At 41.0% G+C, this 122,335-nt stretch overlaps 8 protein-coding genes across 27 annotated transcripts; 2 read left to right on the top strand and 6 right to left on the bottom strand.

The window, feature by feature from the left end:
* Positions 1–6,693: 6,693 nt before the first annotated feature.
* Positions 6,694–24,170, bottom strand: LOC125887454 (high affinity choline transporter 1-like). Of its 4 annotated transcripts, XM_049574268.1 has the most exons (10): positions 23,938–24,161; positions 23,594–23,718; positions 18,373–18,562; positions 18,129–18,242; positions 14,365–14,520; positions 12,550–12,698; positions 12,191–12,337; positions 8,618–8,771; positions 8,009–8,226; positions 6,694–7,919 (listed from the first exon to the last, which is right to left on the bottom strand). In XM_049574268.1, the coding sequence occupies exons 3-10, from the start codon at positions 18,554–18,556 to the stop codon at positions 7,404–7,406; spliced, it is 1,638 nt and encodes a 545-aa protein (XP_049430225.1). In that variant the 5' UTR covers positions 18,557–18,562; positions 23,594–23,718; positions 23,938–24,161; the 3' UTR covers positions 6,694–7,403. The 4 variants fall into 4 exon arrangements, with proteins under 4 accessions (XP_049430225.1, XP_049430223.1, XP_049430226.1 ...); XM_049574266.1 differs by having other exon boundaries at positions 23,594–24,161; XM_049574269.1 differs by lacking the exon at positions 18,129–18,242 and having other exon boundaries at positions 23,594–24,170.
* A 135-nt stretch (positions 24,171–24,305) lies between these two features.
* Positions 24,306–30,437, bottom strand: cfap161 (cilia and flagella associated protein 161). Of its 2 annotated transcripts, none has more exons than XM_049574287.1 (8): positions 30,251–30,437; positions 27,444–27,533; positions 27,127–27,344; positions 26,957–27,038; positions 26,516–26,551; positions 26,185–26,307; positions 25,996–26,053; positions 24,306–25,075 (listed from the first exon to the last, which is right to left on the bottom strand). In XM_049574287.1, exons 1-8 carry the CDS (start codon positions 30,320–30,322, stop codon positions 24,870–24,872), a joined length of 885 nt encoding a protein of 294 aa, XP_049430244.1. In that variant the 5' UTR covers positions 30,323–30,437; the 3' UTR covers positions 24,306–24,869. The 2 variants fall into 2 exon arrangements, with proteins under 2 accessions (XP_049430244.1, XP_049430245.1); XM_049574288.1 differs by having other exon boundaries at positions 24,320–25,075; positions 25,980–26,053.
* Positions 30,438–31,673: 1,236 nt separating this feature from the next.
* Positions 31,674–41,941, bottom strand: cers3b (ceramide synthase 3b). Of its 14 annotated transcripts, none has more exons than XM_049574275.1 (14): positions 41,691–41,941; positions 41,381–41,530; positions 41,133–41,178; positions 38,626–38,802; positions 38,326–38,443; positions 37,274–37,312; positions 36,945–37,063; positions 36,792–36,849; positions 36,387–36,437; positions 35,624–35,716; positions 35,342–35,470; positions 32,505–32,611; positions 32,247–32,412; positions 31,674–32,124 (listed from the first exon to the last, which is right to left on the bottom strand). In XM_049574275.1, the coding sequence occupies exons 4-14, from the start codon at positions 38,796–38,798 to the stop codon at positions 32,005–32,007; spliced, it is 1,173 nt and encodes a 390-aa protein (XP_049430232.1). In that variant the 5' UTR covers positions 38,799–38,802; positions 41,133–41,178; positions 41,381–41,530; positions 41,691–41,941; the 3' UTR covers positions 31,674–32,004. The 14 variants fall into 14 exon arrangements, with proteins under 14 accessions (XP_049430232.1, XP_049430234.1, XP_049430233.1 ...); XM_049574277.1 differs by having other exon boundaries at positions 38,626–38,799; XM_049574276.1 differs by having other exon boundaries at positions 41,133–41,148.
* A 594-nt stretch (positions 41,942–42,535) lies between these two features.
* LOC125887460 (anoctamin-2) lies at positions 42,536–65,998 on the bottom strand. The gene is made up of 29 exons (XM_049574294.1): positions 65,795–65,998; positions 62,538–62,707; positions 62,044–62,349; positions 58,423–58,518; positions 58,041–58,213; positions 57,561–57,615; positions 57,412–57,463; positions 57,211–57,266; positions 56,890–56,937; positions 55,934–55,998; positions 55,282–55,416; positions 55,014–55,174; positions 54,173–54,255; positions 53,668–53,679; positions 52,632–52,706; positions 52,477–52,533; positions 51,828–51,902; positions 50,626–50,827; positions 50,283–50,394; positions 49,830–49,887; positions 49,628–49,728; positions 49,345–49,511; positions 49,063–49,215; positions 48,734–48,786; positions 47,134–47,312; positions 46,790–46,895; positions 44,063–44,500; positions 43,882–44,026; positions 42,536–43,752 (listed from the first exon to the last, which is right to left on the bottom strand). The coding sequence occupies exons 2-29, from the start codon at positions 62,682–62,684 to the stop codon at positions 43,091–43,093; spliced, it is 3,972 nt and encodes a 1,323-aa protein (XP_049430251.1). The 5' UTR covers positions 62,685–62,707; positions 65,795–65,998; the 3' UTR covers positions 42,536–43,090.
* A 168-nt stretch (positions 65,999–66,166) lies between these two features.
* Positions 66,167–91,198, bottom strand: vwf (von Willebrand factor). Its single transcript, XM_049574260.1, has 53 exons — positions 91,036–91,198; positions 90,836–90,887; positions 90,554–90,697; positions 89,980–90,082; positions 89,655–89,863; positions 89,268–89,389; positions 87,233–87,452; positions 87,032–87,154; positions 86,838–86,949; positions 85,949–85,995; positions 85,711–85,847; positions 85,480–85,618; positions 85,102–85,202; positions 84,808–85,003; positions 84,513–84,728; positions 83,544–83,790; positions 83,349–83,443; positions 83,086–83,237; positions 82,906–83,009; positions 82,691–82,829; positions 81,950–82,084; positions 81,534–81,680; positions 81,294–81,434; positions 80,608–80,706; positions 80,351–80,507; positions 79,587–79,754; positions 79,296–79,431; positions 78,872–79,181; positions 77,565–78,708; positions 77,377–77,481; positions 75,856–75,999; positions 75,641–75,784; positions 75,401–75,565; positions 75,162–75,208; positions 74,880–75,057; positions 74,464–74,705; positions 73,391–73,580; positions 72,916–73,257; positions 72,591–72,829; positions 72,282–72,384; positions 72,091–72,162; positions 71,662–71,766; positions 71,322–71,527; positions 71,073–71,222; positions 70,865–70,981; positions 70,414–70,594; positions 69,587–69,627; positions 69,377–69,493; positions 68,961–69,059; positions 67,301–67,429; positions 67,154–67,193; positions 66,965–67,062; positions 66,167–66,805 (listed from the first exon to the last, which is right to left on the bottom strand). The coding sequence occupies exons 1-53, from the start codon at positions 91,039–91,041 to the stop codon at positions 66,620–66,622; spliced, it is 8,541 nt and encodes a 2,846-aa protein (XP_049430217.1). The 5' UTR covers positions 91,042–91,198; the 3' UTR covers positions 66,167–66,619.
* A 4,441-nt stretch (positions 91,199–95,639) lies between these two features.
* On the top strand, positions 95,640–103,883 carry cd9a (CD9 molecule a). 2 transcript variants are annotated; one of them, XM_049574289.1, is made up of 8 exons: positions 95,640–95,839; positions 98,783–98,885; positions 99,017–99,114; positions 100,177–100,251; positions 100,446–100,547; positions 102,285–102,374; positions 102,748–102,831; positions 102,930–103,883. In XM_049574289.1, exons 1-8 carry the CDS (start codon positions 95,771–95,773, stop codon positions 102,993–102,995), a joined length of 687 nt encoding a protein of 228 aa, XP_049430246.1. In that variant the 5' UTR covers positions 95,640–95,770; the 3' UTR covers positions 102,996–103,883. The 2 variants fall into 2 exon arrangements, with proteins under 2 accessions (XP_049430246.1, XP_049430247.1); XM_049574290.1 differs by lacking the exon at positions 95,640–95,839 and adding an exon at positions 97,326–97,485.
* Positions 103,884–104,023: 140 nt separating this feature from the next.
* Positions 104,024–113,791, bottom strand: bbs10 (Bardet-Biedl syndrome 10). Of its 2 annotated transcripts, XM_049574265.1 has the most exons (5): positions 113,745–113,791; positions 108,760–108,819; positions 107,543–107,735; positions 106,477–107,457; positions 104,024–106,298 (listed from the first exon to the last, which is right to left on the bottom strand). In XM_049574265.1, the coding sequence occupies exons 3-5, from the start codon at positions 107,731–107,733 to the stop codon at positions 105,485–105,487; spliced, it is 1,986 nt and encodes a 661-aa protein (XP_049430222.1). In that variant the 5' UTR covers positions 107,734–107,735; positions 108,760–108,819; positions 113,745–113,791; the 3' UTR covers positions 104,024–105,484. The 2 variants fall into 2 exon arrangements, with proteins under 2 accessions (XP_049430222.1, XP_049430221.1); XM_049574264.1 differs by lacking the exon at positions 113,745–113,791 and having other exon boundaries at positions 107,543–107,751; positions 108,760–108,804.
* Positions 113,792–113,823: 32 nt separating this feature from the next.
* On the top strand, positions 113,824–120,017 carry syt1b (synaptotagmin Ib). Its single transcript, XM_049574270.1, has 9 exons — positions 113,824–113,875; positions 115,070–115,250; positions 117,045–117,226; positions 117,680–117,793; positions 117,931–118,098; positions 118,208–118,375; positions 119,298–119,415; positions 119,580–119,713; positions 119,811–120,017. The coding sequence occupies exons 2-9, from the start codon at positions 115,103–115,105 to the stop codon at positions 120,015–120,017; spliced, it is 1,239 nt and encodes a 412-aa protein (XP_049430227.1). The 5' UTR covers positions 113,824–113,875; positions 115,070–115,102.
* Positions 120,018–122,335: the final 2,318 nt, after the last annotated feature.

Raw genomic sequence — 122,335 nt, 5'->3', positions numbered from 1 at the left:
ACAAAAATGAAAATCTTGTCAACTATTGGAGCAAGATGCCTACTACCTAGGGAAAGAGGTCCCTCAAGCTCAAAACAAGCTATCTAACTACATAAATCAAACCAAATTAACAACCCTGACTCATTAATGGATTATCTAGAAGTCTTCTAGCCTTTCCTTCAGGTTTTTATTTTAAGATGTGTTTTCCCCAGCAAGGTACCTAAAAACCCCAGGTTAGGCTACTAGAAACGGAGTGTCTCCAAGCAGTGGTGGAATAACCAGCCTGTTCCCATCATTTAGTCAGCTGCAACGCCACAGTGTAGAAATACTCTGTTTGACTACAAATAAAAGGCATGCATTAAAATTTTATGACTGTAAAAGCAAAAAAAAAAATTTGCATAAACAAATTGTTTTTAGTTGTTTTTTTGGAATTCGAAGTTTTATTGGTTTTGTCAGTAATAATCATAACATAAACAAAAGAAACAAAACCTAACAAAATGAAATAAAATGACAAAGTAAGTAAAAAAAAAACAGGAAGAACTTGGTGGGTAGTAGTGCATGACAATAATGGCATATTATTGTATTACACCTTCATGGTCTTGTCAAGGTCAGGTCCCATATATATCCACTAAGGCTGTTGTTCCTTCACCATGTCATTTTTGCAGTTCAGTTTCCAAGCATCTTTTCACATGCAGTTATTCCCCTTCTTCCATATTTTCAATGTGGGAGTCAGAGGTTCTTTCCAGCATCTGAGAATCATCTGAGCACAGGTTTTTAAGCCAGTTAAATACTTTGAATGCAAATTTACTTAATTGTGGCACCACTGTTTTGTCCCTAAGAAGACACAACCTTGATGACCCTGTGGGTCCATTCTTTTTTATCTGTACATGCTGCCACTGGGAAATATCATTAGAAAGCATGAAACTGATTTCCACGCCTATGCTGATGATACTCAACTGTACATCTCATTGTCTTCAGATGATACAAGCGCAGTTGAAAAACTGTCATGCTGTATTGACAAAATTAGTACGTGGATGTCCGAAAATTTCTTGCAACTCAACAGGGACAAAACTGAGGTTCTAATTATTGGATCAAAAGAAAAGGAATTTAATAGTCATTTATAATACTCTGGTTTTAAAGATGCTTCATTGGCTTCCTGTCCATTTTAGAATACATTTTAAAATTTTGTTTTTAGTTTTTAAATCTCTTAATAGACTGGCTCCTGGTCAAATACATTCCCTCCAGATCCCTAAGATCTTCCACGTCTGGTCTACTAAATGATCCCCAGAGTAGAACTAAAAAGTACAGTGACGCTGCGTTCAGTGTCATCTGCCCTCATCTCTGGAACAGCCTTCCAGAGGATGTCAGACTCTTTGATTCAGTAAACAGCTTCAAATGACATCTAAAAAACTTATCTTTTTAGACTTTCATTTTTGTATCTTTTATTTCATTAATTGGTATCAAACCTAATCAAATCTAAAGTCTAACTTTACATTTTTACTTTAAAGGAGAGAAATCATTTTATTATCTTTCAGCTCTCCCCAAAAGTAGTCCTCATGATTCTGTTTGCAGAATAACCCAGTTCTGAATAATGGACAGTATTGGATTTATCAATGCCTTCAGAGTATGCTACATCGCTTTCAAACTATACTATGCAGGATTGTGGTTATTGTTTGTAAACAGGCCCACCAGCAAAAGTGAAAATAAAAGCCAATCCCAAGTTTCATTCTCATCCGGGATTCCACCTGAAGTTTTTCTGCGCTGGGGCTCTGGGATGACTGCTGCCTATGGTGTTGCAGCTGGTCGCTATACCTTTTCATAAAGCCCTGACCTCACCTGAGCGTTGTAGGAGTACACGCCCATAAACATCCTGAAAACAGAAAATAAGAAAACACTGCAGAGGGCGGACTCTCTGCAGATAAATACACCGTCACACACTTTTAGTATGTCATAAGTAATAACAGAGGGTTTACTTCTGTATGAGGTTAAACACTGTTTGTTTTGTTTTTTTTTAGGAAAATCCTGCATAGTTTACCCTAAATATCACAAGATCAGTAAAGACATAGTGAGATAGTAATAACAAAATGTATTACATTATTTAAAATATTTTGTATTGTTGATCTGAATCCAAACAAAATTGTGAAATTTGACAAGTTAATCTTACTAAAAAAAATCTAGAAAACTAATTTCCTTCAAAATGGTAAGTAAATATAATTATTTAATTATTATTATTACTAAGTTATGTTCACTTAATATCTACTTAAATTGACTTGAATTTATGTACATTTAGTTGTGTTTATTTAATTTAGGGAAGTTGTTCCAACTCAAAAATGTCAAGTAAAATTAACTTGGTTTTTTTTTTGTAGAAAGTGTAGAAATGAAAAGTTGTCAAATTAATGTAGTGGTGTTAAAAGTATAATATTTGCCACTGAATCATAGTGGAGTACTGAAGTAGTAGTATGAAGTAGTATGAAGTAGCATAAGAAATAGAAATACCCATACAAAGTACAACCCAGCTGGCATTGCAATGTTTATTCACTGTTGAATCAATGTCATACACCATGGTCGAATCACTGTTGATTTATGTTTTGATTTTGAAAGATAAATCAATATTGATTTGGAATGTTGTTTCATAAACTTTAACACTGTTTAAAAATTGTTTCAATATTGAAACAGATCTTTACAAAATTTCAATGCTGATTTATGAGAACTTTGTTATCCTTTTTACAACCATCAGAATTAAACGTTTCAATGTTCTTTTAATGTTAAAACAACTCCGACAATTCAACGTTGAAGGTCGACCGTGTACCAGCTGGGAAGTACCTCAAAATTGTCGGTCTACCTAACAGTATTTGAGTAAATGTACTAAGTTGCTTTCCACCACTGTGGGTACCTGTTGGGGTTTTTGATATGCTGGCATACCTTTATCTCAAGTTGTATAAATTTCAATACAGTCTACAGATACCCCCTTTAGCAGAGGCAACTTAATATGTGCTTTATTCTGCTAGAGAACCCCATTTAACAATCAGAGATTGTCCTTTTACATCATACATCAGTGGTTCCAAATATTAGACCATAGGGCGATTTCTCAATATTTGATGGGAGAGACAACTGTGAAGTTTATCACAAATTTTGTTTGAATGTGAGGCTCAAAACCTCATGAGGGGCTGCAAGATGATTTTATCTGCAATGTTTAAGTGCCAGTTGTTTGTGAAATGGGATGCTGCCACTTTGTAAGCCGTCTATAAACAGTGCTTGCAAATCACTTTGGTGAAACCCGCCCCTGGAAGCTGAATACTGCTACACAAAACTAATTTTATATTTTCAGAATTTTCTCTTATCTAGGCTTTTTGTGTGAAATACTGGATAGATTTACATCTTCACACTTCACAGCTGTTAACTAAACTGTAGCGCTTACATGTCATTTACAAGCAGCCTATACAGAGGGGTCTCAAATAGACGTTACTGTCTAGTGAGGGGTCACAAGCAGGAAGCAGGAAAGTTGTCTCTGAGGCAATAACACTGTAATGTTTGAGTATGCTTTGTAAGGTGGCTCATGTATTTTGCCTGTTGAGATCTTGTACAAGAACACTCTGTCAAAATGTAGTTTAAAAATCATTAATATTTTTACTTTATATAACATGGTGCATATTCTCTAACAGATTTGTGTTTCCCACCCCTCAGCAAATCTTTGTTATATCCCAGCGCAGGAGTCCTGTTTGGTTGACTGGAATGTGAGGGGGTTAGTAGCGCCCCCTAGCCGACTAATTTGTCCCTGGTCTTACAAAATTTGAAAACAGAGGTTTTGCTTATCAGGACAAATGTATTTGTCTCAGTCAAAAATGTGAAGATGCTACATCATGCTGTAGCAAAGTTTGTTCAGGTAAAATGTAAGATTGTTGGGAAATGCATCAACTGTGTCCAAACCGTGCTATCTGACATTCATTTCGTTCAAGGCTGTTCACTGCTGACTGAATAACTTATATCTGAATGATAACATTGTTCACTGTGAATAAGAGGTTTACTTTGTGCTTGATTCGTTGTCCACATATAGTGTTATTCATCATCCTTTCAAATGAGTTCAGCTGTATTAACTTTTTATTAAAGCAAGCATTTGCAAGGTCACCGTGCATCAACAAGATTTTAAAAGCATTGTATTATATTAAAATATATTCTGAGACTTCATGCAGATAGTGGTAACAAAAGCATATTATTACAGCATGTATTTTTTATCGTTGCAGGGAGTGAAATATTGTTGCTGTTAAAACTACTGTTTACCTCTGGAGGTTCTCAGGGGGTTAAATTATATAGAACGTGTGTAGTTTGGAGCTAAAAATCATTATTGACTATGGCTGAATTCCTTTTGTAAAAACAGCTGGCTGCAGGTGATAAAGACAATTTTTGTTTCATACTGAATGTGTATATAAAGTCAGCACCCATCTATTTTGATTCTTCAATAATTCAAATTTGTAGATTTGTCTTGTTACAAATTGTTATTATCAAATTAAATATGCCAGGGATTGTAAAAACAGTTTTACATAATTTAAAATGGGACTTTTTTTTAGTAGATTTTGCATCAATACAAAGTGTTAATTAGTCTTTATGGGGTTCACCAGAGATATTTTATATTATTCTCACTATCCAGTTTTTCTTTACAACCACAAAGAACGTTTGTATGAACTGTCCCCTTTTAATTTATGACATTCAGTGCCAGCTTTATGTGATTGTGCTGTTTTAATTCCAAAAAAATGATAACTTATTTAATCAATATAAAAAAAGGTCATGCTTATAATGGCTGCATTTTATTTCAGATTATATTAGTTCTTGCCTCAGGAGTGATCAGCACCACGTTCAGACCTCCAGTGCTATCAAGTCTATTTTGTGCACTGGAGCTGTACCATAGGTTACACAGCACAACCCCGTCACAGGCCCACAGTAAAATCTGACATGGAGCCCTCGTTGAAGACAGGACTGCACCCACTGCTTTTATCATGTTCATTCATCCCATACATGCAGCAATGACAAACGGGTGTGCGATGGGCGTCGACGGTGTTCATCCTGAGGCACGTTTGATTCTGAGTGCAGGTTTGTGGTGTCAGTCAAAAAGTCAGAGGGCATGCAGCTGGAGACAGTGAGGAATACAGTACCCGGTATTTAGTTTTATTATCACTAATATTTAAGTTTCAGAAGACTATTTTTGATTGTAATTCTGCAAAGGCGTGTCGTTGATTTTAAACTCACCAGAATATTAAATGCGTACATTTCCCTTTATTGCTTTATTATGAAACTTAAAACCGGGCATTAAGAATAAACATTCCAGCATTTAAATGAAACTAATCACTAAGTGAACACCCCTAATCATGATCCTCTCTATATCAATAAATACGGTATTAAAGCATTTAAGATTATTGAAAGAATTATTGAAATGTGTTCGTTTCTTGTATTTTTTCTTTTACATATTACCAGAAAAAAAACCTATTACTCTACTTCATTCACATTTATGTTTAATTTACCTGATATGTACAGTTTTATGAGCTTAATTATTAAATCTGATAAACAGCTTTCTTTGCGCAAAGATGGAGTTTGCGCGTAAAAGGAGCGAATGTGCGTAAATTGATTTAATTTATGTGATTAAAATAAAAAAAAATAATAAGCTTACGATGGGTTATGTCATAAATCTGCTTTACAAAGTAAACAAACTGGGAGCGTGTGTTGCCAAGTCTCATACACTGTTGTTAAACAGGTGCATGAAACAAAATACAGTTCACTTTAATGTGAAAATGGACGTAAATGCAACACGTGCCAACACAGGTGAGCAATACTTAACCAGCTGGCTTATTTTTCTGTAACTTCAAACGGCATTTGTTTTGAGGATTTATTTTGGGACGCACCATCTCATGAGACTTGGTCCGGTTTGGTCCTTTCAGTGTTTAGATGTCGCCCCCTGCTGCTGCAAAAGGGACACTGCAACTGAACTGTATTTGAAGCTGATGTTGAATTAGAAGTCAAATCAGTCCTCTAAAGCAGGGGTGTCAAACTCATTTAAGGTCATGGGCCACATACAGTCCAATTCGATCCCTAATAAAACCATTGCCCCCCTCCACCCTGAGTTCGAACCTGGGTACTCCAGCTTCCTCCCACAGTCCAAAGACATGCAGGTTAATTAGTGACTCTAAATTAGCCGTAGGTGTGAATGTGAGCGTGAATGGTTGTCTGTCTCTATGTCAGCCCTGTGATAGTCTGGCAACCTGTCCAGGGTGTACTTGCCTCTCACCCAGTGCCAGCTGGGATAGGCTCCAGCCCCCTGTGACCCTCAAGAGGATAAGCGGTTACAGAAAATGAATGAATGAATATGTACTCACTGCCTAACTTGCTCCTGAAACCTGGCACCTCTCAGCCTTCACAAGTGCATCACTATTAGGTGTGTAAAGTCATCCAGTAGGCCGGATTGGACCCTTTTGCAGGCCAGTTTTGGCCCCTGGGTTGTATTTTTTGACACCATTTAAGATGGTGTCATTCAGTGATGCACGTGGAAAGAAGTGCAGTGTCATTTAAAGGTGGTGTAGCAGAAGTTGTGGCACTCTACCCTATGTACAATCATTTGTTTTGAGCAAGTAGGTTGTGCTTGTGCTCTCACATACACACACACACATTCCCACACACAAATGAAAACACAAATCTCATCAGATGCAAAGATAACAAACTTATGAGGTTTTGTTTTTATGAACACTTGCAATCACAAAACATCTAAAAATAGCAGTTCTATATCTTGAAGGTCCTTCAGCAATGATCCCTTTAAAAACATAATAAACATTTCCACAAGCAGGCAAGTCCTGCTGGACTTTTTGTTTTTGTTTTGGAGGTATCCTTAACCTCAGCATCTCAAGTATTGCATCTCTAAAAGCATTGCTTTGTCCCCTCAGTGCTTCATAAATGCAAAGAGGCGGAATTTCTTAGAAAGTACAACAACGATCACACGATTGAAAAATAACTCCACCTGGGCTTAACTTAATTTACTGAAAAGGTTTGAACGGAGGGGAGTAGATTAAGAAACTACGAAAATGTTTGTTGCTGGGGGCTGACAATTTAGGAAAAAGGTTCATTTTTATGAGGTTTAGGACGATGTGGAAAAAACTTGACTTCTGATGTTAAAGTCAGAATCTTGAGGTCTTAATATGTGTCTTTAATCCTGTTCTGTTAAAAAGAGGCACCCAGCACGTCTAAACTCTGCCTCCCCCAAATCCTTTCCCACATACTGCTGGTTAAAGTTTGGTGCATATAAAGCCTATAATTCACTATTAATGTGTTTAATATACAGTACATGTAAGAGTGTGCGTAAATAGTCTGTGCAGAAGAAGGTTGGTAAGAATTTGCATAAAAAGAGGTTCGGGTATACTTTGGCTGAGGTTGTACTTAAGTTAAGCCTATAATTTTGTAGAAAGGAAACTGTTCTTCTCCCCCTGAGGAACAGGTATTACCTCCCCCTCTGCCTCTTTTTTCTCATCAAACACTCCCAGTATATCCCAGGACTGAGGAATTACTTGGTGACAGAAGCCTAGGTTCACCAGCAAGGACACTGAAATAATACATATCACAGAGGAAAGCATGGCAACAGTCCTGAAGGGAAAGTACTGCGTGATAACTCCATCCACCTCCGTCCAGCCGGGGTACAGAATAAGAGGAGGGATCCCAAGCATCGGCTCCCCGCTCGCCCCGCGCAGCAGCAGTCCCAGAATATAGCCACTGATGGCCCCGTAGGTATTAGCGCTGGTGGAGTGCAGTACGCAGATGAGCTGCGGGAGGACCACGCAGTAGAGGAGGTCCCCGCTTATCAGCCAGAGACTGAACACGCTGTCATCACCAAAGGCCAGGCCTGTTCCTGCCAGGCCCACCACCAGCACGCTAACCCGGATCACCCACTGCAGCTCCCACTGCGAGGCCTGCGAGAAGGAAGAGAAAGGGGACGATAAAAATTGAATTACTATGCTTCATGCTGAACCAAACACACACAACACACTCACACACACACCTGCTTCCTGAAAGTCGTCTTGTATATGTTTTGTGTAAACATGGATGCTGAGGACAGCAGCACAGAGTCCATGGAGGACATAACTGCTGCCGCCACAGAACCAATGCCTAACACTGACAACCAGGTGGGTGTGAGGTAGTGCAGAGCCAGTGGCAGGATCTTCCCTGCCTCCCCTCGTTCAAAAGGAGGGGGTAGACCATACGCTGTCTGGTTCCAGTCTTAGAGAAAAGGAGAGGAAGAGAGAGGAGGAGACATAGAGGTAGAGAAAGAGACAGTCAGGGTCGAGAGGAAAAGAATAATGGGAGGGGAAGAAGCTTTTAAAGTTATGGTGATGGCATCAAAAAAAATAAAGAAAATAAATAAAGAAATAAATAAAAAAGCACTAGGGAGGAAGCAAAATGTTTGAATGCAGGCTAATGTCCTACCATAGTTAGTAAGATATGCTGACCATTACCAGGAAGTTTTTCCACACACACATACACGTGCATGGTGGTGGATCCTAATTGTTAGAACATGAATACATGCATTTGAAAATACACAAATGCCTGGTGTGTGTGTCTGTGTGTGTGTACTGTATGTGCACAGCTGAGTGTTTACATTCATGTGTACCTGCAGAGGCAGCCACTGCTCCGATCACCACAGAGGGGATTCCCATAACAAAAGCTGTCACGGCAGCAACAAAGCAGGTGACCTGGGCCTGAGCAGACGAGGCTGCGGAGAGGATCCTCTGGTACAGAGCTTGATAGGCCAGCCCCCCTAAAGCCTACAGCATACACATACATGCAAAGAAAACACACAAAAAATCCAGACAGATGATTGTGAACTTCAATTCTCTATATTAAGTGTTCTCACTGCTTTTCCTACCATGACGAGACAAAACATCTGCTGTGAAAGGCCTGTTAGAGAAATACTTCACCCCCCAAAATGACTATTTGTGTAGCAATTGTTCACCATGTTACACTGAATTGGTGTAGAAAACTTTTTTCTCGATGCCTCCAGTGAAGGAATAATCCAAAAATTGAGAAAATTCTGAGTGAATTGATGTAATGGACATTTTAGAGTGAATAATGATATGCACATCACGTAGATGCAAGGCTATCAAAAGACAGCATACAAGAGGAAAAAAGTAATGCCTGCACACAGGTTTAATGAAGACAGCGTTTGAAAAGTCAGTATATTTTGAGAAATTCTATTATAATCTGAGATTGAGTTTTTTTCCTGCAGTAAGGTGTATAATGGGAACCCAGTAAATACGTGTGGCATACCGAATCTAATGTTATCAGTGCAAACTCTACTAGCTCTTTGCCCCACTCAGAGCAAAACAATTTTCCTATCAGGGTTTCCAGGTTATTCAAGCTATATCTATCTTTTGCCCCCTAGATTTAGAAATGCTTCTACTGACACCTACTGTAGACTTGTGGAAAAGGTTATCATGGGTATATTTATCTTGAATAAAAGAAGAGAGTATACACCCTGGACAGGTTGCAAGACTATCACAGGGCTGACACATAGAGACAGACAACCATTCACTCACATTCACACCTAAGGACAATTTAGAGTCACCAATTAACCTGCATGTCTTTGGACTGTGGGAGGAAGCTGGAGCACCCGGAGAAAATCCACGCTGACACGAAGAGAACATGCAGGCTCCGCACCGCAGGTCAGGAACCTCTAGCTGTGAGGCGACAATGCTAACCACTGTACCATCGTGCAGTGGAAAGGAACATGAAGTTTTGTTAGAACTACAAAATGTCTGCTGATAAAGGTGGTGCAATTAGCATTCTAAATTGTGAAAATGACATCAAAGAAGTTGAACGACAGTTGTCTTATCCCATTTATTAGGAACAGACCGATTAAGACCCAACTCTCAATTATAAAAATGAAATTGATGAGAAACTTGGTCTTATTAGAAACGGGAGAAATTACCATTGTGCCGACGCATGTGTACGTGCATGCAGCTCCAGGCTAAGAGGCTACAGTTGACAAATTTCGGGTCAAATTTGCACGTCACAGTTTATGGACACTAGGATTACACCATATGAGCAGTATGGAGACATTTTGTGGGGGGGTTTGTGTTCTTGTTTTACATTTTAAAACTGGTCACCGTTCACTTCAATTTCTGGGAATGTTTTGTGAACTGGAGATCCTCACCCATCGTCACATCAGCACAGGGGTGAGTAGAAAGTGAGCGAATTGTCATTTTTGGGTGAACTATCACTTTAAGATCCAAGTAGGACTGAAACATTAGGTGTTTCTCAAGGTCAAGGAAGGATCCTCAAACAGCCGAATTTGAAGGACGCTACTACATCGACCCCCGCCGAAGGACTATTCCAATGTCAAGGATCCTTCAGAGTTTCAAGGACTGAGTCCTTCTTTCAGAGAAATTTGAAGGATGCATGTGTGGATCCTCTGCGGGTATAAAATCCCCACAATGCTTTGCACAGGACATGATTTGCTGGAAGTGAGGGCGGGGATTATTTGGATTAATGTCTCCACGAGTTTTTATCATACAAGCGTGAAAAAAATATTGACAAAAACCTCATAATTTACACTTTCCAATGTGTCCACTGCCACATAATGAGATTTTCTGAAATAATATGATTAAGATAAAACATAAGTTTTTAGATGAATCATTCAGAGCAGCGATGGAGCGCTAAGTGTCCACTTCCCCTCCTCCCCCCACTATTCACATGATAACCACATGATAACTGCTCTCATTCTGTCAGTTTCAGTAGGTGTATTTTTCGGGGGAATCGCGGTGAGAACGGCCAGAGTAAAGACATCAAAATATCCTGCAGGTCAAAGCATCACTCAGTTATTTTGAGGTGAACATATTTCAGAGGATTACCGAGCAGCATGGCTCATCAGATCAGATCTGTTCATATTACTGTGGCAGAGTGTGGTCACACACACAGAAAATATGGATCACTTTGAAATGAGAGATTCTGTGTGTGAGTCTGTGTTCATACTGTTCATGATAATTTAGAACTTGTTTAGTTGTTTAGTTGTCTTTATTTCATTACTCCACTTACTCTTAAAAATGATCCAGAAATATGTTCTCCCTAAAAGTCTCGTGATTCTGACAATACTGATACATGTGTTTAAAACTGTCCAACAACATTAGAGAGTGTTAAAATGATCACAGTAACTGAAATCTCCTCAGTCTGCTGAGAGTTAATGACGGTCACCTGAGGACACTCGTTAATCTGTTCCAATGTGTGTTCACTGATGATAGGGAGGACTCTTGCCTTGCCTCTGCAGGATCCTTCCTCGGGAGGAGAAACACCCATTGTCTTCATTAAACTTGTGTGACATGAAGTGAGTGTGCAGGTGGTACTTTTTTCCACAGTCGTATGCTCAGTGCTTCCCAAACAGATAGCCCTTTCTGACACGGGACCACACTAAAAGTGACACTCCTCAATCCTCTCTTCAAAGCCATACTCCTCTTGACAAAAACAATAATTTTACCTTGCTGAACACGGGAGCTGCTGGTCTTCTGCTGCTTTGATAGGTAGTTTGTGTTATTGTGTGACACAAAAACACAAGGAAACTAACTGATCGAGGCAGTGGCAGACCAGTTAATCCCATGTTCAGTGAGGTAAAAATACTGTTTTGTCAATGGAGTCTGGCTTTAAAGAGAGTATAGATAAGTTTTAGTCACTTTTGGGTTTTGGTTCATTGGACAGGGCTGTGTGTTTGAGAGGTACTGAGCACACAGCTGGATAAATGAGGCCTGAAATATACTGCATGAGTTGTGTGACAGATGTTTTGATAATGTTGTGTTGTTTAAAAGCAGACCCCAGTGACTTCAATTCATCAAGAATTTTCTGTTTTTGAATTCTTCGTTCACCTGAGGCATGCTGGAAAATAATAAGTAATTTATATACCTATGGTCAGAGTGTCTTTTCTATGTATGACTATAAGTTCACATTAATAACTCTAACAGACAACACTGATTTTCTGAGACATTTTGGTAAATTCAGTCTGGATTTTTCCATGACTGAAAAGCTCCAATGATGAATTAATGATGTACCCGGATGTACAGTATAAGAAATCTATACTAGTCCTACAGTACATTCTGTGGTGATTCCATGTGTGCAATGACACAGCTAAGGAGGTGGTATTTCAATTCCCTGACTCTACTACACACACAGTGACACAAAATAAAGATTAAAATCTAACCAATAGCAGCATCTCATCCACCCATTTCCCTGCATCTGCCAGCTTCAACTCCCCGATCCATGAGTTTCCATTCGTTTGGTTGAGGTGGACTATATGTGACAAGTCGGTTACTGCAGGACTGAGTACCAAAAAAGGAATACAGAGCCACTGAAACAGAAAAAAAACAGCCGTTATATCAAAACTGAGAACAAATTAAGCACGCAATAACTTACTTTCTTTTGTAAACATACTTCATTGTGAACATATTTATCTGTCTCATTTAAGTCCCATTATTTCTGTCGCCTTCCCTCCATCCTCCCCCCCGCTCCCTTCGTCATTTCTGTCACTTGCTATTTTATTGAAATCCCTGTGTTTCTCACCAGGCTGACAAAGATGAAGGAAAGCTGGATGATATCAGTATATGCCACAGAGTAGAGGCCCCCTAATAATGTGTAGATGATGGAGACAGCTGCCGAGATAATGATGGAGAGGGCAGACGAAAGCCCGAGAATTATGCTCATCGTTCCTCCTGGAAATAAAACAAAAGCATTACATCAGAAGTGAAAAACAAAAACGCAATGTGATGGATTATAGGAGAATCGTAGCATTAAAGGGATAGTTCGGATCTTTTGAAGTGGGACTGTACGAGGTACTTATCCATAGTCAGTGTATTACATACAGTAGATGTCAGTCGGCACGCTCTCCGTTTCTGAAAAGGCTGGAGTCTGACTGGGAATCACACAGAAATTATTCTGCAGGTTGCACACCGCACTGCCTTTTTTTTTTAATTGAATGCAACTAGTTAAAGAAAAAAAAATGCTCGTTGCGCCTTTTTATTGTTGCCAGGCAACTATCTTATCATGTCCTTACACTAACATTCCTGTATAATCATTCTAGTCCAGTAATTGGTATCTAGTCCCTTAAATGGACAGACAGAAGGTACTTGCTCTAGCTCTGGTTGAGGATGAGAAGCTGTCAGTAAATAGTTTGTTGGGCACAGGGAAACGGAGATCTGTGTGGGTACATGAGACCCTAAAAAAAAGAGGGTGGATCATGGGGAGTACCACCAGTCGGTCCAGGAGCTTCTCCTGGATGATGGCTGTTTCCAGGCATATTTTAGGATGACTCAGGGGCAGTTTGACAACCTGCTGTCTATCACCAAGCCGTATAGCTCTGGGTATCCAGCAACCACTACCAGTTTTTTCTCCATTTTTTTATCAACCGTAAGCTTGTTGTTGTGACCACCACAGAAGGCCCGCCTCTCAAATCATCTGATTGGACAATGGTAAAAGAGATAATGAAAGAAGAGGTTACGTGAGGCATTTTTCAAGTTTTTTTCAACTGGGCGCCTAGTGCACAGAAACACAAGGTGCAATGCAAAAACAGCAAACAAAAAGCTTAATTCTGATTTAAATAATTACAAAAAGGCACCTCCAGTTGCTAAAATGCTTTATGTGTGACCAGGGCCTTAAAAAGTCTAGCCTAACACAATAGATAATCAGTTTAAGTGTACACTATACTGACAATCTTCTACCTTACCGCCTGTATATCTGTTTTACCTTATCATCACACTGAGACTTCTGACAGCACCTGAAGCCATTATATTCCTTATTTCAAAGCCAGACTCCAACAGTGATTTAACATTACTGAACACAAGAACTGCCCTCCACTGCTGCCTCCATCAGTTTTGTTTGTATTATTGTGTGAGTTTGTTGGGTGTTTAAAGGGCTAGTTTGGATTCAATATAGTCACACACTGACAGAAACTCACTAACCGACAAAAGCAGCAGTAGACCAGAGGCTCCCTTGTTCAGCAAGCTAAAGTAGCTGTTTTTCTCAGTGGAGTCTGGTGACTTTGACAGGAGGAATGTAAGTCCTTAACCCCATCAGACCCCATGAGAACAGGCTGTCTGACAGAAAGGTGAAGCTGTGACACTGCTCTCAATATAGAATACAACTGAACTGTTGTTGAATGTTTTTTTTTAATGTAGGGCTTTTTTAGCTGGCTAAAATAACTCACTGTGGCCCTTGTCTACAGCAGTAGCTTTCGTGTCAGCACTTCAGCTGCTTCTCCAAACTGGGGCATGCTACTACTACTACAGACATCTACTGTATGTAATGCACTCACCATGGAAAAATTCCCCATTCAATGCCACTTCAAAAAATTTGTTTAAGATTGCACAAAGTGTTACTTACCCAGAGCAGCAAGGATGCAGGCAACCCACAAAATATCACTGACCAAAGCAGGAATCAGTAGGGTTGCAGTGAACATGCTGCCATAGCGATGCTCAAACGGGTCCAACATGGTCACGTAGCGCTTTGACCTCATAGGTTTTGCAAAAAATAATCCCCCTTTAGAAAGTATACAAAGAAAACAACTGTTAATAAGAAAAATAAATTGAAAGGCCTACTAGGTCTACTATACAGGCTTTGTCAGTTACTGTTTGTGAACAGTTTCACCAGCAAAGGTACATTTAGATTTATTCTTGTTTTGAAAAGAGCTTTGTCCATTTGATGTTTTTTGGTAATGTGTCCATGATTTTCCTAGCTTCCTTTTGGATGCATGGCCTGGCAACTGGTCACTACCTTTTTATAAAATCCAGACCTCAACTGCGCACTGTGCCCAGGAACGTCCCAAACATAGCAATCTAAGACGAAAATAGGAAAATACTAGCAGAGGGTAGTCTCTGCAGATAAATACAAACTTCTTTTATGAGTCTATACATTTTTTATTAAGTAGCCTACATATAAAATATTTAAAAAATGTTCCTTTGCCAATCAGTTATAGGCAGAAATATTGTAAAATCCCTTCTCTTGTTTAAGTCTGCATGGCCAACACAGTGGTTCAGTATAGTTTTATTATCACTTCACAGCAAGAGAGTCCTAAGTTTGGATCTGATCAGATGGAAATGCCTGTTTACAGGGGGGTGGGGTGTTGGGGTCCTCCCACAGTCCACTAACAAGCAGGTTAGATGAGGTGGAAAATATAAAAATTATCTGTTGGTGTGAATATGTACGTGTGAATGTCTGACCAGACAGACCAACAATCTGCTGTGGGGTGTACGAGAGAGCCTTGATGGAAAAAAAACAATGTTGCATAATCCGCTGGACATGTGCATTTGGGCTGTTGGCACCATATGAGTATCTTAAAGTACAATATGTGTCCTCCTCTGGGAAGTACAAATCAACATCTGTGTCTGCCATTTATCATGTTCTAGTATGTGCTGCTCTATAGTTTCTGCAGCTTACCAAAACAAGTGTAATCTTTTGTGCATGCATCATCATGGCATTTCCCTCTTTTACAATGCTAATACTGACAATATAGGGGCACATTCCTAATTTTGCCAAGTAGTTGTTGTCCTGAGAACAACATTTTGTATGATAGCCCTGGGACAACAACTGTCTCAGCCAATCAACGTTTCTGATGTCATCAAAGAGCGCCCTGCTGCCAGTGACCTTCCGCTGTGCACTACTACAGCCATTTAAAGTTGCTTTTAAGATTAACTGTTAGTATTTTGCCACCATGGAAATAAGCTCACATTAGCTCGCAAAGGTGAGCTAACAGTTAGCAAGCTAGGGCGCTAGCTGCTTAGTATTAACTCCTTGATCATAACAGAATACAGTATGTTAAATTTCATTCCTGCTCAATTTAGAAAGGCCACTACAAGAAAATGTGTCCTTCGTTTGGACTGTCAAAGGGACATGAGTCATACATGTTTGTTTCTAGCTGCCAGAGTTAATGAGCTAGATGTAGTGCGTTAGCCTGCTAACATTTGCATGCTAGCAATAGCGCACTAGCCAGCCAACTGTGGCCTTAAGTTTTTTTTTCCAAGATTGTGCCCAGTGACAGAAAGTAGTACACTTTTTGTGGTGGCCTTTTTAAATAGTGAACTGCCCATTGGTCCGACATCCCATTGTTCCGAAGTCCCGGTGTTCCGAAATCATCATGATGCCCTGTGGTTAAGGTCTGGTTAGGTTTAGGCACAAAAACCACTTGGTTAGGGTCAGGAAAAGATCATGGTGTGGGTTAAAATGAAAAAGAAAGTGGCAAACACATAAGCTGTGAGCCTGCTTTGCCTCAAGCCTTTCCCAGCTGACCCAGAGCCGGTCGCGGCGCATCATCAAGGCAGAAATACGCCCGCCGGGAGCCGTTCAGCACTGCGGGGAGCTCCCCACACAACCCCGACCCCAGAGTTAATAACAGGAGGTTATGGTGTTTCACTCTCTTCCCTCTATGACACTTGTATCTCGACCAGTAGCCTACTTTTGTTGCGTCTGCTGATCCTCTATGGTGCACAAATACAGTATAGCCTAGTATAATCACATATCGGAACAACGGGACGTCGGACTAATGGGATGTCGGACCAATGGGCTGTCGGACCAATGACACAGACCCTTTAAATGAGCAGTGGGGGAAGAACTTAAATTATCAAGCAATTTATAAGTAGAGCGCATCAACTAGCTAGCTAGCATGCTAGTTAAAAAGTTGTTGACTTCAAATAATGCTGTCTTCAGACCAACATATGGATGTTGACCACAAGTCATCATTGCTTTATTCTCTGTTATGATGTTGTCAAGGTAATTCAAGAAAACACTTTGGCACAATACATGTGTGGATTAATCATTAGCCATGTTGGTTATTATGTTAATGCTTTTAAGTATAAAATAATTTTTTCTGCAGTGTAGTGGTTAATTGACCTGGTCCTTTCCCTTACTTTAGCCCTTTTTAAACACAGATTCTGCAATATTGCCATGAAGAAGCTGCACCAATACACGACTTATATTTTTTACGCTGAATAAGAAACCGGTATAATGCTGCCCCAGTGTGTGATTTTTAGATAGCATGCTGGCATTCCTAAGGTGTAACACATCAGGGTCAGTGTTTAGTTTCATTTTTTACTGACAATGATGCAATTGGATATACTTTATTGTCCCCGTAGGGAAATTTGTCTTGGACTCATGCGGCTCTGCTACCCCTGCTGCTGGCTTAAAGGCGGAAGAACAATGTACATCTTATACAGAATGACGAGGTGAAATAACTGCATTACATTCCCACATTGAAGAGGCTGTATAAAAGGGGCTTTTGTCAGCAAGTGAAAATGTCTCAGCCTGTTTAATCAAAAAAGGTTATCAGGTTCATCCCTTGACATAAAACTTGGAGGTGTATTTAGGTGCAACAACGGGTGGAAAAAAATCTGCATTTTCCTTCTTGAACAATGAAAAGATTGTCATGGATTATTACTTCTTTGCTTCACAGACATCCAGTTCAGCTTTAAGTGGATTGCGTGAGTCTCAGACATGTATATTTGGGTCCACCCTGCATCTAGTACAATGCATGATGGAATCGGTTAAAGCCCACAACAATGGTAAACAAAGATAAGAAGGTGTATGAATGAGGTGAAATACTGCTTCTCTCCATATGCACTTCTACTACTAGTACTAAGTCAGAAAGATTCATATATGTCTGTTAAAAGTGTTTGTTTGTGAGTGGAGCATCAATCCTTAGATGAGCCCATGGTCTGATTAGCACTGTGTACAGTTGTTATGTACACTTAAATTATTAAATTATTATTAAATATTTATAGTTCAATCCTGAATATGGCCTGCAATGTTTAGACCCCATCAGCTACATGCAAATCACATTCATTTCTCAGAAGCCATGCCATGTAAACTTTTGGTGTCGTAATGACTGTTGTTGAAGAGTATCAGTAACAGGTACAACATATAAACACGAGTACACACACGCACACACGTGAAGTTCCACATCCTGTGACACTTGAGTATGCAAGGCCAAAAATACAACCAGGGTGCAACTACTTCCCCAAAACAAGAGCAAAACCTTCTTAAAATGTCAGATAATATTCTGGAGCAGTATTTTATTCTTGTTGAGGTTCGTCACCATCACCTCCTTCCGTGCTGTGTGTTATCAAACAGAAGCTTCATTTGTTTCAGCTACTCACCAAGAAGAAAATTGATAAGATATGCAGGAGGCCCAATAGCCCAGATAAGACCTTGAGAGGGAGAGTAAACAGCCTCAGCAGTTCCCATAATGTAACCTCCACCAACCCATGTTGCTGAAAGCAAAGCAAATAAGTGAAGAATGCAGCAACAAAGCACAGTGAAAGGAGCATCAAGCAAAATAACTGCGCAAACTCAATGTGTGGTACATAAAGTACTTCGAAATGACAAGCAGAAAAATAATACCTGTCATGGTGAAAACTCCCACCAGGACACTGATGTTGCGCCCACCGATGATGGTAACTTCGCTCTTAGTGCCAGCACATGTCTTCTCCACCTTCTTGGATTTCCGAGATGCCCAGATTCCAATAACCAGGATGACAATATAGAAAACCACCACGGCCACCAGTCCAGGAACGTTCACTGCCATGATTGTCTAGTTACACAACGCACAGACTATCAGTTACACCAACATATAACATATAAAACACAAAAAATACACTAAAGCATACAAAGCAACGGATGCTGTTGCCATTCGTTTAACTGCAGTCAAAAATGTGGGGCTGTGCTACAAGACTTAGTATTGTGTCTTGCCATTTCAAGGAAGCACCACTGAAAAAAAAAAACAATACGCCCTTTTCAGCAAACCAAGTTTCAATTTGACCTTGATGGACTGTGTGAAAAGGCACCTCCCCCACTCATCCAAGTACACATACAATATAGTATTAATATAGTATAATATTATAGTACAATTATTTACTACATAATCTCCACTAATGTGCCAAGTGTCAGCAAACTTCACCCCACTTTGGACTAAATTTTGCACTACTTACATAAGGAAGTACTGTATGCAAGCCCATCATTATAGAGTAGCTATCAAATGACAAGACTTGCATAAGAGAGCTGTGACCAGTTTTCAGTCCACGTGTACAGGAGCTCACCTGAGAGGATGCTACTTGAAACTGATACAGAGCCATGGCATTTACTGAATGAGCACTTAACTTCTGGAAGTAATCCTGATGGAAAGAGGCTGTAAAACCTCAAAAAGGTTCACAAGGGGGGGACAAAATTGTCTAAGCCCACAAGAAACAAATAGCTGATTAAAAGGGAGGTATCACCCAGCGAAGTTTCACATGAATAACAAGCGTACAGGGCCAGGCTACAAGGACCCTGATGTCATGTCTTCTGTAATTTTTCAGGAAATTTGATCCAGTATTTTTCCATTAGGTTTCAGTCTCTTTCCACCAGAGTTATTTTCCCAGCAGGACTTAGAAACACGACGTACATGTTCATGTTGGGAAATAGACTTATTTTAAATGCTTTACTGTAATTAAGGGTCCATAATTCCTAGTAAATTCATTGGCAGCTCCCTCAAAAGAGCTATGTAATCTAGCACTAACTGTAGGCACAGTTAATTTGGTTTGAGTTTACTGCTAGTTTTCCTATAAAAATTCCCTTTAAAGAACTACTCCAGTTAAATACAGCTTGTAAAAAATATAGTTGAGCAGGTAACTGTGGGAAGCAAAAGATAGTTAGGTCTTTAATTCCCATTGTATAACACATAGTTTAATAAATAAGTTAAGTTAGTCAGTAATGCATTTTATGATTTGAGGTTTGTTAATGGCAATATAAATTTATGGAATCAGATAATCAGAAACTATGTGATATACTATAATTGCTGTAACTGCGTGATGTTATTGCTGGTTGTTAATGGCTGATCATTGTAATATGTTTTCTAAAGGCTTGTTATACTTCACAGATCTTGTGTTGTAGCTGAATCAATTGGAATCTTCTTCAGTAAATCTCACTTAAACAGCTGTATCTTCTAAAAACTGATTTCACAGCAGTGGACTAAATGAGCAGTTTTAAAACTTCAGATTCTTCACTGAGGTAAAACAGCAATACTACAATGTAAACATACTCCAATACAAGTAAAAAGTCCTGCGTTCACTTATTTACGATCAAATAGTGATGCATCACCAACAAAAAGTAGGGAGCACGGGGCACAACGTAATGCAGGGTAAACTGTAACGTGGAATTCTTATGTGGATACACAGGGTCGATCCTTTCCTTCTTCCAGCCACAATACCACCAAACAGTAGCCCACAAAATTCCACAGAGATTGGACATATTTCAGCAGAGTTCAGTAACAAAGAGTGTTTTCAGCCGGCATAATTAAATTTCTTTGTCATACTCGTTTTCCAATTACTGAGCTGTCTATGCAAGTCACCAAATCCAACTATATATCATCTTAGCAACTGTCTTGTTGCCTACAACATAGCACCATTTTGAGCTATGTAATCAACTTCCAGCAAGTGTAAGCTAGGCTTGATACTCGATACTACTTGTAACGTGGTGTTACAACTAAGCCTCCTATAGCGCATTTTCTCTATTTTTGCACTTCAAACTTATGTTCAGTTTGAACTAATGTCCTTAATTAAATGAGATGTACTTTGTGTTTTTAATTTGTCAGGTAATGACACACAGTTTCAGTCTTGTCAATAATACATACATACATACATTCAACACTCATATTTTGAAATGTAGACCTTGGTTACCCATTCCGTGTACATCTATCAGTCCAACCACTGAACATGGATGATAGACTAACAGATGGATGGATACCTGTACGGATACCTATCCTTCCCCTGATGTAGGTGGAGACTAGGTGTCCTTATAGTATATACACTATAAGGACACAAGTATTCGGAAGCCTGACCATTATACCAACAAGGACTGTACTGACATTGTATTCAAACAGATAAATTTTAATATGGAGTTGGTCCCCCTTTTGCAGCTATAACAGCTTCCACGCTTCTTGGCAGGCTTTCCACAAGATTTTGTTTCTGTGGGAATTTGTGCCCATTCATTCTGTAGAGCATTTATGAGGTCAGGCACTGATGTTGGCAAGAAGGCCTGGCTCGCAACCTCTGTTCCAGTTCATCCCAAAGGTGCTTGATAGGTTGGAGGTCAGGGCTCTGTGCAGGCCAGTCAAGTTCTTCCACACCGAACTCATCAAACCATGTCTTTATAGTCCTTGCTTTGTGCACTGGGGCATAATCATGTTCGAATAGAAAAGGGCCTTCGACAAAATGTTGCCCCACAGTTGGAAGCATAGCATTGTCCAAAATGTCTTGGTATGCTGAAGTATTAAGGTTGTCCTTCGCTGGAGAATAGAGCCTAACCCAAACCTTGAAAAACAGCCACATACCAATATCCCTCCTCCACCAAACTTTACAGTTGGCTCAGCGCAGTCAGGCAGGTAATGTTCTCCCGGCATCTGCCAAACCCAGACTTGCGCATCTGACTGCCAAACAGAGAAGCGTGATTTGTCCCTCCACAGAACACATTTCCACTGCTCCACAGTCCAGCGTCTGTGTGCTTTGCACCACTCCATCCGACGCCTGGCATTGAACTTGGTGATGTGAGGCTTGCATGCAGCTTCTCGGCCATGGAAACCCATTCCATGAAGCTCCCGCTGCACAGTTTTTGTGCTTACATTAATGCCAGTGGAAACTCAGAATTCTTCAGCCATGGAATCAGCGATTATTACGCACCATGCGCCTTAGTGGTCATTGACCCCACTCTGTGATTTTATAAGATAAGAAATAAGATACACCTTTATTGATCCCATGATTGAGAAATTCCAGTGTTACAGCAGTCAAGGAAAAAGAGTCAGATTAAAGATTTCAAAATTAGACTTAAAAAACTTAAATAACTAGGCATGCAAATAAGTACAAAAATCCAAGAGTCGGCGATGATGATTATGTGGTCTTCCGCTTCGTAGCTGAGTTGCTGTTGTTCCTAAACACTTCCACTTTCTAATAATATCACTTACAGTTGACTGTGGAATATCCTGCAGGGATGAAATTTCACAAACCATCTTATTGTGAAGGCGACCTCCTATCACAGTACCAGTGCACTTGAAGTCACTGAGCTCCTCAGAACGACCCATTTTGTATCACAGATGTTTGCAAATGGAGACTGCATGGCTAGGTGCTTGATTTTATACACCTGTGGGTCTGATTGAACCAACTGTGTGTGGTAAAATACTTTTGTCCATATAGTGTAGGTCAGAATTGTATTGAATTAATTATGTTAAACAGACTTTTCCAGCAAGTGTCACAGCTCAGCCTCTGCCCATTACAATAAACCCCACCCATGGGATATGTTGTAACATTTCACTTCCACCACTTCTCAGTGCAACTGTAAAGGAAAGGTAAGTACTAGAAAAAACAACTGTATATTTGTAATACAGATGTGCATGTAAAAAAAAAAATTAAAAAATCATCTCAAACAGTTTTAATAATGTGTTAGGTTGTGCCCCGCTCTACCCTACATTTACTGTAACATGAAAAAATGATTGGGATATGATTTCAGCATGTGCAGGATGATGCACAAAAATGGGGCCTCTTTAGTGGCATTTCCATCCCTGCAGCCACTCTTTTAAATCTGTACATGTTGCCGCTGGGAAATATCATGCATGTTGTCAGCATAATATATATAAAAAAAATTAATCTCAAACAGTTTTAATAACATTAATCCCAAACTAAAATATGTTAGGTTGTGCCCTTACTCATTATGCAGAAAAGAATCGTCCCTTGTTACCAGAGGTGGCGCTGTTTCCCCTATTTGAAGATGTATCATATTTTACAAGACAGTCATGTGTTTTACATGTAACATCTGCCATGTCAGATTTTACAGTTAAATTACTGCTGTTTAATAAATACAACATGGTTTTAAAAAGGCACAATATTTCTGTGAGAGAGCCCAGTTTTCCCTCAACATGTATAGACAGGGCACATCTTGAAATATCCTCTCTGGTAACACGGACAAATGGACGTTTCAAACACCTTTAAAATCAGCCTGAAGCAACCACAAACCTTGGGAAAGCCCTCACTGGTAATATCGCCATCATCTGGATTTATAACCATCACAACCATACATGGATGTTGTGCAGAATATTACATATGTGTCCCGGGTCAAATCGTGTGTTTCTCTCATGAAAAACGTAAAAAATGTATTACATGACCGATTAGAGGACAGGCCAGGCGCTGAGGAGAGACGCATATCTCCAGTACAATAACGACACAGCGCTAGATTATTATCAGTACGGTTATCAGTATATTGAATATGAGTGTTATCATCTCATGTTCGCATATGTGTGCGCTGTATTCTGTGTCAGGTTGAAATGAAGATGCAGCTGTACACTTGCCCCCCGCTATTCCACATTTAGCTAGCTCACCATTTACGGTTATAATACATAATTGCAGCAATCATAACCCGCATATGAGGATAAAAAGGAAAATATTAACACATCCATATCCAAATGCGTTAAATAACCCGGCTCATTTTGGTTACACAATGACAATGGTGCGTTCTTTTATAAGGAGCTACAGTAACCAAATGAATGAAACATGGTTTTTAATTGTGCCATTGTTGTGTTTCCATGTGGTGGCATTGTTACCTTTTCTCTGTGGAGGTGATGTCCTTCGTGCCGCGCATCTGCTGCCTAGAGTGCGGTTTGGCCGGTGACTTCTCTTCTATTGTCGTCGCTCTCTGAAATGTGACACCTGGGGGTCGCGTTCAGCCCTGCGAGATGCACAAAGACGTTGTCAGTCGGCGTGTTGGATGTGCTGTTGGAAAACAGATAGCGCGGCTGTGCGTCCGCACTTAAATACCCTCATTCATTGATTACACCCAGCCCAGTGTAAAGGTCACAAAATATTCCGTCGTGAAACGCTGCGCGCACAGCTGGTTCTCCAGTAGTTGCAAACCTTCACTTGTTTGAACGATTTTCCATGAACGCACCTTGGATGCTCTCATAAATCACATCGTTATCTACGGTAGAGGATGCGTAGATCTACATATATCAATCCGGAAGAAGTCACACGTGGTCCCCGACATCACGTGGAAATCGTGTCACGTTTATACCTTAGACGTTAACATAAATTATTGATTATGTTTACTTGGATGCAGGATCATGATGCCAGAGAGATGACAACTACCTGCATAGATAAGAGTTGTGAAACCAGAGTCGATGTGACATGCGCTCCATGACAACATGACTAAGACCACGTTCAAGACAGCAGTGAGACCAAAAACAGGAAACGTCAAATATGCTGTGGTGAAGGTGCAATGTGTTTCCTCCCTGCTTTACCTTGGTTATCAAGCCATAGACACTAGCTTCATTTCACCAAGTAAAGAGTTAGAAGTAGCAGTCTTACAAAACCACAGCATATTAGAATATTTTCACGTTATAAGACAGCATGTGTGTAAATGTAGCTCAAGTAGAGGCACTTTGAATCCTATCCTTAGTAGACTAACATGTTCAAAGTACTGCATTAAGTCAGCTGATGAGGACTGTTTTTTCTTGATTGCTCCTTCATCCCCATTTCTCATCACCATCACTTAAAAAGGTATTTCCGGGGAAGTTTGAAATGCATGGGAAATTGACCCAATTTGTCCTACTGTCCAATATCACAGTTAGTGTCTTATGCTATTCTCCAACTAAAACAATGTAAGTGTTGTGTGGAGAAACATATCAAATGCTTCTTTCTACAGAACCTCCCGGTGGCTTGGCAGGCCGATGTGTATCATATAACCTTAATGCTCTGGTGGGAGTCCATCCTGGAATCTCTTTGTATTAAAAAGGAAAAAAAATCAGTGACCCAAACAGAGCAAAAAACAACTTTATTTCGATAAAGGTTTAGGTGTTGTTAATGATGCGGAATCTTTCTGCCCTATAGTGGATTGTGTGATTTAGATGCCAGGGTTTGCCTGCGTGAGCTCCTTGCTGTTGGCGGCTGACTGTGGGTGGTTGAGAAGTACGAGCCCTTTCCCTGCAGGGTCAGAGGTGCACAGTATCCAGTGGTTGCTGTCCTGCTCAGCTTTGTGGGAGTCCAGGAAGGTGTGTGCCGTAATCTCATACTCTTTGTCATACATGTTCCTGCAGGGAGACAAGTGTTACTTAAGAGCGACAGCAGGTGTGCAGGCATTGTAACATGACTTTCAGCTGCCATATTGGAGGCCCTCTTCTTTCGAGCGGCCGTGAGGAGCTGACTGCAACTTGACCGCGTCGACATAATTTAATCTACATAATGTATTTCTCGGGGAGATTTTGACTGGTCACTGATTGTTTTTTATTAAAACACATTAGACTGTTCGCTTGGGTTGAGCAGCTGATTCGTCTCCAACAACAACTCACAATTGCCTTGGAGTACACTGGGAGTGGGTATAAGTTTTGTCATGTCACTGTAACCTCATTTTGAAAAAAACAAAGTGTTATCAGGTTGTTTGTTCTCAGTTATCTGATCCATATCTGAGATTACTAGTCAATGGGTCATTGGTCATTGCTCTTTGTAGTCATTTTGTTTCTCTTTGTTGCTGCCCGTTATTCATAGTGTCTGCATCTCTCTGCAGCTGTTTTGCATCTCTTTGATGTCATTTTGCTTCTCTTTGAGGCCACTTTGAGTTTCCTCCAGGTCTGGCTGTGTCTCTTCCATTGACATTTTGCATTTGAAAACCAGGGGGGACCCTGACACTTTGGGCCTCTACTAAATGTGCCTAGTAGGCACTTTGAGTCTCCCCCAGGTCTGTATGTACTAAATGTGCTAATGTGCTACTAAATGTGCCTAGTAGGCACATTTAGTAATCCATGTGCTGACCTATTGAAGTTTGCTTCCTCTGATTTTGTATATATCATATATTTGGCTATTATTTGTGCCAATCCTACAATGGACCTCCAAGCTGACATCAGACATGAGAGCAACACAAATCAAAAGCCCATGTATTGCATTTACACAGCAACATATATGGTTTAGGGTTACTTTTAAAATGAAAATGAAAAATACCAAAGGATATGATCACCCAGAACAGCAAGAGCCTGGTTTGTCTTGCAGTGTATGATCAGCACGCTCACATTAGCCTGTAAGAAAAAAAAAGCATGCAACAAAGATTCAGAAAATGTAAAGTTCTGTTTCAGATTTCACAGTACAGAGAATGCAGATGTTGAGAGGAGTGTAATAATTAACCATGGAGACACAATAAAATACTTACAGGAATTGGCTGACCCTCATATTCAAGCCTCTCCTGAGGGTCAAAGTGAACTATCTTCCACCATGACAGAAAGGAACCGCCATGATCCAAGTTTACTTCTTGCAGGCGGGACTTTTTTGCACACTTTAAGTGAAACCACAATAATATGAGACTGACAATGGTTGAAAATCTGGTGAAAAGGACAAACATAACTGCTACATTCAGCAGTTTAGGCATGCATGTAAGATTTCTGCAACTTTGTTTAGTATCTCGTAACAGTTGGTGGTTGTTTAGTGTAATGTATTCTCCTTCATGGTCCTCAATAAATAATTCATGTTAAAACTTGATCTACCTTTTGAAAACTTTGCAGGTCACTCGTCAAGAAAAGCTGAGGAAAGAAAGAAAGAAATATAAACACACAAAGTGACAAACTACAGATGAGATTTATGTGTTTTTTTTACAAGTATTAACATGCAAAATGTACAGTGAAATCATGCCACCTTGCTGTATTTAGCTGATTGTAAAATGCCACTGTAATAAAAAAAGCGAGCAGGTGTTCAATAAAATAAATCATTAACTGAGATAACCTTGATCTAGGGATCGATATCAGTTATTCTCTTCAACTTTAATAAGCTTCCCTCAAGGCCTTATGTTACACAAATATTTACACTGACTGCATTATACTTCTCAGGGCGTACACACTGAATTACACCAGTAAAGTGAGTGGGGTGCCCCTTTCACATAGCAGCCAGTCTTTGTGTGTGTGGATGGGTGTGGATGTCAGTACACTTACTCCTCCAGCAAAGCCACTCGTTGTTTTCAGGGCAAAACTTTGCTCGTAATGCAAAGTCGATCCTTCCTGGCTGCCGTCCACACTGTAGTCACACAAGCAGTGTTAGAAGTTTTCATCTGGAAGTGTTACCATGTTGATATAGATTTAAGTGTGCTTGTGTGTGTGTGTACCTGGTTATGATGAAGGCAGTGCGCGTGCAAGCCTGAATACCTCTTCCTGCACTGACCCCACATGGGGCTTGAATAGCAAGTGAAGGAGTCTTTGTCAAACTGTTAATGTCAGCGTTAATGCTCAGTGCACTGCACTGCCTCTTTTCTCCTCCCATGTTCACCAACATCACAACATCCCCAAAGTGCAATTGTCCATCATTTGTCACAGTGAGATCCACCTACACATGTGAAACATCATTATCATTCCCATCCCCATCATCACTGTGATATTACTGTTGTTATTTATGGTGCTCTTAATAAGCTTAAACTCTTTTTACCGGTCTCAAAATGTTCTGCTTGAGGAAGTCCACTTTCTGGGCAGACAGCTCACCCCTCTCTTTTTTCTCCAGATACTCCTTCTTTTTATCCTGGAAAAACATCAACATGATACAATGTTTATGCTTTAGTATCTCCCCAGGACCCCACCACTGCCGGTTTTATATATTCATCCATCCATTTTCATAACCGCTTACCCTCTTGGGGGTCGCGGGGGGGCTGGAGTTTATCCCAGCTGACATTGGGCAAGAGGTCACCAGACTATCACAGGGCTGACACATAGAGACAGACAACCATTCACACACACATTCACATCTACGGGTAATTTAGTCACCAATTAACCTAGCCTGCATGTCTTTGGACTCTGGAAAGAAGCCAGAGAAAACCCACACTGACATTGGGTGAACAAACACATAGGCTCCCCCACCTCAGGATTCAAATCCCCCACTCTGGGTTCAAGTCAGGAACCCTCTTAGTCACCACAAAAACATCTTCAGTGGAGAGCTGGAATAAGCCAATGCAGGATATACAGTGGTGGAAAAAAGTTTTCGGACACCCTTAAAATTTTACACAATCTCAAATATTATCATGAAATATTTGTGGAAAAATCTTTTTTGTGTTTCAAAAGGTGTGGCTGCATTAGACAGATACAAACAAATACAAATTATATTTTTTTGTTTATTGTTTGCAAGAAAAACTAACAAAACTAAATTCTTGACAGTTTCAATATGTCAGTTCTCAACATTGTCGGTATCAAAGTCAACAAATAACAGAGAATGTGTTCAAAACTGAACAAAAAATAAATAAACCATCACATCATCAAATTAATATTTAGTAGTCCTGCCATTGGCACGTAGTAGAGCTCTAATCCTGGCTGGCATGTTCCCCACGAGCCTTTCACACTGTTGAGGGGTAATCTTGTCCCATTCTTCTTGAATTACTGCTTTTAATTCTTCTAAATTCTTTGGTTTATGCTTTCAAACAGACCTTTTGATAATCCACCACAGATTTTCAATGGGGCTCATGTCCGGGGACTGAGCTGGCCACTCTAAGACCTGGATACTGTGCTCCTGCAGCCAAGTTCTACTGGCCTTGGATGTGTGGCAAGGGGCATTATCTTGTTGAAACATCCAGTTTTTACCTCGACGGAACAGTGCATGCGCAGAAGGGAGCATGTGGGTTTCGAGAATGGTACAATACTTGGTAGAGTTCAATGTGCCATCACAGACAGTGAGATGACCAACACCAGCAGCACTCATGAATCCCCAAACCATGATACTGCCTCCACCATGCTTGACAGTAGGTACTGTACATGCTGGAGATGATGCTTCGCCTGGCCTTCTGCGTACCCTCACATTAGTAGGAGGAAGATAAAGCTGGAAACTGGACACATCTGACCAGAAAATCTTCTTCCAATTCCTGGCTGTCCAATTCTTGTGTGCCTGGGCCCAACGATGCCGGTCTAACCTCTGTCTCTCATTGATCAGGGGCTTCTTGATAGCCTTGTAGGACCTTAAGCCATGATCTAAAAGTCGGCCACATACAGTGCGGGTGGAACACTGGACACCAGTTTGGTTTGACCACTGCTGCTGAAGCTTCTGTGATGTCATTCGGTGGTTTTGCCTGCACATGCGGATCAGGATGCGGTCATTTCTTGCTGAAGAAACCCTTGGATACCCAGATCTTGGTTTGTCTTCCAAGCTGTTGGTTTGTCTGTATTTCTGCAGAGTGTATCCAACTGCTGAAGGACTGCATCTGCACTTCCTGGCTATCTGGCGGCAGCTGTACCCTTCCTGGCTGAGAATCTTTATCTTCAGGCATGTTTCCTGCGTTAGGTTCCTTGTTTTAGCCATTTTTGTGTCTGAAGAACTTTCCAATGTGCTGGCTTTATGTAGACACGAAGCTTGGCAACAAAAATTGTGTCTTTTAATAAAAAGAACGACCTTCATCACTGGTACCAAAATGACCCAATACTCAAAATTTCTTATGTATTTTTATGGAACCAATCAATTTTAAGTTTTTAATGGCTTTTTTGGATTTATTTAGTATTTTGGCTGTGACTGTACTAAAAGAAATTGCACTTGAAGACCTAAGAGTGATTCTTAATGCAATATTTCACAAATGCATGGGGTGTCCGAAAACTTTTTTCCACCACTGTATATGATACTGTCAGACAATGTGGAATAAAATGTGTCAAACCTTAAAGCATAAAAGACGGAAACTAGATCTTTAAAGGGATATTAACAAAATCATTGTGTCACTACTAAGTCAATTATCAATCACCTTTCTTTCTCTAAACTCCTTATATTGGCCGCAGAATAAACACCATATTCTGCCCCTGTTACTGAATAACCCCTTAAGCATTTCTTTATTCCTGTCTATCTTTTAATTACCTGTGTCAACAGGGATTTGCAATTTACCAACACAGATCATCAACTTTTATTGTAGCTAAATGTTCCTTTTATTCCACACAACTCAAATCTAATTAAGTTTTCAAATAAAGCAAGTTTTTGGTGAATTATTATCCAGACTTATTAGCCCTCCTATTGGTTTGCTTTAATGGCTTCATAGCTAACTAATGATAACCTAACCAGCCAGTGGCTAACCTGCCTTTTTAACAGAGTATTTTTATATGTCTATACTTTCTTTACTTCTTAATTACTTACTTAATTGCCACTTCAAATCCGCTTACAGTCATTACAAACGTGTAAGCATATGCAAACAATATAACTTGCTAATTTGTGCTCGTTAGCTGTTAATGTGTCCCCGTTTGCTAGCTAAAAGTTGAGAGCTGTGTTTTGAGACAAACCTCCTCTAAGTACAGGTCCTCGTTCCAGTTTCCGATTCTCACATTTGTTCGGTAAGTGTTCACATGAGCCATTCTCACAATAATATTGACAACTATTTCTATACTAATAGTATTCACACCACGTTAGCCTACTTTAATGTTTGACCTGCTCGGTTAAATATAGCTTAGCCATGGTTTGTGTGATAGTTTCTATGGTAACCGACGGTGAAGGGCCAACTGTCAGTTCTCGTTGATTGTCGCGAGAGGGCGTGCTGGTACAGCCGCTGGTACAGCCACTGAGCGGCTTGTTCTGCCTCCTACAGCAGCTCATGAAGGTTTAAGTGATGCACATACAATTCTTATAACATTAACACATACACAGTGGCTGAAGTCACAGTGTTAAAAAAAGCATTTCCATAAGTGCTTTGGCTTTACATTAAATGATAGTGTAGGGGACACAACATTAAAACTACTGGCTACTTCACAATTAAAGTGGTTAAACTACATCTTAACTAGCCTACTTTGAAAATGTTTAGCCCAACGACATCCAGCCTACATCACTGAAGTCTAGTTGTGTTTAATTTAGAGATGGGGCAGGCCAGGTCAAAGGATGTGTTTTAGGGAGAGGATAGGGAGCAACTGTTGGGGTAGATTCAGGAAACTTCTATTGTAATTTTTACTGTTCGATCGCAGACATCTTGGTTGCAAATCAAAGTTTAGTCAAATAGCGGGTAAACTGTCATTAAATGACAACTGTGGCCAATAATTTCAGGGTGTCTGCAGGGCCTTACAAAGTCATAAATTGTCTTAAATTCAGATTAGATAAATAAATAAATAAATTTCAGTCATATTACCACTAACATTCTCCCAGCCTGACAGACCCCAAAGATTCTTTACAATCACTGGCAAGACCGAAAAATTGCAATAATAAATAGCATTTATGACAGCGATAAGATTCTGTTTACTTTTTACATTAAACACATTAAACTTAAACTCACCTATTTGTTGTCCTTAGTGTTCATTTTGAACTCACATTAGTGTGTTTACTTGGAAAGAATACTTACACGTGTGTCACACACACACACACACACACACACACACACACACACACACACACAAATATATATGTGTATTTCAACTGCAAGTTTGGCCTTAAATTTCATAGTGAGGTGGTATTAAAAAGGTATTTAAAAGTCTTAAATTTAACTTAAAATTTGTAGACACCCTGAATCTGTAGCACTGTGAAATATGTTATGGCAAAAAACATCAAGAGAATACAAAGTACTTTTCTACTGAAAAAGCTACTGAGATTTGAATGTACTTAAACTGCCACCCAACTACTGCAAAGTTAGTCTTGTAATTGAACTAAATGTAGTTAGTAGTACTAGTAGTTAGTAGTACTCCACAACACTGACAAATGAACACTTAGACGCACATACTGACATGTGAGTAATTAATATATTGTTATTAGCATCAAAATTATTCTTAACAATATACAAAAATGCAAAAACAGCATATTAAATTAGTCCTTCTCTATTTTTAATTACGAGTAGAATAAGAAAAGTTATCAAAGGTTCTGAATTCAGTGAAATCCAGAAAACCATGCAGCTTCAAATCAGTTTATGAATAATTCTTCACAGTTCCTGTAGAAATCATTTTCTCTCTTCAAGTGTATATAAACAATTAGATTCAGCTGCGATCCAGGCTGAATGTTCCCATGTGTCTGCTGTCCATTTTCCTTTCTCTCTCTCTCCGTTTCTGTCAGTCTGTGTGTGTCAGTGTCCATTGGCCCGGCCTCTGGCTCCAGACCCATTTATGTGACTCAGTTTGTGGTTTCTGTCCTTCGATGAGTCACTGTCATCCTCCTCTTCATCGCTCCTGTCATCGCCTTCCAACTGCAGGATGAAGATGAGCCACAGAGAAGAGGAAGAATATGAGGGTGACCCAAAGATTCCAGCAACTTTAAATGTGTATAGTTTTAATATCCTTCACATTTTGAATATGCACACAGAAATACCTGTGAACACACCTTGGTGAAGATTAACTTGTAAACCATCCGTGCTATGAGAAAAGCCCAGTAGAGGTGGAGTGTCAGGAGAACCACTAGCATCACATTGAAGAAGTAGTAGCCAAAGAAGGGAGCAAACTCCTCCACTGGGTACACCCATGTGCAGTGGATCAGCCTGTAGAAGACACAATATTCATATTACAAACCACTTTTTCACTGAGATCATCATCATGCGTCATGCTGCATCCTTCCATTTCACACACTTACCAGAAAGGAAAGATGACAAGTCTTGTCAGCGTAAAGAGAACTGTAAACACCACAAACAAGGTGTTGGCAGTGTGGTGCCACTTGGCGTAGTTTAATACCTTTGCACCCTATGAGAGAAAAACAGGGGAAAGTATCAGGTTCACTTCTTTATCTAAAAGGAATAATTCATAGTCTGCCATAAAGTTGCTGCAGGCATGTTTGCTAATCATTTTAAATCATGAAATAGTTCCTATGTAACAGGGGCATTCCTTTCCTATGCATGAATACCTGATTTAACTCTACATTAACTAATGTCCCACAGTATTACTTCTCTGACAGAGCCTCAAGAAAAAATGCAGTATTAATAGAGCTATATTGCTTTGATATTTGCTATTTAAAATAAAAACTGAGCCTCAGTGTACTATCAACCTTCTCTTCTATGCCAATTCTGATCCAGATTGCTACCTATAAATAAGGGCTGCACATTATGATGAAAACATGCAATATGCGACATTGTTGCTGAATATCAGAATAATGATACTACTTGTGATATGAAAGTGTAAGAAAAATAAAAGTGTACTCAGTGCCGCCTTTCTGGTGCTTTCAGTATACTACTCACATACAACAAACTGCCTGTTGAATTTTAAAAAGGAAAGGAAATTATTTCCAACATCCTTATTTCCAAACTTTGAACACCGAACTGAACACAAAGGGCACCAATAAATGAAAAGCTGGTACTTACATTTTAAAGTGCAGTTATCTACTGATACTCTCTTTCAACTAACTAAAAAAATCCCTGAGTATATTACGGTCCTTTGCCATGTGTTATTGAAAGCATAAAAAAACTGCTCTGAAATCTGAGTGGGATTTCTTATGTTACTGAACAGATAGCTGTTCAAAGTAATGTTGCGGTACTTGAGATTGATCATGATCTCAAGATCATTTTTGAAGGTCACGGTCTTATCTCAGACTTGACCGCCTTTTGATTCGGTCTTGTTGGTCAATTCAATTCAATAACCTTTACTGGCATGACATTTCTTATGTGTTGCCAAACACAATTACAATTTAAGACTGAAATTTAAAAAAAAAAACTATTAAAAACATTGTATTATTACAAATGCATAGACATAAATTCTAAAGGGGAAAAAAAACGTATTAAGTGAAACGTATTAATTGTTGTGTTGGTTGTCTCTCAGGCTGTGACATGCACTGACATATTTTGCTGCATCTATAGTGCTGACACTATTTTCTAGTCTGATCAGAGAGTGTGTTTACATTTAATTTTTGTAAAGAACTTTGTTCTTATGTCTTCGTATGTGCTACATTTTAGCAGGAAATGTTGCTCTGTCTCCAGGTGTCTCTAAAGACAGAGTCAGAGGACTTGGGCTTTCATTTCAAGGCCACCATTGCAGAGACATCACTAAATTGCCTGTGCAAAAAAAGGAATGTTGAATAAAGATGAAGTTGGTTTCTGCTCCTTAGTGTTTGTATTTGTTTACTCACAGAAAACAAAGGAACATTCCCACACATAAAAATCACCTCTGCAGTGCTATTTGATTATTTTATCACAACATAAGTCAAGGTACACTTTTACATTACGCATATTTACAGTATGTAAGTCAAAGGGGTAAATGAGGAGGAATATTCATTTTTTTCTGTGGGTATTTTATGGCAATGTGGATCTTTCAGATCAGTTTAAGGAGTGTCAATAGTTTGTACGTTCCACATTTTATTGTAAGTTAGGTTCTAGTCTAGTCTTGGTCTTGTCTCAATCTTGATATACTCTGTTCTTGGTCATGACTTGGCCTCAGTTTAGGTAGTTTAGACTACAACGCTTGTGCAAAGACAACTCAGTGTTTGTACATGCAGCATGGAAGGGCAGGACAGGTGGGTCCTCAGACCTGTTTGAGTCCTGCCTACAGCGATTTTAGTTATCAGTAAGACATCTTGTTGGCAGGTTTTAGGCTCTGCATCAAACTACTGAGACAACTATTAAGACACATTTTTACCTTTAGTTTTACTTGTTATTGTTATGCTTTTCTCTGAAGATGTAAAAATGTTGCTCTGCAATCTTAAATTACTGTTCAAATGATGACAAGTACAAAATGTTCCTTTGAAGCTCCAGTGTGTAAGATTTAGGGGATTAGCGACATCTAGTGGTGAGGATTGCAACCATCTGAAACCTTAGTGTTGATGGTTCAGGAGGTTTTTACAGGGAGTCAAATCATTCGCAGAGGTCTCTTTGTCTCCAAAACAAGAAGACTAGGTGATTAAAACCAGTAAAAACACTGAATAAAGCAGCTTCACGTTACAAAGCAGTATTTCTGTGTGCGGCCTGTCTGCAATGAGCACCTGCTAATGTGTGCTCACCTTTTGTCCCTGATAACTTACTGCGTGCTCAACTTTTTTATGATCAAGATATTCAGGTTTTTACTGGGAGCCAAATTAAACAAAAAAATCTGTGTTTTTTGGGTGCTCCTTGTGAGGGGCTGCAAACTGCGGTGGCCAATGTGATAATGTCAACGGCCCTATCTAGAGCCAGTGTTTGGTTTGTCCGTTCGTGCCTTCTGTAGAAACATGGCGGTGAAACACAGCAGTCTTCCTGGATGAGGACCCTCCCTAGCTAGGTAAAAACAGCTCACTCTAAGGCAACAAATTACTCTTTTTTTAGGTGATTATATGCTATTGAAAGCATAGCATTATGTTTATATTATATTATATTCCAATTCTGTCAATATACATCCCGTAATTCCACACACTGGACCTTTAAGTCAGTCTGTTACCTGCTAATACTGCACCAGCCCACAGTATGACCTAGATGATCTTGCACATGCACCACTGTAAAAACCAGCACTGACCTCCAGCAGTATGTCAGCGGAGTCATGAACCACCATCACAAGGGTTCCAATACGGATGTAGTTAGAAATCCAGGAGAAACCCAGAAGAGTCAGCGTGGCAAAATGATGAATCACCTGCTCTTTGAAATCCTATACACACACACACACACACACACACACGACAGACAAATGTGCACATGACACATATACATCCCTAATTTATATATGCATCTTTATAACAATGTATATAATAGAGGTTTCGTTTCAAAGTGATTTTATAGATCTGCACATCCGTACACTCACCTTCCGTTTCACATCAAACGTGAGGCTGAACAGCAGAGAAAGGTAGAAGCCCATTTCCAAGAGGTAATACCAGTACTGAGATGGCAGCATGGACTGCATAGGCACATAACACATGTATAAATGTTAACTATAGTGCATACTAGCTTCATAAATGAGGTAGAAAAATATAATGATAAATGGGAAATGTTTCTGCGGTTCCACTCATGAAAGGGGACCACTGATTACATTTTTCTGAGTAAAGGGACAGTAATGTTGATTTTGCTGAGGCCCATAACATACATGGTATACTTATAGTGATATGCTTGTTATAAAATGTATGTTATGTCTGTATAAAATGTGTAGTCATGCTATACAGAGACATATCAGTAGTGCAATCAGCTCTTGGGATTGTAATGAATGCAGGAAAGTGGATGTGGCAATGGTGCAGCCGGAGGAAGGAAACATTTATATGGACACCATTACATGGACACTATTTTGACACATGTTAAGGACTATGAATGGACATTTAACAGTGGTATGGCAGATTACCTACATGTCGTTTTAATACTGGTATATTGATTTACCACAGTTTATTGTTTTCCTTATAATTATTAGTTTTAATTTTATCGATTAGTATTAGTTAATCCTTTCCTAATTTTTTTTTCTGTTGAGATGGTTGGTGTTGTTGAAAATTTGAAACTTAATTAACTTAAGTCATAAAAAAGTGTGTACTGTTATATTGTGCAGGCCATCTTGATAGTGATGACATACTGTAAACACTTACCTGTTTAGGGAAGCCTGCCCAAACCTCCTTCAGATTATAAAGCCAAGGTTTCTACAGCCAACAAAAACATAGGGGGAGAGGAGTGTGAATGGGGAGTTGGAGAACAGCCTTGAAAAGGGTTTAACGTTGGCCAACGAGCTCATGCATGTTTGTTTGCCATGTCAACTGCCAGAGTGTGAGAAAACCCCCCGAAGCACAGAGAAACATGAGATAGGAGGAGAGACGATGAGGTTCACACACTTCACATTATAGTGAAATCATAGTGGTACACTCAAATAAGGATACACAGAGGAAGAAAAACAAAATAAGGAGGGAGAAATGTCCCACAACAGCCAAGCTAACAATTTACCCAAGAGACAAATCCTTTAATAGAAACATGGAAATGAAAAGACCAAAGCTACTTACATCATAAAGAGCTAGGACTCCGTAGACAAACGCAAAAGAATAAAACACACATCTCCAACTGTTGGCAAATATAAAACAATAATTTCAGATATTTAAACATGGACTCTTGTTCCCACATCACACACTCACATAATCACACATAAACTCACACACCTGGCCTCACAGAACCTCTTCCGAAGCCCTGCACGCTCCTGGTTCCTCCGCCTCTTGAACCAGACTTGAATTCTCCTTTCTGACCAGGTGGTCTTCTTACACAGAGCCCTCACATCGGCCTGGGACACAGCAGAAACAAACCATTACACTCTCTAACAAGATAGTTTACATCTTTTGAAGAGGAGTTGTATGATGTACTTATCCATAGTCAGCCCATTACATCCAGTAGATGTTGGTCAGCATGCTCCGAGTTTGGAGAAGCAGGCAGGAGTACCAACACGGAAATCAAAAACAGTTTGCTATACTGAGAACATTTTTCACTGCTTTACCTTGCCACAGACAGCCCTTTCTGACAGGAAGGTCAATAGCTGCAAAATAAAGCAAAATGAAGTAGAAGGTCCAGTGAACCCATTGTATAGTGTCCTCTATGAGGACAACACAGGGTCTCAGGAGGTTAAGGTGACTAAAAAATGTTGTTGCTGATCCGTCCAAAGCAGTGCATTGCTTAGCTTAGCTCTTGCTCGCTGACTGACATCTACTGTATGTAATACACGGACTATGGGTAAGTACCTCATACAACCCTACTTCAAAAGATCTGGACTATACCTTTAAGATTATACACCAGCATTATATTACTCTCTGATAAGCAAAAAGCAAAGCAAAGAGAACAACTTCATTCTGGTTAATACCACACGTAAAATGTTATGTAACAGTGGCTTTCAACTAGGAGTCCCTAAGGGAGTTCCAGGGGTTCCTCAGAAAATTGGAAGAAGTTTATCTCCACAAGTGAGCCCGATGTGAGTTAGAGGGGTGCTTTTCATTATGCTAAATTATGCTTCCTTGTGTCTTCTCTCCTCCTGTGACCCCTCCGCCATCATGGAGGATCTTCCAGTCCCTTAAATGCATCTTGAAAAGATGAGAAGCAAGGTTTCTGGAGGAGCTAAGAGCGAGGAAACAGGTGTATCCTTGCGTGTCTTGTTCACATCCGTCTCTCTCTCATATCCTCGCTGGGAGGAGCTAAGGCTTGAGGAAGACGTGAGTGAGGGAACCAAGGTGACATGTTAGCATAATGGAAAGCACCCCAAGAGTCATAAAAGTGACTATAATGATCAAAGGTTTCACTTCCTCCATGGTTATCCCCTCAACTGCAGAATTCTGGTCTGAATCATATCTAATAACCAAAATCTTTTCAGACAGAGGTCCCTGAAGCAACATCTGTGGCCTTATGTGTATCAATATAGGAGTCCTCCACATGAAAAAAGTTGAGAGCCACTGCTATATATCATATGTGTGACTGCTGATTGGGATTACTATGATACATATGATATTATCTGAACAACAATCCACCTTTGTTTTCAGGGAAATGCCCTTTTTAACATACCTGTGATGGAGTTCGTGCTTGGTTGCAGAAGTAGTTTTCTAATAAGGGGTTTCGTTCTGCTTTGAGACGTACTCTGTCCCTGATTCCCCAAACATTACCCAGTGGTGTGGCTACGTACCTGCAACAGCACAGAGGCAACATGACAATAAATGTATGACAGTCTATTGTTATCTGGTACAGCACAGCTTTGTTCCTTCTACACAGGAGTGGCCTTGGGTGTTCCACATACATAACATTGCTCCATAAAACTTGTGCAATATAATGACAGTATGCTGAAACCAGACGATTGCACATCCTCACCTCTCAAACAAATATCTGATGAAGAGCAAGCAGAGGGCGCTGGGCAGGACGGCGTAAAGTTGAGAGGCTTTGGCATAGACACGACCTTCAGTGTCCTCCAGATCAGACCAGGAGATGTTTGCTGGCAGCCACAGACGCTCCCACCACAGCCAATCACTGACTGTCTGCAACATGCTGCTGGGAAACACAGAATACACCCATTTAAGAAATTTTGTTTCATATTCAGATTTTACTGTCACATTCTTTTCTTAAATATTAAAAACAAAATCTTAAACTGTAGTGCTTGTTTCCAAGACAGGACATTAGTTCACTGATATCAAACATATTACATGTGATCAGTGGTGAAAAGAAACTAAGTACATTTACTAAAGTACTTGTATTTCACTTGAGTATTTCCATTTCCTGCTACTTGATACTTCTGCTCTGCTTCATCTTGGAGGTAAATATTGTACCTTTACTCTACTACATTAATTTTTAAAATTTTAATCACTAGTTACTTTACATATTCTGATTATTAATACAAAATACACTCACCGGCCACTTTATTAGGTACACTTGTTCAACTGCTTGTTAACCCAAATAGCTAATCAACTGAACACGTGGGAGCAACTCAGTGCATTTAGGCATGTAGACATGGTCAAGACAACCTGCTGAAGTTCAAACTGAGCATCAGAATGGGGGAGAAAGGTGATTTAAGTGACCTTGAACGTGGCATGGTTGTTGGTGCCAGATGGGCTGGTCTGTCAGAAACTGCTGATCTACTGGGAATTTCACACACAACCATCTCTAGGGTTTACAGAGGATGGTCTCAAAAAGAGAAAATATCCAGTGAGCGGCAGTTTTCTCACCAAAAATGCCTTGTTGATGCCAGAGGTCAGAGGAGAATGGCCAGACTGGTTCAAGATGATAGAAAGGCAACAGCAACTCAAATAACTTCTCGTTACGTGATCTCTGACTGAACAACACGTCCAACCTTGAAGCTACAGCAGCAGAAGACCACACCAGGTGCCACTCCTGTCAGCTGAGAACAGGAAACTGAGGCTACAGTTCACACTGGCTCATCAAAACTGGACAATAGAAGATTAGAAAAATGTTGCCTGGTCTGATGAGTCTCGATTTCTGCTGCGACATTCAGATGGTAGGGCCAGAATTTGGTGTAAACAAGGTTTCCATCCTGCCTTGTATCAACAGCTAAGGCTGGTGGTGGTGGTGGTGTAATGGTGTGGGAAATATCTTTTTGGACCACTCTGGGTCACAATGAGTTCACTGTACTCCAATGGCCTCCACAGTCACCAGATCTCAATCCAGTAGAGCATGGATCATGGATGTGCAGCCGACAAATCTGCAGCAACTGTGTGATGCTATCATGACAATATGGACCAAAATCTCTGAGGAGTGTTTCCAGCACCTTGTTAAATCTATGCCACCAAGAATTAAGGCAGTTTTCAAGGGAAAGGGTACTAGCAAGGTGTACCTAATAAAGTGGCTGGTGAGTGTATAATCAATTAATAAATTATGGTGTTTTAATATAGATTCAATTACCCAGCAATATATAAATAAATTGAAATGAGTGTCACCTGTAGCTGCAACATTAAAGTGATGAACACATTATTACATCAGTAATTATAATCAAATTATATATGTATTCTGAAATTGGTCAGATTCTGCATAAGGAGTACTTTCACTTCCAGACTTTAAGTATATTTTGATGCTAATACTTTTGTACTTTTATTTATGTAAAGACTTGAATGCAGCACGTTTACTAACAGTGAATTTCTTGAATGTAGAACTGTAGAAGACCTGACAGAAAAGATTTGACACTTTACACAAACAAGGGAAGATGTCATATCACATCACCATTCCATCACCATTTAAAAGAATAATACACAAAATATGATTAAAACACTGTCAGCTGTCCATAGTACTGTGCTCTCAGTGTATTTCTGTAGAAGCCAACTTTGAAACAATAAACTGGAAACGTGCTGGCACGCTAAAGCAGCAATGACTCTGGTCCACGTGGAGTCACAGCCAAATATGCACCAGTCTTTCTTTGTTTTGTATCTACAGTGCCAACTTTCAGTTGGGGCCGCTATGATTTGCCACTACCGCCTACTGGTCTGTGACGGTAAAACTGCTGTGTGAACATGCACTCATACAGGAAGTAAGTCAGTTAGAGATGGAGAGAACTACAATAGATAGACTATCAAAAGGGCGAGAAAGATAAAGAAGGGTGAGGAGCAATTCAACGAGGGTGAAGATTAGAGAAGAAGTAAAGTCCTCTTTCCCTTGGACTCTGGCCAGAAACGGAGTGTAGATAATAACACGTTCTTTAAACAGTTAGAAAACATTTAGAATGTGAATTCAAGGTCATAAATAATAACAAATATGTGCTGTGATGCCCTCATTTACTGAGTTGGATAGTGTATAACTCATGTTAGAGTGTCTCTAAACCTCAAAGTCAGTTAATAAGTCACCATGGGAAAACATTAGAAAACGGTCATACATACCTGCAGGCAGTGTTGTCTTGACAAGTAGCAACAGAAGAGAAAGAAGCTGAGGCAGAGAGTTTACGTAGAAAGAGTGTGTGACATAAAAAAAAAAGGAAAATACTGTGTGAAAACTTTAAAAATCTCCAATTTCATGCCCTCAAAGTGACGGCGTATTCAGCCCTTTGTTCCACGTTTACAGGATACATGCACTGATGTAAGTACAAACACAAACACACAGTGAAACACACACACGCACACACACTCACCTTCAGTATGTCCACTGTGAGACGTACAGGGACCTGTCTGTGTGAAGCCAGTCTGTTACTCATACAGTTTATGTACCGCACTTATCCACATCAGATAACAGCCCTGTATAGATCCTTCATGTTCAACCTTTCAGCAAGTGTGGAGCCATTCTTCAAAGACAGCGCACAGAAAAAGACTTTAAACAAAGAAGGCAAATATTTACTCATGAGCTAATGCTTTCCCTAACCTGTACGATGCACCGCTTGGTGTGCGAGGGCGACAGACTCCAGTGAACATGTTGAATTTTTGAGCATGTGTGTGGTCGCTCACCTGGATAGAAACAATGGGATCCTGCCCTCCCACTCTGTGTCTGCTCCTGTGATCACACCCTTGAGGTTGCACTGAGTCCTTTAAGGTAATGTTAGCTCAGCGCTGTATCACCCTAACTGCCCCCTGGAGCATTTTTTTTTTCTATTTTCAGTTGTAAATGTGGAGCTGCAGTGGCCGTTTGGGCGTGTGGGATAGTTTGCCTACCCTCACCTGCAAGAATTCCCTTGGAATGCTGGGAAGCCCCCACAAAGGCCCCATTCAGTGGTGGGACAGGGGAGGAGGAGCCAGTGGAGGTTGTGGATAGAGGAGAAAAGGGGAACTTTCACACACAAAGAGCAGGAGTGAAATATCACTCTGCATACTCTGGGTTAATAACAAACATACCAGCAAAAATAAACTGACCTTTGATACAATTAACTCTTGTCTTTGCTCAGTTTCTATGAGGAAAAATGCCCACCTCTAAAATATATTGGACATTTTTTTTTTTTTTTTACATATATACTTTGACAGGAGAACTTAAAAAATGCCAAGTTTCAAAAGGATCTATAGATAAAGCAACACATCACTGAGCATCCATATTGAAATATACAGGACACTAAGTCATTTCTCAGTGTTTCACCACACACCAGAGGGGGGCAACAGAGACTACACAATAAGTGTATCAGCGTTGCTACGGTCATCATCACCCAATTAGGATTTACTGGTGGCATTATATGAATGCTGTTATTGTTGGTTCAACTTATGGGTCATGTCCACCTTTGAACTGAAACTGAAATGCAACACGAGAGAACAACCCCTGAGGATTCAGAAGGAGAAACAGATATCAAAAATATGTCCTTCTTTTATTAGAATTTTACACTTTTTATATATCAAAACCTCTAAAAATAAACTGTAGATCTACAAGCTTAAGTGTTGATACTAGCTGTATATATTGATATTTGCTGCATATTTTTCCATCTTTCATCTGCTGCATGTGTGAGACTGAAATAAACAGAGGAGCAGTGGCTAGTGAGCTGTGAAAACAAACCAACAATAAAACAAAAAAAAATGGCAGAAAAAAAAGTCAGGAATAGAAAGAGTTAAAGTTCCAGTGGTATTGTTTTTGGGCATGGCGGGGAGAGTATCCTGAGCAGTCTGTCTCTGAATTGTCCAGCTCTCCCCTCGTCAGGATCAGCCCTAAATAAACATGAGTATAAACATCTTCATGAAGATTAAGAGGATAAAAAGGACGTTCAGTTGATCTGGATGGTCTCTCCTCAGACCCCAGGTATTACGTATGGAAATAGGGAGGACGGACGGAGGGCATGAGGCTCCAGGCACAGACGGGGAGAGGCTAATCTGGCTAGTCCTCCCCCTCCCTCTGCCACCCTCTGTCCCTTTCCCTTGCCTTCCAGCTCTCCTCATACTGGCGTGTTGCGCTTCAGTTCACTGGGGGAAGGAGGGATGCGGTCCCCCAGCTTTGTAAAGCTGGTGGAATGGCTAGGCTTGGTGGAGTGCTCCTCAGGACCGGGGGCTCTCTGTCGTGGAGGCAGGGTGGAGCACCGGGATTTGCCCCTGGAGCGTGGCTGTTGAGGCGGGGGGCCTTTCAGCGCAAATAGTTCACTGATTGCTTTGGGCTGTTGGGCTGCTGGGGAAGAGGGGTGTGGAGATGATGGTGACACAGGTGTGTGTGGTGGGGAGAACGGGTTGGATGAGGCTGATAATGAAGAGCCCAGGGGAACCAGGGGTGTGAGCGTGGCCGCCTGCTGGAACCTCGTGAGGCTGGTGGAGTGGCTGGGTCGGGGCAGGCTGTAACAAGCTTCAGCCCCTTTGTGGCGGGAAGGCAGGGTGGAGCAGCGGGATTTTGCCCTTGAGCCTGGCTCTCTGGGAGGAGGAGCAATTAGGGAGAAGAGCCTAGTGTCAATATCAGGTGTTGTAATGTCTGCCCTGGAGCTCTTCAGACTCTGCGATGAGCCTCTTTGAGACAATGGATGCAACGGAGGCTCCTTGTCTTTCTGGTGTTCCTGTTTGGACTCTGAGCGGGGAAGCTCTGTATCTCTGGCTGTGCTTGATGAGGGTTCATCTACGGGACAAGAAAGAAAAATAATAAGAAAATTACTTTACAGGAAAGATGACAGATGATAAAACATAGTGCAAACTGAATATCAATCAATAGGTCAAATGGAAAGTAGACAACAGTTACTCGTCTCACCGAGCAGACCCAGCTCGCTCATCAAGGCGTCCAGATCGACCTTAAAATCCTCTGTCTCAGCTGCCTTCTCCTCTGCTTCCTTTTCCTCTTCCTTTAGTTGTTCTGCCTCCTCTTTTTCTTCTCCTCCCACTGGCTCATTACCCCCCTCTGGCTCATTACCCCCCTCTGGCTCATTACCCACCTCTCCACCCTCTCCATTTACGTCCTCATCCTTTACCTTGTCTCCCACTTCTACCTCTCCACCCTCCTCCTCACCCTCCCCTACTCGCTCTTCCAGTCTATTTTCTTCAACTTCCTCGAACGACTTCCCAACCTCTGGATCACTGTCACTGCCCCTTCTGGGCTCATCCAGATTGATCTCAACCCTTTCTTCCTCCTCCTCCTCCTCCTCTTGCTGCTCCTGGGGTTCTTCCCGCGGTGCCTCCACCACAATGTCTATGTTGGCAGGGATGCAGGGGATGGAGAGTTTCGGGGGTTGAGATTTGGCACGTGCTTCTTGGTCTTGATTCAGCAAAAACTCCATCAGCATCATGTTCTCTTTCTTCCGCTGTTCACGCAGAGATCGCGGTACGTCTGGGATCATCCAGGCCACCAGCATGCTGAGGAACATAGCAAGGTTCTGTAGGGGAAAAGACAAGGAATGTTTTTCTTGCAATACATAAGTGCATTGAAAGAGTGTGGTCAGAGTTAAGGCTGAAATGGACAAGTTTTTTTTGCTTTAACTTATGAAAATGAAGGCTCCATTTATGGCACAAAGAAAGTATGTCAATATTGCACAACCTAAACAGGAAGAGGACAGCTCTTTTGTTTTCCCAGTACCTATCGGAGGTTATCCCCAGTTACCAAAGAGTATCAGCTTAAGTTCTTTGCGGTTACTATCCCCAGTAGCAGAAATGGCGAATGGTGGAGCAACCAAAGTAATTGTCAAAACCCTACCTGGCAAGAGAGCCAGTTGCTAGGGTCAGAAGAAGATGGAAGGAAATTGTCTTTGCGCCAGCACTAATGTCCCTTGGAATAAGGGGGGAATGCTACTTACATGACAATCCATCTTTTTAAAACGTTATTACAGGATAAATATTTTTAGGGTTTAATGGGTTTAATCAACAGCAGAAGAGGTTCAATGATCCTGACGATCTGCCAGTCGACAAGGATACACCGCTCTGCTGGATTGGTATCGAGCTAATATTGACCTCATTAAGCTGATCAGATACACTAACTAAGTCACGGCGGGCTTCAGACAAATGCCCCAGCCTCAGCCCTGGCCTCAGGTTACCTTACATAAACATGATGCCGATGAGCTCCACACAGTGACATATACAGTCGTTGTATCAGAATGTGTCAATGAAGACATCTAACAGTGAAGAACGAGTGAAGCTAGACTTTGAAAAAGAAAAGACCTTTGCTGTTGGGTTTGTTAAAGGAGACATAAAGGTGCTAAAACTACACACCTGCCATTAAAAAACTCATGTCTACTGTATATTTATGGATTTGTGAAAGAAACATTTTCATGACGCTCATGTCTATAAGGCATTATAAACATAATGTATTTTAATCTCCTTATAGCACTGTATAATTATAGTTATAAGCACTCATATATACTGATAACGCTTAATATTAAGTTAGTGAAACGAAAATGTTTATCATTCAGTTCTTCATCATCAAAACATTGTGTCAAATTGGAGTAATCAATTTTCTGTAATGACAGGCTAAACAAATGAATTCATTTTACAACATTTTTTTCTTGTTGAGATTTAATATTTTTATGCCTCTGCGCTGGCGATAGTTGTGTCCGAAGGCATTACGTTTTTGTGCTGTCCCGCCCGCCCGTCCATCCGTTTGTACGTCCATCCATCCCTTTCTTGTGAACACGATATCTCAAGAATGCCTTGAGGGCATTTCTTCAAATTTGGCAGAAATATTGGCTTGGACTTAATGATGAACTGGTTAGATTTTGGAGGTCAAAGATCAAAGGTCAAGTCCATAGTACAGGCAGGCAGTCAAAAAATGCTTCTGACTCTCTGACACTCTGACTGTAGTTAAAAAGTTAGGGTGTCCACCATGATGAAGACTCGGCGTTGGTTTATCCATGTATTAATTAAGGTTTTTTTCTATATGTGACACTTTCTAACAATTAATTTTTTGGGCTTTTGCCTTTAATGTACAGGACAGAGTGAAAAGTCATGATATTTTATATCTACGAGGTCAAAGGTCAACTTCACTGTGACATCATAATGCTCAGTAACTCAGTCACTTTTGTAGCCATTATTCAATGCCAAAAGTCAGGAACACCTTGTCCACCTTGAACCTGTGCTGATTGTACAGATCTCTTGTGTGTGAAGCATCCACGTTTTAGAATACGTGGCAACATCTTTATTTAAAGCACTGTCAACTGTCTTAGCTACATATCTGGACTGTCGAGAGTGTAGACAAACATGGATATCAGCTGTAACTGCAACCTGACTGGTTTGCGGAGGCATACATCCGTAAGGCGGTAATTCTGGTTTTCACTTTACTTAGAGCAAACAATAACCACTTATACCAGCTTTAAACGTACTGTATCCGCCTAACTCAGGAATTACATTACTCCACTTAAAGCACCCTGTGACTGCTTACACCTGTGATTATAATTCATTAAAAAAATGATTGTGATGTATTACAACAATAAAAATGATAATATACTAGGATCCTTGCAAAAATAATGTCAGCGAGGGAACAGCAATTATGAACTTTACCCAATAAGTCATTGTAAAATGCTTCAATGTATTATGATTATTGTTATAATGAAGATTTATAAGAGCTTATAACTATAATTACACAGTGCTTTAAGAGGTTTATAGTACATTGTAAGGATGTTAATAATGCCTTATTGACACAGGTGTCATAGAAAGTGTTTCCATTATTTTCATACCTGGAAGAATATCACAAAGGCCAATTTTGCAGCGAGGACAGACCAGTACTGTTTGGAGAAGGTGTAAGCATCTGGGGCCCACGGTGGGTCTCTGTAATCCTTATACCTGGAAATCACAGACAGCGTGCAGATTAGCAATGAGGAGTCTAGAGCAGCATGAATGAAAAACCTTCAATTCTTAGGAGGGAGATTTGTCTCAGTGAAAATCCCTGCTTATAAACATTTTACGATACCAAGAAAACTCCAGTCAAGTTTGGGATTTAGGTAAAGCAAGTGTTAAGCTGCAGGGCTCAAAGGTTTACAGGACAATCCAGGGAGGTCAAGGTAAAGTGAGGGACGCTGACCTGCACATGGAGACTCCGGTGATGAGGGTGGTGTTGGGCGCGCTGCCCGGTGGGAAGTTGGTGACATTAAAGTAGGACAGTGAGTGCTCTGTGTAACCATTCATGGTGCCGTTGACGCTGTACATGTACTGGTAAACCATTCGTGGGACAAACTCTGACGTGAAGGAGATGACAAACGCCTGAAAAGACAAATGACATCAATGTATTAGAACACATCATCATGTAACGTTACTGCTGGCACAATGACCGGTCATCAACTAAATTCAAGTGTATAGGCTAAAACCTCATTCATACAATCTACCTACAACAACTACTTAATTTCAATAAGAATTTTTGTGAATTCTCTCTGTAGAGCTGCACTACTGGGAGATAAAAAACAAGCAAACATAAAAAACAACAACAAACAAAACAAAACAGTTTAATACACCAGAAAACAGCTGTAACAGTAATACCTGCCGCTGTTTTTATGAGTAGTCTCTGTTTTGTGACATGATACACGTTCCTGCTATTGGCTTTCTGCTACTCAACTGGTAGACAGTTAACGGTGGTATAATGTGAAGACGTGTACTGTAAACACCCACCAACAAAAGTGAGGGAAGAAGAAGACTGCTGGCTAGCAAACATAAATGTAAATTCATTTATGCAAATTATTAAAAAAAATACTGTGCTTTTTATCTGAAAAAAGATGCAATAAACATGTTCTGATGAGAAACAATGACTGTAAACATAGTTTTGTTTGTTACATGAAAACACCACAAGGTCCTTTAACAAATGATGAGGATCTGCTGGGTTTTTAAAAAGTAACTGTGTTGCAAAATAAATAAATAAATAAATCTGTGATTGAGTATTAGGGCTATTGTTAACTAACTTAAGATTAAAGTGGTAAATTTATATGAAAAAACTCAAACATTACAATAAAATTATTGAATATTTTTAACGACTGTGAGGTCATAAATTTGCAAGAAAAAACTCGGAAATTCTCTAAGTTTAAATTCACGAGGTAAAACTTGGAAAATGGGAATGAAATCATCCATCTAGCCCAAAACTTGTATTAAAAGTAGTTAATGGTTAATAGTATTAATAGACAAAAATGGCTAATTGAAAATGTATTTATTGACAAATAAATATCTTACATAAATAAATAAGTTCTTGGTGTAATTTTATACAAAGTCTGTCTTATTACATCTTGTAAAATAAAGTGTGACTGAGGTGGTGGCTGTGGTTTGATTGATCCAAGGTACACGATGTGGTTCTTTGACAAAAAAAAAAAAATAAAAAAATAAATATATATATATATATATATATATATATATATATATATATTTATTTTTTTCCTCATAAATTTGTAACATTAATCTCAGAGAATTTCAGATTTTTTTTCTCACAGGTTTGTGACTTTATAAGTTTTTATCTCTTAAATTTATGACTTTAATCTTGAAAATTCTTTGAGACTTTTTTTATTTGGACCATGGCCAGAGTAGATATCAGTATTAAAGACTTAAAATAAATTCTTGTGCACATCACTTTAGTAAGACACTCTCTGCCAGAGGTCAAAGGTTATGGATCCAGTAGATGTACACACTCACTAACACACACTTACATTTGTAATGACAGAGAACTTGCTGATTCCACAGAGAATGTTGTACCAAATCCCTGAAGATGGCATGTGCATGAAAAGAGACAGAGAAAAGGGAAAGGGAAGTGTGTGTACGTGTGTGTGAGTGTGTATGGTGTGTGTATTTAAGTAAAGGAAAGTGACAGACAAGCAAGACAAACAAGACAGACAGACAGACATAGAAACAAGGAGACAAACATGTAGGGACAGAGTGGAATAAAGGAAAAGAAAGTGATTAAAAGTTCCAGCATAGTTTGTTCCACATCCACACAGAGACTGACAGAGTGTGACGTGCTTTCGTGTGTGATCTGTACCTATGTCTTTATGTCTCACAGCATCAGGCCGTCGGATCTCTGTGACAAATTTTGCAGCATCGAGGCGAATCTCAATGACGTTGTTGAGCAGAGCGAATGCTGGCGCCAGTGGGAAGGAAGCCACGAACAGAGACACGAACCCGTACTGGATTACTGTAAATATTAATACACAGACACACACACACACACACACACACACACACACACACACACACACACAGGGTTAAAGAATTATACTGTGTGATAGAAATAGTGAGTGACTCTGAATAAAAGAGTACTCACTCATTTCCATGTACTCTGGGCTCACGCCTTCGAAGGGTTCAAGGGTGTAATCTTTGTCAAACTGTTGCTTTTGTCTCTTCTCTTCTGTTTCATTGTCCTCATTCTCTGCCGCTCTCTCTTTCTTTCCTTTTTCTTCCTGCATTGTTCTGTACATCTTTTTCAGCTTACTGCAAAAAAGGGGCCATATAGTCAGAGCAAAGACTTTAAATCTAATAAATGAAGCAGTTTTGGGAGAAATGTATGTTTGTAGAAATTACAAAATCTACTTAAAGTTTATACTCACGGTATGAGAACCTCAAACACATTGTTCTGGATGAGCTGCTTTCCGAGCATGATCATGCTGAGCTGGATGCACAACTCGATGAGGCAGCCTGGTGGAGCACACTGTGGAAAAGAAAACACATTTACTCAAGTCACAGATGCATATTCACTCTACATGTACATACATGTGAACAATAACTACTAACGTGTGTAACTAATCATACCTCCTCCATGCGGTAGTCTCCAAAGACGTAAACATAATCACCAGGCCGCCCGCCAAACCTGTGTGAAGAGAAGTCACATGATGAAGAGTGAAGAAAGACAACAGTGGGAAGTGAAAGAGGTGGGATTATGTAAGAACGTTTCAGTGCAAAGTCAGTTTCTGGTGGAAAAACTATTGCTAGAAACCATCATAAAGTAGCAAAACACAACATAAAATGGGACAAAATTATATATAACTCTAGCTATGCTGTAGCTGTCACATGTATATATCAGTTTTTAAATGCAGCACCTAATTATTTGAATTACTGATGTGAACGTATTAATTTCATTTTGTCTTTTTAACTTTTTCCAATTTTATTTTATGTGAGATTATAGTGTCATGTCATCACGCTGTCATGCGTGTTATACTCATATGCCTGTAATAAATTAAATAATATTTTATAAGAGACTCTCACCTGCCCTTGAAGAAGGCCACATAGAAAATAGGTGCAAAGGCGTTCATGGATTTGAGGAAGAAAGACTTAAATATCAGCTTTTCTTCAAACTCTTCGTTTGTCTTGGGAAGTTCTGTTGGGAAAGGAGACACGATTGTAAACACATCATGTATGACACACATGCTCGTAATTGTATGTTTTGATCACAATGAGTGACTGTGTAGATGTTCAGCCAAAACACAGCAGAGCTAAACTAACATTGTGTGTCGAAAGTCTTATCATTTTAATGCTTGACTTTGTAGCCATAGTTTGCTGCTGTAATAATGCTCTGTCTGTTTCACACAGAATCTTTACATTCCATTACCCAGTTCAGTCAGCCACACAGCGATCGCTCCATAGACCTCCTCCAACACCAGAACGACCAGCATGTTGAGGATGATGCCTGTGGTGGTGACGGTCATCCTCACGCTGGCTTTGGCTTCAGGATCAGGGTTCATTGACCACACACTTAACATGCAGATGCGATAAACTGCCACACCAACCACTGCCGAGAAGGTCACAAAGACCTGAACACACACACAAGATAGGTGGCCAAAACATTAAAAAAAGTGGATGACAAAGCTGTCGAAGAATATTTGTTTTCTTTCATGGCAATTCTTCATGATGGCAGCAGGGTTTTAATGTTTGGTAAATGTATATATTTATTTTTATATTTTTCTTGCTTCCTTCGCTCTCTTTTTTTCTCAGTTTTATCTGTCTGTTATTTTAGATTTTATATTTATTTAACCCTGTGAAACCTGAGCAAATTGGCTTGATTTCTTTTAAAAACATGGAAAGACGACAATGAGCAACAAAAGAAGAAATGACACAAAAAATTAGCAAGAAATTGAAAAAAAAAACTGTAAAAAAAAAAATTAAATAAATAAAATAAATAATAATAATAATAATAATAATAATAATAATAATAAAAATTGAAAGAAAGAAAATTAAAAACAAGCAAAAAAAGGAAATTACCTGGAAAGAGTGCTTAAAAATCCTAATAACGCCATAATATAATTTTAAAATGTAATAATAATAAAAATGATAAATATAGCTTTTCACTAGCGTTTTTTCTTTTTTGTCTGTTTTTTTTTTTTTTTTTTTTTTAAATATATAAATTTTTTTTTGCATTTTCTGACATTTCTTACCAAGTTGCTCATTGTCTTTTTTCTCATGTTTTTGAAAGAAATCACACCAATTAGCTCAGGGTTCAGTGGTTTGAATACTGTACATAGCATCACAAGAAAAGTGATGTTGCTCCAGGTTTCAAAGGGTTAACATAATCTTTAACGTCTATAATGAAATGATTGACACAATAAAAAGTGTGTCTGGTATTAATTTCGGGCCATTAGTGTTGATACTGGGTTAATGAGAAATTAATGAATATAATATGGGAAACAGTGAGGACATTATTTAGATAAATCCACAGTTGTCATGGTGGCAGACTGAAAAAAAAACCCCATGCTGACTTCAGTGGTCACAGAATATTGTGTGATGTTGTAAGAGGGAGGAATGTAAGTGCTGTACCAGTAGTAGTAAGGTGGACACATTGATGAGATAACCTGACAGGTGATCCTCAATGTCCAGGGACTCTGGCTCTTGCTGTCAAGAAGAACATGAATATTATTTGGGTACACATCCAAAAAAAACCACACAGAGACTTTGGTGTTTGCTTCAATACATGCGCAGTATGTGATGTGCAGTAATGCTGAGCACATGTCCTACACACACACACACACGTCATGTTTTCTGTCTGGCAGGGGCATGTTTTGCCATCTGAAAGGACAGAAATCCCCTCCCCTTCCTCCTCTCCCTCCTCCCTTTTCTCTCTCCATCAGTAATCTGGGCTAATCTCAGGCAGGTAAGCAGCTTTGGACTCAACCACCCACTGGAGGTGAAGGGGGTTTCCTTTTTGTGCACAGACATAAACCCATACAGACTGAGTTAGTCTGTAAAAACTTTACCGAAGATGGAAACTTTAGGTGGGCTGTGATATTTGCTTCTGTAGATTAAGTTGTTTCCCCTCACTTGATGTAACGTAATTGAAGAAGTGAGTTCTGTGTTAGCATTTGCTATGAAGCAAGTGTAAATCACTTGAGTGTTAACAGCCCCGCCCTCTCCCCTCCAGCTACTCTGGCCACATTATGTCCTATCACACAGAGCATAGCAGTGATACCTGCGAGGCCAGCATCTGGTCTTTTTCTCCATCTGCACCTTCCTCAGCTTGGGTCAACTGCAACAAAGTGAAAAAAATGTCAGTAAATCTTGTCAGTTTAACCACTTTGTGTTACAAGTCATACAAACAAACAAAAACACACTCAGATACAGTACCTTCCTCTTAGACTGTGCTTTCATTTTAGCTTTCTTCTCCTGTAGAGCTTCTTCATATTCAGGCCTCAGCTCCTCCTGCACACATGGGACAGCACCATGAAGTAAGGGATCACATCAGCCGAGACAAAAATCCTTATATCACGCTGTTTAAACAGTTCACAACAGCAAAATAGGTGGATGGGCTGCATTTATATAGCGCTTTTCTAGTCTTAGCAACCTCTTTCACCCATTCACACAGTGGTGGCCGAGGCTTCCGTACAAGGTGGCAATAGCAATTTCGGTTCAGTATCTTGCCCAAGGACACATCGACATGCAGACTCCAAGGGCCAGCAATGCCACACCTGCCCCACAACTTTACAGCACGGTGGCTTTAGTTAGCAGTTACAGAATATACTGTCCCAAATTAATTTACAGCTACAAAATCAGTTTTTTATGTCTGTTGCATGACATTTGCAGTTTTACGTTCTTAGTGATCTCATGTCTGTAGATTCAAGGTGGTGGTAGCCTACACTACGACAGGTTCATGTTTTTTTAGTCACTTTAACTCAAAAATAGACATTTTCAAAGAAAGCAGACTGAGTTGGATTGAATTTTTTTGTCCATAAATACCCACAAAAACTGCTGTTTACGTCATCCTCATTAGATAACACTATTCACCACAGTCGAGAGGTCCTCTCATGGACAGCTTAGAATATGCTTCTCAAATCCAGAGTGCAGAGAAAACCCTACAAACCGATTTATAGTCTAAAGATAATTATTAACCATGAAAATAACCGGTATGTGCATGGAAACTGTATCATTATAACACTTTTTTGCAGACATATCTGGACTATTAATGCGTATTATCAGATTTTCGTCTGCTTAGAAATATTCCAATAAATAGCGAAGGCATTTTTGGAATAATAAAATAAAAAAATAAAAATAAAAATAAAGTAAAATAAAAAAAAAAAATAAATAAATAAAATAAAATACAATAAATAATAAAGCGGCTAAAGCAGATTGTGGGAACATTTAATAGGTACAGAAACTTGCCCACCTGGACTCGCTCCTTCAGGCAGCAAAGACATGAAAGAGAGAGACACAGAGAGAGAGAGAGAGAGAGAGAGAGAGAGAGAAGGGTGTATTAGGCTGACAGTGTTTACATTATGTTTTGACCCTGCTGCTGTGTCATCAGTAAGTTCTCTACTTTAAGAACAGGCCAATCCCATTACAGCCCTTTACAGGGTAAAGGGTCGCGTTCACTTGGTAGCCATGCGTATATGTGTATGTGTGTGCGTTGAGGGGAGGGCACTGTTCTGACACAAATGATTATCTGCAAGGCAAACAATAACTGTCGTCATGATTGACCCGAGCCACGAGGTTAACACTCTCACCCTGACTGACTTAGCACTTAAACAAGAGTTCTGAGTGCAGAAAGATAAAGAGTGATGGACACAAAGATCCATGCTCATAATAAAAAAAAACGTAAGGACAGCGGCTGACTGTGTTTATTTTATGTGTGTTTATTGCTGACTACAGTGTTCTTGAATCTATTTTCATACCTCTTCATCCTCCAAGCTCGTCAGGTCCCACATATGTTTCAGACACATCTGTCGCCTTTTCCAGTGCTCGAGGAAACAGGCAGCTACGAGAAGATACACAGAAGGAATATTAACATAGTCCTAAAATTACTGGCTTAATCAGAAACCCTGACCTTTTCTTCAAACACACACAAAAAAATTCCAGTGTCTGCCATGACATTTTAGTGGAGGGCAAGAAAAGATTTTTTTTTTTTTAAATGAAAATGACACAATAACAAAATTAAAATTGACCTTCTGAACAAAAACTGACATCATTACGTGCCATTTTTGCCAAGAATAAAGGTCAACACAAACTGGAATAGGTATCTTCGCAAGCTGTTCTTCGACTGGCCATGATTTAAGTTCAATAAATTACATTTGGAGGTTGATTTAAGAGGACCGTTCATTGAGTAAATACTGTATTTAATGTAGTCTATTTGTACATGATATGTGCTTAAATTAATATTTACAATACACATTTAGTTCAGTACAATGTGAGGTGGCAACACATCACGATGAAGAGGGTTCCCCAAACCAAATCCTGCTTAGGGCCCCCAAAAGTCTAGCCCTGTGGCCCTGTGATGAAGCATTCAATACCTCAAAGTAGGCCCACAGTATATTTATGTACAGGTTAGCATCATGTTGTTGATATGTATCTACATATACAGCGATTATAACCAATGATTCTTTGAGCCACACCAACACTGCTGCAGTTTCACTCACTCTAACCATGCATACTATCACTGTCACGCCTCCTGTCCTTTTCTAATGAAATGAACCTGCTGTTACATTATCAGAAAGGTGTATTAGTATTCATAGTTACCCCACAGAGACATGAAAATGGCAAAGAGGACAGTGGCTCCGTTGTCGAACAGGTATGACGCTCGGGCCAGTGAGCACACCGAACTCAGACGCCAGTAGTCACACACACCATCACACAGCGGACACATGGTGATGTTCAGGTTGTCATCACATGTCTCCTGGCTGAACAACACAAAGAGAGTGATACAAACACATGTATGGTAGTAATATAATCTTGGGTCGTAATGTTGATAAGCATACATAAGTGAGTTGAGTTTTCATCTGCCTACCTTGGCACATTGGCATCCACAGTGAGTATGCCGTACAGGAAGACAATGATGCCCAGTACAGAGGGAGGGATGAGGAGCTGAGTATAAACACCCAGCCAGGCAAAGTACAACCCAATCTGCTCTCCAAAGTACTTCCTGTTAAAATAAAACCAAAGTGTCAACTTGTTGCCTGGGCTTGCAGGTTTACAGGTTTACATTTCTTTTTGCCCCACTGGTTGCAGGGCCCAAGGTCCAATTCTGGTCCACGTCCAAGCTACAGGCCAGATGAGGGTTAACCCAATGGTAGACCTCAATGAGGTCTAGTGCCACCATCATGCCAAAACTCTTGACCCACTTTTTGGTCCATAAGAAGTTCTCAACCAAAACAGTCTCATATGTAGCTCATTTCCATTTTGGATCCTCTTTGACCTTCCGTTTTTAACGACCCTCAGTAATTACGAATTATGAATTCAATATGAAATACTGTCTTAAAATTTGCTGAGCACACTCATGTACATGTACATGTTTAAGAACCATGCCTTTCTTTTTGCACCATCATCAGGACATCTTATTATACCACAAAATGATGGTATTAGTGGGTGTTATAAACATTATCACTTTCTCAAACTATAGCTATAGTTAGACTTTTATTTTTGTTTGCACAAACTGTTACCTGATCAGGTCCACAGGCTGGTATTTATGCATGACTCCATAGTTCGCCCATTCTTCATGGAGGATCTGAAGGACATGCAAGCACATGACACGAGAGTAAAACACAAGTTAATAACAGTGTTTATGTACTGATAATAATCAATCAGATTACACAGTTTACACAATCAAATAAGACGGTGAAAAGACAACATACATATAAAAGAGTGTTTCATTTAATTAGCTTTGCACTCCTATAATAAACAGTTTTTAAAGCATCAAAATCAATGAAACAGAACCGGAGGTTTCTTCCACACATTCTTTTTCTTTGACAGCGCCTACAGTATCCACTGTGCAAGTCGACCACTGACCGTTTAATTATACTAACAGCAGCTAATGTAGCACCAAGCCACTACTGTCTAGCAGAGATGAAGCGTTGCTACAGAGGTCTAGTCATTTCACTTCTTTTCAACTCTCAGTTGTTGTATTTTTCATTTTTCACTCATTCATTTTCAGCCCCAGCTGATTCTGAATCTAGTGACATCACTTGAGGAAATTTTTTTTATCAGAATTCATGTAGCTCCCTCCGGAGCCACAAAAGCTTTATACACCTTTTTTCACACATGTAGTTGCAGTAGCCTACTCCTCAAGATCTAGAAACAGATTTGAAACACATTTTCTGTTTGTAGAAATTCAAACATATCTGATGTGTTTGTGACTTAAGATCCTGAGTATGGTCTGACAGGTCTGAGACTTAACCGTGATGCCAGAGATTTGAATCCAAAACCAACACTTACAACAACAACACTTTTGCGTGACCAGTACAAGCTCATCATCAGTTGTCATGACCAAATCAGGACAACAACCAGGCTTATCTTTTCCTGGCTTTAGAAAAGTGACTGGTGACTGGTGACTCTCCAGTGACTCCACTAATATTAGTAAGTGGGTAGTTTAAAAACACTTAGAGGCTTCTCAACTCACCTGTCTGTCATTTCGCTGATCCTTCCTCCCTCTCCTTGTGAACGACCCCTACAGAAAGGAAAAAGTAACAAGCTCTTTACACAGAGATACACTGCATAAGCGTATGACATACTTCATGCATTATCATAATTGCAGGGTTTAGAACAGAATTTTTCTATTAAAATAGGTCAAATTCTCCCCTTTTTCCAGTTTCCATAAACACCCACACTGCAAACATACAGACTAAGCTGTCCTGCAAGATACATTATGTACAGCTGATGTAGCACACACAAATATATTTTATCCATTGTCCAGTGAAGTTGCTATTTCTGTTATACTTACATCATGCAGAGGGAAGGCAGAGTCGTAGACACCCCGAGCCAATAATGAGCTGATGCCTTATGACACAAAGAGGAAGTGCAACACAGTGTCACGGACACATTCAGATTTGTGACTCACAGCATACGTACACAGGCAGAGTGAAATTTGACTGACAGTGCACATACAGTAAGAAAACATACAGTAACAAAAGTTAGATCTCACCAGTGGTTTGGCAAGTTTGTCTGCAGGTAGTGCGTGAAATAATCTCAGCCACCTAGACACAAAGAAAGCAGAGTCCAAATTGTGTGTGAGCTCAAATATTAAATATTCTTCAGGTCATAAAAGTAGAAGATATTAGTTTCTGGACTTACTATTCTGCTGCGTGTTGCGTTATCAAATACAGTTTCTGTTGATTTGATGTCGTACCTGCAGGAAATGACAAGACACAGTCACTCATTTAAACCGAATTTGAGCGCTCCATTTTTTTTTTTTATTTTTTTTTGGGGTAAATCAAATAATGTAGTCAACCTCAGGATGTAACTGTTACTGCTACTGTTAAGCTTATCTTGTCACTCGCTGTGTCCCAGTAGCTTTTCAGTGGTGTAAACAGTAAAATTCAATTTACGTGAAAGCTTCATGATGCTATGATAAGGATGATAAAAGCACACAGCCTGCTGCAGGTGATTTAGATATCAGGCTGTAATCTAAATCACTGACCATGACAGAACTGAGAGGCATGTGTGTCCCTAGCCAAGGGCGATTCCAAAAGTGGGTTAGTTTTCTGACACCATTCCATTACGTGTGTGTGTGTGTGTGTGTGTGTGAGTGTGACAGCTCAGGCAGGTACTCACAGGTGGAGCTTGTCTCTGATAAAAGCGTGTTTGAGGGTTTTGAAATGGACGCGTGTCTGTGAGTCTCTCTGGATGTCGAAATCGGGGACGTCCGGTTGAAACGGTGTGCTGACTTTGCTCATGATGGAGTCCCATACCCCGGCGATGCCCATCCGCTTCCGCAATTCACACTTCTGCTCAATGAGAACACACATGAAGAACAGTTTGGTCAAACTACGCAACACATATCTGTCCTGTCAGCCATGTCACACTCTGCAGCTTTCTGTAGAGCTACTTAGTTTTAATACGGGATTGTGTTGTCCACCCAAATTATTCTGCTGCAAATGTACAAACACTTAAAAGTAGAATATTAAAGACCAGGTTTGAATAAACGACTGCTGACCTTTTTCACAGCAACTTTGATCTTCTGAAGCTCTGCCTCCCGACTGAGTATTGGCCATGGGATGTGCAGCCGAATAAACTGCATGCCATTCGCCCTCTGCACATAAACACACACACACACACACACACACAGATCAAAATGAAATATGAACATAAAACACGACATGCCTTACTACATGATATCAACCACTGCGTGCAAGTCAAATGAGATTTGGATTACATGGATAGATTAACAGTATATCTGCCTTCTTTGCTCCCTTTGTCTTTGCATGTAATTGCTCCTGCTACTTGTCCTGAGGCAGCCAGATGAGCCTTCCCTAAACCTGTAAGTATGCTACTTTGTGTTATAATGAAGCTGTTTGGGAGGGAATCCCATTATTTCAAGCCCAGAACCTCCAAATCCTCCAAAGTATAGAAAATGCAGATAATGCTTAGAGAGGTACCTGAAAGCCACCTTAATGTCGCCCATTATCAATTTTGATCATGTGAAAAATGACCAGCTCTCACGTAGCTGCTGGACCACTGAATTACAACCTGCCCACTGCAATTACTGTAATGACCTCAGTGCCAGGCAGATATGACTGCACAGGTTCAAACAACACCTGCTACACCTCTAATGTTGTGTTACCAGCAGTTTTCTGGTGTTAGCATTAAAATTTATCACCAGACTCTGCACTACTGTAGAGCTGCTATAATTCAAGATCAGTACTTTATGGCCACATCAACATGATCGATTTGAATTTGTCTCAGTGTTCTCACTTAACACAGACAGAGAGAGCCAAAAATAGCAAAGCCACTCACTCATAAATCAAATAATACATTAAACAAAGCAGAAACAGTTCATATCCATAACCATGAAATAATCATAAAGGCACAAAACAAAAACATAAAACAAAAATCCAATGCATGCGAGCACAATTAAACACAAGCACCTGCAGGGAAATTAGCAGCAACAACAAACAGCCCACTGGATAAAGTGCTTCAAGTGTGTTAAGACATCTGCCATTTAACCTGCTGAGTGGCCTGCCATGCTATGTTTGTAATGTTGAGGGGGCGGACAGCTTCAGGATATGTGCTGTCTTGGAACCTGGATGCTCTGGTCTTAATGCTTCTTAATCGTTTGTGAGAAGGAAGGAAATTATAAGGTTGTAAGCTGAGTGGTCCCTTAAAACTTTAAGGCCCTTTTGTAGTCCAGCCTGGTGTTGTCAAAGATATCAATTTATTGATACATATTGATTCTGAATACTGGAAACAGTTTCAAATATGAAATGACAGCAGTAATGATCCACCAGCACCAGCAGTGCTTTCTCATTCTCCTATTGTTACTGTTTACTGAAGTCAGTCTGCGTTCTTTGCTACTGAGCAAGAAAAAAAAATCATTGGCAGACTCATTCCCCCAAGATGCAACACAGAGCACCACAGGAAGTCATTCCTGCTTGTGGCCATTAACCTGTACAACTCCTCCCTCAGAGTGTCAGCCGCCTTGAGTCAGTAGACTGGCATCCTGACTCTTTGGTATATATATATATTTCATATACCAACAACTGTCAAGCAGCTTCCTCTGACCACGCTTATTTTCAATATGCTGATGATACAGCTGTAGTGGGTTTTTTAAAGAACGATGTCTCGTCCCTAGAGGGTTTTGAAACAGAGATAGAAAGTTTTAGTAAACGGTGTTCGGACAACTTTCTTGGGGTCAGTGTGAAGAAAACAAAAGAGATGGTCACTGATTTTAATAAAAAGGGAATCCTAGTCCCAACATCCTGAATTAATGGCGAACCAGTAGAGCGGGTCTCCTCATACAAATACCTAGGAGTTGAGATTGATGACAAATTGACGTTTAAAGAATCAGCATTTAACAAGGACCAACAATTGCAGAAGAGGATGTACTTCCTTAGAAAGCTGAACCAATTGGACAACCGTATTCTGGAGTTGTTCTATAAAGCCCTGTTGCAAAGTGTCCTAACCTTTGGCCTTATTTGCGCCTTTGGAAACATGTACATTCAGGACCAGAAAAAATTGCAACGTATGGTCAAATCAGGCCTCGGCAACTCAGTTGTACAATGAACTTATTTCTAAGAAGACAGACCAGATTTTAACTGACCCAACCCACCCTATCTATATGAAATTTCCAAAAAGTAAAAGAACAAGCGGCAGAATTCTGCAGCGGAAAATTGGGACCACTAGGCACAACAAGTCTTTTGCTCCTACAGCAATTATTATAAAAATTATTATTTTTAACATTTTAATATCTTAAGTACTAGTGTTAAACATTGTAGCTTAATTCATATTTTTATTTTAATGTACGTTTTTATCTCAGTTTAATTTAATTTCATTAATTTTGATTTTAATTTAATTTAATCTTATTTTATTTTATTGCTTTGTATTTACATACTTCTATTTCATACTCTTCTTCAAACTCCTTATGATTCTCTATTCTTTACATCGGAGCAACTTTAACGAATCACAATTTCCCCTCGGGGATCAGTTAAGTATTTCTGATTCTGTTTCTTCAGCCTTTTTATTTTTATCTTTCGGTTTTCCCCATTGTATCTAAAGTCTAGCCTTATAGATTTCCGCTAAGGGTGGGCAGTCACTTTCAATAATATGTCCAGCTGTCTCCTGTCCTCAGCTCACATGTTTGTTAATGGAAGGAAAATTTAAATTAAAACAAAATCATTAATAGGAGATGAGATTTGAGTCAAAGATGCACAGTTTTACCACTATAAAAAAGAGTGTTTCCACAGTTTATACAAAATTAATTGCACATATTCATGAGTAAAACCAGTGTCAACTCCCTCATGCTGTATGTAGCCCACACAAAAACACAACTGAGCATATTCACACCCTGCAATGCTAAATATATCAATAAACCCTTCACTGTTCAATTCCCAAAACCTTAGTCTAATCATATTTGACTGCAGCCAGACAGATGCACATACAGCTATGCTACACAGTGACCACTGAGTGTCCCCTTCTACCCATTCAATCAAAATTAAACTCACCAATCTCCCCCAATGCATTCATGTGCCAGCACACACACCTCTGAGTAGTGGATCACTCTCTAATAAGGCCCTATAATCTGGCCTTTGGCTTCACACTTACGGTCAGCGTTCTTAATCCTCAACCAAAGCAGCAGCTGATTTAACGCACATGCGTCTCACAACCACATACACACAGACGCAAACCCACACACTGACGCAAACAAACACACAGACACAAGCAAACACACAGACGCAAAAACACAAACATGCATGTGCACAGATGCACTCGTACAGAATAAGAAAGAATCAAATCAGACACACTTGCACATACTGTGCTGTACATGATGAAAGACATGCAACATGTCTTTGTTATTATTGTGGTTATTATTACTATAAACACCCTGTAATATACCGCCGATAATCAATAAGTTCTCTCTTTAATTAAAGGGCAGGCCTGTCCTCAAGCTTCAAGGGACAGGCTGAGTCTTATCCTGAACCTGTTTGGCAGCCGTCCAATCACAGGATTTATGGTCACATCACTTAAGGATGGCGCTGACCCATAAATGTCTATACTGCAGGAATGTTACAGCAGATGAAAAAATAACCATGGTGAAAGCACCACAGCAGCACATACACACCTCTTTATCACGCTCTAGCTGCAGTCCAGCTTCCAGCAGACCTGCTTCAAATTCCTCCCTCATGACAGCCTTTTCCTCCTCAGACAGCTTCGACTCCTCCACATCTCCTGCAGGCGCACATACCTCACCAGACTCCGCTTCCGGCTCCCAGCGGCTCGGTATGGGAAATGGTATACTCCCATTGGATGCAATGGAAAGGCGTGCCTTGGATGCTCGCCTTTTTTTGTATTTGTAGCAAAGGACGTAGTCCACTTTTCTCTTGCCATCATTGAAATAAAGCCCAGGGCCTAGATCGATGCCGGACTCCTGCACAAGAGCACACACAGGTAATTAAGGAGGTCAGTGATGCTGTCACAAGTAGAGAATTTAAGGAGTACTATAGTGTAAGTGTATCAGTGTTAGGTATTGCTCCGTGTGTGTCAACTGGAGGAGGGGAAACCTGAGCTGACAAATTGCTACAGGATGCGAGTGTTTGTACTCTGAGGATATCGTACCGGAGGAGGGGGCTCATCATTGTCAGGAGGGGTGATAGGGTTTCCATTGGTGGCATCGAGCCCAAGCCCAGAGAGCGATCGGGCCAATGAAACAAGCTTCGCTGAGTGAATGGACGACGACTCACTCATTTCTGTGGTGACCGGCATAAGTTCTTTTCCGTTTCATCCCTCTGTTGGAAAAGAAAAACAAGAGTTCAGTAGAAGCTGTGATGACCTGGCAGCTCTGGCTTGAAATATAATAAAAAGTTTTGTTGCTGGTGGAACCATTTCTCTAAGTAGGAACATAATATTTGAGCACATTGGTCCCCAATCTTTTCAGAGTGTGACCACTTAAAGTGATGTCTTATTGTAACCATTGTGATTGAATTATTTGTCTACCGCTTAAGAGGAGTGAATTTCTCTCTGGTTTAAAAATTCTGAATGTAAAATTAGCCAATAATCCTCAAAGAATGAAACAGAAATGTGCTTCCATTTATTCAAATCACTATTTTAGCCTATAAGATGCATTTAATATTCACATAACAGATGCAATTTACACATTTTCTTTCATTTTGAAGCACTGATAATGACCTGTAGCAGTTATTTATTGTTTAGATATGCCAGGCTAGAGATATATACATTTCAGATAAAAAATAGGTCAACTTTACCTTCAAAAATCGTGTGTAAAAATCACACAGTAGTAGCTGTTTCAGACTGACAGAGTAAGCCAAAGTTAAGCTATCTCATCTCTTTTTTACCCAATTGAAGCTGTAGGCTCAGATTAAGCTCGCGCTGCAATCCAAGCGGCACAGTTTACAATCTGTTGGGGTAATTTGATCACTGGGCTCATTCTTTGGGGATCAAGAAGAAAGTGTTGAGAGGAAACGGAGTAGTTAAATCTTACACTAATGGAAGCACATGTGCATCCCCGGGCTTTAAGCCACAGACACAAAATATAATGAAACAAGTGTTTTAAAGAGCACAGATCAACACAGATAGTCTTCCTAAATGTTTAGCTTCTCAAGCTCAGAAATAACAAAAGAGATAAGAATACAGTTACCAATATGCACTGTATTATGATGTTAAGGTCTCTACACAGAGCCCTGATAGGTTGATGTCCCAGCTGTATGTTTCCTGTGCCTACATGTGACAGCAAAATGTAGGCATGTTTGTCAGCGCTGACATGTTTTGATTGAGCTTCATTCAAACACTGTGCCAGTCCCTAATGCCACGTCAAATCTGCTTCCTTACAAATGCTCTTCTAAATAAATAAAGACACGTTTCACATTTCGGGGTAATTTCTATCATGATTTGGCACTTTACATTGATTTAAATTAAAATATTAATGTAAACAGTAGTGCCAATCTAAGTAATCATACATTATGAGGTGTGATAGTAAGAGGTGAAAGCTACACATTCATTGTTTGACACCTTTAATTCGACACATGTAACCATTATTAACCTCTACGTATATGTACCATATATCTTTTTCTACCATTACGTGTTACTGCGGGTTAAAGAGTGAGGGCTGCATGCAACAGTGTCAACCTACATGTTCTAGCCGTTTAAGACACAAGCCATGAGACATGCAAATGCGCCAACAGTCAGCCAAACAGCCTACACACGTATAGGGGGGCTTCAACCACCAATCCCGTTACATATGCACACACATCCACGATAATCCCAGTTTATCATGTGTTAGCAAACACAGAGACGAGCTCCTAGAGTTCAGCAGGTCAAAGAGATTGCATGTAAATAGGTATCCAACAGGGCACAGTGGTGCCCAATGTTTTTGGCATGACCCTGTTGAATCAAAGCGCAAACCACTGTCACACTTTTGATTTATTGTGAATATACGAGAGCAATTTAACCAAAGAATGATATTTCCGTAACACATTTTTTGCTTTGTATGTTTTTGAAAGGCCTGTAGAGATGAAAGTAACAATTATATCACAAAATAATTGACACATAATTATGAATCTTTTGCTTCTTCTAATGGCTCAAATTTAGATGACAGCATGTAGATATCCACACAAGTAGTGCTACTGTGGTTGTTTTTCAAAGAGGCCTGGGTTTGTTTATCACATCTGCTGTTAGCCACATGCTCCATGTGTTGTGTTTTGGTCACTCAGCTTATTATTAGTCATGATACCATTTCCCAAAAGGCTGATATTAATGCCGCCTCTAACAATGTTTACATTGCTCATACCAACCAATAAGCTTGCACACTCTGCAGGCACTTTAACTAAGCATCTATCAGAACATCAGCGATACTGTAGACTACCATGCCTTGTAGATTTTGTTTCTTATTCTTACAATTTACTCTTCTTACATGAGTAATAAAAGGATGGAGTTTGCATGGCAAGACTCAGATATGAGAGTTTGGATTTTATTCTGAGCAAATAGCCCTTTGCATACAGCAGTTTACCAGAGGTCCACTATTAGAGCATGTTAACATACACCTTATTGTGTTTCATACTGTATTAAATCAATTTTTTAGTTTCTTCCCAAGGTGTTACTGCTTTTTGTGTTCACTTTAAGGTATTTTTGTATCTCATTCCTGCTCACTCTGGAGAAGCCACAGGACGAATGCGCAAATGCGTCCTCCAAGTGTGCGTCTCAGCGCGGGGCTTAAAGGCCTGTAAGCTCTCTGACAGCTCAACAGCAGAGCTGCTTGCTTCCTTTCTAATGCCATAACAGGAAACATACAACTCAAACAAACAAAGACTCGAGTTTGAAATTGTGTGATGAATCAAATCAAAAGTGCAAATCAAATGGACTTGCAGCAAACTTTCACTCAAACCAGTGCACCTATCTGTTTTTGGTTCTGATTTTCATTGTTGTGAAGTTAATTCAAGAGCAAAAACATAAACAGCACAGACTACATCAAACTAATTCATTTCCATTTTGACTAATTAATCCCAGGGCAGTTGTCTGGAGCCGCTTATTCGATAAATATGTGTTTAATTAAACGCTCGCGGACTCAACAGTTGCCTGCACCCAGATGGTCAGATGGAAAAAACAGCCTCGGCACACTGGCACGCGCCACTGCAGCCACCGGGGGATTGAAATATTAAAAGCAGTGGTTCAGGTCGAGCTTTGTTTATGAAGCACTGAACACACAAGCTGATATAGTTCAAACAAATGCGCGCAAAAGTGCAGAAAGTGCTGTCAGAGCCGACAGCAGGGACCAGGACACAGTCAAAGTGATAAAGGTCAGGTGTGCACTTTTTTAAAATAACAATTCACGCGAAAGAAAAGTGAAAAAGTGGACTCACCAGTACTCGGGGAGGATCAGCGCTTCGCTATGGAGATGGATGATAAGACGCGCGAGGTGCACAGCCTGGCGAGGGGCTGAGATGGTGGACAATCCGCGCGCGCTCCCGGAACCCCTGGCTTAACACGCGCGCGCCGAGGGCGGCTAATTCCCTGACCGTTTCATACGGGAGGGAAAGAAGCTGTGATGCATATTACCGATGCAAAAGGTGTGTGTGGGTGTGTGTGTGTGTGTGTGTGTAAGCCAGGGAGGGAAGAAAGAGCTTACAGGTGACCAGACGTGGACATGAACCTCGCCTACCCTCTGCAGGCACGCGCCTCAGATGACGCAAAAATATATTGGTGCAAAAAGAAACTTACGACCATACACAGTGTAGCGAACATTATTTTATTTATTAATTGACATGTATGTATTCAGTTCTCTTAGCAGCCAGAACAAGCATGACATTACAATCATTTGAAATAGAGAAAAGCAGCTTTCATTAGTTTATTATAAGGTTTATGCTCTTAAAATGTGATAAACTGACTCTACTATTGACATTTATTTGTTTTAATTACATAGCCAATCTCAAAAACCTGATGTAAAACAAAATCAGAAAACTTTTTAATCACTTTTAAATTATTCAAACATCTAAACAACAAACATCAGTCTCAACAAACTTACACATTTTAAAAGGAAAATTCAAATTACAGCAAAACAGTCAAAAAAAAGTAGTGCTTACAACTGGCAGGTTTGTTTTATTGTTTTGTTTGTGTTGTTATTTGTGAGTACATTTTGCATGGATACACATATACTGTCTGCATTTATAAACTCTTTCTTTCTGTCTCTAGGTGCAGTGTTTGGACAGACAGTCACATGCAGTGACAGACAGGACAGTCTGGTGGCTCCGAGTGCCATTGGCACACAGGATGGGAACGCTGAGAGGCTCTGTCTCCACAGCAGCACAGCACACACACTCCTGCTCCACAGCAGCCCTCTCCAGGGAATACATGGACTTACTGCGACATTTGCCCTGATAGACAGACAGACAGACAGACAGACAGACAGTGGGGGACAGTGTTACACCATGATTTCATTGAACTTTGCAGGCTAATCCTAGGGGGAAAAATATTAATCATTGTGTGTGTGTGTGTGTGTGTGTGTGTGTGTGTGTGTGTGTGTACTCTCTTACCTCACAATAGTGCAATTCTATCTGCTGCTCTGATTGGCAATCATCCACTTTGATGTAGTTAAGCGTTCCTGCTGTCCTCCGACACTCTGGCTCAGTACCTTCACACATGCACACACTCTTATTAAAATCACAGTGTCCAAATTTTTCAAAATAGTGTGCCAGTCTCGCAGAGGGCACAGCTCTACTTACACATCTCACAGCAGGTTGTTCCAATCTTGCTGACTTTCCCCTGAAACAAACAACATAAACATTTATTACAAATTTGAGGCAGATACAGAGGGTCAGGAACAGGAATACTGGGAGATGTATAGAGAGCACATGTTGTGGCTGTCGTACCCCCTGATCAAGGCAAGTTTGGCGGTCAAAAGGAGGGCAGGTAGTCACTTTGGTTTGCAGGACAAGATCCCCTTTACCGTTTACACCACAACTATACAGGCTGCAACCATCTTCGCTAGTAGTGTTCACCTGGAGGGTGAGAGGCACACATGTACATGCAGTATTTATATGTCAAAATATTAGATTTCTAACATTAAAGCATGTCTATCTTTCTAAATTTTGGCAACAATACTCCACTTTTCTAAGTAACAAGTACAGTATGACATAGCAAGAATTATATTATATTATATTATATTATATTATGTTATAGTATAGTATACAGTATTGTATTGTATTGTATTGTACAGCATAACATAGTGTAGAATAGTCTAGTATGGTATAATGTAGTATAGCATAGCATAGTATAGTATAGTATAGTATCGTATAGCATAGCATAGCATAGCATAGTACAGTACAGTATTATATTGTATTATATAGCATGGCATAGTATAGTAGCATAGTGTAGTATAGTATTGTATTGTATAGTATAGCATAGTATACTATAGTCTAGTATAGTGTAATACTGTATAGCATAGCATATCATAGTATAGTATAGTATACCATAGTATAGCATAATATAGTATAGTATAGTGTAGTGTAGTGTAGTCAACTATAATATAGTATAGTATAGTATAGTATAGCATAGCATAGTGTAGTATAGTATTGTATTGTATAGTATAGTATAGTATAGTGTAGTGTAGTCAACTATAATATAGTATAGTATAGTATAGTATAGCATAGCATAGTGTAGTATAGTATAGTATTGTATTGTATAGTATAGCATAGTATACTATAGTATAGTATAGTATAGTACTGTATAGCATAGCATAGCATAATACAGTATAGTATAGTGTAGTGTAGTCTAGTGTAGTCAACTATAATATAGTATAGCATAGCATAGCATCGTGTAGTATAGTATTGTATTGTATAGTATAGCATAGTATACTATAGTATAGTATAGTATCGTATAGTATAGTATAGTGTAGTATAGTATTGTATTGTATTGTATAGTATAGCATAGTATACTATAGTATAGTATAGTACTGTATAGCATAGCATAGCATAGCATAGCATAGTATAGTATAGTGTACTGTAGTGTAATCTACTATAGCATAGTATTGTATTGTGTCGTGGCGAGTCGTATAGTATAGTATGGTACAGTATAGTATAGTATCGTGTCGTGGCGAGTAGTATAGTATAGTATAGTACAGTATGGTATAGTTAGTATAGTACAGCATAGCATAGCAACTTATAGTATAGTGTAGCATAGCGTAGCACAGCATAGCATAGCCTAATGTAGTGTAGTGTTGTATAGTATAGTATCACATTGTATCGTATCATCTAGTATAGTTTAGTGTAGTATAATATAGTACAGTATAGTGTTGTGTTGTGTAGTATAGTATATCTTTACATAGAACAGTATGGTATAATATAGCATAGCCTAGCATAGCATAACATAGTATAGTATAGTACAGTATAGTATAGTAAAGTACAGTGCCATCTAGAAAATTTTGTATTAAAAATATAAAAACATCAACATCCTCATCATCATTATAAGGTTTCATTGCAACAGAGAATGAGTCTGCATGAGCATGCATTGTCTTCTCTGCTGAGCACCTACCGGCACACTGATCAGTTTTCCATCTGGCCTTTGCATGAAGCACGCAGTGGCAACACATCGACCACAGCAAGCATCTTCTTCCTTCTGCAGAGTGTACCCCTGAAAATATTGTGGTGGTTAGTATTACATGTTAGTTCATAAACAAAGACATCAGAGGGACATTTACTACAAAGACATACATTTGCCTGGACCCTTTGGTGCAAATAAATAATTCACTAATCACCCCTGTGAATGGAGTGAATTGCAGAAAACGTTGTGGGCGCAATTTAATGACAAACACGGAGGGAATGTGGAAGTGGATTAGAAAATCTTTGACGAAAATGATGGGGGCTTGAATTCACTGGTTAGTCATGATGATGATAATGATGACAAATGATAATGATCATAATAAAAAATAATGACTCGATGACGGTTACCATGGGGCAAGTGGCACAGCTGATTCTCTTGCAGGACAGTTTGTATTTCTTCACGGCACCGTCCTCCACCATGCACTCACAGTGTGTACACACGTCCACCATCAGTCTCTCCCCTGCCTGTACAATCACACATAAACAGATGGAGCACTGAAAGAACCATTCAAAATGTTCCAATATGTGAGGAGAGTGCTACGTGTCTGCATGACTTACTCCTATCACAGTGTTGTTGAGGACACAGGCATTCATAGGAGCTGTGGAGAGAAAAGCACAAATAATTTAACTGACATTAATTAAACAGAACATTAAAACCCCTCTAACATTTACAACTGGTATCATTGTTGGCACTGCTGTTCCAAAGACAATCTGATTGCTTTCGGTTTTCCTCAGAACCTTGCAGTTACCAACAACACAGGACATTTTGTTTTCCACAGTTACTCTATTGTTCCATTGCACGCCATTTCTGCTACTGGGAGTAGTGACCGCAAAGACCTCACATTAATACTCTTTGGTACCTGAGGATGGCTACAAAAGAATACAAAAGCGGTATCCTCTTCCTGTTTTGGTTGAGAAATGGTTGACGCACTTCCGTTGTCCTGTAAATGGAGCCTTCATTGTCACACGAGATCGTACCCCGTGGCAGACAGAGCTGTACAGTGAAAGCGAGACTTACAGAAGACCAATCTAAACACAGACTGTGTCATTATTCTGTAGCCATTACAATGTGCAATCAACATTCACATCATAATGATAAGTCAAAGCAAAAAAAAAAAAAAAAAATCTATTTCATCTTTTAACCCCTGGCTTTGTAAGGTCAGGTGAGGATAAGGAGCTCTGGTATGGCACCAATGTTAGAGAGCCATCTGCTGGACGGATACTGCTACTGCAACTCAGTGAACTGAGTGTATGATATGACTGAACTTAGTGGAGTGAAAGCTTAATGTTTCAGGCATTTGAAATCATGCCTGGTAGTTAAAAGGGTGGTCTCCTCACTCATAATGCCTCATAATGGGTGTAATTGCATATGAATGTAAGTTTACCACAGTGGCAGCGAGGGCAGCAATCCTGGGTGTCGCAGCGTAACTCGGTTCCCAGTGGGCAGGATGGAGTGTCCATAGCAGAGCAGCTGACATTCGTTGCAGAGATGAACACCTCGTCTCTCACTTTCATACACTGATGTAAAACACATTTATCATGTGGGGACTGCCATACCTCTCCCACCTATAAACAGACACAGAGATTACATTAAAATCCAATACAAGAGAAGAGAAAAGGCTCCACTGGAAATATACACTTGTCTTTTTTCTGTACATACAGACAGAAATATATTGCCAGGGAGGAGTGATTGTTATTTAAAAATTAATTAAGCTGCATATTAAATTCTACACCATACCCTACAATGAGTGCTGTTGACAATATCAAGAAAACAATAATTACAAAGAACTGGTTGCCTGTATTATTTAGGCATGTATGATTTCTCTGCACACATACACGTCTGAGGCTTTGCCCAAATATTGTGTCTCCTCGCATCTTTCCCTCTGACTCCACGCAGCTGGTTGGTGTGCACTTCCCACAGCACTCTCCTGCTGATGGAGTGTATGTGGAGCCCTGAAATATATAAGAAATAAATAAAGATTAATGGTTATAGAAGCATAATGTAAATGTGAATGTCTGGTGTGTGTGCGTGCGTGTGTCTCACCTGAGGGCAGGTTCGATCACACACAGGCGGGGTACACTGTGCAATGTGCAGTGGTGTGCCTTTGTCCTGGAGTTGGGTGCATCTGCACTTCTCACATCCTTGCTCCCATTCACTCCCCACTGGGTGAACCACGCCACCAACCACACACACCTGCAGAGACATGGGATGATAAAACAAGGATAGTTTAAACAGTAACAGCACAGACATTAAGAGTGATGCATTCAAAGTTGCATCCAAACATGCGCTCACCTTGTCTGGCAGGCAATTAGTTTCTGTGCAGCCACAGTCGTTGGTGGAAGAGGATGTGATGAACCCGGCAGGGCAGGTGTGGGTGGAGTTCTGGCAGTTGCACACACATTCAAACACGTCGCAGCACTTTGTTTTTTTCACTGACAGTCGGCGGTGTGCGGGACAATCGGGGGGAGCTTGAACAGCGCACTCTTCCTTTTTGCAGACTGCAAGGGGGGAAGAGAGATGAAGAGAGACATGTGAAAGAGATCACATGGATGTGTGCTCTGTTTCATGTCTCTGTGTGAGCGCCAGAGAAAAGCTGAGCCAGAACATCACAGGGAATATGTTAGAGGCATACCACACTCGTGTATAGGTTGACATTCCCCGGGGTTTTTCAGAACTGCGGCCTGACCGTCCTCACAGCGGGGCACTTCAGGCAGGTCACAAGTCACCAGATCACACACTGAAAAGTCACAGAGACAATCTGTTGCAGCTGGGTGCAATACACACTCTGAGATGCCATATATACATAGAGCAATGAAACATGTTTAATAAAGGTGGCTGAGGTGTATTCATTTGTCGATAGCTCTGATGTGTGAGCAATGTATTCTGGCATTCAGCACCAACCTTCTAATATCTCTTCTAGGTGCTAATCAGACCTAGTTTCACACGCATATTATATTGAACACTGACAGGTCTGTTCTTCTTGCTCACATTTAATGAGGCCACTGCAACATTGGATCTGTAAATAGAAGCGTAATAATGCAGCATAGTGTCTTTTACATACCACACTCATACTCTGGGCAGCACTTAGACCCTCTCCTCTCTCTCAGGACCTCACAAGGTCCACACACTGGAGCTGTGTACGCACAAAGATGATTACGTGTTAGATGCAAACCCACAATGCAACACTTGTAATATTTTTTTGGTTTATACAGACACTACTGTCATGGTAGCAGTGACAGAAGAAGTGCTTGCCTTTGACATCATTGCAGGGCCGGGCAGTGCAGTTGATGTGTTGGTGGTCCAAACACATGCAAATTAAACATGGGTTCTCATCTGGTACCCAACTCTGCATGTACTGTACAAACAAATCAAAGCATGTTCATCTTTATTGGCTGTATTGGACATAAGCACTAGAGGGAGCTCACAGCACACTTTAATGGTGAGTACTTTGGTTGCCCCATCCAATTCTATCAGCATGTGTTTCTGTAATTAAGAAGTTGATGTAGGTTTTGCATCACTCCCTCACACATTCAGTCATATTTTTCTTCTCACGTGTCTCACCGTGTACGTGTGTCCATGATGGTCGACACACTGCCTGCACGCCTCTGGTGATACACACTGTCCGTGCTGCAGAACCGTCCCTCCAGTACAGAAACAGCCCTCAGTAGGTGTGTCCATACAGGACGATTCGTTACCCCTGGCAACCGACCAGTCGCCTGGCAACGCCTGTATGCTATCACAGTCGTCTACACACCCTGTCCGACATGCATCATACTCCATGGAGCGGGGGCACTGTAATGCTGTAGCACACAGATCAGGCTAAAGTTTAGGGTTAGGCTCGGACTGTTTGAATTGAAACACATACGTAAATCAAAAACCGACTTACGGCAGAGGTGGGGGCTCCTCCAGTCCACACACACGCCTCTCTGTCTACAGAGGCGTGCGTAAGCAGAAATAAGCTCGCACACATCTGACTCCTCACATGTCTGCTCCTCACACTTGGAGAGGAACACCTGGACAGGGATGTGCGCGTGGCACGGTTCAAACACCTCAGAGCGTAGGGCCTGGCATCCCATCGAAGCTCCTAACATACACACTGCCCTCCGCTTTGGCAGACACACGCCATCATCTACAGCCACAGTCCAGTCCGAGATGAAGGCTGGCTGGTCATCGGTGGAGTTGCCATTACGTAAAGATAGGACGTTTGACTTCTCCTCCCCACAGGCACCTGGAAGAAAGATACAAGGAGACAGATTGGAGGAGGGAGACAGTGTTAATGTTGCCCTGGAAGCAAATAAAGAAAGACAAACAAGGCTGACTTATTTAACACGTTTGAATAAATGGGTCTTTATTAATGTTACCGCAGAGTCCAGCAGTGTGGCCTGTGGTGGTGGAGCTGAGCAGAGTGATGGTAAACTCATTGCTCTGAGGAGTGAAAGTCAGGACGTAGCCGTGGTCTGACTTCAGCTGCAGCATCACTCCTCCGTAACGTATTAGCTCCAGGCCAGCAAACCGCCACGGCAGTGCAAGTTCCTCCCGATCAATCACTGCCTGCTCGAACAAACACAGTCAGCACATCCATTCTTGAGAACTATCAAATCATGTCCAACAAAAAGAACCTTGAAATTACAAATGATCAACACACTAATTCCATTTCTGGAGTGAAATATTATTTATTTATATGAAATAAATATGATTTATAAAATATTTCAATTTCTTTTTTTTTACTTCTTAACTTGCCTTGTGACTGAACACACTCCTGTCCCAGAAACAACTTCAAACAATTAAAATCTAAAACTAACAGTATGTACTGATAACATTGTTGTGAAAATGTACTGCAATAATCATCTTTGTTTATTTTTTTTTGTGTGTGTGTGTGTGTGTGTGTGAAAATGTTGGCCCTTTAAAAATGTGTCCCAGATTCTTGTCGACTCGGTCGGATTTCTACAAAAACATAATTTAATCAGGCATTAAGGAAATTTGCTTTATCACAAAGACTCCTGTCTCATTTCCTGGTTTCCACAATGGCAGGAATGCTGCTCAAGTGCTGGTAAGCTTTCTTTTTTCTTTTTCAAAACTAAATAAAATTATGGTTTAAAAATGAGTATTTTGATGTGCACAAACATAACACTTTGAAAAATAAATTGGCTACTCACTACGACCGCTGTGAAATCATAAATATATAAATTTCTGTCAACTCCATAATAGCTTAAGAAAAAATAAATCACTGAGAGGATGGCCAATTACAAGGTTTAACAGTCAAGACTTTGATCTTTTAGAATATATTTTTCCAGCCTAATTGAACAGTAAAAATAAAAAACCCAAATAACGTCTCATCCTTATTCTAAAGTAAAAAAAAAAACAACCCTTCACAGACTCAATTATAAGGATGAATTTCAGGGCAAAGCCACACTATGCATCCCATACAGCTTACCGTCATATCATCCTTCAGCAGCACTTTATGCGGCCCATGGGTCACCTCCATGGCTTTCATGCAGATCTGGTTGTAATTCGCTGAGTCTTGACATGGCCCTGTGTGGAGTTTGACCTCTGACCCTTCATTGATGCCTCTGCTGACAGTGAGAAGTGTGTAGGAGCACAAACCCTCCCCATCCAGCCTGAGCGCCAAGCCGTCAAACCTCACCACATGATTGGTAGAGCTTCCCATACACATGCCTGTCAACACAAACCGCACAGGAGGAAGTATAAGTCAGTATAAATAGACTGGAGTGCAAGCCTCCGGCGCTCGTTGTTAACAGCCCACGTGGGACGTGATGTGCACTTAATATAGACGGGTTAAATGTGATGCTCGAGACTTCAGAAGCCATTTGATCCTTTTGATGTACATACAAGGGCATTCCCAGTGGCAGCTACAGGCCTCCTGGACTCTGACAGGTGGCATGTTGTTCCTGCAGGCCGGTGGCTCCAGTCTGTCACAGCTGACTTTGTGGTTCTGCACCGTCACCGCCCCACTTGGGTGGCACAGGAGAGAGTGACAGCCATCCTCCAGGAGCCATGACTCACCGGGCTGAAGCACATGAACGGACAATTCGTCACAAGTAATGCTGTGATGGCCGTAAAAGGTGGCTGTACTGCTCTATTATGTGTTCAGCGTCAGCAAACATTACTCACCTTTCTCTCATTTCCATTATCATCAACACACAGCCCTGGTGGACCAGCTGAGATTCAAAGCAAACAACCATAATGTTCCATTATCACCATCATTATAATGTATTATTATTAAAACTATACTTAGGAGCAGATTTATTTCTTGGCATTGATTATCTTTACCTGGAAAAATACAGCTCTGTGTGTGTGTGTGTGTGTGTGTGTGTGTGTGTGTGTGTGTGCGTGTGTGTGTGTGTAAGCACCTCTGCAGATCCTCTCTGTGAAACCGTGGTCCAGACTCAACAACATCCGTAACTGATCCATGCTGTTTAAGTGCAGAGTGTTGTCTTGTTTGCCATGGCGACCAAGCACGTCGAGCTCACTCTTGTCGTAGCTTGGTCCCACCCCAATGGGGAACACTGACACACCTGAGGAGAGAGACTCTTATCAGTGACACTGGGGTAACACTTATTAATCATGTCAATCAGTGGTGACTCAACTACCTGCTGCCAGCGCCTCGTTAGCTCCTTCTTTCACATCGTCAGCTGATTTGTCAGTCACCAGCATCACCACCGCCTTGGCTACACCGACTCTTCCACCGCTCTGTGGCGAGATGGCCATCTGCACAGCATATCGCAGCGCAGAGCCTGCGGACAGATGGAGCCGTGAGCATGACTGCTTTAATGTGTGCGCAAATATTAGTTTAGGTCTTTACTACCCAGTGCGGAGGAAGCAGTGGTCCTGCTCGGGATGCTGTCCATAAGGCTCAGGAGGTTAGATTTGGTCTGTTCATTCTTCCAGGTGAACTCTGCTGTGTTGGTGTCTCCATACTGAACCACGCTCACCTGAGTGCCATTCTGCCCTGCACACACAAACAAGAAGTTCAGTCACAACCAATATAAAATGCAGGGGAAGGAGATCTGCAGTCTGGCTACTTGAAACTTGAATGAGCATATAAGCATTAGTACTACAGGAGCGTCTTTGCACAGCCTGCCCCTGGGGTACTGTCTCCTGTGGTAGACCCCTGCTTCTATTGATCTTGTACTAAGTGCCTGTTCCTGTGCTGCCATGATTAGTGCTTCTGTGCTGTCTTTCAGTCCAGCTTTTTCCAGCCACTGGCAAGATTTCTTGATGTCGGCCACTTATTCAATCTGTCGGAGGTACATGTCATGCAGGGGCTTGTCCTTCCATGATGGTTCATTCTCTGGTTTTTGCTGCCTGAGGTGTTCACTTAGCAGCTCATCTTTGGGGGCCATCTTCCTGATGTATTCCTGGATCTTGGTTGTTTCATCCTGCACAGTGGCTCTGACGCTCAACAGTCCTCTGCCCCCCTTGCTACACTTAGCGTACAGTCTCAGGGTGCTGGACTTGGGGTGAAACCCTCTATGCATTGTGAGAAGCTTCCTTGTCTTGATATCAGTGGCCTCTATTTCCACCTTTGGCCAGCTTATTATACCACCGGGTTATCTGATGACTACCTGTTGATGGCTTAGACCTTGTTCTTTCCGGTCAGTCGACTTTTTAGGACCTGACATATTCTTTGTAGGTAAGTGGCTGTGGCTGACTTCCATGCGGCTTCCTTAAAAGTCATGAGGACCCCATTTAACAACAGCAAAACATCAGTTTACAATCTCTCCAACAACTTTTGCAGTATAATCGAAGTCTCACACGATGTAGCTCAAATGCACACCCTCATGTCCGTGTATGAGACTATTTGTAAAGAAGTGTTTTAAATTAAAACATTTTAACGTGAAATGCACATGTTTAGGAAGTACTGAGCATACAACTGAATAATTGAGACTACGCTGCATACACATTCTGTGTAACTAATTTAAAAATGGTAATTTTTCAGGTTAGGTTTTGCTTTAATTCCATGTTATAGTTTTGGAAAATGCACACACTAAAATAACACGTTAGCTCTTGTTTACATGTCTCCTCTACTCTGTGTCCCTCACTGGTTTCCAGCTATCAGAATAAATGACTAGAAAATACTAGGTGACCACACAACACTGAGTTATTATTCAAACTGCTGTTAAACCACTTATGATCTCACTAATAGCAAAATGGTCTAATGGCAAAAATCCCAGCTCCAGATAATTGTTAAAATATAAATAGAACATATTTCCCAGAAAGACGGATTGAGAACAGGTAGAACTAATGAAAATACTGCACATCAGCGAAATGCAGAGCATGTTACATTAAAATGTAGCAGGGCCTTTAGGGGCTGGGTCACACCTACCTATGTCAGCAGTGTTGATGAAAGCTTTGACAAACGTCCTCATGTCCTCAAACTGCTCCCCAGCCTTCAGCAGGAACAACACATCCATGGGCTTCTTACACGGCACTGTGCAAAGAAATGCTCACAAATTAATACAGGCTAAGGACTCCTTGTGGACTGAATGATTAAAAAGAGTATGTCTTCTGTACCTGTGGGTGAGAGTGTTGGGAGGACCAGAGGTGGCAGCGTAGGAGAGCGGGGCCTAACTGAGGTGCGTGTGATGTTGATGACACGGTGCACCAGGGTGGTCAGACCGCTGTAATCATCAACAATTAGGGGGCGTTGAGGGGAGCTGAATGGTAGCAAGTCAGTCTCGCTTATTTTGGGTCCGACACCGATGGGATATACTTGTGTGTGAGTGCTCGTTGATGGCGGGCGTGTCACTGTGTCAGTAGGTGGGTTTTCTGTCACGAGGAAGACCAGCTGAGGAGGGGTGGGGCCGCGTGATGGCTGGACCGTGGTCATTTCTTGAAGAGTCGTACTGATAGCTGCACCTGTGTTTGTCTTGCTTCCACCTCTCCAACGTATCTCCCTCAGTCGTTGCAGCAGCAGGGTCCTCTGCCGCCTCAGCTCCCACCTACGGATCTCCACAGTTACCGTTACTGAGTACTGGATCACAGTGATACGAATAAACTCCTCCTCCTCTGTCAGCTGTGAGATAACTTTCTCCAGGAATTCGAGCGACTTGTTGAAGTTGGCCTCGCCGACCGCATCGGAGCCTTCCACGATGAATGTCACATCTTTGACGTGAGAGGTGGGAAATGGCGATGTGGTGATGGGAGACAGGCTAGAGGGGGATGTGGATGTAGGAGTGTTGGGGAGATGTTGTGTGGGGTTGGGCTCCAGACGAGGAGTCGGGGTCGTGGTGGTTGTGCTCTGCCGAGTGGTCTTTGGCGCTGGAGGTTTGGCCACCTCAGGCTCCAACCCCAAGGTGCAGAGGTAATCTGTCAGCTCCAACAGACGCTCAGGCAGCTCACCTGTGCTGCTAAGCACATAGGCCCTGTTTTCTGGGTTGGCCTTGGTGATGTCGTTAATCTGCCCCATGTTTACCCCGGGACCCAGCGCCACTGTGAGGGTGGTGATGGATTTTTTTCGGAGCATTTTGACGATGCCACGGACGGGGCGAGGGTTGGCACTAGCAGTCAAGATGATGGCAACGCGGCCAGCATGTTCACGCTTGTTCTTGTCGTAGATGTTGATAACCAGATACTTGACAGCCTCATCCAAGAAGGCTGCATCTCCTCCTGTGTAATGCAGCTCACGCACAGTCTTCTTAAACAGCCACTTCTGAACCTGCAGGCATAAATGAGAAGATAAAGCAACCAGGCGTAGACCAAAGCAGCTTATTTCTGAACTAAACTTGACCAACAAAGAATTATTTCACAGAATGCTTCATGCAAGAGCACAAACTTTTCTGTGTCACACATGTATGTACAGTATGTACATGTTTATCTACCTGCAGGTCGTATGTTTTAACTCCAGAGTGGTAAAGCAGCACCGTGGCCCGAGTGTGAGCTGAGCCCATGCGAAATCGTTCAACCACACCCAGTATGAACTCTTTGGTTGCCTGAAATTCGTCTTCGCTCAGGGCTTCCGAACCATCCAGTAGGAACGCCAGATCCATGGCGCGGTCACACGTGCCCTCGGGCATCAAGGTGGTGAAGGGCAGGGTGGTGAAGGTGGCGTAGGCAGGTGTTGGTGTGGGAGTGGTGAATATGGCGGAGGAGGGACATACTTCACAGCTCAGTGTGTAGTTGTCACAGTGACTTCGGAGTAGAAAAGAAAGCATCTTAAAATGTGCAAAGAATAAAACTACAAAGCAGTAATGGCCAAATCCAAAATATGATGACGTGTTGCTGAGTGCTCTGACGCAGTATTACCATATCTTGCAGTGGTCGGGGTCATCGTGGTTCAGGATGACCTTGTTGCCGTGGGAGATTCTGTGACCCTCATGGATACACACCTGACACTGAGAGGGATCTACACAACGCATGGCAACCTCGTCCAGTAGTTGGCCTAAAAAAAAGGAAAGCTGAAGTTAAACTCACTGACACTATTTGCATATTTGTACAAGAATATATATCCAATTATTTCTATACTGTTTTAATATTTTACATGCTCAAATATTTTGCATTTGTTAGTTATGTATGTCCAATGTATATTATCGGCACCTGGGGGGCAGTTGGCATGGCAACCTTCCACACATGCAAGCGAACAGGGGAGGGGGTCTGGGTGCTGGCAGGTGACGGGACAGGCAGGGCCACAAATATTATACCTCCACTGGCATAACTCCTCGCCTGTGCTGGGGTTCTTTGGGTTCAGCTCCTCACAGCTTACAGCTAAAAAAAACAAAGGTTAAATTACAGATTATTTCATTAATCGTGTGACAAAAAATAATTCTAACTACATAGGCCCCTTTCTTCAAGATAATTACAATCTGTGACCTGTATAATTAAACATCCAGAAATGCAGAAAAACAAGTTCTCAACTATACTATAAAGAATAGATTTTTAGAACATCATATCTGATATCAGAAAATACAGCAGATTCTTATCTGCATGGTAAAACAAAAACCTGATGCTTGAACAAAACCCTCAGAAGACATAGTAACTTCCCATTTACATAGAGGAACTACAAAAGTGTTAACTCCAGTTGATAACACAAAAGGTGTCATGTGGGAGAACAAAAGCTGCATTGAAAAGTGGTGGTTTCTACAAGTGCTCTAAAAAAAAAAGAGAAAAGCTGCATGGAAGATGACTTGTCTTCCGTAATTAGTTTTTTTTTCTGGCAACTTGATTTGGACAGCTTAAACGACACTTTTAACTGGTTTAGCTTGGTTGAGCCGACATGATGTATTTTCCTGACAACATAGTTTATTTCAGCCTTAAAGTTACATAATCAAACTGATACATGTCTGAAGTAATGCAACACTCACGACAAAGATCATTGGATCTCCAGCTGACGGACACGCCCCTCTCTGAACAGGCCTGAGCGTAGGCCGCAATGACATCACAGAAACACGCGCAGTCGGCCACCGATGGGCAAGAGCATGCTGCCTCCACACACATCTCTACGTATGGTTCTGCATCCACCTAGATACACACAGGGAAAGGTGAAGAGAGGACCAACTACATGAACCAAACAATGCATGTGGCGTCATGGGATATCTAGTGCATCTGTAATTAAACTCACCTGGCTGTTGCATTCTCTAAAGAGAGGACCAGTGATCAAACGGCACGACTGCTCCACAGTTACCAGCTTGACAATGTTGTCGCTGCAAGGTGCAGGTATCTATACACACAGGAACACACACATTTACTGTGACAATATCCACAACTTTTCTAATGTACTGAAGAGTGTCTTTCCTACACTATAAAGACAATAGTTAGTAACTATCAGACTAGTGTTTTTGCATTTTTGAGGACATTAACTACCAAATATGCATGCTTTACATGGTGGCAAACCATTCTCAAAAGCAGACCCTACACTTAAGGTTGGTTTCAAACCTTTCAGGCAGCCATTGATTTTCTTGTCATGTCAGTATGGTACAAAACTGAATTGCACAGACTTGCCTTAGGAAGGTAATCCATCACAGTAAACATGTAGCCTGCTTCATTTTTTTTTATCATCTCGCCTATTGACAGCCCATCTGGTATACTTATATTTCCCTCCACAAACAATAAAAGTCCATGGTCCCAAATACTGTAGATCTGGGTGCAAGAGCAGGACCATATATGGAACCTTACTGTATACAGCCGCATCTAGGTCAGTCACATTACAAGAGCTGTTCCTAACTGCCATGAAACCAAAGCTAGAGAGGAATGCTGTTATTCTGGAATTTAAGCAAACTAACCCTTTAATCTAAGACCAGACTTTACCTGTGTTACATCAGCACAGCTGGGAACAACCTTCCAGGAGTTCCCAAAGTGTGAGGAGTCCACCTCCAGCTGGTTGTTACTGCTGATCAAGTCGTTGTTGACGTTCCCATCAAAGTTACCACACAGACCGCACACCCGGCCCTACACACAATAAAATGGATGCAACAAAAATTATGTTTAATATAAAATGAATAACACAAACAAGGTCCATTTAGTCACAAGTATAGTTATTATACATACCCTGTATGTGGCTGAGATGTGAACCAGGAGGCGAGTTCCCTTGTCCCAGCTGAGGGAAATGTGTTTCCCCAGCAGCACTGTGTAAAACTGACCGGACTGGACAATCTCCACCTGTGAGCTCTGCAGCACCGGCCTCTTCATCCTCACCTATGAGAGAGAAAGATGGCATTCATGGATACAAATACTCACAGGTCAAGTCTGAAAAGTATGACTGCAAGAGTCAATCAATTCTCAGATTGTCTCGAGTTAAGCAGAAGCTGGAAATGTGTCAGATATCTGACATTTGGTTGCGTGTGATAAAGTTTGCTGCGACAAATTAAAATCCTTGAATGGTTTATATTTAAATGTTATACAAAAGCACCATGCTGTTTGTCCCTTCATTACAATGACAAACCATATTCAACAGATTGTGTTACCTCTCCATGTTGCATAAGAATCAACCCTCCCTCGTAGAAGATCGTGATAGCTTTTGCACAGCGACGCCCCACAATTCCACAGGCCTCGCTCTCCACCAGCACTCTGAATGAACCCTCTTCTCCGTTACACATATCCTATTTATAGTGAAAGTAGAAAAAGATAACAGAAGGGTAGGGAGATGAAATATACATTGCATTTTTCTGTTTTGACACCAGTATTCTGTGCAACCCACCCTGGAGCTCTTTTTGGATCTGTCTCTTAGTTGGACCAGAATATAAGGTAACATCTTTATGTATATATGTCAGTATGTATATGAGATTGTGTCTCTGCTATGGAGTTGTGTCGTTCTGATGTGTTTGCAATGACTTGATGGGCTGGCAATGGGCTTAATGTGTGTTTATTCAAGCCCTAAATGAATGAATCTAGGTGAGTGGGTGCACCTGTGGTGTAACCCACATATAGGATGACTCATGCATGCCTCATTTTGCACTGAGGAAAGTCCAATATAGACTGAAATGTTTGCACTTTTGCAGCCTCTGCACTTTTGCATATTTTTTCACTGTCTGTACAGCCTTGTAATGTATCAAATATAAGCATTTAAAATCTAGACTGTAGTCTAAATCTGTTTTCCTCTCTATGTGCGAGTCCTCCCTTGCTGCACTACACAGCTTCCCGTATTACTGCACAATCGAAGAAGACAAACAAAGTTTTAAGGTTCAGCTCACTTGTGAACCCCTTACCTGAACCAGGACATATTGGCAGAGGCCGGGGAAGGAATATTTGAGGCCATCAAAAGTGATGTAATGTCCTTCCCCCACGGTGCGGCACACACCATCGCATGGCTTCTCTGTGCAGCGCCACTTCCTATTCTCACAAACACTGAAAAGGAGGAAGCCTGTTAAGCGACCTTGCAGGTGTTCCGCTTCACAATAATGTGTGCAAACAATCATTATACCAGGTGTTGCAGTCCACAGAGATGGTCTGTCCTGATGCATATGGCCTGTTGTTATGGTAACAGGGACACTGTTCGGGTGCAATGCAGTCTCTACGGTGACGCACCTGAAATCAATCCACTTATCAATCAGCATGTTCTATTTTAGTTGTTTGGGTGCTTTATCTACAACACACAACATACTGTGCCAGGTGGACAGAGGCAGCCAGGGATGCAGGCGAGGCTGACACAGGGGAGATCCAGATTCTGGCAGGTTCTGGCACACTCAAGGCCTTTTTCTCCTGCATCACAGTCTGTACGGGTCAGTGGAGGAGGGCACTCTGCTGACCGGCGCTCTAAAAACAAATACCAGTATGTTCATGTAGTTAGGTTCCAGGAAGTTTGTGATAAGTTCCTAAAATGCACGGACATTCAATAGAATTCCTGTAAGACATTAAAAACTGTACCTCTGGATGGTGCCAGGTCATCGTCATAGAAGAGGTCAGACAGTAACGTACTCATTTCAGGAGAGCTGCAGCGCATGGAGCCGTTCTCACAGTAGCTACACACACAAGAAAAACACATAAAAAGTGGAAGTGTATCTCTGAAACACAATAACCATTAGCATATCGTCTCTGGAAATGCACATCGAAGTTACTGACCAGATGCTGTTGTGATCCGCGTAGACATCATTAGGCTGGTAAAGCTGTCCGTCGTGCAGACAGGTGCACAGGTCAGCTGTCACACATTCTCCGGAGTCGCTCAGGTACGTTCCAGCAGGACAGAAGCAGCCTTCCTCACACACCCTCCCCCCCTTGCATCCTGCCTCAGTGCCAGACAGAGCACGGCACGTCCGGTCGCACACACTCCCACAGGCCTCGTACACCTGGCCGCCAGTGCACTCCAACTCTGATAAAATCAAATCAAAGGTTTAGGCTTAGGGATGTGTTCTCAGATAAAATGTGCTTTTATCTGGAAGAAATAGTGTGTCTTCCTTCTCTAGCGTTATGATCAGGGCTCCCACACCTTAAACATGAAAATTTAAGGATTGTTAAAGGGACTTCCAGGCCCAATTCCCTCAAATTAGAGCACTATACATGGCATAGTATGAGGCATGGATCAAGGTTCGTTTCTTTAATAACACTGAGAATTTTTTATAATGAAAAGTAGCAGGCTTTCCAGAGATAGAGGCTTGGATGTGTTAACACTTCTCTATTGTGTTGTTACAGTGATGGCAGACAATATCAAAAGATCTTCAATTTCTATTCCTCAACAAAATATATAAATTTGAGCACTTCGATGACCCATCTCTATTTAATTGCAAAAAAATTAAGGCCTTCATTTTCCCCCTCAGATTCACAAACTTTCAAGGATTTCAAGGACCTGCGGGAACGCTGTATGTTAGATCTGTGTTGTTTGTATTGATTGTTGTTGTCGTCTTGACGATATAAATATACAAACTGACAGATTTATAGTGGAGCTGATGTCCTGATCCTCAGCTAATTAAAGTTAGGACTAACTCAGATTATTAATGATGTTTGAATTTGCTCTGCCTAAAAATGGAATGAGTTGTTTGTATGTTTACTGGTATATGTGCACAAGAATGATCATCTATAAATGAGTTCAGTTACCACAGAGTGAGGGAGACCTCCAGCTGAGCAGCACTCCTCTGGCAGTGCAGGCAGCGGCATAGGCAGCCAGAGCAGAGCAGAGGCACTCCTCCCCGTCCACACACGCACACACATCATAACGACAGAACCGCTGGAATGGCCCTGGGTTCACCAGATAGTGGCACGCACTGAACATGTCTGTCATCATCACCGCGCATGCCTCTTCTGCAAAACGCACTGAAAGGTGCAGGAGGGAGTGGAGGTTATTTCTGGTAGTGATGTGCGTATGTGTGTATCTATATGTGGGTGTGTATACCTCTTTTCGGGTTAATGGCACATGGATCAGTCTCATGTTTGCGGGCAGGTTCACAGTCTCCATTGATCCTCCACGATTGGCTGAAAGCCTGAGGACCCGCCTCGACCAGACCAGATCCAGACAAGAAGTCATCGCCTTGGTTACCATTATAGTTACCACAGAGACCGCAAGTCCGCCCTGCCCATCGTGGTCCCAGCTGGGGAGGTGGACAGAATTCAGAAGAGTTGTTTACTAATCTTTTCACATATTTTCCATTACCAAAAAATGTCTTTCATATCCTTACAAGTGTTCTACCTTTAAAAGCACACGGCCCCGACCATCCCAGTCCAAATGAAGATCATCTCCAAACTTTACACGCACAGAGGACTGCACAGATCTCTGGATATGCAGATGGCCTGTAAAATTGCACACAGAAGATGACTTGAATTCAATATAACAATGTAAACAATTGAAACTTTTCACAGTCCTCCCACTAATTAACATTATTGTGCTGATAATAATGTAACACAAAATTGACCAAACTCAAGAAATCAGGCAGACAAAGGTGGATTCACCAGTACTCTTGCTGATCCACTTAAGTTATTGTTATCATAAATACAATACCATATACAGCACAATATGCTCAGAGGCTTGAATGTGGATCTTATTTACTATTCTGCCAAGGCAGCATACCATGATGCATTGGGGTCTGGATGTCCATGCTGTTGACAGACACGATTCCTCCATGCTTCAGCTTCACAGTCATATCCTCCAGAGAGGGCAGGGTGAGTGTCACTGAGCGTGTGCACACAGCATCCTGATCATCTGCACACTGAAACACAATACCAACAGTCAAAATGCTGTCAATGTCAAGCAGCTAGTGGTATGAAAGTGACAGAAAAGAAAATCAAAAACATCCTTTACCTGTACATTTTCAATGATGACAGAAAACTCGTTCTCGGCGCAGTCTCGTGCCAGCAGATACTGACAGTGACCGGTGAAAGTGAAGAACTTGTTGTCAAAGGTTTTGAAGTGAGACTGGCCCACCACCAGGCACTCACCTACACACAGAAAACAAAGACATGACACAAGGAATTTACAACCTTAATTTACCTGTAGAAAACATAAGTCAGTGCACCGACTACTACTGTACATCTCTCACCAGGGCAGCCTTCATTGGTGCATTCCCAGGAACCGTGACGACACACACTGTAGGAAAGAGACAATAAAGGCTATGTTTACACTGCAAGCCTTAGTGCTCAATTCACATTTATTGCTCCAATCTGATTTTTTGTCTGGCTGTTCAAATTATTCTTTAAATGTGGCCAAGATCAGATTTCAGTGTGAACTTATCCTGAACTGACTTGAGTGTGCAAAAGAACAATAACAAAGACGTCACACGCACAGCACCCTGGTGCACCAAAATAAACATAGAGGCCACAGATGCCAGCATTTACAGTTTCATTCATAAGTTGATGTGCAGTGGAAGACAATGGATTTGTTAGCAGATGATAATGAGGACGAGGATGAGGAGAAAGACAGCCATATTTTTAATTATGGCTTTTTGTGGAGCAGTGGCTGCTACTTCTGTACAGAAGTGTGTTTGGATGTGGAGTTGGAGTGGTGCCATCCTAATGTGAATGGCTGGTCAAGGACGTCAAGGGTTACTTGAAACTATATCTGTCCATCACTGCTGTTTGTGCATGTTTGTATTTGCCGAGTGACTCCCGCCAGTGCAGAATTATGACAAATGTTGATAGAGAGTGATGTAAAACTGTTTAGATTGAGGTTCCACTGCAAAAAATCGGACCAATATCTGATTTAGTGTCACATATTAAATGGCCCATATCAAAAAATTAAAAGATGAGATTCCATGTGATTCATGTTGGTCACGCTGTTATGAAAAAAAAAAAAAAAATCTGAGTCATAAATGTGGAGAAAAATCAGATCTGGGCCACTTTTGCCTGAGTAAGGAAGCGCTGTATATCTTTTAACATAGCAGTCTTCCTGTCTATTAATACATGTTCCTGCCTGCATTATTGCTCCCTCACCAGGTGTTGCAGTCTTGAGAGATGGTGGATCCTGGAGGGAAATGTCGTCCCATGTGCACACAGGAACACTGAGATACCTCCACGCAGCGATTACCATCCAAAACCTTACCCACTGAGAAATAAACACACACCACGTTACAACTGCAACACAGCAACAGAGAGAAAGAGGGAGATATGGTGAGTGGGAGGGTTACCAGGGCATGTACAGCCATCCACACACTCCTCCTTGCAGACCTCCTGGATGTTGAGACTATGGCAGGTTGTAGAGCAGGACTTGGTGCATTCACTGTACTGCATCCCGATGGGACACTTGGGGACTGAACACAAACACACATTACGCTTATTAATTAGACTACATATTTTGCAACTACCTTTGTACTAGCTGACAAACTTACAGCACTGGCTCTCCTCCAGCCAGCCATGAAGGAGTAGCCCATGGGCGTGGCACGTGCGAGCGTACTCCAACAGGATTGGACAGTAGCAGTCCTCCCCGTCCTTCTGGTCACAGTGACACGCCTCCTCCTGACACAGTAACAGGAAGGCCTCGGGAGAGACCAGGTGGGCACAGTGCAGAAACACGCTTGACGTCTGCAACACGCTGCAGCCGGACAAAATCTACACAAACACATATACATGCAAAATTAAGCTCAAAGGAACGATGTGGTAAATAAAGGGGGATTCCATCGTTTCAGACAAAAGAAAACAGTTATTTAAATCATATATTTTTGTTTTAAAAGACACCAGTTGTAAGTGACTGAAAACATTAATATTCCTGTCTTGTCATGCATAAGCTGTAATGTCTCGTCTAATCTCTATAAACAGAAGCATTCTGGTTTCTGCTTGTAGTCTGCTTTGCAGTACGAGCATTCTTGACCAATCACGTTTGAGCTGGCTTTGGTTGCATGCAGGTAAACACTGGCTGAAAAGCAATCTCGGAGCCCATTGGCTATCATCTGATGATACTTCATATTCAGATATCTGTTTATACAGATCAGCCAAAATGTTGCCTGGACATGTCTCAAGTTGCTAATCTAACTATAAACACGACCTGTGCAAGAAGGAGGAAGTCATGGCTCGGATAGCCACTGGCTACATCGGAACCCCCAAAATATTGACCATTTCCCCCAGAGGCTATCATCAGCAAAAGCCAGTGGGTTTCAAGATTGTGTCTTAACAGTTCACGTAAATAAGCGGTACTAAATATGACATTCGTCATCCTGAGGGAATAGGACTTTGATATTTGAAAACCGTAATATAAGTTATGCAAATAGAGAGATAAAGGTCAGTAAGTACCAGCTGTCATGATAAAATAAAATATTCAGATATATCAACGCACATATCTTAAACTCTTAAACTTGTATTCAAACTGCAGGAAACCCAGTTACACAATGAAAGAGCACCTAGTTCCTTCAGAGACACAAGAAATGTATCAAATTTGCAGTCGGTGCAGGAGATGCTGATCACATCCGGTGGTTTAACACTGACATGTAGCTTTAGCTGGTCTCATCACACGTGGGCGTTCATGTGGAACAAAATGTTCTCGCCAAAACTGGCAGATTTTTTCATACCAGCCCACCCACTAGGACTACATCATACACATTAGTGAGCTGTACTCACACCTGTCAGATCTGTATGCTACCGGTGGCTCCCTATTAATGAAGCTCATAAATATACTGCGTATGAAAGCCCAATTGCCCAGGAGAAAAATGGGTTAAAGTTTCTAATGGTAAATCAAAATTGGAGAACACAAGTTAAAAGTTTGGCTTGCACGGCCCTAATTATGAGATAGTAAGTCAGACGTCTGACACATTTATGAGATTTTGGGGCATCTCGTGGCTTTATTAGACGGAAGAGAGATGACAGGAAATGATGGGAGACAGAGAGAGTTGTATAATGACATGCAACAGAGGGGTGAAGACGTGAAGACGGTGTGGTCCATAGTTCGCACCTTACCCCCTAAGCCACCAGGTCATCCCACGAGATTTAGATAGTAGGTCAAAATTTACCTTGTAGAAAATGGAAGGCAAAATCCTACTATAGTACCAGATATCTTTATATATATTACTGCACTGTACCTGTCACATTATCACTGGAAGAGACAAAATTATAACACACTAGACGGAATAAAATACTGTATGCAGAGAGAGACAGAGATGCTGGGTTAGTACGTGTAAGCAAGCTGCAGTCAAAGGTTTTTAGCAAAGTAAAAATAATACCCTCTGAATGCCAAATGCTTTTACATCCAAGGTCCAGATCCTGTCGTGCCTTAATGTGTGTCTATCTTCATTTGTGCTGCCTCTTTGAATAAAAGGTTTTATATTATAGAGAGGAATTTCTGTACATTTTCAGATCGGTTGAGAACATGTTTAATGCAATCACATCCCTCCAGATGTCCTAACACATGCACATGCGCGTGAATTGTCCTCTTACCGCTGAACTCTCTTTCGTGCTGTTACAGGAGGTGCTGGGACTTGAGACACGTCGACATGACTGATCAGCACCCTTCACGGCCCATGAGTTTGCAAAATCATAACTGTCCTCTGTTAGGAATCCTACAAAAACACACACACACACACGCAGAAACACACACACATGAACGAGTTGACAGATTCCACCTAATCTCATCCTCCCATTACTGTTCCTCTTGCTTTCTTTTACCTTGTTATCTTTTCCTGTACCGGGCTGCTACTCTTCCTGTTGCCGAGAGCCAGTGACTCAAATCATTTCCTAGATTCCAGTAATAATGAACTCTCCCTTGTTTCACTCTTTCAACATTCACATATCCCATACACACACAATTAAAGACTTCTGACCTACCCTCTTGTGCAGTATATTCATCAGCTGATACAGAGTTGAAGTTGCCACAGAGGCCGCAGGTGCGGTTGGCATGGTGTTTGGTCAGTGTCAAGGCAATGTTGGCTGCGTTATCAATGGTAACAGTGAAGCCAAACTCCTCACTCCAGAGCTTATAAAAGCCGAGCTCTGAGCCCACAAACACAGCGTGAGAAGCATAGGGAACAGAGAGTCTGCAGAAAAGGAGAGACACATCACACTTCTCCATTATCATCATCAAATAAGTCAATATGAATGTACACATAATTTAGAATTTGTGCACGATAACTTAAATATTCAATTAATCAACCTTTTTTCTCCTTGTGTGAGCCGTCCGTCTGCAGACAGGTGCAGCTCAAAGACATCCCCCAGAAACAGAGTGACTCCAGTTCTTTTGCCATTGACAAAATCACCTGCAGATTGAACACACATTTATTTTCAAATCTTTGACTGACAGAAACAATCTGATTTTGAAAATTAAAAGGGCTGTTGAATGAGTAAGCTATTTCAAATGTCAGCATAGGCATAGATTTTGGAGGGGACACGTCGCCCTCATTATTTAGAACATGTTTAAATAAATTACATTTACACCATAAATTGATGGAGAGAAGGCATAAAAGTTCAACAGAATGCGGGTAATCAAGTTTTCTGGTGGAGGACACTCAGACCTCCTGTTTTATATGTATCCCTCCCCTAATGCTGAAACGAAACCTAAGCCCTTGAATGCCAGTTTAAGTACAAACACTTTCAGTGCACACATCCCTGTGAGAATCAGACCCATGGCAGTGGAGATGCACGAGCAACTGAGCTGCGCTGGATGAGCATCACGCCATTGGAATTCAAATCTGTTTGTTTCTTTATTGAATTGTCTGAGTGTGACTCACCCAGCAGTGTGAAGGAGCGATGGCTGCAGTCTCCAGCCAGCAGGTAGCTGCAGTCTCCAGGAAACTCATACAAAGCCCCGTCAAACGTGTGAACATGGTGTCGTCCGAACAGACTGCATCTCCCTGTCATACCTGCCACGCAAGCTGCACACACACAAAATACACTAATGTGCAACTGACTGCAGAAGTACGACAACAGGAAATCTTATATGAAACAGTTTAAATATTAATAGTCTATAAGACAGTGTCACTTTTGAGTGCAAAGACTGATGTCACACTCACCTGTCAGATGCAGGAACAGCCAAATTTCTCGCAAATACCTCCTCATGCACACCTGAAACGTGTATAAATATGCTCTCCATTATCATCATCATTATCAGTACCAACATCATCATCATCCTCTTATATCTAAATATCACATTATTCTGTGGCCTGTTTAAAAAGCCCCTTTCTTCAGCTCTCCAAAGTCCACTTAGTCCTACCTCCATGGCTCCAGTTATTCCACAGAGTTGCAAAGAAAAGGCAAACACAATCCAAAACCAGTAAATCCAAATGTTGCACGTTTAGACCTCACACAGTCAAGACATAATGATGCAGTGTGATGGTCTGCGTCAAACACTGGCTAAACTGAGAAGTTTGGTCAAACGCTCAACCACCCTGGAAATCTGTTTTATAGCAAACAGCACACCCCCGCCCCGCTGCCACTGGCTTCCCTTTAAGACTCCCTCCCCTCGCCAGGTTATGTCAAACAGGGCAGAGTATCACTCCGTCCAAAGCTCAGTGCCTGCAGACTGACACCATCAAACACACTCAGAAGGACAATACCAGGATATGCCCACTGATCGCCTGGCTGAGTGATTAGTCTACACATACGCAACTGTATCGGCGCCAACCCAAACAATTCTTGTTAAAAACACACTTACTGGAGATATCTCACGCAATAACACTGCTCGTGCACAAATATGTGACTAAGCTGCTCCAAAATAACACACTCGTAAATACACACACAGTGGGAATGTGTATGGATCAACACTCTCAGGTGCAAATGTCAGCTATCAGTTGGCAAAATGACAAAGACAGTATTGTGCGTCCAAATATATGCCTATCCAATTCTGGTAGCACTTTGCAACACTGTGACACTGTATGCTCTTACTGGTGTTCTCATTAGGCCTCTCCTCAGGCTGGAAATTACTGTACTCAGTGTACTGATGATCAGGTGACAGCAAAATTAAATGAAGTGAGTCAGCACAGTCTTTACACGCCTACACAGTCCTGAGGAACTAATCAGGCATATTTAGATATAATACCTGCAGGTGTGTGCCATGGGTGTGTACGCTCTTTAGGAAGAGGGCAAATGATACAAAAAAATCAACATAGGCTCTGTTTCATTTAGGGCTGACCTTCAGTCTTAGAATGCTCGGTTCAAATATACCCCCAAAATCCCATAAATTAATAAACAGTTATCCAACATTTTTCATTATGCATCAACATAATTTTTTGTAGTTATTCTCAGACAAGGACATTTAAACTCTGACTCACTGTCATCTGGTGTCAGCAACTAGCAGTGCAGCGCTACTGAGATACACTGACAGTTTGACAGGCTTACAGATACGCTAGCAAGATGTCAAAAATGTCAAATGTCTGGAACAGTTTCAAAACAGACCAAGATGACCCCCAAAACGTCAAGTGCCAGATATGCCAAATGAAATTGGCAAATCACAAATCTACAGCGATCTTGGCAAATCAACTAAAAACTGAAAGTAGCAGCTTAGCCGTCCTGCAATGTTTTCTTTTTTCTAGCTATTACGGCTAATATATGACTTGCGTGCTAAGAAAGTGGCTAATTGCCAGGTTATTTTAGACGCGTCAGCTGATGTCCATGTCTCTTATTTATCCCAGCCACCTTCAAAGCTTCAATTACTCACAAATATTTCTCATTGAAGTTTCAAAGCCCCAAAATATCTAAGACAGCGCTAGTTTTATTCAAGCCATGACAGTTTTACAGTGAGTCAGCATGCACAATAGACTGTTTCAAACTCGACAACATAAACAATCTAAATGGGTCCCTGTGCATTTCCTGTTGGAATGTTTGTTAATGCAGTTGCTGACAAGGAAACCACAAAAGCATTTTTGTATTTTATATTTCCCTTGGTAGCTGACAGGAAGTAAATAGGGACCAAGCCTGTTGCCCTAACAACAGAGCAGCAATGAAATGTACCATAACAGGACCCTGAAACTTATTTTCCTACTGTGACATGTCACAAAATCTTCTGTGAAAAGCCCTTTAGACTGTTTTCCCAGGAGACATTTGACTTGTCATACCAAAAAGGCACAGGCAAAACAAATTTGGTTAAAGATGGCTCAGTAAGATGAGCCACCACAGACAATAATATCACCCTAGCTCACCTACTGTAATTGGAATGCCGTTATTTTTAATGTTATGATAAATTGCACCTGTGTTTTTCCTGCTATGACATGCTTCACCACACACCTGCAAAGGTCTAAATAACTGACAACACCTGTGAGCAGAATATTTAAAATGTTTTAATATTAATATGTATGTATGTTTTTATTCAGTCATTTTCCAGAACTACTTATCCTGTTAGGGGTCGCGGGGGGTTGCTGGAGCCTATCCCAGCTGACATTGGGCGAGAGGCAGGGTACACCCTGGACAGGTCACCAGACTATCACAGGGCTGACACATAGAGACAGACAACCATTCACACTCACATTCGCACCTACGGCTAACTTAGAGTCACCAATGAACCTGCATGTCTTTGGACTGTGGGAGGAAGCTGGAGCAACCACAGAAAACCCACACTGACACAGGGAGAACATGCAAACACGTCAATGCTCACCGCTGCATCACTGTGCCGTCCCATGTATGTTTCAATTTGATAATAATGCAGTTTTTAATGTTGGTAATCAATGTTGGTGACCCAATCATAATTACTAATGAGTTTCTCACTTTCTATTAAGCTATAAAGCCTGCACTTACAAATGGTACAGTAATTTATGAAAGGAAGTGAGTTTTGTACCTTTGAACAAGCCACCAGCAAAAGTCTCCTGCAAATGATTCATAATAAAGGAGTAATTCACCCACAATATGACCATTTGTACATCAATAAGTCATGCCATGTCACCTTGACCTTTGTTTTTCTTGAATGTCTCCACAGAAATCAATGATCATATTGATTCACTGATTGACTGGTGACCACATTTAACAACAGCAAAACTAAATCTGAAAAAATATGCCTTAACAAGCTCTCAAACAACTCGTGCAGTATAATCCAAGTCTCATTTATCCAATATACTCAGTACTTTCCAAACACATGCATTTTCACTAAAATCTTCAGAATCAGAATATCAGAATCAGAAAATACTTAATTGATCCCCAAGTGAAGACTGTGATTCATTACAGTCGCTCCCATGTGAAGAATAGAGAATTATAATAAGTAAGAGTATGAAATACAAGTGTGTAAATATAAAGCAATAAAATAAAATAGCCATGAAAATGTGCATTGAAAATGAAAATAAAATGTGCATTATGCAGCACTGTTTAACACTAGCACTTACGATATTTAAATAAAATATGTATAATCACTGTGCTGAGGCTGTAAGTGTGAAAATTTAACTACAATACATATACATCAATAGAATAGTTTTGGAGTCTGGCTTTGAAGAGAGCGCAGATACATTTCACTTTCAGTTCAGTTTTATGTAAGGTTTTCTTGAAAATGCACGTGTTTAGGCAGTCCTGAGCATATGACTGAATAAATTAGACTTGGATTATACTGCATGAGTTCTGCAAGAGTTTGTAAATGAATGTTTTTATACAGTTTTGCTTTTGTTAACATGGCCCCCAATCAATCAATGAATCAATGTGTTCGCCATTTTCCGTGGAGGCAAGAAAACCAAAGTGTTCTTCATGAATTCAAGGCAACACGGCATAACTAGCTGAAATACAAATGGTCATTTTGTGGGTTAATTATTCCTTTAATATGTCAATAATATAGGCTTCTCTTAACAACAATCTATAAAGTAAATGTTAAATTATTGATAATAGATTTTGGTTAAGATCCTCCGCACTTCTCTCCAGGACATAGGTTACTGGTGGTCAAAGAATGATTCTGTGATGAAGTCCTTATTAATGACTGACTATTATTAAGTAATCTAAAAAGCCATTAATCAATAATTTGGTAAGTCCCAATAAAGCCATTAGGTACAAGCCCTTTATAGTGTGTATGAATAATCATAAAGAAGAGCTCACTTTCTTTTAACTATCTGCGGATGTAAAATGTGATGTACACTAAAGCAGGACCTGTTAGGAAGCGTGATGCAAACAACAAAACCACCATGCACACAATAAAATACCAAAATAGATGAAACAACAAAACAGCAGGTTGGTCACTTTGTTTATGTGTACATGCCTGTGTGCATGCTGTGAGTCCGGGAGAGACGTGGGGCTAGGTAGCGCGGACCGGCTCGTGCACCGTGTTCATTCATGTACAGTATATGCAATCCATGAACGCGCCTTTCTTATTCTGGGGAAATTACGTCATCGCACAGCCCAGGGTGCTGCAGGAACTTGCGGTCAAAAAGCCCACCGCAGGATGCTGTTCAGGGTATTGTTGAACCTCTGTGTGCAGGGAAGACACACGCTGGGCATGGACCATTATAGGTTTCCTAAGAGAGCTGCCATTTGAAAATGCTTTCATCTGTATTTGGAGACACTAACACTAGTGCAATACAACTTGAAAATTCATCATGAGTGTTGCAAATGCTACTCCAAGCCCCTTTGTAGGAATATATGATTATTATAGTGATGAAAATGCCAAAAATGCTATAAAGAATGCCGTTGCATCACTGAAAAGTAATAATATTATAAAAAAATAATACACGAATAGTAGGCTACTGATTATTTTCTTTTTATTAGAGCTCTTTTATGAATTAAAAAGGAAACCAGATGTCAAAGAATAAAGCAATAGTTTGTAAGAAAGCAAAGGAAAAGCTACAGGAGGCTTTGCTTTTGCAGTCCGTTATGTGTGGGGGCGGACCACTACAGGCGCGCACAGCACGGTGCGCGTATCAGTGCAGGCGCGTCGGCAAATAACCTCATTCTGCATACTGACTGTTATTTAGAAGGTCTTCTATTCCACCGTGGGTTGTGAAAAAGGTAATACCAGCAGAAGTGAGATCCACAGCTCAAGCACCGCCATGGCCGCGCTGTCGGGAGGAGAGATGTGCATCAAATACCTGATGTTTGCCTTCAACCTGGTATTCTGGGTGAGTTTGACGCGAAATGTATTGTTCTCACAGATAAACGCATACATCCTGTCTCTTGTTTCATGTGCGTGAGGGAGACAGCTTTGCGTGCATGCGCATCCGTGTGTGAGCAGGTTACTATATGGGCTAGTGAATGAAATGATACGGTGTCCCAGATGCAGGATCGTACCGAGCACTCACACACAGACTCGGTTACTTATCACAGTATATTCTGAGGTGCCCCCCTGCATTATTTCTGGCAGCGGCCACCAGTGAACACAAAGTGTCCCAATACGCGTGGAGACCGAGCGGGCTGGAAGAATAATCCCCGGTGGCCAAGTGACCCAGTTCCACAGCGCAGACTACACTCTGGAGTTTGCGCGCACGGCATTTTAATAATTGCAACGAGGGGGAGGGTGGGTGCTTTATTGTGTTGGAGAATGTGACTGATTTAATAATAATTAAGGCTCCTGCTGCCACACGTGACGTGAAGAGTTGCGCATGTCCTGGAGCCAGCCCGTGTGTGTAAATGAATCCTGGATATCCCATATAGGCTATTTGCGTCCCCCCTAAGCCTGCAGGGTGTGTCTTGTTGTGTCCGTTTGTTTGTGATCTCCCTGTGTGTGTGTGTGTGATCTGTGTGTGTGGTTTCAGATGGATGTTTTGCCCTTTTATGGAAGTTTATAATTTGTGCAGCTATAGATAGATAACCATCCATTACAAGGCAGACAGGGATTTCCCAGTGTGTGTATGTGCGTGAGAAAGAAGACGATCCAGGCATCACAACCAATGTTGGGCATCAAAACATTCAAAGATGCAAGAATATAGTAAGTTCATACCCGGAAGACGACACTAAAGTGTAACCCAAACAATATCTTGTCCATCATATTGAGTTAATACACATATAAATGCAGATGTTCCCTATTTGCTATTTGTGTTGGATTAAACAGGAAGTGAAGATATGACAAACAGGTCATAACCCTGTCCATGCAGCCACAGATCACATGACACAGATATCTGATCTCAGCTCAGCCTGGACACAACAAGAGTGTTGGTGCACAGCTTTGTGTCAGCGCATCAAGAGCAGGATTTACACACCTCGCTTTCAATAAAAACAGCTTCTGGGAGTAGGAAAGGGAAGTAATCATATTTGAGAGCAGACTATTAACTGTAGTCACACACAGTTCAGACAGCAGAGCAGTAAATATGCTGCTAGACAGGTATTTTAAAAAAGGGTTTTATGTCAACATGCCTCGACAGAGCCCTCTTTGCTGCTACCTCTCCAGTTCATAACACCCTGTGTGCCCACATAACCTGCACAGATGCAGTAGTTACAGACACAAACATGCATGAACATGGGACAATAACAGAGCAAAGAACCCTGGCTGGAATTCATATCACACACACACAATGGGGGTCAGTTTGTCGGCTCTCTTGCCACTCCCTGACTGTATGATCAGGTGATTGTATGAAGGCGTGGTATTGAGAACGCTTTCTCTTTCCACCACCCTTTTTAACTGACACCATTATGCTTCACCTCCACCTGGGAAGAAGTTAGTTATTAAACACTCACAGCGGCGCAGTGTGTAGACTGAATCAGCATGGCTGTCGCTGGGGGAATCAAGTGTGTGAAATATCTCATGTTTGTCTTCAACTTTTTCTTCTGGGTAGGTGTGCTTTACTTTTAATGGTGTCTTGTTGTGTTGTGTGTGTGTGTTTGAGAGAGAGTGAGGGAGAAGTGGAGAAGCTTCCCCGTCAAGTATTACACATTTACTGTACACGTTTGTGCTAAATCATAATCTGCCATTTTGTTCATATAATGATACATAAATAAGATTATACATACAAAGGTATACATAATGAAAAGAGTTGAGGAGCAGTAGAACACACGCGGAAACACGCACACCCTCTGACTAAAACAGATTGCCATCTTCCAGTTAGGCTCTGTGGTTAAAAATTCACTGACCTATCTATATTCACACGCCTGTAAGCGCCTGTGTGTGCACTTTATCTAACATGGCACCATGCACAGACATTTACAATGTAAAATACAGACTGTATGCTTCTTTGTTAGCATGCTATGTTTGTGCTGATGGATTCACATGCTACTTTGTGTCAGTATTAAATACATCTGTTGATGAATCAGGGAATGTGTGAACAAAAGCAAAGGAACCTTGTTTTTTCTCTCATCTCATTCTGCTAGGTGAGACTGGTCTTGTTTTCTAGGTCCACGTATTGCACACAGATGCATTCACATGCACACCTACACATAACAGCATATCGTGCTCCCCATCAATTGCTTAAATACCACTACAAGATCTGATTGGTGAAGAGTTACAAATGTCTGTCTCAAGAACTATCCTCGTCAAGAGTTAAAACATGTAAATTTAATTTTGAATGGCTCTGATGCTACATTTGAATGGTAATTAGCTGCGATGTGTGTAGATACAAATCTTTGTTCTACTGATCTACAGTCAAGCAATAGGAATTGCTGAGGAGGTATAGAAAGTCTTTGGTGATTGGGCACTGTCATGTCATGGCCTTGTGAAGACAGAATAAGAATTTACCCCACTGGAGACGACATACTGGTGGTGGTGGTGGTGGTGGTGAAGATTTAGATATGACATGACTGTGGAAACCTCTTCCTGGACTGAGAACTGAAACAGAACGTAAAGATGAGGCCAGAGGAAGGCTTCCAGATGGGGCCTGTCAGTGCAAATTTGAAATGACAACTGGAAGCAGCTGAGAAAAGAGAAAAAGAGCTTTAAAATTAAAGACAGCGACAAGGTAACTGTTAGCTGGTATGGTAAAATCATAATCAGCTTTATTAGTGGGGAAGTTGCGTATAAAAAGTATACTTCCTGTCCGAAATTTTATTGCGCTTAATTTCTCACTGTTACACTTTCTGGTACGGGTGCTATAATAACACTATAATATGAAAGTCTACATGTTTCTGTGTTCCAGCTTGCAGGCACTGCTGTCTTTGCTATAGGCCTGTGGCTAAGATTAGACCCAAAGACCAAAGGCCTGTTTGAAGGATCAGACTCTCCATATGTGTTTTACACAGGTAAGAAGCTTCAGTCTGTGAGCTGGAATGCTATCTATTATCATTTAAGCAAACGTTAAAGTTTTAGAGAGTTTTATGTGAGCTCTGCAAAACACTAAACACGCCTGTATCTGTTCTCTATGTGTGGATAGGTGTATATATCCTCATAGGAGCTGGAGCACTGATGATGGTGGTGGGTTTTCTGGGATGTTGCGGGGCCATCCAGGAGTCCCCCTGTATGCTGGGACTGGTTTGTACCACGTTTTTATTCTTCACATAATTCTCCCTTCTTTTGACTTACAGAAACAGTGTGTAAGATTTAGGGGTTTTAATAGCGTCTAGCACGAAGGACTGCAGTTTGCAACCAGCTGAAACTTTTCCCGGGTTAAATATCCTTCGGTGTTCATTGTTCAGGAGGTTTTTACAGGGAGCCTAATTATTCACAGAGGTCTCTTCCTCTCCAAAACAAACGGACCAGGTGATCAAAACTGGGAAAAACACTGAATAAAGCAGTTTCATGTTCAAAATCAGTGTTTCTCCCACACTGTTTGGCACATCACAGGCAGGCTGGTCGCCCAGCACCAATTAATGTGTGCCTACTTAATTTCTGACAGGGCATTCAGGAGGTTTTTATCAGGAGCCAAACTATCCGCAGAGATTTCTCTCCAAAACAAATGGACCCAATGTTTAAACCAGTAAAACAGAATACAGTAGTTTCACATGTAAAAAAGACGGCGTTTATATGTAGATAGAAATGGCTCATTCTAATGAAAACAATTATTCTTATTGTCAGGTATAATACACTTAAGTGAAAATATTTATTATATTTTTGCCAATCTATCCCCCTAAATGCTACACACTGGATCTTTAACAAAACATAACATTTAACCTCTTTACGACCAACCGTTTCATTCACTGTCTGAGACTTTTTCATTTTTGTAGTGCTCTCACTCAGCAGCACTTGTTATCCCACTTAAACGACTGTGGATTGTGGACTGACCTTGGGCTCACAAAGAAATATGAGCTACATTCATCATTGTTTACTGAACGGTATCAAGGCCAGAGAAGAGTCTGTAGATTTCCCTGTACTTGTTCCCCCCCTCCTGCCCTCCCTACTGCCTGCCCGCCCTGTCTGGCCCTAATCTTCTTGTACTAAATCTCGCAGGAGGAGGAGCCTATGTAAATTGGGTTCAGCTACACTTGAATGACCTTACTTGTTCACACATGCACGCAATAGACATGCGCACACACATGCATGGAGTTACACATTCACACAATTGGCTGTGTTTAATTTTGTCTCTCCTTTTTGCAGTTCTTCTTCTTCCTGCTCATCATATTTGCCATTGAAGTCGCGGCTGGAATCTGGGTGTTTTCCAACCAAAGCAAGGTAATTGATAACTTTCTTTGTATAGTTACAGCCTTTGTATATACCGTAGATAAAGAAGCACATTAAAAACACCATGTAGAAAAAAAATACAAGGCAAAAAGTAACATAAATCACACAATAATAGGTGCGGCAGTGAAAAACAAAGTATACGAAGTATATAAAATTGCTTTCCCCGGCTTACTGCTGTGTTGCAGGTGGTGAATGACATCACAGCGTTCTACAAGCAGACCTACAACAACTACCAGACAACAAAAGACGAGCGCCTCAAAGAGACTCTGCGGGTGATTCAAACCGGGGTGAGCCACGTCTGCTTTTGTTTCTGCTTCTTTCTAATACAGACGGACTCTGTAAAAAGAAACTTGGCATCAAAGTTGTTTTCAAGCAAATGCAATGTATTCCCATGGGAAGTTATTTTTGACACTTAGCAAAACTTTTTAAAACTCTCCACATGAAGTATTGTCCATAATATTTAAGATGATTAGAAGCTGCAGATTCAGCAAAGTACCTTAAAAGTTCAGCATTTTAGAAAATGGACTCATACATTTTTTGTTAGTGCTAAAGCTGAGAGGCAATTAGTCTATAAAGAGTGTGAGGAAAGGGAACCAGCCAGACTCCAAAGGTCAATAACAGGCCTACCAGCACCTCTGTAATTCACTAATTAAAGGTCCTGTGTGCAGGATTTAAAGGGATATATTGGTAGAAATGGAGCAACGCCTGTGAGCTAGTTCAGGCAGTCAACTCGAGCTGCACTGATCCATACACACACATCATATGTCATTCTCCATATGTCATCTACAAAACACACCCTCCCAATTTGGCAGTCTAATTAAGCTGCAAAATCTTCCCAGCTCTCCCTTTGCCTCGTGTATGCTGCTGCTGCCCTGCATCAGTACTGCTGCTTGCTCTTTCAGCCCCACCTCCACTCCAGCATCCACCTGCAGGCCCCGGCGAGGGGGGGTATTTAATTATCACTCCCCAGTATCTCATGTAAACATATCTGCGGGGAGCGATGAGGCCGGAGTCTAGACGCCAGACTCTAATAGTTAACATTTAAAATGTGAGTTATCTGACTGAAATATAATAGGTGTGTTTTCTTAAATTTATAATCACCCGAAAATAAAAATAGTTGTTTTTTTTGTTACCATAGACTGAGGCATTTATATCGATGTAGCATGTCCATAGAGTCTGTCATGTTTTACAGTCATGTTTCTACAATAGCCCAGAACGAAACCAAACACTGGCTCTAGATAGCACCATTCATGTTTTTGCGTCGGCCACTTTAGTTAGCAGCCCCTCCACAAGAAGCGGCATTGGAAAAACACAGATTTTTTTTTTTTTTTTAATGTGAAACTGTTTTATTCAGTGTTTTTATCAGTTTAAATCGGCTCATGCTAAAACCTCCTGACAGTCTGGATCAGAAAAAAGGTGAGCGGTGAGCATACATTAGCAGGTGCTGGCCTTGCAGCCCATCTGTAACAAGCTGAACAGCACCAGAGAAGCATGAACATGATTTATCATGTTAAACTGAATTAGTCAGTGTTTAACCAGTTTAAATCCCCCGGTCCAATTGTTTTCAAGAGGAGGAGACCTCTGCCGATAACTCCGTTCCTGGTAAAAACCTCCTGAACAATGGACACTTAAGGAATCTTTAGCAGGAGTGGATGCTTGGCACATGGGAGAAGTAGCTGCAATCGTCACTGCTAAATGCCTCTACTGTAAATCCTATGAATCCTGCACTCTACTCCTTAAACATGTTTTATGTTGTTTATTTTGTGCAATAACTGTAATGTAAATTTATTTTTTGTTGTTTTAGACGTAAATTTACAAGGTACAGTAACTATTTCTTGCTAAACAACACTACGTATGCATACAGTACCTCTGTGCAGTGAATCTCCTGGTTCCCTGCTGACCTCACTGTGACTTTGGAAAAAAACTAAAACAAAATGTTGAACTATTCCTTTAAAACAGTTAGGGATATGTGTTCTTCCTTCTGCAGCTCATATTGTTCTCTCTGCCTTTTTGTATGTTTTCAGCTGAACTGTTGCGGACCAACTGGTACTGTACAAGACACTGACAAAGAGACCTGTCCCCGGGGAGAGCCACTTGAGGAGCTCATTACTAAGGTACAACTACCCTGAATGTGTGTATAGATTGGATGCCAACACAGCCGAGTACTTCAGCCAAGAAATGCAGAAACAAAAAAATAACATTTCAACATGAGAGACAATCCAAAAGATCTGACAGATGCCAGTCATGCTTGAGGCTCTGTGAGAGCTGGGGCAATTACTGTACGTCAAATACATAATGATAGTGTGACGCGTTATCAGTCTTCCCTTTGCAGACTAATTTCTTCAACTGCCTTGCAGTGTTACTATGGCAACAATGGTTTACCAGAGCTTGCATGCTCTCCGGCTGTCTGTTATGTGTGCCATACCAGAAGTCATGTTCAGCATAGGTTTAAAGAAAGCTGAAAGGAGTCATGCCTGTGTGTTGCAGAGCTGCCCTGACGCCATTGATGAGGTGTTTGACTCCAAGCTACACATCATAGGAGGAGTGGGCATCACCATTGGCGTCGTCATGGTAAGTGTGCGATTAACTTATCCCAGTGTCTGCTGGGGGATGAACAGAGTGCAGAGATGAGCTAACACAAGTAATGTACATCTCCCTCTGTCTTCCAGGTGTTTGGGATGATCTTTAGCATGCTCCTGTGCTGCGCCATCAGGAAGTCTCGGGAGGTGGTGTGACACCCACCACCACATTCTGGAGCCCTTGTTAATGTTGCATGATGTCATTCCTCGAGTCACATGACTCTCCACTGCCAATAGAAACACTGCTTGTTCAAGGGGGGATATCTAAGCTAGGCCGGGTGCAGATATTTCTGATTATTACATAATACTACATCAGTTATAACTGTGCCGCCCACCTTCCTGGACTAGATAGATGCGATGTGGTTATTAGGCCCAACTATAGAATGGGTGTCATCTGTGCTTCAGTGGCAATGTAGTACAGAAATGTGTAATTTTGTGGTCATTTGATTGAAATTAGTGTTTGTGAACTGCTAATTATCTAAACAAAAGATCATATTACTGTATGCTGATCACATTTCTATTGCTATCACTCGGGGTCACCTACCGGCCAGAAGAGTCATGGATCAGGGCCATGAAAAAGGCAACCACCACCACCACTTCAGCACAGTACAGCAGTAGCCAATGAAATCCTACAGTCCTTTTTGTTATAACACCGACATCAATCCATGGTGACTAGTAGCCAACTGAATGCCGAGCTGTGAACTGCGGTGACTGTGGTTTCTTCCAGCTTGGTATTGAGAGTAGCATTTTGGTTCCTTCATTGTGACATTTCATTTGTTCCTTGTCTTTCTTTCTCCACCTCCTAACTTGACCTTTCTTAAAAAAAAAAGAAAAGCCTTTAATTTTTTGTCACTTTTTGTAAATGTCTTCTTTTTTTATTTGTAAAAGATTTATACACTTAGGTGGTTGTTATGGTACATGTGGTTTGATTGTGTATTTTATAATGTTCTTTTCATTTTACAGAGATTGGGTTGATTTATACCATGTGCACTGTTTCACAGAGACAAAAATTAATGAGAGGCAAATAAACCAAAATATACTGATTGAGCTGACTTTGCTGGTACTATATTAAGGCACGCAATCACTCGCACATACACAGTAGGGTTGCACAATATGCAAAAATAATATTTTTTGCATTTCTTTTAACCCAAGATTTAAAATAAATGATGATGATGATGTGATTTTTGCTGAGGTCTGTACCAAAAAAGCATGTTTCCTTACATCTGGATTATGATTTGTAGGCCAGGGCATGTCTGTAGCACCACAATGCTTCATTTATACTGATATGTTTTGACACATTTTATCAAAAACTTGCAGCTCCTACGATTTGGATCTCTTAGCCATATTGTGATTTCAGTAGTATTTTGATTAACTGTGCAGCCCTGATACACAGAGAGAGTCAAATGAGCTGTTATTTTTCATTTGGCCTATTCACAAAAGGTCACTGGGTGAAGATAATTCACTAAATAGCAAAATCTTTACTATTAAATTGACGCAGTATCAAACTGACTACTCCGTGTGAATTAGCTGTGGAGGATACAGGGGGCATGTAAGGGTTAGAAGGGCGTAGGTGCCTCAATAACACTGAAAACAACATCCAAGTTCTTTTCCATGTGCACGGTGGAAAAAAACATTCTGTCTTCTCCCTCCAGCTTCACCCTCTTTTGATATTTGCGCTCATCAAGAGTGACTCATGTAGAGTTTGATCTGAAGCCCAAACAAAGCCAAGACCTGTCTTTGTTTGTGAGTCATGCCATGACAATTAATTTATGGAAAATTTGTGTTCAAAACTAAACACACACTGATTACAGTATACGGTGCACGATTATGTATGGCTGTGGGCCTAGTTATTTCTAATGAGTCACCATTCATCAAAAAAGAGGTGAGAATAGAGTTAGTGTTCCTCTGATTATAGCATGAGGAAGTGCACTTTGATTTGGTTGTTGACAGCCGGGTGTTTCCCTCTCAGACACCCCACCCCCACTATGGAGATAACGTTGATTATAAAAAGGAGCGTGTATACATGTGTGACAACGTCTCCATGTTGTTCTGTGTGTGTGCCTTTTATGTAACAGAATGTGTTCTGGCCAAAGGAAGAGGGCCGGAAAATTGAGATAAGGAAGAGAAATGTTGAAAAATAGGAACCATGATGAGAAGTGAAGAGTAAAGAGGCCAACGTCAACACTGACTCACTCACACTACTTCACATTAACACAGTAGATAAAGACTAAATTATTTGATAACAACTTCACATTCTTTCCTCTGCACAGAGTAACGCTAAGTTGTTTGATGTTTTCTTTTTTACTGTTATTGCCAAACCTAGCCTTGATTCAGGACAGGTTGGCGCAGAACCACCATTACATTTTATTGGCCCATAAACAGCACCACACAATAGTACTGCCATCAATGTAATTTATTATCTCAGTGGAAGTATAAACCTGCATTACAAATACGCATCACAAACATTTTGTAGTGAGATAAATAAATTGTTTTGAAAAAAAAATACTGTGGCCATACAAAAATTAATGTAGCAGTCTATATTAAAGTGCAAATTATTTCCTCCAACTTTTGAATGATACCTGAGTAAGTACAGAGAGAAACTAGAAACTGCGTTTATGGCTTTCATCTCGGGGCACAATACAATCTCAATCTTCAGCCTCGTCCTCTGTGCCCTCCCAGGAAATGTTTGCAAGTCTGCGTGACTGAGCGTGTGAGGCAGTGCGTGTGTGCAGCACAGTGTCCACATGAAGAAGACTTGAGGCGCACTGCAACACGGCCAGAAGCAGCTTGTATTTACAGGAGACAGATTCAAGGCCCAAGTGCGACATAAAAACTTTTGATGGCATGTCAGCTTCTCTACAACAATGTATGCTTAGTTTACCCTCCTCTAGAGGAAATTCGCTTTCGCCCTGATCCTGTGTGAGGATTGTGTTGCGTTCTTGTTTGTATACAAGGCTGAAAGGGTGGGAATTATTTTGAATAAAACTCAGGAGCCTAGTTTGAATTTGCAGGAAACGTCTCCGGCTGTGGGAGTAAATCTGTCGGGGAATGCTAAACAGAGCATTTGCCAAGAGCTGGCAAACAGCAGGGATATCCATATTTGTATCATCAGAAACTGAGCAGCTGCGGCCATGTTGTAGGAGGACATGGTTTAAGAGGAACTCAAATGTCCCACCAGCAGGTATGACACAGCCTGGCTCCAACACACACTGCTGGAGGAGAGGTGCATTAGGGATCTGATCATCTGTATGTAAAGATGAGCTTTTGTCTGTGTGCAAGGTCCTCTTTGATGCTGTAGCTGCAGTCATACTCATGGGCTCCCAAGTTGAAAGTAGCATGCGGATGGCATCTTGAAACGCACATCCATACTGGTCAGTTTGTCCTTCCCCTGCTCCACAAATGACCAGACTACAGGGTGTGACCATGACCTCTGAGTCATAGAAAGCCACATGGACATACCTGTGAAAGAGAAAAAAAGTTTAATTTTGACTTCCATAATTCAAACCACATGAAGAAGATATTATTAATCAAAGCTCCATGCAGATATATATAATCCATTATTCTTAACTCTTTCTATAGATATATGTGGCTATGTATGCACAGTATATGAGATAGAAAGTCAGACATGATTTCATACCTATGGGATCCCAGCAGTATTGGTCTGCAAAAGGTCAGTATGGCAACGTGCTCTGGTTCAATCATCAAGCAGTCCGAAACTGGTGTGGCCCCACTTAGCTGGGCAAAGAGAGACAGCTCATCTTCACTGACACATTCCACAACGCACATCTCTGCCTGTGCGGCTAAAGCCAGGACAGCAGCCGACTGTTTCACTGCAGACAGGACCACAGAGACACCCAGACTCTGCAGCTTTGCAATGACACACTCAAGTGACCTTTCTGCCCAGGCACTAAACTGCATAATATTTCTCTCCTTCCTTGAATTCTCCTCCACCCCGTGCTCTCCACCTCCCATCTCCAGCACTTCTCCTGCACTGAGCAATTTTGGTTGCAGGTACCCAGTGAAAACTACAGCTTTGATTGGCTGGTGGTCAGTCTGAGGGCAGGGTGTAGCAAAGTCCCTGTGAATGACCTGCCCCTCAATCAAACGTGAGCAACTAATAGGGAAGCCTGATACAGGTGTATGCAATGCAGGAAAGTTGTCATTTACAAACTGGAGTGATGAGGAGGGTAGGTCATTTTTAAACTTACAGTGAGCGAGCAGTTCACAGGTGAGGTCACTAATAAGGTCACAGTGGGTGTGACCCAAACGTGAATGAAAGAATGATGCCAGCAGCTTTTGAATGCTGTGAGAGTTTGTGTGCCCAGGTGATTGTGTCTGTGCAGTTAAATCCTCCCACGAAAGAAAGTATCCATGCGGGCCCACTCCCTTGACAATGAGATCACCCAGCTCCTCCAATGAAAAAGCCAATATTTTGTCAGCCAAGTGCCTGGCAGTGGCAGCCTCTGCTGCTTCCCTGGAGTTATAGGTGTGAGACACATTAGGCTCCTTGCAAGCCATTGTATGAATCATCCGTAGTAATGACGCCAGCAGCAGGATAAAGGTCTTAGCTCCATCGCCTGTTACAGTGCTGTGTTTCAAGACACACTCCACCACCATCCTAAAATAGAAAAACACACAAACACATTAAAAGCAAAAGTGTGACTTGACAAAGACTATCATAGTGAAAAAGTGGTGTGTGTTACCTGGCCAGTGGATGCTCCAGTTGGAGCGCAGTGAGAATGCGGGTCCCGCTGCGGCTCAACATCGCCTGTCCGGTGTCTCGGGTAAACAGCACCTGTCCTCCTTCAGGGCCAAAACTGCGGAGGATGACTGACTCCAACACACACACAGTCTGCAGAACATGTTCCAGGTGAAGATGCTCCATCGATAGCATCCCTGAAAGTCGCACAGGCTAAGGTTTAAAAAAAAGATAGGCAGGAGTTTCAACTATGAATTGAAAATTTTTTTTTACAAACAGGCAACAGACCCAGGATTTATGTAGCAGAGTCAACAGATGTCAATTTTTGTTGCTTACATCTCATGTTCTTGGTTTTAATTATTAATGTATTCCTGCTGTGCTGAGACAGCCTGACTTTATTTGCAATTTACAGAGTGAGTATGCATTATTCATAATAAATAATCTACTACTAATAACTACTTCTACTAGTATCTGTTCAAAGTCTAATATATATGCACTGTGCTCAACCTAAACAGTGATGTATTATTTTTATCACACCCTAATATTAATATTCAGTTTATGTGCATTCAGTGTGTGTAGCTGACAAACTATGTAAACTATATGATATATTGCATGCTTGAATGCAGTGTGTGATGGTAATGGAAGATTTACACTGCACGCTTACATTTACCAAGTTTCTTCTGATAGAAAGATGTTATATTACACTTTGTAGGCTTAAGATCTACAAGTTGCTGTGGTACAATCTTTTTATAGAGTTTACATATGACTGTCTGTGGATCTTTGTTAACCGTTACCTGTAACCAGCTGTATGTACGTTAACCATACACACTGCACAAGCCCCAAATACATTCACATACACTGTAAATACGGTAGCAAAATGTCTATCAACCATGATTACAGCTCTAAGACAACAAGAAAGCTCCCTGCATATTACAGTGCTACTAAATATTACGCTTTTCATAACAGTGTCCACCGACACCAAATTCAATCAACGTAAGTGTAAACACACCTGTCTAACTCCTAAGTTAACGCTACGTGGATAACGTTAGCATCTGCTAGCTAGCTAGCTAGCTAGTTAGCTAAACCAGTGCGGTGAAGTTGTTTCCGGCTGAGCTTCTTTTATCACAAACCCTTGAAACTAATTAAAAGCACGACTCTCTAGCTGCTAAAAAGAAACTATTCCTTCCCAAGAAAACAATACTTTAATCAGAGAAAACTCACCATCAGTCCGACAGGAACGCTTTCTCCGTATCCTAGAGACGAGGCTTCTTCTGTGGTTTGCTGCGCAGATGTAATTCAGATCAGAGATGACTACTGCCACCTAGCGTGTGACAGCGTCAGTTGCTTTCTATCTCCAAGAACCTGCTACACACACTACATATGCAAAAGTGACCGTGCAGGGATGTTCCTTTTTTATACGCATGTGCGAGTAGGTAGGATGTTGGTAGTAGAGAGTCCTTCTTAGCATTAAGTGAACACACACTGGACCAGGCTAATGAGTATCCCCAGGTGTGCATCATTAACCTTCAGCAGACTGAGGGGGTTTCAGGATACTATGATAATTCGGGCACTCTCTAACATTCAATGTGTACAATTTGAACAAATGTAAGCAGTATTGTCAAATTTGCGTGACTTTTGGTGCGAATATATTTCTGGATTATAGGCCTACTTAAAAAAACAAACAGGTAGGCTAAATGAAACTAGTGTGGCACTAAGCGCTCTATCACTGCTATAAATGATCAAATTAAAAACTATAAAAAAAAATCTATAAAAATCTCATTATTTGGCAGTGGACACATTGGAAAGTGTAAATTATGAGGTTTCTGTCTATGTTTTTTATGCTTGAATGATAAAAGCTCTTAGAGATATTACTCCAAATACATGACATACAGTGGTGGAAAAAAGTTTTCGGACACCCCATGCATTTGTGAAATATTGCATTAAGAATCACTCTTAGGTCTTCAAGTGCAATTTCTTTTAGTACAGTCACAGCCAAAATACTAAATAAATCCTAAAAAAGCCATTAAAAACTTAAAATTGATTGGTTCCATAAAAATACATAAGAAATTTTGAGTATTGGGTCATTTTGGTACCAGTGATGAAGGTCGTTCTTTTTATTAAAAGACACAATTTTTGTTGCCAAGCTTCGTGTCTACATAAAGCCAGCACATTTGAAAGTTCTTCAGACACAAAAATGGCTAAAACAAGGAACCTAACGCAGGAAACACGCCTGAAGATAAAGATTCTCAGCCAGGAAGGGTACAGCTGCCAGATAGCCAGGAAGTGCAGATGCAGTCCTTCAGCAGTTGGATACACTCTGCAGAAATACAGATGAACCAACAGCTTGGAAGACAAACCAAGATCTGGGCGTCCAAGGGTTTCTTCAGCAAGAAATGACCGCATCCTGATCCGCATGTGCAGGCAAAACCGCCGAATGACATCACAGGAGCTTCAGCAGCAGTGGTCAAACCAAACTGGTGTCCAGTGTTCCACCCGCACTGTACGTGGCCTACTTTTAGATCATGGCTTAAGGTCCTACAAGGCTATCAAGAAGCCCCTGATCAATGAGAGACAGAGGTTAGCCCGGCGTCGTTGGGCCCAGGCACACAAGAACTGGACAGATGAGTCCAGTTTCCAGCTTTATCTTCCTCCTACTAATGTGAGGGTACGCAGAAGGCCAGGCGAAGCATTATCTCCAGCATGTACAGTACCTACTGTCAAGCATGGTGGAGGCATCATCATGGTTTGGGGATGCATGAGTGCTGCTGGTGTTGGTCATCTCACTGTCTGTGATGGCACATTGAACTCTACCAAGTATTGTACCATTCTCGAAACCCACATGCTCCCTTCTGCGCGTGCACTGTTCCGTCGAGGTAAAAACCGGATGTTTCAACAAGATAATGCCCCTTGCCACACATCCAAGGCCAGTAGAACTTGGCTGCAGGAGCACAGTATCCAGGTCTTAGAGTGGCCAGCTCAGTCCCCGGACATGAGCCCCATTGAAAATCTGTGGTGGATTATCAAAAGGTCTGTTTCAAAGCATAAACCAAAGAATTTAGAAGAATTAAAAGCAGTAATTCAAGAAGAATGGGACAAGATTACCCCTCAACAGTGTGAAAGGCTCGTGGGGAACATGCCAGCCAGGATTAGAGCTCTACTACGTGCCAGTGGCAGGACTACTAAATATTAATTTGATGATGTGATGGTTTATTTATTTTTTGTTCAGTTTTGAACACATTCTCTGTTATTTGTTGACTTTGATACCGACAATGTTGAGAACTGACATATTGAAACTGTCAAGAATTTAGTTTTGTTAGTCTTTCTTGTAAACAATAAACAAAACAATATAATTTGTATTTGTTTGTATCAGTCTAATGCAGCCACACCTTTTGAAATACAAAAAAGATTTTTCCACAAATATTTCATGATAATATTTGAGATTGTGTAAAATTTTAAGGGTGTCCGAAAACTTTTTTCCACCACTGTATCTATCTAAATCCTGCTGCGCTCTCATTGAGAGGCCCCACCTTCACATCCAGCAAATTGTGCACAAAGAATTGTGAATACTTTCTACCTGCTGAGGATACACACATGCATCATTGAAAATTCTCTGAACGAACGACTGTCCTCGGTAGAATTTGAAGGATCCTTGACATTGGAGCAGTCCTTCGGAGGGATTTGCTTACATAGCATCCTTGAATTCTGCCACGTAAGAATCCGTCCTCGACTGTGAGAAACACCCAGGGACTAGTCATAGGACAAGCAAATGAAAATAAACCGATAACATTAACGATGGCTCTGTTCCATTCTGTGTGCCAGCAAGCAATTCCAGTGAGCCATATACACAACACCAGGGCCTGGCATAAATGGAATGCAGCTATCATTAATATTATTAAATACACCTGTGCTTCTCCTACTATGACAATGTCTGCCATGAAAAATGCCTATCTCCCTGCCTTTACAGGGCTGATAATAGTGCAGAAAAATCCATATGCAAATTTGCAGCACCACAGGCCTTTTGACAGGTCACATTAAAAGCACAGATGATGTAAAGAATAAATTAACGTTAGCTGAATTCCCTTCAACTCTAGCTTCTGTGTCAGGGTTAGTGTGCTATTCAGCAAGCTGGCAAAGTGTCACGTCTTGCTGGGAAACTTGGAAAGATCGAAGCCATCGTTAATGTTATCACTAACACCTGTGCATTTCCTACAAGGACATGCCAAAACAGCTTTAAAAAGGCCTTAAGTGGGGTGACCTCTGGCTCAATAGGTGCGCCCAACCTGAAGGCTGAGTCCTTTGCAGCAGCACGGGCTCGATTCCAACCTGTGGCCCTTTGCTGCATGTCATCCCTATTCTCTGTCCCACTTTCCTGTCGGCGTAAGTACAAACATGTCAACTCTAAAAAATACACTTTATTTTTAAGTACAGTGAATTTCCAACACAGACCTTTTCTCTTGAAGTGCAGTTTTCTGCTGTAGAGTAAGTGACTACTGGACAGCAACTTCACAGAGACAGCTAATCAGCTCAACAAAATGTCCAAGCGCAAGTATGATGCTGAATGTATTAGACTGTGGGACCTCAACCTAATGACTAAGGAGAAATCTGGACCCTCCAGTTGGGAACCACTGGTCTACAGTATATCCATCTATTAGCCAAAAGGCCACAGAATATATAGAAGAGTATACCCACTTCTTCCTCCGTAATGTAGCCATCTACCTACTTGTACAATCACCTCATAAACTAAAACTACACCTTCTGTTTATAGAAATATTTAGCATCCTTAGATGAATTCAGTCCTAATAATCACAACACCAGAATTCTTAATAATATTTCTAACTTTGAAATTGGGTGTCTGTGTATATACGTCTGTGGAGCAGCCTGCCTGAAGACCTGAGGGCCGCAAAGAGTGTTAAAAGCAAACTCAAGACATACCTTTTTAGCCTGGCTTTTAATTGAACTGTCTTTTATTTCATTTTATTATTATTATTATTTTATTTTTCATTTATTTTTATTTATGTACTTATTCTAATTTTTAATTTTTTATATTTCTGATTATTGTGTATTTATTTATTTATATATTTATTTATTTAAATCTGTTTTTTTAGCTGTTTTTTCTATTTCATTACTTATTTATTCATTTTAACTTTTTATTTACTTATTTATGGGGGGTATTGTTTTCATTGTGTGGAGCACATTGTGTTGCATTCTGTTTGCACAAAAAGTGCTATATAACTAAATAAAGTTTGATTGATTGATTGTGTATATGATGAGTGCCTTTTCTGACTAACTATCTTGTGATGCTGTTTATATGTAATTTGTTCTCCCTTGTAAAAGAGATCTTTGTATTAATTAGTCTCCCTCAATAAATAAGCAAAACTTAATTTTACACACACATAAATGTGCTGTGGACAAAAAGAGGGATTTTGTTCATGTCAGCTCAAGATTCAAACATGGGCCTCTGGACTGTGTCACAAAAAATAAAATAAAAAAGCACACTTAAACTAAAATGTTTGTCATAAGCAAAATAATTCTATAGTGTATTTTTCTACATGTCCCAGACAGAGGTTATGTCACGCTGCCCATCCCCCTACCCCCTCTCTCTTTCCCTCTGTCTCATCCCTCCTTCTGTACAGTATCTCTGTGCATCTCTGGTACCTCAAGGTGAAAGGGGCGGGGCCGGAACTTGATCTCCGTGTTGCTGCAGAAACCACATCCTAAGTTTCTAAATCAGGCAACATCATCTATACATAGACAATATGAGACAGTTCTGCAGCTCCTGCCAGATGCACAGATGCACACACACCGACACGCACACACATACAGAGCTGTCCACTCTGAATGTAAATGTCCTCTAGTGCTGAACTCTCACTATGCTAACGAGCCTTTAAAAAGCCGTGTCACTACACTAATGAATATGCATCAGTGGCCCGGTGAGGGTGACCTGTAGGGATGGGACAGAGGTCACGAGAGTTGGGGCGTCAGAAATGAGCACCCGAGCTCCCGTGAGACCTGAATGGACAGAAAAGAACACATTCGCCCGAACACATAACACACACACAGAGGGGAGCAACACAAGATGACCGAGCTGCGAATCCACCTATCCCAAACCCAACCCTGTCTTGCCCTACCCTCCCTCTCTCTTGCTCCAGCTTTCACACTCTTCTTCTTGATGTCTAACAACTGGTGATACATAAACTCTTCCCTACCTCACTGTTTTCCTCCGCCTCTCCTGCCCTTTCTGGTCCTGTCAGCCTTTATCCTCCTCCTCCTCCACCTCTCTGTAAGGAAAAGGAGTACCTGTGAGTCTGGACGTTGCCGCTGGGACGACCGAATACAGGTATGTCTCTGGGTCCTTTTTTACCCTCTTTGTTTCATCAATCAAAAGTACTTTGATTTAGTTCTTGCGCCTGAGCTGAGTGAAAAGTAACTGTGTGTAAACCATGAACGCAGAGAAATTTTAATAAGGTCCGTGCAGGTCGTTATCGAACACAGGCTGGGGTACAAAATCATCATGGGTGATTTATTGGTTGGTAACTTTCAGTGATTTTCTTTTGCTTCTTCTGAGAGATCTTCTCAAGGTTAAGGAAATATCCAATGTTAAGCTAAAAAAAGTCTGTTTAAACTTTTACATTTGTAGATAAAGAGCTTTCATCTGTCATGACATCATATTTAATACACTGTAATGAAGCTGCAACCTTGTTAGATCTGGTGTAGAAAGAGTTTCAGCTGCATTAATGACTGAAGTTGGGGGACCATATGGTGCAGATACTGAGTCACTCATTATCACCTCTGCAGCAGACTTGAGAAAAAGCCACCAATGGCATCATTACGCCTTCCTTTGCATGTACCTCGAATTCTTCCGTTTGCTCCCGCAGCTGTCAGTGGCTTCTGTTTGAGCTTTTCAGAAAAAGCAGACATAAACCGAGATCAGTGTCCGCTTGGGTGTGAGATCACATCTGCTGACTCAACCCCAGATATTTAATACCTGTGATGTCTGCAGAATAGACAATAACATATCAAAACATTTTTGCACTTGGGAGTCCAGTCTTGGCAGCGGGACTTTTGCTCTCATATACCGAGCGTGACCTTGGCCCGTGAGTCTTACCCCTGGCAGCTCACTGTGGAACAGCAGCGGTCCACGCGTGATGCCTCAACTTCACCTGTCCCCTTCCTCTCCTCTGTCCCTCTCCCTCTGCATGTCAGCAAGATTGGCAAAGACAGCTGCTTGCATATCCTGTGTTCGAGTGTTAGTGCCAGGCCAGCAGAAACAGGAGAAGTTATTTGACACCAGTGGTCATACAGCGTCTAGAAGCAGATTATTGCTACAAATACATCTGATCAATAACGCGCTGGTGTGTATGTGTGTTTATGTGATCTGTTTGGTTCCTCAAATTAGATTTTTGCACATTTGGAGGGCATTTGTGAGCCTATTTCTGTTTTGTTGAAGTGCATTATTTTGTATATTGCATATTGCAAGTTGTCATTTTAGGGGCCGAGCTAATATTCTTCTGTTTCTCTGTCTCTCTGCAAGTTTAATTCTGGATCTGCTGTCTTTCCTTAAATAATGACTGGGAACCGTCGAGCTGCCCCAGATGCCCCTGGCACCCCCGCTACCCCAACCCACTTCCCAAATGCAACAACCACCCCAGGCCAAAAACAACCTGGAGGCCACAATCCCAACAAGTTCATGAGTGAACTGCGCAGCATCCACAGTGAGTAGGACACCTAAGTCCTTCTCCATCCTTGTAGACAGTAATCCCCATGTTCTGGTATAGCATACATGCACGGCACAATTTGCAGACACCCTCCTGTACATTGTGTAACTCGCAGAAGAAACACATTTATTACAATGTTTTAGTAACTTGACCTTGATCAGTGTGATGACCGCCTAGTTACCCAAACATTTACAGGTTTGACAGTGTGCAGAAGGTTGTCTGCAAACTTTGAAACAGAGGTGTGAAGTGTTCTTTTGCTCTGATAACATAAGTGTATACAATCCTGCCTAGGTACTAATATGGTGTAGCGCACTGACACTCAACTTATGACCCAGTAGCGTGACGAGTGGCTGGCCGGCCATTTTCTAATTCAGTGGTTCCCAACAGATGGGTCCTAGTCCAAAAGTGGGTCATGGATCCATTCTGACTGGACCACAAGTGACTCACAAATGTGTCAAATTTGCAAAAAACACACTTTATTTTTAAGTACAGTGAATTTTAGGCACAGTGCTTTTATTTTGAAGTGCTGTAGAGTGAGTGAACAACGGACAGCTACTTGACAAAGACAGCAAACTAGCTCGACAACATGGGCAAACACAAGTATGACCCTGAATACATTAAACCATGTGGAGCTTGAACTAATGACTAAGGAGAAATCTGGACCCTGTTGCTGGACCAGTTGGGAACCACTGCTCGAAATCGCAATTAAATAAATTGATTCACACTGGGAATTTCCTTTTGTACTTTGAATGTACATACCAGAGTGCATTAAAAAGCACCAAAACAGAGCCTTTGTATCAAATAAAAAAGTGCCAGGGGAAGATCCCCAGATCCCCCAACAGAGAACTGGCTAATTGGCTATCAATTATTAATGTTTGTTTATTTACTGGCCCCTTGGCCTCCTGTGATCTTGTAAAACTGGCCCCTTGGGCAAAGCAAGTCAAGTATCCCTGGTAGCCATTAAGCACGGCATTTCTAGAAGATAATTGGGTCAAATACCCAAGCACCAGAGCCAGGTATAACCCTGGAGGCTTTTGTTAAAGCATGCTAGGCATTAAAGTGTTATTTCATATGTGGCAATTTGGGAGAACAAAAAGTGCTGTAGCTCTGTCTTGTTTCAAGAATATAAATAAGATCGTTATCTGTGTTCCTTATCATTGGAGGTCTGGACTCAGACAGCTGGAATAATTGGATGGCAAATCATTCTCAGGGAGGAAAAGGTGCAGGGAGTGTCTTTGTTTTCAGGGATGTGTGGCTAAATGAGGAAGGGTCAGAAAAGACCAGGATTTGCTCAAATGGGACAGATTAATGACATTACTTTTAAAAATGGAAATGGACCCTTATCTCCCTGGTGGAGGTGGATTATCTGTTTCTCCTGTGTGGAAGTTATTCCTTTGTATTAGTTCAGATGTGCCAGTTGTATATGCATACTGCCTGTAATGCTATGCGCATGTATAATGGAGAATCAAAACTGCAAGTCATGAAAGATGTCATTGAATATGTCACTTGATATCATAGTCATCTCGCTTCAATTATGCTTTGGAACAAGCAGAATACATAACGGATAGATAAATTATCACACCATTTATTACTGGTGTATCGGACTTCACTTCACTTCACTTCATCTTCACTTTGTGTATCTTCAATTATGCCGTCTGTGTTTTCAGACTGGATGAGAAAAATAGCTTTATCTTGTAGGGAAAGTTAAGGGTAACATTCTGAACACTGCTGACTAAAAAAGTATGTAAATCAATTATGTATCATCTGTGTGTGTTTTATGTGGATCTGCAGTGCCATCATGGGCCATTGCTGCCCTTTGCATCGTGGTTTTGTGCGTGGCGCTGTCGTGTGCCGTGTGTGTGTGGAAGAAGTGCTTGAAAAAGAAGGACAAGGACAAAGAAAAGGACAAGAAAAAGGGAAAAGAGAAGAGTAACGGAGGCTTTGACACTGAAATGGATGGAGGTTACAAAGAGGTAGGCTACACACATAGGCAGTCGCCCCCTGCAGATGTATTGTCCTTGCAATGTATCACCATCCTGACATCCGGGTCAGCCAGGATTAGTAAAACTGTCAGTGTGTGTTAAGACTAATGGATGTTTTGCACATTGCTCATATTGTAGTAAAGGTTGAGGTCTGAGATGAGCTGTTTTGGAGAGTTGCACTGACGTCAAGGATGCAGGTCACATTTAAACACACTGATGGTGTAAAAACTGCCTGTCCCCTTCAAACAATAAATAAACTTTAGATGGTTACATTATTGTTGTTTAATTGCCTCTGGCTGTGTAATCCTATGTGATACACTGCAGGAACACAGCACATATAGATGCTCTACAAGTAGTGAGACAGAAGGTCTTCATTGATTACTTGTAAAGCTATATTTTTTACCTGCATGTAATCTGCGTTTGTGTGCATGTGTGTGTGGACAGCCGTTGAAAGATGAAGGTACCAAAGAAACAGATCTGTCAGATAATGAGCCTAAGGAGGAGGAGAAGTTGGGGAGACTGCATTTCACATTAGACTACAACTTCACAGATAATACGGTGAGATGCTGTTATTCACTATGACATGTTTTTGCCCACCATCTGCCAACTCTAAAATGTCACCACTTTAATACTTCTCTCTCTGCCAATTAGATTCTTATCTCTTCTTATTACTTCCCTTTGCTATCACATTCTAGCTGGTGGTCGGCATCTTGCAGGCTGCTGAACTTCCTGCCATGGACGTGGGCGGTAGCTCGGACCCTTATGTTAAACTCTATCTGCTCCCGGACAAAAAGAAAAAGTTTGAAACCAAAGTTCATAGGAAGACCCTCGAACCCACCTTCAATGAGACGTTCACATTTAAGGTGAGCTGAAGCTCCTAGATATATTATAAAAGTGAATTATTTATGCCGACTAGGTTCACTATCATCACATACATGTTTCAAATTCTTGTCTTTGATGTGTGTTCTGTAGGTACCGTACACTGAGCTGGGTGGAAAGACGCTGGTGATGACTGTGTACGACTTTGACCGCTTCTCCAAACACGATGCCATAGGAGCTGTGAAGATACTGATGAGCAGTGTGGACTTCAGCCAGTCTCTGCAGGAGTGGAGGGATCTGCAGAAGGCAGAGAAGGAGGAGGTGGGAGCACACTGTGAGAAGGGGAGAGGAGGTGAACTTGGAAAAAGGGATTCGCAAAGTCAAACAGCATAAAAAAAAAAAAAAATCAAGCCTTTAGATTTTCCATAATTAACAGACAGTTTGAAAATAGGTTTCCTTTTATATAATGATGTGTTTCGAAGAAAGTGTTACTGATGCTTGATGTGTCTTTGACTTGAGGGACTGGTGATGCAAAGGCGGGGGAGGTGTGTCAAATATTTTTTTACGCACTGAGGAGGGACTCACAACTTTAAATAATTGTATTTTGTGTTAATTGAAACACCCTCAGAACCCTAAACAACATCATCAGGTTTGAAAGACACAAAGTGACACCATTTAAGGTAGCAAGAAAGTGTAAAAACAGAAAATATTGTAAGCTTTTCAAATTCATAAGAGATGTTTGGGCCTATTAAATGTTGGTTTTGTGTGGTAGGACCAATGCCAGGTGGCTGTCATGCATCCATATTCTGCTGAAGTGCACACACAGCTTGCATGATGATGCGATTTGTAAGGAGGATTTGCATTTTGCTTGAGAAATTAGCTGCCTAATGTGTGTTTTCATATTTTGGTGTGAATAGAAAAAAATAAATATGGTTAATTATGGTAGAGGGAGGGTCATGTGTTTTCCCCCAGTCACTCACGGAGGTTCTAGGAAAAATATTTGTCGCTCTGGGGAGGGTCAAGATTAAAGAAAAACCTCAGTCACACCCCAGCCGTCCCTCTCCTCTGATAAACAACATACTGTACAATCTCTAAGTAAAATCAAATACTTTCTCCTTTTGATACTTGCACTTAATTTCAAAGCCAGGACTACTGCACAGAATAGTCACCTCTGTTGCAAAGCCATACTTACGTTTTAAGAGATTTCTCCAGCCACATACTCACTTTGCCCTCTCTGCATTAGAGTGAGCGGCTTGGAGACATCTGTTTGTCCTTGAGGTATGTGCCTACTGCGGGGAAGCTGACAGTGGTGATTTTGGAGGCCAAAAACCTGAAGAAAATGGATGTGGGTGGATTATCAGGTGAGTCAAACAGCAGCAAACTGGATTCACACACTAGATTAAAGTTGAAACTCCATGTCAGTTCAGAGTTCTTTTCGTTTCGTTTCGTTCGTTTCACTGATGGAGTTACTGCATCAGTGCCAGGCTGTTGCTCTGACATAAAACCTCTCTGTTCTCTGTGTCAGACCCTTACGTGAAGATCCACTTAATGCAGAATGGGAAAAGGCTCAAGAAAAAGAAAACAACGATAAAGAAGAACACTTTAAACCCTTACTACAATGAGTCTTTCAGCTTTGAAGTGCCATGTGAACAGATAGAGGTACATAAATCCGTACACACACATACAGAGGCACATACAGTCAATCATGAATTAATCAATTTCCTTTGTGTGTGTGCGTGTCTATTTTCATTTATAGAAGGTGCAGGTAGCAGTGACTGTGCTGGACTATGATAAGATTGGGAAGAATGATGCCATCGGGAAGGTGCTGCTGGGCAGTAACAGCACTGGGACTGAGCAACGGCACTGGGAAGACATGCTGGCAAACCCTCGCAGGCCAATAGCTCAATGGCATAGCCTCAAACCAGAGGATGAAATCAATGCGCTAATTTCGAACAAGAAATGAAACTGTGACCCCAGTGGGCAATGTGTCCTTGCAGCATTTACCTCAACTACATCCAGTTTATACTCCTACCTCTCCCTTAATTCTCCTTAAAACCCTGTATTAAGTAAAACTACCTAAAAATAACCTCCCTGTTGCACTCCTGGCACTATTCAAGTCACTCCTGTGGACTCTAAACCTTCTTCCTCCTGTATTTCCCTCCTCCTGCTTCTACCAAAACTGCTACAAAGAATTTTAAACAAAGATGCATCACTATGTACAGTGCTATTAAATTAAACCAGATTTTTAAAACCTTTGTGTGTTTCTTCTGTTCTGTGCTGATCAAAAACATGCATGCTAAGCCTGATATGAACATGATTAACCTGCAGAGGGAGACAATCCAAAGGCTAATGAAATGAGATCCTCATATGGCTGCTGTTGTTTCTAAATTCATAGCATTCACTGTTACATTTTCCTAGTTAAATGAGTGGTTGTTTTCAATTTCCTTTGATTGTAATTTACTGCAACATCTCACAATAAAATTACATGATATGAAATGATGAAAAGGAAAGTACACCGGTTATGGTGTTGGAGTACAGCCTAGACTGAGAGAAATGCCAACATAAGTGTCTTGGCATCATCATTTCTAGACAGGTTTCTCTGCAGCATCGCAGCCAAAGTGGCAGAACGGGCTCACAACAAGAATATGATCAAATATTTTCCCTCTGTCTTGGACTTGGACTTTCCTAATAATACAATTCTTATCTACATTCTTTCCAATGTGATACATCATTTCTAAGATTATTCAATCTTACATGGTAAATAAGAAGTGAAGCATCACCCATCCTCTCTAATGTGTTGGTAGATGGTATGTGTGGTCACACTTCATAACATTTTCTTCTGGCAGAGCCTGGCAGTTTGAAGTGTAGATGGCAATAAAATATGAATCAAAACAACATTAAGTTCAGAGTGCATCCTCACTCATATGGTGTACACCTCTCTATGCAGAACGGTAAAAATAATTCCTTATCATAATTTTGAGAGGGTTGAGTCATCTTTTCAAAGTCAAGAAGCATTATAAGCCTCGCAGTTATTGGAATACAGTAAAGCTTCAATTAAAATTCCAGTGCCAATTAAACGCCCAGTCCTTTTTACTAGCCCAGTGTAGCTATGTTTTGACAAATAAACCCCTGTCTGGTCTGGTTGCCGAGAAGTTCATTTTTATAGATGTTTTTGGATGCATAAAGCCAGATCCTTGGCTACCCACTTATACATACAATTACAAATGTTTAAACTTTTGTCAATATGGAGATACTACACATCGTTAGCTCAGTAAGATTCTCCACAGTTCAATTGTTGAGTTCATTTTGCTGAAACCATGAGCACCAAAGAATAATTCTTTCAGATTTACTGGGATGGTAAACAAGAGAGATGGCAAAAGATGGTCACTTTCTACGTCTGAGGCTGTCATAAAGTCAAATTATGCATCTATTCTTACCCGGTAGGTTATTTATATTCCTTTAGTCCGTAAGAGTCCTAAGATCAAAAGAATCAGAAAGGTTTTTCATAAAAGATAATGCAAGTTGTGAATATGGTTTTGACAGGTAAAGTGGTGTTGTGTCAGTATAGCAGGTGCCATCAAACGAGTGCCGTAACTTGGTCCCTCACTGATGTCCTGTCCATCAGAGCTAGATCAAATGAATGATCCATAATTAATGTTATTCGAAGCCTAATTTTTACACAAGTAATATTCATACTGGTTTAAATAAACAATTTGATAGTATTTCCCATCTTTGCTGAGCAACAGTTTAGTGTGAAAGGAATTAAAGGCCTGTCCCATATAGACACCTGTCCCAAATATAGGCCTGTTGACGTCAGTGATTCAAGAAAATAATAGCCTGGGCTATGGTATACTGCATTGGACTATATTATATTGTGCAGATGTTGCGTACATTTTGACAGACCATGCATATGCTTATACAACAATCAGCAGACTGCTATCCTGCTTCTAAATGTGGCAATTATTTAATCGTTTCATACAACTTAAACAAAGCACAGCACGTAGAAATAGCAATAGAAAGCCTTTACTTTCATTGTACAAAGAGAACACATCGAGATTAAGAGTGCTACATCTGACCAGGTGCCAACTAAAACAGGCAAATAAAAAACGGACAACATAATCATCATCATCCATAAAACTGAAAATAAATAGTGTAAAAAATAGACTGTATCAAGCTGTTGCACATGTAAAATAAAGTGGCCTATTTAATATATAGTGGATTGCGCTGATTATTAAAATTAAATTAAAAACAAGTGAATTAAAAACACCTTTAATGAAGCAC

Source organism: Epinephelus fuscoguttatus, linkage group LG4, assembly GCF_011397635.1.
Source record: "Epinephelus fuscoguttatus linkage group LG4, E.fuscoguttatus.final_Chr_v1".
Classification (NCBI taxonomy): domain Eukaryota; kingdom Metazoa; phylum Chordata; class Actinopteri; order Perciformes; family Serranidae; genus Epinephelus; species Epinephelus fuscoguttatus.
Note: the sequence above shows the minus strand (reverse complement) of the source record. Positions and strands in the feature narration are given on the sequence as shown.

What these genes read in the sequence shown, in the direction of transcription:
- LOC125887454 (XM_049574266.1), bottom strand. Translation starts at nt 18,556, where the DNA reads ATGGCAGTGAACGTTCCTGGACTGGTGGCCGTGGTGGTTTTCTATATT. An exon ending in TCTTATCAATTTTCTTCTTG is followed by an intron (nt 14,521 to 18,128) that starts GTGAGTAGCTGA and finishes TACTTTCTAAAG; the next exon opens with GGGGATTATTTTTTGCAAAA. An exon ending in CTGCATCCTTGCTGCTCTGG is followed by an intron (nt 12,699 to 14,364) that starts GTAAGTAACACT and finishes TTTTATTTCCAG; the next exon opens with GAGGAACGATGAGCATAATT.
- cfap161 (XM_049574287.1), bottom strand. Translation starts at nt 30,322, where the DNA reads ATGGCTCATGTGAACACTTACCGAACAAATGTGAGAATCGGAAACTGG. An exon ending in ACTGCCTTCATCATAACCAG is followed by an intron (nt 27,039 to 27,126) that starts GTACACACACAC and finishes GTGTGACTACAG; the next exon opens with TGTGGACGGCAGCCAGGAAG. An exon ending in ACCTGCAAAGTTTTCAAAAG is followed by an intron (nt 26,308 to 26,515) that starts GTAGATCAAGTT and finishes TTTCACTTAAAG; the next exon opens with TGTGCAAAAAAGTCCCGCCT.
- cers3b (XM_049574275.1), bottom strand. Translation starts at nt 38,798, where the DNA reads ATGTTGCAGACAGTCAGTGATTGGCTGTGGTGGGAGCGTCTGTGGCTG. An exon ending in AAGCACGAACTCCATCACAG is followed by an intron (nt 37,313 to 38,325) that starts GTATGTTAAAAA and finishes TTTATTTTGCAG; the next exon opens with CTATTGACCTTCCTGTCAGA. An exon ending in CGTTTGATGTGAAACGGAAG is followed by an intron (nt 35,471 to 35,623) that starts GTGAGTGTACGG and finishes GTGTGTGTATAG; the next exon opens with GATTTCAAAGAGCAGGTGAT.
- LOC125887460 (XM_049574294.1), bottom strand. Translation starts at nt 62,684, where the DNA reads ATGCCGGTCACCACAGAAATGAGTGAGTCGTCGTCCATTCACTCAGCG. An exon ending in ATGATGAGCCCCCTCCTCCG is followed by an intron (nt 62,350 to 62,537) that starts GTACGATATCCT and finishes GCTCTTGTGCAG; the next exon opens with GAGTCCGGCATCGATCTAGG. An exon ending in ACAAACTTGCCAAACCACTG is followed by an intron (nt 57,267 to 57,411) that starts GTGAGATCTAAC and finishes TTGTGTCATAAG; the next exon opens with GCATCAGCTCATTATTGGCT.
- vwf (XM_049574260.1), bottom strand. An exon ending in CTCACACAAGGAGAAAAAAG is followed by an intron (nt 89,864 to 89,979) that starts GTTGATTAATTG and finishes CCTTTTCTGCAG; the next exon opens with ACTCTCTGTTCCCTATGCTT. An exon ending in CACCAATGAAGGCTGCCCTG is followed by an intron (nt 85,848 to 85,948) that starts GTGAGAGATGTA and finishes TTCTGTGTGTAG; the next exon opens with GTGAGTGCCTGGTGGTGGGC.
- cd9a (XM_049574289.1), top strand. Translation starts at nt 95,771, where the DNA reads ATGGCCGCGCTGTCGGGAGGAGAGATGTGCATCAAATACCTGATGTTT. An exon ending in TCCATATGTGTTTTACACAG is followed by an intron (nt 98,886 to 99,016) that starts GTAAGAAGCTTC and finishes ATGTGTGGATAG; the next exon opens with GTGTATATATCCTCATAGGA. An exon ending in TGTTTTCCAACCAAAGCAAG is followed by an intron (nt 100,252 to 100,445) that starts GTAATTGATAAC and finishes GCTGTGTTGCAG; the next exon opens with GTGGTGAATGACATCACAGC.
- bbs10 (XM_049574264.1), bottom strand. An exon ending in CTGGAGCATCCACTGGCCAG is followed by an intron (nt 107,458 to 107,542) that starts GTAACACACACC and finishes TTTCTATTTTAG; the next exon opens with GATGGTGGTGGAGTGTGTCT. An exon ending in ATACTGCTGGGATCCCATAG is followed by an intron (nt 106,299 to 106,476) that starts GTATGAAATCAT and finishes TCTCTTTCACAG; the next exon opens with GTATGTCCATGTGGCTTTCT.
- syt1b (XM_049574270.1), top strand. Translation starts at nt 115,103, where the DNA reads ATGACTGGGAACCGTCGAGCTGCCCCAGATGCCCCTGGCACCCCCGCT. An exon ending in ACAACTTCACAGATAATACG is followed by an intron (nt 117,794 to 117,930) that starts GTGAGATGCTGT and finishes ATCACATTCTAG; the next exon opens with CTGGTGGTCGGCATCTTGCA. An exon ending in TGCCATGTGAACAGATAGAG is followed by an intron (nt 119,714 to 119,810) that starts GTACATAAATCC and finishes TTTCATTTATAG; the next exon opens with AAGGTGCAGGTAGCAGTGAC.